Source organism: Pectinophora gossypiella, unplaced genomic scaffold (genome assembly GCF_024362695.1).
Source record: "Pectinophora gossypiella unplaced genomic scaffold, ilPecGoss1.1 Pgos_31, whole genome shotgun sequence".
NCBI classification, from domain to species: Eukaryota; Metazoa; Arthropoda; class Insecta; order Lepidoptera; family Gelechiidae; genus Pectinophora; species Pectinophora gossypiella.
Window position 1 is genome coordinate 821941 of NW_026063241.1, and position 144179 is coordinate 966119.

Sequence of the window (144179 nt, forward strand, 5' to 3'; positions counted from 1 at the left end):
CGGGGATTGGATTTGACCAAGATTTAAATATGTTTCGCGAAAGAACAATTGCTCCAGGTTTTATAGTTTTGCCAGGCCGTAGGGTGTCTCCCTGATGCGGAGCAGATTTTGAAGATAGAGAAGTGTTTTCATACTCCACAAGACGTTCCGATTACATCTCTATACACAGTTTTTACTCTTGATGCATTTTCTGAAAAAACAAAATTTTGTATGGCGGCCATCTTGTTTTTCCGCCATTTTGATTTTTTTTCAACGGCCATAGGATTTGACTAAGAATTAAATAGGTTTCGTGAAAAAAGAATCGATCCAGGTGCGATAGTTTTGCCAGGCCGTAGGGTGTCTCCCTGATGCGGAGCAGTTTTCCAAGATCTGGAAGTTTTCCCATACTCACCGGGAGATCCCGATCACACCCCCCATACACCATTTTCACCCCCCGACACTCCTTCTGGGAGAACAACTCTGTCAGTGAGTGAGTCAGTCAGTCAGTCAGTACATGGGTTTGTAGCTATATATAGTATAACTAGATGTCGCGTGGTTCGCTCGCAGCAAGCTGCTCGCGTGTCTTGTTTTCCCGCCATTTTTTTACCGCGATAAAATTTGACCAAGACTAAAATAGGTCTTGTGAAATAAAAAAAAATCTAGGTGCTATAGTTTTGCCAGGCCGTAGGGTGTCTCCCTGATGCGGAGCAGTTTTCCAAGATGACGTTCCGATCATCAATTTTACCTCTGAGACATTTTCTGGAAAAACAAAAATTTGTATGGCGGCCATCTTGTTTTTCGGCCATTTTGTTTTTTTTTTCACCAGGGAAAAATTTGACCAAGAATTAAATAGGTTTCGTGAAAACAAAAAAGGTCCAGATGCGATAGTTTCGCCAGGCCGTAGGGTGTCTCCCTGATGCGGAGCAGTTTTCCAAGATGACGTTCCGATCACACCCCTATACATCATTTTTACACCCGAGACATTTTCTGGAAAAACAAAAATTTATATGGCGGCCATCTTGTTTTTCGGCCATTTTGTTTTTTTTTTCACCGGCGATAAAATTTGACCAAGATTTAAATAGGTTTCGTGAAATCAAAAATGTTCCAGGTGCGATAGTTTTGCCAGGCCGTAGGGTGTCTCCCTGATGCGGAGCAGTTTTTCAAGATCGAGCTGTATTGAAATACTCAACATGACGATCCGATCACATCCCTATACATCATTTTTACCCCCGAGGCATTTTCAGAAAAAACGAAAAATTTGTATGGCGGCCATCTTGATTTTCCGCCATTTTGGTTTTTTTTCACCGGCGATTGGATTTGACCAAGATTTAAATACGTTGTGCGAAAAAATCATTGTTCCAGGTGCGATAGGTTAGCCAGGCCTTAGGGTGTCTCCCTGATGCGGAGCAGTTTGCGAAGATCGAGCAGTTTTTCCATAGTCAACGGGATGTTCCGATTACAACCCCATACACAGTTTTTACCAACGAGGCAGTTTTTCAAAAAACGAAATTTTGTATGGCGGCCATCTTGTTTTTCCGCCATTTTGACTTTTTTTCACCCACAATAAAATTTGACCAAGATTTAAATACGTTTTGTGAAAAAAGAATCGATCCAGGTGCGATAGTTTCGCCAGACTGTAGGGTGTCTCCCTGATGCGGAGCAGTTTTCCAAGATCTGGAAGTTTTCCCATACTCACCGGAAAATTTTGATCACATCCCCCATACACCATTTTTACCCCCCGACACTCCTTCTGGGAGAACAACCCTGTCAGTGAGTCAGTCAGTCAGTCAATAGGTACATGGGTTTGTAGCTATATATAATATAATAATAACTAGATGGTGCTAAGTGCGCTCGCTGCTAAAGCAGCTTCGCGGGCGTTGTATGTGGATTGACGTTTTCGTATAGTTTGTTTCGCATCACAGATTTGTAATAACTATTAAGACAGACACAAAAAGAAATAAAAAAAATGTGTAGGATATTGTTGGTTTATTTTATGTTATCAAAAAAAAAACATATAACATTATATTCTCTCTCTCTCCCTTGCATTGTTCCCATATGGTGGTGGGGTCTTTATTCCGAGTCTTTTCCTTCCACTTCGCTCTGTTGGATGTATCGTCTGCGGAAACATTGCAGGAACAAAGATCTTCTTTGATGACATCTGCTTCTTTGCCTTCTGTATTTCCTGTTAAAAATAAAATAATATTAATTTATTTATAATAACGTATAGATATAATATCCTTTTCTTAGTCGATAGCGATACGTTTTTGCCAAAGTGGTCGTGGTCGTCATGTAACGTACCTAGATTCTTGTCACTATTGATTGCTGGCTGTCACACTGCTGCATTCATTGAAGAAGCTACCGACATCAGGCTTGGTTGATATAATACTATTGTATTAATAATCTCCTACGCAGTTTTTTGCCTTCTGCATTTCCTATAAATAAAATATATATTAAATATTATATATAATTTCTTTTCCTTGGTCGATAGCGATACGTCTTTGCCAAAATAGTCGTGGTCGTCATATAACGTACCTCGATATCTTGTAACTTTTGATTGCTGGCTGTCACACTGCTGCGTGCATTGAAGGACTTCAGGCTTGGTCGATTTTATTCTATTGCAATCATAATCTCCTACACAGTTTATTGCACTCTGCATTTCCTGTGAATAAAATATATATTACATTTTTTTTTCCTTAGTCTATAGCGATACGTTTATGCCAAAGTGGTCGTGATCGTCATGTAACGTACCTCGACATCTTGTTACTTTTGATTGCTGGCTGTCACACTGCTGCATTCTTTGAATGAGCGGCCAACATCAGGTTTGGTTTATACAGGGTGTTAGTGACATCGTAACGAAAATTTTGAGGGGTGATTGAGGCCATGATTCTGAGTTGATATCAAGTGGAATTTTCCGTCGCAAAAGTATGGAAGTGAAAATAATTTAAAAAAAACACAAAAAAAAATATGAATATTCAGACTGAAAATTCCACTTGATATCAACTCAGAATCATGGTCTGAACCATCCCCCTCAGTATTCGTTACGGTGTCATTAACACCCATACCTACTTGTATGGCTACTGTATGAAGTTGTACGGGGTGTAAGTGACATCGTAACGAATACTGAGAGGGATGATTCAGCTGATTATTCTAAGTTAATATCAAGTGGAATTTTTCATCGCAAAAGTATAGAATTGAAAATAATTCAAAAAAACTAAAAAAATATCATGAATTTTGCGACGAAAAATTCCACTTGATATTAACTCAGAATCATGGTCTGAATCATCCCCCTGAGTATTCGTTACGATGTCACTAACACCCTGTATAATACTTTTGTATTAATGATCTCCTACGCAGTTTTTTGCCTTCTGCATTTCCTGTAAATAAAATATATAATTTATTTTCCTTAGTCGATAGCGATACGTTTTTGCCAAAATAGTCGTGGTCGTCATGAAACGTACCTCGATATTTTGTAACTTTTGATTGTTGGCTGTCACACTGCTGCATTCATTGAAGGGGCTGCTGACTTCAGGCTTGGTCGATTTTATTCTATTGCAATCATGAACTTCTACACAGTTTATTGCCATCTGCATTTCCTGTAAATAAAATACACTTCTCATCAAAAAAATCGAAACACCTTGAAAGTTTACGTTTTGTCAGGATTATCAGAAAAATGTGTACATTTAGGAATAAATGTTAAATGTCGTTTAATAGTGAGTAATATGAGCTTATCAAATCTTAATGTTAATGTTCTAAATTTAAATGAATTTTTCATAGGTTTCGTATTTTGTTAAATGAGTCATTTTTATTCCGTATGGAGTATAAAGGAAATGGATAAAACAACACACGTAAATGAAAAAAAAAACTAAAAAACGTTTATTTAATAACTTGTATTCCCTCCCCGAGCTCTAATTACTGCTTCCATACGGTTCTTCATCGATCGGATGAGAGTCACGATCACATGCTGTGGTATATTGTCCCATTCCTCTTGGATTGCATCTTGCAGCTGGCTAAGTGTTTCTGGGGCAGGATCTCTTGCTCGAATTCGTCTCTTTAATTCATCCCACAGATGTTCAATGGGATTCATGTCCGGGCTTCTTGCTGGCCATTCCATAATAGAGATATCGACTTCGTTAAGATAATCTCGTACGACGCCCGCGGTGTGAGCCCTAGCATTGTCGTGCATGAATATGAAGCCGTTGCCAATAAAATGTGCATAGGGCATCACATGAGGCTCGAGACACTCTTCGACGTACCGATGACAGTTTAGTGCAGGCAGACGTGGCCCAGACACGAAAGCAAGCTCTGTCTTACCGTCGGCGCTGATTCCTCCCCAAACCGTCCACGAACCGCCACCATAGCTGACCTTTTCTTCAATGCAGCATTGTGCATAGCGTTCTCCGTCTCTTCTGTAGACCTTGTTCCTTCCGTCGTTACCATACAGCATAATTTTACACTCATCAGAAAAGAGAACTTTGCTCCACTGTAGGTATGACCAATTTAGGTGCTCACGTGCAAAGTTAAGGCGCGCTCTTCGATGGTCTGCAGTTAATTTCGGCCCATTTGCTGGCTTATGCGGTACCAGTCCACGATCCTTCAACCTTCTTCTAATTGTAGAGTCACTTACAGCCACCCTTCGTACAACACGAAGCCGCTGCTGCAGTTGAAAATCGTTAAGGCGTCGATTTCTTAAAGAAGTTGTTACAATAAATCGATTATCTCGCTCAGAAGTGACCCGATTCCTGCCAGATCCTGAACGGCGCGTGAACAAACCAGTCTCCCGATAACGTTTATAGACTCTATGAACAGATGACAGGCTTAGATGCAGTCTTGCAGCCACAACACGCTGACTAAGGCCAGAATCCAGCAATGCCACAACTTGGGCGGCTTCTGTGGGCGAAGTATCCATACGTTTTAGAAAAAAAACCTTTTTTCAGACGTCCCAAAGTCACAGTATTGAAATAAAAAACAAAAAGTTTAAGGATAGGCGCCAATTTTTAGTTTTTAAACGCTAAATGTACTCCAACCCTAAACACACATTTGTCTCAAAACAGTGATTCATTTCGTTTATAAGATAAACAAATGAAATTCTAATTTTGAATTTAGAATTTTCGCTTATTACTGTAATGGCCAAACTGCCAGCTATACATTTATGTATTTTTTTTCATCGTATGAATTTTTTTTTGTGTTAAATTCGGACAGAAACAATGAAAACGGAAGTGTTTCGATTTTTTTGATGAGAAGTGTATATATTATTATTTTTTTCCTTAGTCTATAGCGATACGTTTTTGCCAAAATAGTCGTGGTCGTCATGAAACGTACCTCGATATCTTGTAACTTTTGATTGCTGGCTGTCACACTGCTGCATTCATTGAAGGGGGGCTGCTGACTTCAGGCTTGGTCGATTTTATTCTATTGCAATCATGAACTCCTACACAGTTTATTGCCATCTCCATTTCCTGTAAATAAAATATATATTATTTTTTTTCCTTAGTCTATAGCGATACGTTTTTGCCAAAGTGGTCGTGATCGTCATGTAACGTACCTCGACATCTTGTTACTTTTGATTGCTAGCTGTCACACTGCTGCATTCATTGAAATAGCGGCCAACATCAGGCTTGGTAGTACTATTGTATTAAAATCTCCTACGCAGTTTTTAGCATTGTGCATTTCCTGTTAAAAAAAAATAATGTTAATTTATATATATTAACTTTTATTTATAAATATATACATATATATATTAGGTGATTTCCAAACTACCCAGGAGGTACACCCAGTAGCTCGCTTTTTTTCATGTGGTTCCCCCGCTAATCGAGGCCGCATCCACCTACTTATATGAGAAGTAGGTTCTATCTAATGAGTTAGCAATAGTCATTCAATAAGCAGAGAAATGTGAAAGAAAAAGCAATTTTTAGCTAAGGAATTTAAAATAAAAAGCAATTTTCAGCAATTAGCATGCAATAAGCAAAGCAATTACTCAGTAATTGTCAAACATAAGCGAGTTGTATAATTTAAAGATATTATTGACAATAACAAACACGTACCGAGTTTGTTAATACTTACATTGAGTTATCATCGCTAAGTTGACCAAATTATTAGTACAGGTTATCACATTCACTAAATGAAAATATGTGTTTTTATCAATTGTAACAATGCTTGCATGACCTAACCAACCGTTGGTGTTGTGGACGCCAATCTTCAAGAGACAAGTGGACGGGTGTGAGGAAAACTGGCAAGATGAACACGTCGGTGTGGGTGCGACTGGTGCACGGGAGAGAAGTGGAGCTAGTTGGCAGATGGAATTAGGCATCACTCTCTTGCTTCAGTTAAGTTCCACTCAGATCAGGTGGGTTGTCGCATGGATGAACATCGCATGGGTTGGAGTAATTCGGAGTAGAACTGTCCATGTTGTTCCCTTCATCGTAGGCACTTCAGTGGACTGTGGGTCGATCAACAATAGTTACGTGAGTTGGCTGTCAAACCGATATGACGTGCCAGCCGAATCTAGCGACCAGGTATGCAGGGGATGGAGGTATCCTGTGGAGTAATCATATCAGCAAAGGTGAAAATGTCGGTTGGGAGTGAAATGGAGGGAGAAGGAGAGCTGCAGTCAGCGGTCACGATCTTGCTGTAAATAGACTACATGCTCAGTTTACGTGTAGTTGTAACTGTTCGAAGTTAATTGAAAACGATCGATATGCAAATTCCTGTTTAATGAAACAAGTAATAAATGAACAGGCAGGTATTTTTTCGGTATTTAAACGCTAAGACCGATGTTTGTTTATTGATTAGCAGTGGTATGATGAATTCTTGGATACTGATGAATGCTAATAAGCTAAGTATTTAAAACAAAATCACATTCAGAAGCACTAAAAACACATTAAATTAAAGAACGAAATAATACCGTATGAAATATTATTTAATATAATATAAAGGATGGAAAGAAGAAATGACAAGAATGCTATTTAGCGTGACATGGCTCTAACCAGATCCACTGGAAAACATAAAACCATGTAAAACCCTAAGTTTTTGTTTAGCTCATACACGATATTATGTTTTTTGAGGAACCGTGTCATGCGAAACAGTGTTCTATTGAAAAGTATTGTAAGAAGAAATGCAAAGAACACAATTTAGCGTGACATAGCTCTAACCAGATCCACTGGAAAACATAAAACCATATAAAACCTAAGTTTTAGTTTAGCTCATACACGATATTATCTTTTTTGAGGAACCGTGTCATGCGAAACAGTGTTCTATTGAAAAGTATTGCAAGAAGAAATACAGAAAACACCATTTAGCATGACATGGCTCTAACCAGATCCACTGGAAAACATAAAACCACATAAAACCTAAGTTTTAGTTTAGCTCATACACGATATTATGTTTTTTGAGGAACCGTCTCATGCGAAACAGTGTTCTATTGAAAAGTATTGTAAGAAGAAATGCAAAGAACACAATTTAGCGTGACATAGCTCTAACCAGATCCACTGGAAAACATAAAACCATATAAAACCTAAGTTTTAGTTTAGCTCATACACGATATTATGTTTTTTGAGGAACCGTGTCATGCGAAACAGTGTTCTATTGAAAAGTATTGCAAGAAGAAATACAGAAAACACCATTTAGCATGACATGGCTCTAACCAGATCCACTGGAAAACATAAAACCATATAAAACCTAAGTTTTAGTTTAGCTCATACATGATATTATGTTTTTTGAGGAACCGTCTCATGCGAAACAGTGTTCTATTGAAAAGTATTGTAAGAAGAAATGCAAAGAACACAATTTAGCGTGACATAGCTCTAACCAGATCCACTGGAAAACATAAAACCATGTAAAACCTAAGTTTTAGTTTAGCTCATACACGATATTATGTTTTTTGAGGAACCGTCTCATGCGAAACAGTGTTCTATTGAAAAGTATTGTAAGAAGACATGCAAAGAACGCCATTTAGCGTGACATAGCTCTAACCAGATCCACTGGAAAACATAAAACCATATAAAACCTAAGTTTTTGTTTAGCTCATACACGATATTATGTTTTTTGAGGAACCGTCTCATGCGAAACAGTGTTCTATTGAAAAGTATTGTAAGAAGAAATGCAAAGAACACCATTTAGCGTGACATAGCTCTAACCAGATCCACTGGAAAACATAAAACCATATAAAACCTAAGTTTTTGTTTAGCTCATACACGATATTATGTTTTTTGAGGAACCGTCTCATGCGAAACAGTGTTCTATTGAAAAGTATTGTAAGAAGACATGCAAAGAACGCCATTTAGCGTGACATAGCTCTAACCAGATCCACTGGAAAACATAAAACCATATAAAACCTAAGTTTTTGTTTAGCTCATACACGATATTATGTTTTTTGAGGAACCGTCTCATGCGAAACAGTGTTCTATTGAAAAGTATTGTAAGAAGAAATGCAAAGAACACCATTTAGCGTGACATAGCTCTAACCAGATCCACTGGAAAACATAAAACCATATAAAACCTAAGTTTTTGTTTAGCTCATACACGATATTATATTTTTTGAGGAACCGTCTCATGCGAAACAGTGTTCTATTGAAAAGTATTGTAAGAAGAAATGCAAAGAACACCATTTAGCGTGACATAGCTCTAACCAGACCCATTGGAAAACATAAAACCATATAAAACCTAAGTTTTAGTTTAGCTCATACACGATATTATGTTTTTTGAGGAACCGTGTCATGCGAAACAGTGTTCTATTGAAAAGTATTGTAAGAAGAAATGCAAAGAACGCCATTTAGCGTGACATAGCTCTAACCAGATCCACTGGAAAACATAAAACCATATAAAACCTAAGTTTTTGTTTAGCTCATACACGATATTGTTTTTTGAGGAACCGTCTCATGCGAAACAGTGTTCTATTGAAAAGTATTGTAAGAAGAAATGCAAAGAACGCCATTTAGCGTGACATAGCTCTAACCAGATCCACTGGAAAACATAAAACCATGTAAAACCCTAAGTTTTAGTTTAGCTCATACACGATATTATGTTTTTTGAGGAACCGTCTCATGCGAAACAGTGTTCTATTGAAAAGTATTGTAAGAAGAAATGCAAAAAACACCATTTAGCGTGACATAGCTCTAACCAGATCCACTGGAAAACATAAAACCATATAAAACCTAAGTTTTAGTTTAGCTCATACACGATATTATGTTTTTTGAGGAACCGTCTCATGCGAAACAGTGTTCTATTGAAAAGTATTGTAAGAAGAAATGCAAAGAACACCATTTAGCGTGACATAGCTCTAACCAGATCCACTGGAAAACATAAAACCATATAAAACCTAAGTTTTTGTTTAGCTCATACACGATATTATGTTTTTTGAGGAACCGTCTCATGCGAAACAGTGTTCTATTGAAAAGTATTGTAAGAAGAAATGCAAAGAACACCATTTAGCGTGACATAGCTCTAACCAGACCCACTGGAAAACATAAAACCATATAAAACCTAAGTTTTTGTTTAGCTCATACACGATATTATGTTTTTTGAGGAACCGTCTCATGCGAAACAGTGTTCTATTGAAAAGTATTGTAAGAAGAAATGCAAAGAACACCATTTAGCGTGACATAGCTCTAACCAGATCTACTGGAAAACATAAAACCATATAAAACCTAAGTTTTTGTTTAGCTCATACACGATATTGTTTTTTGAGGAACCGTCTCATGCGAAACAGTGTTCTATTGAAAAGTATTGTAAGAAGAAATGCAAAGAACGCCATTTAGCGTGACATAGCTCTAACCAGATCCACTGGAAAACATAAAACCATGTAAAACCCTAAGTTTTAGTTTAGCTCATACACGATATTATGTTTTTTGAGGAACCGTCTCATGCGAAACAGTGTTCTATTGAAAAGTATTGTAAGAAGAAATGCAAAAAACACCATTTAGCGTGACATAGCTCTAACCAGATCCACTGGAAAACATAAAACCATATAAAACCTAAGTTTTAGTTTAGCTCATACACGATATTATGTTTTTTGAGGAACCGTCTCATGCGAAACAGTGTTCTATTGAAAAGTATTGTAAGAAGAAATGCAAAGAACACAATTTAGCGTGACATAGCTCTAACCAGATCCACTGGAAAACATAAAACCATGTAAAACCTAAGTTTTAGTTTAGCTCATACACGATATTATGTTTTTTGAGGAACCGTCTCATGCGAAACAGTGTTCTATTGAAAAGTATTGTAAGAAGAAATGCAAAGAACGCCATTTAGCGTGACATAGCTCTAACCAGACCCACTGGAAAACATAAAACCATGTAAAACCTAAGTTTTTGTTTAGCTCATACACGATATTATGTTTTTTGAGGAACCGTGTCATGCGAAACAGTGTTCTATTGAAAAGTATTGCAAGAAGAAATACAGAAAACACCATTTAGCATGACATAGCTCTAACCAGATCCACTGGAAAACATAAAACCATATAAAACCTAAGTTTTAGTTTAGCTCATACATGATATTATGTTTTTTGAGGAACCGTCTCATGCGAAACAGTGTTCTATTGAAAAGTATTGTAAGAAGAAATGCAAAGAACACAATTTAGCGTGACATAGCTCTAACCAGATCCACTGGAAAACATAAAACCATATAAAACCTAAGTTTTTGTTTAGCTCATACACGATATTATGTTTTTTGAGGAACCGTGTCATGCGAAACAGTGTTCTATTGAAAAGTATTGTAAGAAGAAATGCAAAGAACACAATTTAGCGTGACATAGCTCTAACCAGATCCACTGGAAAACATAAAACCATATAAAACCTAAGTTTTTGTTTAGCTCATACACGATATTATGTTTTTTGAGGAACCGTCTCATGCGAAACAGTGTTCTATTGAAAAGTATTGTAAGAAGAAATGCAAAGAACGCCATTTAGCGTGACATAGCTCTAACCAGACCCACTGGAAAACATAAAACCATGTAAAACCTAAGTTTTTGTTTAGCTCATACACGATATTATGTTTTTTGAGGAACCGTGTCATGCGAAACAGTGTTCTATTGAAAAGTATTGCAAGAAGAAATACAGAAAACACCATTTAGCATGACATAGCTCTAACCAGATCCACTGGAAAACATAAAACCATATAAAACCTAAGTTTTAGTTTAGCTCATACATGATATTATGTTTTTTGAGGAACCGTCTCATGCGAAACAGTGTTCTATTGAAAAGTATTGTAAGAAGAAATGCAAAGAACACAATTTAGCGTGACATAGCTCTAACCAGATCCACTGGAAAACATAAAACCATATAAAACCTAAGTTTTTGTTTAGCTCATACACGATATTATGTTTTTTGAGGAACCGTGTCATGCGAAACAGTGTTCTATTGAAAAGTATTGTAAGAAGAAATGCAAAGAACACAATTTAGCGTGACATAGCTCTAACCAGATCCACTGGAAAACATAAAACCATATAAAACCTAAGTTTTTGTTTAGCTCATACACGATATTATGTTTTTTGAGGAACCGTCTCATGCGAAACAGTGTTCTATTGAAAAGTATTGTAAGAAGAAATGCAAAGAACACAATTTAGCGTGACATAGCTCTAACCAGATCCACTGGAAAACATAAAACCATGTAATCCCTAAGTTTTTATTCTGCACTTACTATGTATATTATATTATATATTATTGTATGTATATTCATGGTAAGTTGGATTTACTGTAGGTGTATGCAAATTAATAACAAGCATATTTGTTTGTTATTTACGTCATTATAAGTAAATAAATAACGAATGTAGACTTTAAAAAAACTATTATCTTAAAATATTACGTAGGTAGTTTGTTGGTTATGACTGTACACATATGAATTAAACTATTTGCAGTTACTTTCATTTCTAATAACATTTGGTGTATTTGGTAACATTTAAAACTGTACAATTTTACCAGAATATATAAAATATGACTCGCTTTCTATTTTTTTAAATAAAGGCGTTTTCTTTTACCTGTAGTGTAGTAAGTATAGCTATTAAGTATGTCTAATGATCTATGTAATGATCTTTCAATATAATCAGTATTAATCATGCATTCGCTGGTTTTACTTGCCTCCTCGACGTCCGTCCCTATATGGCGACCGCTTGCCAGTTTAGGGCTTCGCGCGTGCGGAGTTTATTTTTATTAAGTTGGTGTACTAATTATCGGGACTGAGAGCTATTATAAGAACTTTATGCAGTGAAAGTTTTTAGTTTCTTTGAAATAACCTTTTCGAAAATACAAATCCAAAAGTATGAGAACTTTGTGCAGTTAAAGTTTATAGTTTCAAAAAAAAAAAAAAAACTCTTGTGGAAAAATCAACACCAATAATTACGAGAAGATATCAACGGTTTCAAAATGGGTAACCCAGCAAGCAAACCCAAAGACGAAACCCATGATGCTGTGAAAGTATTGACGCAAATCGGATATAATAACCAAGTAACGAACAACAACATGGAAATGCATATAGGAGTGATGTCGTGGGCCATGGCTGGCCTCCTAGCGCTGGTAGTGATAGTTGCTATTGTCTTCGTGATCCGCTACTGTTTCAAGTGCTTCAACAAGCGCGTAGAACGTGGTGTTGACGCCGGCATGCTGCGACTACAGAGAGTATAGGATGCCACCGCGAGAACCTTAACGACGTGCAGATATAGAAGATACCAAGCTACGATAGAATCAACGAACCATATGGAAATTGACGGAAAATGGACTAGGACGTCGGAACGTGGATTTTAGAGAACGGATTAGGAGTGACATCTTCGCATCGTGGTTTCGTAAATATCAATGGAAATCGTTCAAAGACACTGCAAGATGGACATAAAATAGTGCAACACGAACAGTGATACATAACGTGTTAAAATGTGCGCGGTAGTGCGGTTTTCGAAATAATTATTAAAAATAATATATTTAGTGCGCGGTAGTAGTTATCGTATAATCAATATGAATATTTTTCAGGGACAATTCTAGTTAAGAAATTGGTAACGTATATTTATAACTTTTATTAAAACTAAAGCTAATTATTATTATTATAACTTAAACATGATTTAAAAAAAAATAATTATACTGACAGAATAAAACCAATAATTTAGTTTTGTGCGATTTTATGGCTCAGTATATAGAAGAGTTATACAAGAATTTATTTAGTATAAGAGAGTATCTTATTAAAATTGGACAAAAACGTAGAAAAGGGAAAATCCTACACAAAAAGCTAAATGAGGCTAAGGAGGTTTTGATCCAATATAACTCGTATATAGAAAAGTTAAATAACGTATTACCGTTTAAGGATGAGACGGAAAAATCATTAATTCTTGAATGTTGTTCTCGCTTTAAGAGGTTATACCAGGAGGTGACAACATTGAGCACCCCGCCCCCTGCTGCTGCTGCTGAGGAAACGACACAAGGTAGCTCTACAGAAGAAGAAGAAACTAAGGTAAGTGATAGAAGTAGTGATAGTGAACTGGAAATGAGTAACGAGATGGCGAAATTTGACCTAAAGGTGGCTTTGAGTCTTCTACCTCTAATGAACGACAAGGATGATACTACTAAAGAACTAATAGATGGTATTGAATATTATAGCTCCACTATCGACGAAACCGCACATAAGCAATTAATAACATTTATTCTCAAAACACGGTTATCTCAGTCAGCGAAGTTAAAATTATCAACTAAATATGAGACCATCCCTAACCTTTTACTTGAGATGCGTAAACAGCTGTTACCCCGCAAAGCTGCAACGGCCATACAGACCAAACTGCAAACAACGAGGCAAAACGAGAGGTCTGTAGCTGATTACGGTAAGGAAATCACGGAATTATTCGTAGATTTGACAATTTCGCAGGCTGACGGGAATTCAGCCCATTACGAAGTGCTCCGGCCACTAAATGAAAAATTGGCAATTAAGAGATTCGCCGACGGCCTACGAAATAGTCGCCTGAGTACAATAATTGCAGCTCGTAATTTTAGCACTCTGAAGGACGCGATCCAAGCTGCACAAGAAGAGGACATGGCGTCAACTTCAACGGCTCAGGTAACCAGCATGACGCGCAGGAATGGAAACTATCGCAGAGCCGCAACACCGTACAGAGGACAACGCAGTCAGACGTACAGAGGTCAATGGAATCGGTACCAGCAACCCAGACACCAGACGCAACTTTCCAGAAACTACAGGGGTTCATCCGTGGATCGTGGTGCACGTGGTAGATCATCGAGAGGTAGGTACCGCAGGTCAATGCGCTCGCAACGGAACGTGTATGCAATAAACTCGCAATCGCAACATGATCCGTCACAGCAACAACGTGATGAGTCGATACAGCCTGATTTTGAGTCATTGAACCACTTTTTTCGTGACTAATTATGCATTGGTATGTAACAGCTTAAACAATGTATCAATTAAATTGGGAGAAATTGATTACAAATGGTTAATTGATACGGGGGCAACGATCTCCGTTATTAAGCGTGAAGTCATCCAATGTTTAGATTTGCCTATCCATAACGGGCAACTGCGTATCAATGGAGTTGGAGGTAGCGTTTATGCTTATGGATATGTATGTTTGAATCTTAAAATAGATGACAACATATTCAAACATAGGTTTTATGTTTTTGACAATTTACCGTGTAAAACTGAAGGCATTATAGGCCAAGATTTTCTCAAAAAGTACAAATCTTTTATCAATTATGAACTAGACCATCTCATATTAAAATCGCCACAAGGCAACTCAGTAACGCTTGATCTAAATTATTCTAATTCAGAAAGTTCTTCATTTTTGATAGCACCCGCTCGTAGTGAAAAGTTCTACTACATTGATACACAATTGCAGGAAGATTGCGTAATAAGCTCGCAGGAATTATGTAATGGAGTTTTTATTGCTAACATGATATCTAAGCCAATTAACGGGAAAATTGCAATCAAAATCATGAACACGAGAGATGAAAATGTAACTTTAAATTATTTTAAACCGCAAATAACTAAATTGTCAGAATATTATGTTTGTGAGTTCAATAAGTCTACTATGAATTCGGATAGAGTCAAAACTTTATTTTCTTTATTGAAATTAAATAATCTGAATGTGGAAGAACAAAAGGCGATTGAGAAGATCTGCGCTAAATTCCCAGATGTGTTTCATCTACCTGGCGACAAACTGACAACTACTTCTTTGTATGAACAAACCATTGAACTGGAACCCAACAGCACTCCAGTATATGTCAAACCGTACAGGTTGCCTCATTCGCAAAAAGCAGAAATAGACAAACAAATACAAGGTATGCTAGATGATGGGATAATTGAGGAAACTAGAAGTGCTTGGTCTAGCCCACTATTATTAGTACCGAAAAAACTAGATTCAACCGGTATTAAAAAATGGCGAGTAGTAATTGATTATCGCAAATTAAATAACAAAATTAAAGACGACAAGTTTCCTTTGCCAAATATAACGGACATTTTAGATTCGCTATCTGGAGCTATGTACTTTACGACTCTTGATCTCTACCAAGGTTTCTATCAGATAAATTTAGATAAAAATAGTCGACCATATACGGCATTTACAACCGGAAAAAACCAATATCAGATGACGCGATTACCTATGGGTTTGCGAACATCACCTAGTGCTTTTTCCAGAATGATAACCGTGGCCATGTCAGGATTAAATTACGAGCAGTGTTTGGTATATCTCGATGACTTGTGTGTTTTTGGCAGAAATTTAGAAGACCATAATAAAAATCTGATGAATGTTTTCACCCGACTGAGAAAGGTAAACTTAAAACTCAATCCTGCCAAATGTAAATTTTTACAGAAAGAAATCCTTTACCTTGGTCACGTAGTATCAGAAAATGGGATTTCCCCCGACCCAGCTAAAACTAAAGTCATGGAAAATTACCCCCAACCTAAAAATACCGATGAAATCAAACGTTTTGTGGCATTCGCAAACTACTATCGAAAATTCATTCCCGATTTTGCAAAGAAAGCTTGTCCTCTTAATAGATTATGTGGCAAAAATGTACCTTTTATCTGGGATAAGGACTGTGAAACATCATTTCAATGCCTAAAAAATGCTCTCACGCAGGCCCCAGTCCTCCAGTACCCAAATATTTCAGAAAATAATCAATTTTTACTACAGACCGATGCATCTGGTACTGCCATTGGTGCAGTATTATGTAATAGTGACGGCACATCTTTAAGCTACGCTAGCCGAGGTCTAAACAAAGCCGAAAAGAACTACCCCACTATAGAAAAAGAGCTTTTGGCTATAGTGTGGGCGGTGAAATATTTCAGACCTTACTTATACGGCCGTAAGTTTAAAATTCAAACGGATCACAGACCACTAGTATATCTTTTTGGAATGCGTGATCCCTCAAGCAGGTTGTTAAAGTTTCGACTACAACTAGAAGAATATACTTATATCATAGAATATATCAAAGGTTCTAAAAATTCGGCCGCAGATGCACTTTCAAGGATAACAATAACTAGTGACGAATTAAAGCAGTTGAATGAGCAAATTGTGAACGTAATGACTAGAGCACAAGTACGAAGAATGCAAGAGAACTTAGACAAGGGAAAGCAGGATAAATCAAAGTTGTCGGCTGCTAATGACCTCCAAAATCCAAGGCCTGATCAACCAAGGATTGTGGAGATTATTAAAAAACCGAAAAATTTGGTTGAGTTAGCATTAATAAATAGACAAAAATTGAATAAATTACAAGCAGAAGGCTCTATTACAGAAATGTCTAAATATTATATATATGTAAAAAGCAAGTCTATAATTTACCTAAACGGATTCTCTCGATCATCAATCTCGCGAGTCGAATTGGTGAGGGACTTATCTAAGTTTTGTGAACAATTAAATATAGACGAGATATGCGTCATACGAGACTCCAATAACGAAGATTATATAGCTAGTTTATTATATGAAATAAAGTCGCAATCAAAATGGTCCGGACCACGAGTTTGTGTACTAAAAGGAGTCCAAAGAATAAGTAACGTAGACGACAGACGCGTCATAATCAATGACTTTCACCTATTACCCACGAGTGGCCACGCGGGCATTAGGAGAATGACGAATAATATTAAGAAGTTTTACTATTGGCCTAGCATGCATAGGGACATAGTAGAATTCGTTAACAAATGTAAAAAGTGTCAGACACAAAAACATTCTGTTAAAATTAAACAACCAATGCAAATAACGACTACGTGTAATAGCGCGCTCGATAAAATATACCTCGATATAGTAGGTCCTTTGCCTAAAGACGAACGAGGCTATTGCTACGCGCTCACGTTGCAGTGCGAGCTCTCTAAGTTTATAGAAGCGTATCCATTACACGCAAAGGATGCGTCATCTGTCGCTAAAGCATTTGTAGATAATTTCATATTGCGTTATGGTGTTCCCAACGAAATTGCAACCGACCGAGGGTCCGAATTTATATCGAACACCATGAAGCAAGTATGCGAATTATTACAAATCAAACAGCTTACTTCCACAGCCTATCACCACGAGTCGATTGGTGCACTGGAAAATACGCATAAGTCTATGGGTGCGTATATAAGGACATATTGCGAAAATCGTCCAGACACATGGAGCAGTTGGCTGCCCTACTGGTGTTTTGCATTTAATAACACAGTGCACACTGAGACCCAGTATACGCCACACGAGTTGGTCTTCGGGAAAACATGTAAGCTTCCCAACAATTTTGATACAGGTAATGTAGATCCCTTATATAATTTTAGTAGTTACCCTCTAGAATTTAAGTTTAGATTGCAGACAGCACAACGAGATGCCAAAAGAAATTTGGAGTTGAGCAAGGCCAGAAGGAAACAGGTATATGATGGTAAAATTAACGAGGTTCAGTATATTAAAGGTAATTATTTACTACTAAAAAATGAAACAGGAGATAAAATTGATACAATTTATTTGGGTCCATATTTAATAATCGATGACTTAGGCCCTAACGTAAAAATTCTTAAAAATGGTAAGGAAGAAATCGTCCACAAAAATCGCACAAAACCCTTCAGAATTTGATTATGTATTGTAATAATGTAATTCTACATGACATGTGTGTAACTAAATTCCTTATTAACATACTTACATAAAATATAACAATTATTTTAAGATGTAATTTTTTTTTTTTGATCTTTTATTTCAAACGTAATTATTTTAAGATGAAATATAGAGAAAAACAATGTTTATAAATAATGTAAGATATTAACTTTAACGCAATTATCAGTATGATTTGAAAAAATAAATTTAAAACATAATTATTAAGATGCATATTATAAAATAAAATAAACATGTAACTTTATTTTATTTTTTCCCTCCGGGGAAGGTGTAGTGTAGTAAGTATAGCTATTAAGTATGTCTAATGATCTATGTAATGATCTTTCAATATAATCAGTATTAATCATGCATTCGCTGGTTTTACTTGCCTCCTCGACGTCCGTCCCTATATACCTTTCAAATTTTAAGTATTTTTTTTTTTGTTTTAGCCATATTTGAAAATTTGAATATCAAAGTTTCACGTTGTTAGGTAGTGCTTTCTTCTCCAATTGTTGTTTTTCCAAGTAGCAGGTATTTTCTAGCAATTTCACTTTATTTAGCCTGTACACATGCATTAATTACTTTATGTATGTTTTGTATCGATGAGTGATCATTCTTCTGTCAATACTGGTGAGACCCGCTTGTGGGAGGCCAGAAATTAACATGATCAAATTTGTTTTTGAATTTGCTTAAGATGGTATAGAACATTCTTTGTTGATTATAGGCTTAATTATTTTTACATACGCCATTAAAGGTAAAGCATGGTGTACTTAATATCCTCCTGTGGCTTAGATTTTCAAACACAATAGCGAAACAATGGGATTTTGTTTAAGGACTTTTTTTCATGTTTAGCCCATCTGACAGTCGTCATATTTACCCATGTTTATGAATGAAATTGTTCGCACTGCCGGATACAGGTAATTACTGACTTATTTTATTGCACAACACAATAAATAATGTTCTAAATAACACTTTTCATTTATATATTTGTAGCCACAAATCTGTGCAATTGATGATGCGTCTTTGCTGACACAATGACGATGACGATTCATACACCATTGAATGCTAATGTATAATATACTGTATCCATCACAGGACACGCGAGTTTTACTATGTAGCGTTTATGTGTACTCATTAATCGATTTCCAGCTTGGCAATTGTTTAAGTTTCTGAATCTTTCTTCGAGCAGACATTTGAAGTAATGTTATTTCTTAAAGTTTCCTTGATGATGAGTAAACAGATCCGGATCCGGAGTTTTCTTTCTTCCTTATATTTATTATTTTAAGGCCTTCCTTTTTTTTTGTTCCTTATATTTATATTTTTTTTGTTTGTTTACTTAATTCTAACTTAAGTTACTAATATACGCTAGTATAAAATATTCTTTAGTGCAATTTTAATGCAAATTATATTTTTTTACTATATTGATGAGTAAAACTACATATTACACAAATTTAATCGGTTATAAAAACTTATTTTTCATTGTACATTTATTTTCCTGAATTAATGAATGAAAATATCAAGTCGTTTGTATTATAAAATAGCTAATCCAACTTACCATGAATATCGTATTTTTTTTTATTATTTTAGTAAATATATTTTGCTTACTGCTTAGTGAATGATAAAAAAATAAGTCACTGAAATGACAAAGATAAATTTTACTTAATGTAAGTTAGGTATTGGGTAAAATGCTTTTGAATGATGATTTGTTTAAATATACTCGTAGAAGTATAATTACTGCATAACTTATTGCTTTAAGTTGAGAAAGTAACACTTAGGAGAAAAATGTATCAATAAACATCATTGGTGTCTTCATCGAAATATTTTAGTATTCATTTATTATTTATATACGCACTTAAATTTGGTAACAAAATCATTTGTATAGCGTTATAAAGTAAAAAATGAACATCAATAAATCATACGTTTGCTTACAAAAAACAAACAGTTTTAGCGCTTAAACACTGAAACAGAATTATTTTCAAATAACTTCGAACAATTACCACTTTAATACACCTAAACTAAACATTGTCCATGTACAGCGAGATCCTGAATACTGATTACAGTTTCCGTACTCCCTCCTTTCCAGTCCTAAGCGACATTCAAACCTTCACTGACACGATCATTCCACAGGATACGTCCATCCCTTGTATCCCAGATCGCAAGAATCGGCTAGCACGGCATAGCAGCTTGACAGCTAAAACTCACGCAACCATTGTTGATCGACCTACAAAATCCACCGAAAATGCCTACGACGATGGGAACAACACCGACAGTTCTACTCCGGATCATTCCAACCTGCGACATTCATCCATATGACAGCTTACTTGATCTGAGTGGAACTCAGCTAAAGCAATCGAGTGATACCTGCCTCCATCTTCCAGCCAGCTCCACTTCACTCTCATGCACCGGTCGCACCCGCAGCCAAGTGTTCATCCTGCCAGTTCACTTCACGCCCGTTCTCTCGTCCCCTAAAGATGAGCCTCCACAGCGTTAACGGCTGGGAAGGGCATGCACACATTGCCAATTGATTAACACACATTTTAATTCAGTGATTGTGACTAATAAAATGGTAAGCCTAGCTTTGAAATTCAATGTAACCATCATCAAATCGAGTGCAAGCTTGTTAAAGTCAGTTCTATCGTTAAATTATACGAAAAGAAGAAAAAACAAGATAGAATGAATATAAATAATAATAAATAATTCGCAATATACGATAATTTCAACACATGATTTAACCGATCTAAAAAAACCCAATAAGCTTAATAACAGAGATGAACTGTTCAGTCTTTTCAAGAAGTGCCACCCTAAATAAAGTTACGTTAAACTTAAAAGTTCTGATATGATAACGTTATTCGAGAAAGGTTGGTCATTTTCGATTCGGTGCCTGGGTAGTAGTACTTTTATGTCACGTCTTTCGCGAACGCGACCTAAAGCTACATACAGTTGACCGTGACTAAACATATCAGATCTAAGATCGACCCCAACGCGACTAATCGTTTGACCCTGGCTCTTGTGAATAGTCATTGCATAACACACCTGCAATGGGAATTGACGGCGACACATCTCGTAAGGGCTGTTATGTTCTATAGGCGCTTTAAAAAGAATTCGAGGGATCAAATAATCTCCTAGTTCACCTTGTTTCCGAACTTTAATAATATATGGAGATGTTTCAACAACTATTACTTTGGTGCCATTTACTAAGCCGTCCGCGAAACTAAGATTACGCGTGATTACACAAACACATTCTAATTTTAATTGCAAATCGAAATCTGGAACACCTTGTGGTCGAAGTGTATGTAAAAATTCGGGACTAAAATATACTTGATCAGCGTTGTCGCTTAAAATTTTGTCTATGGCATAAAAATGTAATACTTCTCCTGGTAGTTTGTCTAAAATAACGGCATTAATTTCTCTAACTGCATCGTTACGGGTGCATAGAATCGCTCTGAAGGAGCATACGCCTGGCTCAGTAAGAGTAACTTCGGGGAATACAAAATCAATTAAATCTTCTAATTCAGTAACATAATCAATGGATTCAAGTTGGACTAATTGCAAATCATTATTATTTGTTTCTAATCTAAGAGTAGGTAATAAATTTGAACCCAGTTTTAAAAGAAAATCTGCATACTGTGCGTCATCCTTACATCTCTGTGAAGTTACCAAACTAAATTTTTTCAATTGTTTCCAAATAGGAGAAGTTTTTAGTGACGCGTTTAATATATCAAAATTCGTTCGTGCTTCTGGGACTACTGGAGGAATTTGACGAAAATCTCCTGCAAAAATAATTATTTTAGAACCAAAAATTTTGTCTGACCTCATCAAATCCTGCAATGATCTATTTAATAAATTTATAAGGTATTTATGAGCCATCGGCGCTTCATCATACACAATGAGATTAGAATTATAAATCAATTCAGCTCTTTGAGTACCATTTGAGATGTTCCAGTATCCGCTATCATCTAATAGATGTAAAGGAAATCTAAACAAGGAATGAGCCGTCATTCCGTTTGTGTAATTTTGAGCAGCAATTGCAGACGATGCACAGGTTAAAGCTATACCTTTAAGGTTACCGCGGATATATGCAGTTATGACCTTCAATAAAAGCGTTTTTCCGGTGCCGGCGGGACCATCGATAAAAATCGCACAGTTGTTGGATTCTCGGTAAACACTATCAACGCAAAGCTTTTCCACGTAATCGAATACGGCACGTTGATCGGGAGATAACTGTGGCAACCACTCTTCTACGTATGATTTCAAACTATCTAAATCATATTCAGTGCGTTCCCTATCCAACTCCGTTGACCTATAAATTACTTCCGGCAAACCTTGTTCTACTAAAGAAGTTCCGTGTCTGCGTAGCATTCTATCTATTTGAATGAGGCACATGTTAAACGCGTTTTCTTCGTCATCTGGCACCCTATAAAGGAAATCTTCGGCCAATTGACGTTTATACGTGTTCCACAGTGACGCCACTGAGGCACCATTAACAGCCAGCGTTACAAAAAAGCTACGAAGTCGTGGTCCGGTTAAAAAAGTGGAAGCTTCTTCCATAGCCCGTTCATATTCGACTGCGTCGTCCGCAAGTCCTACGAATTTGGCAGCTTCTTGAAAAGTTTTGCAATTTGGACCTCCAATTTGAAGTAAATCCGCGAAACTACGACAAGGGTAAACACTTAAAAGAAGTCTTAAAAAGAACTGTTCACCTCTGTTCGGCGCGACCCAAAATAGACGCGCGACGAGCTCACCCCGCATCCTCCGCGTAAGAAATTTGCCGTTCTGCATTTGCACCGCCTGAACTGTCTTTAAACATGGATCTTTCGCATGAATATTGTAAGTTTCGAAAAAGTCTAAGTAGGATACCCGATCAAACTCCTCAGTTAAAGGCCTACTGAAATAGTCTAAAAGATCTGAACCTGCATTATTAACTGCCTCGTTCGCGTGGCCAGGCTTAAAAAATACTGAATTTTGATCGGGCAAATGTACTGTTAACATTTTTACCGTAGGGTTCCTAGCTACAATATCAAATTCGAGAACTCGCCACGCTGCTTCGCTAGAACTAATATATCGCTTAGTGACATATTGTTCGATTTCATCCTCACGATGTTCTTTATCAACAACGGCAATACGGGCTTCATCAGGTCCCTTTGTCATGTATTTGAATAAATACTTAATTATGGCACGCTGTGTGGACACTTCTAAATTTATGTGAGCATCATATTTTAGGAGAAGAGCAGGATTATAAGGAACGACCCACAAATCATTAACTATTACGTCTCTGCCGCGATATTTAATAATCGCCTGATTTTTACTATTGCGACGTAAATGTATAAAACCTCTATCGTCACTGAAGGTGACTGGTGTTTCTTTTTTTGGGAAATATTTTAAACAGTTTTTCTTTTCACTATTCCAACACGGCAAATTAGTTCGGTACGGAGGGCCGCATGGACCGTGTATCATATGATCCATGACAACTTTGTATAATAAAGTCTGTGCAGGATCGGGTATGGTAGCACGAACAAATTTATCAATATCCGAACTTTCTACGGGTCCACCACCTTCTACTCTGAAAGCAATATGCGCGTGTGGTAATCCTCTTTTTTGGAACTCTATAACATGCATTATATAAACAATTTTTCCGAACCATTTACCCGATTTTAAATCTTTTAATAACTCTCCGAGTTTTAAGTTGAAAACTCGAGCACATGTAAGGGGGTCTTTTGATCGACCTGATAATGTTGAATTTTTTATTTCAGGCCAGTTGGGGTTACAAGTTAATGTTAAAAAATATGATGGTGGACCTAACCTGTTTACCATTGCTATAGCATCCAGGTATTTCTTTTTCATGTACCGTGGACCCCCTGTGAATGAGCTAGGTAAATAAATTTTACCAGGTTCTACTCCACCTTCTCCTAAAATAAACTCGTCATTAATTAATTCTTGAAGTGGAGCTACTCTTAGCCTGTTTTGTTGTTTTGTTTGGCTATTTTTCAAAAACCGCAAGCGTTCTTCTAAAACTCTACAAAACATATCGACTAACCACTCTTCAGATAAACGACCAAATATGCTAAATCGCGATTCTGATAAAAGTAAACAACGGACATATTTAACCTGATTAAGCTTATTGCCGTTATTACCTCTCATATCAGGATGCCAACCCGTATTTCCATGAGGATATAAGAGAGGATACTGGAAAGTCTCGTATAAGGAATCCATTATATCTATTGTTCGAGGCCTACCGTCTGCTAACTTTTTAACTACAATACAGCGTCGAGTAAATTCTTCGCGGTCTGTACTAATAATTGCGGCAATTTCTTGACCAATAGGTTGATCTCCGAGGATGTTACCGTGAGTCGCACGAGTAGTTTTTTCAAACTTCAAGAAAGCTTCTGATGATACCTCTAAACTTAACCTTTTAAAACATTTTATGTATGGATTAACTGTGTGCATGAACCCTGTAATCATTCGAACCACCGTTTTATCTAAACTTAATTCGCCAGCTAAACTCTCTCTTTCGCTACTGTCATTTATGTAAAAATTAATATTATTCGGACTGTCATTGTAAGATAAATCAAAGATACGGTGGTAAATACGTCCTTGAATTTTTAGAAAAGATATACCTTCTGGATGATGGTAACCGTGGGAAACACCTAATGCCGAAAATGCAAAAATATTATTGTAAGCGCGTGGTCTATTTAAAAAAGCTGAATTTGAATAAAATTCTTCATTTAATGGGAGAAAATTTTGAACGTTATAATCTCCTGAATGACAACACCATTGTCGACGAGATTTCTCTTCTTCGAACAATGGAGCATTACAATTTGGACATCTATATGTTCTATCAGAGAGAAGCGATGTATTTTTTAAATTATATAAACGAATAGTGCTGAGTTCATGCTCCTGTTTTTCCCCTATTAAATTTTTTGAATATCTCAGCGGTGTTTCTATGTTACGACTATTTTCTGTATATCTTTGTGCTGCTTTTTTGTTAATTTCGGGGTGAAGCTCGTTATAACGTTGAACGGCCGCGCGATGAACGTCTGGGTTGTTCTCGTTATAACGTTGAACGGCCGCGCGATGAACGTCTGGGTTGTTCTCGTTATAACGTTGAACGGCCGCGCGATGAACGTCTGGGTTGTTCTCGTTATAATGTTGAACGGCCACGCGATGAACGTCTGGGTTGTTCTCGTTATAACGTTGAACGGCCGCGCGGTTAATGTTTGGATTGCGTTCGTTATACCGTTGAACTGCCTTGCGATTACAAGCGGGATTTTTCATTGTATATTTCCTTACAGCTTCGCGATGCGCGTTTTCTTTACTCGGTTTTGGTCCGCGTTTCTGTTTTTTGGGTCGGCCACGTTTATTTTTAACGCATTGGTTTTCGTCTTGATTACTCATTCTTTCTAATAGGACAACTGGTTGTAAAATTGTCAGTTTTATATCAATTGTAGTGTCATATACATCTACCAGATTTGAATCAACTTCCAATTTACTAATATCAAAATTTTGCACAGAGGTTTTAGTCGGGGCCAGTGTCGACTGATAGTTTATCAAAATAGAATCTAAAGTTTGATTCACATTCAGTAATGGTGATGGTATTAAATCTATTAAAATGGACTGGGACGTTTCGGAACTAACCTGCGTTTCATTTTGCCACATAAGGTCGTCATTTAATACTCTTAACCGAGTTAATGAGTATTCGGATCCGTCGTAAATTTCATTCGCGAGTAAAAGTTTAGCTAGCGCTTCGGTTGTATTACATTTAAATAAACGTGCTACATAAGGACCTTCCTCTGACTTGCCCTTTCCTATGTTAATGTTATTGCTGTTAACCGCATGGCTGTTAAAGAAATAATATTCACCATTAAAGCGCCAAAAACTAAAAGTATAACCCTGACCCGTAAACAATATGCTATCCGTACTGTCGTTGTGATTTGAATTGTTCACATTATAAGCGAAATGCGAATCGACAGTATAGTCATTTGTATTAAAAAACACTCTGTTGTCCAATATATTTTTTAACGTTAATAAACCTATGTCTTTATTCGCGGGAGTTGTAGGATACGTATTAGAAATGATCCAGTTGTCCTCCATGCTAACTATATGTACTACGTTACTCCCGACGCGAAGCTCATTGGGTAATTCGTCTGGCATAAAATAACTGACACCCCTCTGAAGTAAATATTTTAACTGCATGTAAAGTGTATCCCCCATTTTTAAAATTTCATCAATTTCGGCAGTAGCAAAAGATGCGCGATTATGGAATACAGAATAAATTGAAGCGCATGCTGAGATAACCGTACATTGCGAATTGTTACCTTCATACATATCGGAGCCTTGGTGTGTTAGACCTAATGAAACAGTAAATGTTAGATATGAATTTATTTAATTGATAATACACCCTATTATTGACACTCCTACTGACTTTATTAGAAAAAAATAAGAAAAATTTCCGTGCAAACAAAAATATTATCCTATCTGGTTCTAGGTAATGGGCATTTTTTTTACAAACCATTTTAAGCGCCTCAACCTCAGTGTGAACATTAAAATTTGAGAAATGATTACCGTACCAATAATTTAAGGTGCAAATAATTAGGCAGTTTACCCTATATACTTAAATATAATTATCAATATTACCATTCTCCAATAATCTTTTTTAATAAAAATAAAATATGCACAGATATAATTACAGGGAATGCAATAATTAGTGTAGGAAAATTAAATTACCCATTATTAAAAAAATAAACTACACACTTAAAATTTCAGTCGGATCAATAAACCTAGGTAACTTTGTTTAAGAACTTTTACACAATGCCGTCAGCTCGTGCCGCACAAACCAGCAAAAGCAAAGTCACGACAGTCATGTAGAGCTGACTTGTTGAACATCAAAAGTCGATCAATAAATTCGTCAACATTGCCATCGTAGCTGTGGCTTTACAATATACAAAATGGCATAACGGTCCTGTTAGTAATGATATGGTATATAAAATAAAAAACTTATGGAATACTGAAACTATGAGCTTAAGACTATCGAATATCATTCTAAGCAACTATCAATTTAGCAACTATCTCGAAAAAATACATACTTAAGACTACGCATATTTCCCGGAAGTGGGCTGGACATACTATTAGAGGTGGAGATAAATGGAGCAAAGTTGTTACACTATGGTACCCTAGAGGCCATAAGAGAAACAGGGGTAGGCAATTTAAAAGGTGGGCCGACGAAATAATGTTAATGGCTGGAAACACTAAGACCTGGACCAGATTCCTAGATAATAAAAAATAATATAGAGAAATGGGGGAGGCCTTTGCCCGAAGGCACAGAGATTGGTTATTGTAGATTAAGGAAAAACTTTAAAATGGAACTTCTATATCTGAAAAAAGGCTATAAATAAATAAAAATATTTCCCATTGGGATAGGCAGACCACGCGATTCCACTTACTACGATCTTGACACATCACTTTCGCTTCGACCACTCTTATCAAAGTCTTTATGCACGCTCGCTGAGCCCCAGTTCTGACCGTGGCTTTTCTTTTAAATATCCTGGAATTAATCGAGGTATGTACTACCTAGGCCTTCCTCTTCCGATTCTACCAATTGTACCCGCATAATAAATCTTGTCCATGTTCAAACTATCTAGGCATTAATTATTTTGTCAATTCTCGTCACTACATCTTCTTTCACAACGGTCCCTTATCACACTATTTTCCTCAACGTTCTCATTAGTAACCTTTTGACAATTTTAATAAAAGATTAAGCAATTTATTACATAATTGTAACAAAAATATTTAATTCCAATTTCATTCATATTCTTTCTCATAATCTGTTCTCTGCCTACCCCAATGAGAAATAGGCGAGATATTATGTAGGTATGCAATGCAGCACTCTATTGACGGAATATTTCGAAGATTTAATATAAAATAACAGTAAAACGTAATACCATAATCTTGATCTTGTTGCATCATAGTGTGAGATTATTTCAAACTAATACAGGTGAAGTATGTATATTTGTCAACTATCACAAAAAGTAATTTAAAAAATTAAACCAATTTCAAAATCTGTCAAATAAAAGTAAGAAATAATATTTAGTTGAATAATTAGAATCAAAATTTCGAAATTACTTTTTATTTAAACTCAGTGTGACTAATAATATTAATACGCCACTAACCAAGTACCTTCGTTAACAAAACACTGGAATTCCTATAACATGTCTTCTAATTTGTTTAATGTATATGGTGCCCGTCACACCCTTGACCGTTTTCCAAATTGCTTTAATTTACGCTCAAACCATTAATAATCATAGTTACTTAAGCTCAAAACCTCTATTAGTATAATCAAAACAAGATTCCTAATTTTTAACTGTTTTTCAACCAAAAGTTGGAAATTTCTAAACCAATTTTGATGAGACTTGCATTCTTTCCTGTTGGACGATACTTAATCCCATAAACAAGCATTATTGCAATATGATTTGTAGTTGCTAAGAAATGCATGGACAATCATACATGCACATATATGGAATTTGCACATTTTACAATATATGGGTCAAATTGATAACTTTTTTTTGAAGTCTGTTAAAAATGGAATTAGATTAGTTTCCTTCAGTCCCCACCACATAATCATCAAGATATATATAACCATAACCCTAACCATATTCAAAATATAGACAAACCTACATACACTCTTTGACAGTAATTTAAAAAAGTTTCCTGTAGAGAAATGTTATTATAGCATTCAAACTTTTTTTTCAGATAAACTAAATACTTCAAAGCTTCGATATCTCTATCTCTATATACTTACTTACTTACTTGTTTGATATAATTTTGTAATTATAAATAGCTGTGTTATATAATTAAGTAGATAACTATAATAATTTTGTTACCTAATTACTAATTTCTATAATTCTTAGTTACATAGTTAAAATATCTTATAATATTATTATAACATTGGTTATAGTTGTATTTAACCATCTGTAGTAACTTGTCACTTTGGATAAAATACACTACTTCTTCTACGCATAAAACAGACATACTTAGTTGGCTTTTTCTCGATTTTAGAGAAAGGTTTAACTTTTCACACAGAATATTAAGATAGTGCTGCTATTTATATCTTTAATAATGTAAAAAATATAATAGGGCAAGCATAATAAGTAGAGAATTCTAATGTTTAATTCGTTTATAATATTAATGTTTAATTAATTTATATTTTTACGCCGACTGGCAGATCACAGCACTCTAACCTATATACATATATGTATAACAACCTACTCTACCTGTGTTTCACAAATAAATCAATTTGTAATTTGTAGCATAGAATAAGTAATAATACTATGGTCATAGGTTAACTTGTGTGTTTATTATAATTTGTTACAGACCTACTTATGACAGGTTATCTAATGAGTGATGTTACCATTGTGCTACAACATGGGTTGCTGTCAAACCAGAATTACACTCGGATTGTTAGAATTCAAAAAGGATTCAATCTTATTATTATTATCTATAGTGTTATGATCTCCATCTAAATTTAGGTATCATAGGTTAACTAACTTACTTCATACACCTACCAACCTACTTATTTAAATATTCAAAAAAATATTAATAGTAATTAACTACCTATCGCCTATTCTAGTCACACAGCATAAGTAGGGGCAATGATCTCCATCTAAATTTATCATAGGTTAACTAACTTACTTCATATACCTACCAACCTACTTACTTAATTCTAAAAAAATATTAATAATAATTAACTACCTATTGCCTATTCTAGTCACACAGCATAAGTAGGGGCAATGCAATTGATTTAAGTAGATAGGTACCTAATGCCTGTTATTAAGTAAAGTTTTTTCCATGGCTGATATCAAGCGGCTATTTTAGACATTATAATCATCATAAAATCAATCGATCGTTTCTTAAAATGGATGTAACATAAAAAAATGTGCATTAGGTATTAAGCTCCTTAAAATTTAAATAGGTACTTACCGGCACCGATGCAGGTTACAGCAGCCGCCTGCTGCTCGTCGTCGACGCGACAGCGGCGAAGCATTGTAGAGCACAATGGAATTTCAACGCTTGAACGCTTCATCTGTAAACAAACCACTTCTGTATTATATGTGTTTATCTAATAGATAGACAATTAGAATAAGAATTACTTATAGCTTTTAAGTAGGTAGGTACTTACCTTTTAATGTTTTCACTTTCATTATGTGAAAAAGAGAAAATCAGTACAGAAAGTTAAATATCTTACAATTATAATTGTTTATATGGCTAACTTTTTTTACGATTTTAAAGATTATTACCTTATTATATACCTAAATATTTAAAAATAATTGTTAAATTATTAATAACAAAATCGACTCACCTTTGGAAATCTTGAAATACAAGTGAAAAAACGCTTGTCACTTTTTCGCGCCAACGGTTTTGGTACGAATTTACTTTTTTTTTCAAGAGACTAACAAAGAAATTCTGCCAAAACAGATTCAAACAGCCAATATCGAAAAATATTGAGGTACTTTTTTACGTCACTTGTACGCATAGATATCGATGGAATTAATAAATAAGCAATATAAAATCTAATTGTTTTTTGTCACATCAGTACCATTTAACTTTTTTAAATAAGCAACAATGATTGAGTATTTTCATTCATTTTTCCGTGGGTTTTTGGCGGGAAAGTTGCTTTCTTCATTGAATAATCTTTTTTTTTTCTTATTTTGTCTCCACTTGCAAGTGGTCCGAGGACCATAAGCAGGTCTGGGGGGCTGCCGTTCCTTCATTTCATCAGTCGGGTGTTTTGAATAATCTAAATATTTAATACGAAGTGAACAATGAACATTAAACATTCTTATCACAATGAGGGACATTCTTGGCTACGTTCCCCAAAAAAATATAGATAACGCTGTGTATCCATGGATGGTGGCGCAAAGCAACTTAAGTTAAAGGCCTCAGGAAATTAAATTCACCCCGGGTGAGACCGCGCTATTATAATAGAATATGAAGCTGTAGGTATGGCATAAATAATACCTTTGCGTAACCTGTGGATAAGACATAACAACTGTAGAATCTGTATGGCTGTGTACCATTGCCTTCCGATTTAAGAAAATTAAAATACGTTTACCTATTTTTAACGAATTTAACGTAGTACATTTGGCTGTATAGGTTATGTTCCCTTTGCCTGTTCTATGGACAAAATAACAAAAAAAAAAGTTAATTTATTTTATATTTATTGGCTTTTTGGCGGGAAACGGGAACGGGACAGTTGCTTTCTTCATTGAATAATCTAAATAATTAATACGAAGTGATGTTTTGTGGTTAATGATCGCATTAAATTAGTCGGAAGACATTCGCGAGTGTTATTATATCGGAGTATTCAATGAACAAAGTGTATCTGCCTATTTTCGCTTCGTGCCAGGGAGCCGCTTCATAACTCGAAAGTTTATGCGGACTTTTGAGTTAATTCGTTTGGGGTTCGGAGTAGAAGTCTACTCCGAGGGTGGGGGCTTAGGTTTCATCATCATCATCTTTCATCATTTCATCAAACATCAAGAAAAAAAATACGTAAGACATGGCTGTATGGGCATAGTTCCCTTTGCCTTACCCTTCGGGGAAAACCAAAACAAAAAAAAAATATATATTTTATTTAGACTTTTTGGCTGGAACGGAACAGTTGTTTTCTTCATTGAATAATCTTTAATCCAAATAATTAATACGAAGTGGTGTTTTGTGGTTAATGACCGCATTAAGTTAGTCGGAAAACATTCGCGACAGTGTTATTATATTGGAATATTCAATAAATAAAGTGTATCTATCTATTTTCGCTTCGTGCCAACAAGCCGCTTCATAACTCCAAAGTTTATGCGGACTTTTTTGAGTTAATTCGAAGTAGGAGTCTGCTCCGAGGGTGGGGGCTTAGGTTTCATCATTCATCGTCATCACCTTTTATAATTTCATTATTCATCAAGAAAAAAATAATATACATTATGTAAGATATGGCTGTATGGGCATAGTTTCCTTTGCCTTACCCTTCGGGGAAAACAAAAAAATATATTTTTTTTTGTCTCGTTGGTGAACAATTTGGCGAAGTTCTATTGTACCTATTGATATCCCTCAAATGGGCAAAAGGAAAAAAAAATGTATTGATATTTTCCTGTGCTACTTTTTTCCTACCTACTTTGTTAGAATTTGTAACTTACAAATACATCGAGATATTCAACTGGTAAAACTTCCAAAACCATTATGTGTTTTGGATAAAGCCGAAATGATAAAAAGTTTGTGAACAATGTTCGTTGATAAATTGCAATGTATGTAAGTAATATACAATCGAATGACACTGTTATTATAAAGTTATTTATTTATAGGTGTTAGATGCTGATCGACTTTGTGTGTAACTCATACTAAGAGATGCAAGCAACAATAACAAGTCTCCTGATGAATGTTCCAGTCCGAGAGTTGGAAGCAATGTGTCTGTATAAGTTGTGGAATATCTTTGGGAAGGCATACAAGAAGACAAAATCACAGGCCATAAGCTTAGGGAAAGAAATGAAGAGTGACATTATATAGAAAAACAAAAATATCTCCGAGACAGGTAATAGGGTGAATATCAAAATATGCCAAGTTTGGTGGCGAACTTTCATATTATTTTTTGTAAAAAATTGGGTTTTTTTCGCGAAAAACAAAATATGAAAGTTTGCCACCAAACATGGCACATTTTGATATTCACGCAATAAAATATTAAGGATTATAATTTACATTGTGTAAGAGCTATTTAAAAGGTTTTATGTGTTTCTATCATAATGGGGGACTTTCCAATCGGTGTTCCCCAAAAACACAATAGGTAAATGACATTGTTAAGTTTTTTCTTCGTTTAAACTTCTAACTTCATGGATAATAGACATATGCATCTTTTATCTTTGTTTTTGGGTATAAATGATGATGGTATATTATGATGATACAACTTCCACCTATTATTATTCTGATCAAAATAAAGAGAAGCAATATAGGTAGCAATGTCATTCTATACATAATGTGATCCTAATATCAAGAAACAATTAGTTTTATATTATATGATGATTCCATCATTACATTACATTTTTGAATAATGATGTACCCCAGCAATGAGAAAATAGGTAATTATCACGTTAAAAGTGAACAATGCCATCTATCATGTGTTTGGGGAATGTCAATTAGAAAGACCCTTATTGTTATAAGGCAACTTAAGTTGGCATATTGTAATTTCATCCCTACAGATTTAATAATATTGTTATAATCAGGCATATTATGTAAAATATATTATTGTACATGGAACATCAAAACTACAATTATTTTTTTAAGACCATTCATATTTCGTTTCAGATGCCTGATGGATGCCCATGTATGCATTGTTTGCAGGATGAGCTCACCTCAAAAACATTAATATCTAGTGAACATAAAACCTGTGTTAAGTGTGCCGTTGCAATGTATGTAGTTCTATTTATGTTCATAGATGTTGGTAAACTATGAGCTTAAATCACTTTATAATTTATTTTATCAAATCATTAAATTGATAAAAAGCTAATTATGTATATTTTAATGTTACATACATACATACATACATAAACTCACACCCGTAATCCCAAATGGGGTGGGCAGAGCCACAAGTAATCAAAGACAACTTGCAGCCACTGTTGATACGAAGTCCTAAGATGGATATGATGAACCTTATGGTGATAAGGGATCAGCCTATCGCCCATAACATTAGTCCATCATGTTAGAGGACGCAATAATTTCAATCGCAATAATTTTAATGTTATTGTTAAGTTTATTCTACGTATACCTACTTACTAATATGTTACCATATTAAGTCTGTTCAAAAATCATAAATAGGTACTTATTCTATCATGTAGGTTGTAAGGTGGATGACCAACCTCGTTAACCAGGGTTATTGCTGAGCCGCCAAAGTCATTTGATCAGCCAGCCATGTCCTAACCAAACCGGGGATCACAAAGTGATTTCTGTCTTATATCCCCACCGGGATTTGAACCCGGGACCTCCGGAATGTCAGGCACTGGGCCACATAGGCCGAGAGTATATACTCTAGTTTAGTTGCTGTTTTATTTCAACTATTTCATTAAATGTAGAAATATTTTGTATGAGTATGAGTTATATAATAAAACAAATTATTTCTAAAAATAAAATTGTTTCTTTTTAAAATTATTTTGAAAAAGAAAAATAGTAATTACGTCGTCGTTTTATTTTTAGTGGTACCTATCTACTGGCATTGAATTTATGACCTCTTGGACCAGATTTTCACATCAAACATCCTTTTGGTAATCTTTATTGGCCTAAATAGGTATAAGACAAATATTATTACAAAATGTATTATTAGGTACCAGTGAGGGACTTTTCAGGCTACGTTCCCAAAAAAACAATAGATGGCGCTGTACAGATGTGCGATCGTTTAACCTTTTGATTTTATGGATAATTATTATTTTATCATTTGAATAATTACTATTTTATCATTTGAATAATTACTATTTTATCATTTGAATAATTACTTATTTACCCCAGCAATGACAAAATAGGTAGGTAAACGTTAAATTTGGACAGCGACATCTGTATTTTTTTGAGAACGTAGCCTGGAAAGTCATCCTAGATTTTTTTTATAATATTTCTATTACCTATCTAGTTACTAAATATACAAGAGCAACATGTTTTATTTGTGCTGTACATTCCAGTACACACCATCTAAATTTATTTGAAGTTATTTTTTTATAATATTTCTATTACCTATCTAGTTACTAAATATACAAGAGCAACATGTTTTATTTGTGCTGTACATTCCAGTACACACCATCTAAATTTATTTGAAGTTATACTGGCCCCGATTCCTGCAGACACCTAATTTTACTTCGCTGGTATGCAAACTGTTTGATGTGTGCTGTCAATATAATTCTGGCGGGTTATTGGCCAATGTAAATTTTTTAGACGGTTGTTTTAGATTAGTGCTTAAAATTGACGTATGTTTCATAAATTTTATGCTTGTCGATTACCCGTCCCTTTCCTTTTCGGCGGATAAGAAAATGACAGATAATATAACTTAAAATAAAATTGGATGGAATTAGACCACTGTCATTTTATTATCAGCTGACAGTTTAACGACAGGCTTATTGCATATGAAGGAGATGCCTATTTTATTCGCCCGGGTTATTAAATTAAGAGTTTTCAATCATCCGTCCCTTTCCTTTTCGGCGGATAAGAAAATAACAGGTATAACTTAAAAATAAAAATTATTAAATTAAGAGTGTTCAATCACCCGTCCCTTTCCTTTTCGGCGAATAAGAAAATAACAAGGTATAACTTACGATAACACTCTTATACATAGTTTTTACCCCCGAGACATTTTCGGGAAAAATAAAATTTTGTATGGCAGTCATCTTGTTTTTCCGCCATTTTGATTTTAGTTCACCGGCGATAAAATTTGACCAAGATATAAATATGTTATGCGAAGAAAAAATTGCTCCAGGTTTTATAGTTTTGCCAGGCCGTAGGTTGTCTCCCTGATGCGGAGCAGTTTTCGAAGATTGAGAACATTTTCCGTACTCGACAAGACATTCCGATTACACTCCCATACATCATTCTTACCTCCGAGGCATTTTCAGGAAAAAAGAGAAATTTGTATGGCGGCCATCTTGTTTTTCCACCATTTTGTTTTTTTTTTCACCATTGATTGGATTTGACCAAGAATTAAATAGGTCTCGTGAAATCAAAGAAGTTCTAGGTGCTATAGTTTTGCCAGGCCGTAGGGTGTCTCCCTGATGCGGAGCAGTTTTTGAAGGTCGGGAAGTATTTCCATACTCAACATGACATTTTGATCACATCCCTCATAGATGTCGCGTGGTTCGCTCGCAGCAAGCTGCTCGTGTGTCCTGTATTAGTCCGAAGCTTTATATGGCGGCCATCTTGTTTTTCCGCCATTTTTTTACCGCGATAGAATTTGACCAAGACTTGAATAGGTCTCGTGAAATCAAAAAAGTTCTAGGTGCTATAATTTTGCCAGGCCGTAGGGTGACCCCTGATGCGGAGCAGTTTTCAAAGATGACGTTCCGATCAAATCCCCCACACATAAATTTTACCCCCGAGGCATTTTCGGGAAAAACGAAAAATTTGTATGGCGGCCATCTTGTTTTTCGGCCATTTTGTTTTTTTTCACCGGCGATAAAATTTGACCAAGATTTAAATAGGTTTCGTGAAAACAGAAAAGTTCCAGGTGTGATAGTTTCGTCAGGTCGTAGGGTGTCTCCCTGATGCGGAGCAGATTTTCAAGATCGAGAAGCATTTTTATACTCGACATGACGTTCCTATTACACCCCTATACATCATTTTTACCCCCGAGGCATTTTCAGGAAAATTGAAAAATTTGTATGGCGGCCATCTTGTTTTTCCGCCATTTAGATTGTTTTTGACCGGCGATAAAATTTGACCAAGATTTAAATAGGTCTAGTGGAAAAAGAATAGTTCTAGATGCGATAGTTTTGCCAGGCCGTAGGGTGTCTCCCTGATGCGGAGCAGTTTCTGAAGATCAAGAAGTATTTACATACACAACATGACCTTCTGATTACGCCAACATACATCGTTTTTACCCCCGAGAAATTTTCTGGAAAAACGAAATTTTGTATGGCGGCCATCTTGTTTTTCGGCCATTTTGTTTTTTTTTCACCGGCGATAAAATTTGACCAAGATTTAAGTAGGTTTCGTGAAAACAAAAAAGTTCCAGGTCCGATAGTTTTGCCAGGCCGTAGGGTGTCTCCCTGATGCGGAGCAGCTATCGAAAACCCAGACATATTTTCATACTCGACATGACGTTCCGATCACATTCCTATACATCATTTTTACCCTCGAGGCATTTATAGTAAAAACTAAAATTTTGTATGGCAGCCATCTTGAATTTCCGCCATTTTGATTTTTTTTCACCGGCAATAAAATTTGACCAAGATTTAAATAGGTCTTGTGGAAAAAGAATAGTTCCAGGTGTGATAGTTTTGCCAGGCCGTAGGGTGTCTTCCTGATGCGGAGCAGTTTTCGAAGATCGAGCAGTATTTTCATACTCAACATAACGTTCCGATCACACGTGCTATACATTATTTTTACCCCCGAGGCATTTTCTGGAAAAACGAAAATTTTGTATGGCGGCCATCTTGTTTTTCCGCCATTTTGTTTTTTTTTTACCGGCGATTGGATTTGACCAAGATTTAAATAGGTTTCGTGAAAAATTTATTGCTCCAGGTTTTATAGTTTTGCCAGGCCGTAGGGTGTCTCCCTGATGCGGAGCAGTTTTTGAAGGTCGGGAAGTATTTCCATACTCAACATGACATTCCGATTGCACCCCAATACATTGTTTTTGCCTCCGAGACATTTTCTGGAAAAATATTTTTTTGTATGGCGGCCATCTTGTTTTTCCGCCATTTTGTTTTTTTTTTACTCACGATAGAATTTGACCAAGATTTAAATAGGTTTTGCGGAAAAAAAATTGATCCAGATATAATAGTTGCGCCAGACTGTAGGGTGTCTCCCTGATGCGGAGCAGTTTTCCAAGATTTGGGATTTTTCCCATACTCACCGGGAGGTCCCGATCACACCCCCCATACATCATTTTGACCCCCCGACCCTCCTTCTGGGAGAACAATTATGTCAGTGAGTGAGTCAGTCAGTCAGTCAGTGGGTTTGTAGCTATATATATTATAATAATAATAATAATAATAACTAGATTTCGCGTGGTTCGCTCGCAGCAAGCTGCTCGCGTGTCCTGTATTAGTTCGAAGCTATGTATGGCGGCCATCTTGTTTTTCCGCCATTTTTTTTACCGCGATAGAATTTGACCAAGACTTAAATAGGTCTCGTGAAATCAAAAAAGTTCTAGGTGCTATAGTTTTGCCAGGTCGTAGGGTGTCTCCCTGATTCGGAGCAGTTTTCCGAGATGACGTTCCGATCACACCCCAATACATCATTTTTACACCCCGAGACATTTTCTGGAAAAATTAAAATGTATATGGCGGCCATCTTGTTTTTCGGCCATTTTGTTTTTTTTTTTTCACCGGCGATAAAATTTGACCAAGATTTAAATAGATTTCGTGAAAACCAAAAAGTTCCAGGTGCGATAGTTTCGCCAGGCCGCAGGGTGTCTCCCTGATGCGGAGCAGTTTTCAAAGATCGAGCAGTATTTTCATACTTGACACGACGTTCCGATCACACCCCTTTACATCATTTTTACCCCCGAGGCATTTTCAGGAAAAACGAAAAATTTGTATGGCGGCCATGTTGTTTTTCCGCCATTTTGATTTTTTTTTTGCTTCTATGCTGTTCTGGGAGCATATAAAAAACATAGAACACGTTCAGCTGCTTCTCTTCCCGGGCATGTCGTAAAAACCGACAGAGGGATTGTGTCCTCTAACATGATGGACTAATGTTATGGGCGATAGGCTGATCCCTTATCACCATAAGGTTCATCATATCCATCTTTGGACTTCGTATCAACAGTGGCTGCAAGTTGTCTTTGATTACTTGTGGCTCTGCCCACCCAATTAGGGATTACGGGCGTGTGATTTGTGATCATTTTGGTTTTTTTTCAGCAGGGATTGGATTTGACCAAGATTTAAATATGTTTCGCGAAAGAAAAATTGCTCCGGGTTTTATAGTTTTGCCAGGCCGTAGGGTGTCTCCCTGATGCGGAGCAGTTTTCCAAGATGACGTTCCGATCACACCCCTATACATCATTTTTACCTCTGAGACATTTTCTGGAAAAACAAAATTTTGTATGGCGGCCATCTTGTTTTTCCGCCATTTTGATTTTTTTTCACCGACAATAGAATTTGACCAAGATTTAAATAGGTTTTGCGAAAAAAAAATTGATCCAGGTATAATAGTTGCGCCAGACTGTAGGGTGTCTCCCTGATGCGGAGCAGTTTTCCAAGATCTGGAAGTTCTCCCATACTCACCGGAAGATTTGAATCACATCCCCCATACATCATTTTCACCCTCCGACGCTCCTTCTGGGAGAACAACCCTGTCAGTGAGTCAGTCAGTCAGTACATGGGTTTGTAGCTTTATATAATATAATATAACTAGATGTCGCGTGGTTCGCTCGCAGCAAGCTGCTCGCGGGTCTTGTTTTCCCTCCATTTTTTTACCGCGATAGAATTTGACCAAGACTTGAATAGGTCTCGTGAAATCAAAAAAGTTCTAGGTGCTATAGTTTTGCCAGGCCGTAGGGTGACCCCTGATGCGGAGCAGTTTTCCAAGATGACGTTCCGATCACACCCCAATACATCATTTTTACCTCTGAGACATTTTCTGGAAAAACAAAACTTTGTATGGCGGCCATCTTGTTTTTCGGCCATTTTGTTTTTTTTTCTCTAGCGATAAGATTTGACCAAGATTTAAATAGGTCTCGTGAAAAAAGAATTGTTCCAGGTGCGATAGTTTCGGCAGGCCGTAGGGTGTCTCCCTGATGCGGAGCAGTTTTTCAAGTTCGAGCAGTATTGAAATACTCAACATGACGGATCCGATCACATCCCTATACATCATTTTTACCCCCGAGGCATTTTCAGGAAAAACGAAATATTTGTATGGCGGCCATCTTGATTTTCCGCCATTTTGATTTTTATTCACCGGCAATTAAATTTGACCAAGATTTAAATAGGTATCGTGAAAACTAAAAAGTTCCACGTGCGATAGATTTACCAGGCCGTAGGGTGTCTCCCTGATGGGGAGCAGTTTTTCAAGATCGAACAGTTTTTCCATACTCAGCTTGACGTTTCGATCACACCTCCCATACATTATTTTTACCTCCGAGACGGCGGCCATCTTGTTTTTCGCCATTTTGTTTTTTTCTCACCGGCGATTAAATTTGACTAAGAATTTAATAGATTTCGTGAAAACAAAAAAGTTCCAGGTGCGATAGTTTCGCCAGGCAGTAGGGTGTTTCCCTGATGCGGAGCAGACATCGGAAACCCAGACGTATTTTCATACTTGACATGACGTTTCGATCACATCCCTATACATCATTTTTACCCCCGAAGCATTTTGAGGAAAAACGAAAAATTTGTATGACGGCCATCTTGTTTTTCGGCCATTTTGTTTTTTTTTTCACCGGCGATAAAATTTGACCAAGATTTAAATAGGTTTCGTGAAAACAAAAATGTTCCAGGTGCGATAGTTTTGCCAGGCCGTAGGGTGTCTCCCTGATGCGGAGCAGTTTTTCAAGATCGAGAAGTACTTCCATACTCAACAGGATGTTCCAATTACAATTCCATACACAGTTTTTACCTCCGAGACATTTTCTGGAAAAACAAAATTTTGTATGGCGGCCATCTTGTTTTTCCGCCATTTTGATTTTTTTTCACCGGCGATTGGATTCGACCAAGATTATAATAGGTCTCATGAAAATCAAAACGTTCCAGGTGTGATATGTTTGCCAGGCCGTAGGGTGCCCCCTGATGCGGAGTAGTTTTCAAAGATGACGTTCCGATCACACCCCTATCTATACATTTATTTCACCTCTGAGACATTTTCTGGAAAAACTAAAATTTGTATGGCGGCCATCTTGTTTTTCGGCCATTTTTTTTTTCACCGGCGATAAAATTTGACCAAGATTTAAATATGTTGTGCGAAAAAAGAATTGCTCCAGGTTTGATAGTTTTGCCAGGCCGTAGGGTGTCGCCCTGATGCGGAGCAGTTTTCGAAGATCTAGCAGTATTTAAATACTCAAAATGACGATCCGATCAAATCTCTCACACATAATTTTTACCCCCGAAGCATCTACGTGAAAAACGAAAATTTTGTATGGCGGCCATCTTGTTTTTCCGCCATTTTGATTTTTTTTCGCCAACGATCGGATTCGACCAAGATTTAAATAGGTCTCGTGGAAAAATAATCGTTCCAGGTGTGATACTTTTGCCAGGCCGTAGGGTGTCTCCCTGATGCGGAGCAGTTTCTGAAGATCAAGAAGTATTTCCATACTCAACAAGACGTTCCGATTACAACTCTATACACAGTTTTTACCAACGAGACATTTTCTGGGAAAACAAATTTTTGTATGGCGGCCATCTTGTTTTTCCGCCATTTTGATTTTTTATCACCCACGATAGAATTTGACCAAGATTTAAATAGGTTTTGCGAAAAAAAACTTGATCCAGGTATAATAGTTACGCCAGACTGTAGGGTGTCTCCCTGATGCGGAGCAGTTTTCCAAGATCTGGAAGTTTTCCCATACTCACCGGAAGATTTGGATCACATCCCCAATACATCATTTTGACCCCCCGACGCTCCTTCTGGGAGAACAACTATGTCAGTCAGTCAGTCAGTCAATACATGGGTTTGTAGCTTTATATAATATAATAACTAGATGTCGCGTGGTTCGCTCGCAGCAAGCTGCTCGCGTGTCTTGTTTTCCCGCCATTTTTTTACCGCGATAGAATTTGACCAAGACTTGAATAGGTCTCGTGAAATCAAAAAAGTTCTAGGTGCTATAGTTTTGCCAGGCCGTAGGGTGTCTCCCTGATGCGGAGCAGTTTTCCAAGATGACGTTCCGATAACACCCCTATACATCGTTTTTACACCCGAGACATTTTCTGGACAAACAAAAATTTGTATGGCGGCCATCTTGTTTTTCGGCCATTTTGTTTTTTTTTCACCGGCGATAAAATTTGACCAAGATTTTATTAGGTTTGGTGAAAAAAGAATCGTTCCAGGAGCGATAGTTTTCCCAAGCCGTAGGGTGCCGCCCTGATGCGGAGCAGTTTTTGAAGGTCGGGAAGTATTTCCATACTCAATATGACATTTTGATCTCATCCCTCTTACATCATATTCACCCCGAGGCATTTTCGAGAAAAACGAAAATTTTGTATGGCGGCCATCTTGTTTTTCGGCCATTTTGTTTTTTTTCACCGGGGATTGAATTTGACCAAGATTTAAATAGGTTTCGTGAAAAAAATATTGCTCTAGGTTTTAAAGTTTTGCCAGGCCGTAGGGTGTCTCCCTGATGCGGAGCAGTTTTTCAAGATCGAGCAGTACTGAAATACTCAACATGACGATCCGATCACATCCCTATACATCATTTTTACCCTCGAGGCATTTTCAGGAAAAACGAAAATTTTGTATGGCGGCCATCTTGTTTTTCCGCCATTTTGGTTTTTTTCACCAGGGATTGGATTTGACCAAGATTTAAATATGTTTCGCGAAAGAAAAATTGCTCCAGGTTTTATAGTTTTGCCAGGCCGTAGGGTGTCTCCCTGATGCGGAGCAGATTTTGAAGATAGAGAAGTGTTTTCATACTCCACAAGACGTTCCGATTACATCTCCATACACAGTTTTTACTCCCGATGCATTTTCTGAAAAAACAAAATTTTGTATGGCGGCCATCTTGTTTTTCCGCCATTTTGATTTTTTTTCACCGGCCATAGGATTTGACTAAGAATTAAATAGGTTTTGTGAAAAAAGAATCGATCCAGGTGCGATAGTTTTGCCAGGCCGTAGGGTGTCTCCCTGATGCGGAGCAGTTTTCCAAGATCTGGAAGTTTTCCCATACTCATCGGAACATCTTGATCACATCTCCCATACATCATTTTTACCCCCCGGCGCTCCTTCTGGGAGAACAACCCTGTCAGTGAGTCAGTCAGTGAGTCAGTCAGTCAGTCAGTCAGTCAGTACATGGGTTTGTAGCTTTATATAATATAATAACTAGATGTCGCGTGGTTCGCTCGCAGCAAGCTGCTCGCGTGTCTTGTTTTCCCGCCATTTTTTTACCGCGATAGAATTTGACCAAGACTAAAATAGGTCTCGTGAAATCAAAAAAGTTCTAGGTGCTATAGTTTTGCCAGGCCGTAGGGTGTCTCCCTGATGCGGAGCAGTTTTCCAAGATGACGTTCCGATCATCAATTTTAACTCTGAGATATTTTTTGGAAAAACAAAAATTTGTATGGCGGCCATCTTGCTTTTCGGCCATTTTGTTTTTTTTTTCACCGGGGATAAAATTTGACCAAGACTTAAATAGGTTTCGTGAAATCAAAAAAGTTCTAGGCGCTATAGTTTTGCCAGGCCGTATGGTGACCCCTGATGCGGAGCAGTTTTTAAAGATGACGTTCCGATCAAATTCCCAACACATAAATTTTACCCCCGAGGCATTTTTGGGAAAAACGAAAATTTTGTATGGCGGCCATCTTGTTTTTCCGCCATTTTGTTTTTTTTTCACCCACGATGATATTTGACCAAGATTTAAATAGGTTTTGTGGAAAAAGAATCATTCCAGGTGCGATAGTTTTCACAGGCCGTAGGGTGCCGCCCTGATGCGGAGCAGTTTTTGAAGATCGGGAAGTATTTCCATACTCAACATGTCATTTTTATCACATCCCTCTTACATCATATTCACCCCGAGGCATTTTCGGGAAAAACGAAAATTTGTATGGCGGCCATCTTGTTTTTCGGCCATTTTGTTTTTTTTTTCACCGGCGATAAAATTTGACCAAGATTTAAATAGGTTTCGTGAAATCAAGAATGTTCCAGGTGCGATAGTTTTGCCAGGCCGTAGGGTGTCTCCCTGATGCGGAGCAGGTTTTGAAGATCAAGAAGTATTTTCATACTTGACATGACGTTCCGATCACATTCCTATACATCATTTTTACCCCCGAGGCATTTTCAGGAAAAACTACAAATTTGTATGGCAGCCATCTTGATTTTCCGCCATTTTGATTTTTTTTTACCAGCGATTGAATTTGACCAAGATTTAAATACGTTGTGCGAAAAAATCATTGCTCCAGGTGCGATAGGTTAGCCAGGCCATAGGGTGTCTCCCTGATGCGGAGCAGTTTTTCAAGATCAAGCAGTATTTCCATACTCAGCTTGACGTTTCGATCACACCTCCCATACATCATTTTTACCTCCGAGCCATTTTCTGGAAAAACAAAAATTTGTATGGCGGCCATCTTGTTTTTCCGCCATTTTGTTTTTTTTTCACCGACAATAGAATTTGACCAGGAATTAAATAGGTTTCGTGAAAAAAGAATCGTTCCAGGTGCGATAGTTGCGCCAGACTGTAGGGTGTCTCCCTGATGCGGAGCAGTTTTCCATGATCTGGAAGTTTTCCCATACTCACCGGGAGGTCCCGATCACACCCCCCATACATCATTTTCACCCCCCGACGCTCCTTCTGGGAGAACAATTATGTCAGTGAGTGAGTGAGTCAGTCAGTCAGTGGGTTTGTAGCTATATATAGTATAATAATAATAATAATAACTAGCTGGTACCCGCGACTTCGTCTGCGTACTTTTAATTTGAATATTAAGGATTATATAAAAGGAACGGTATAGCATGTGATTAAAAGAGAGTAAGTAGGTATATTTAAAAAAAATAAAAAATATCTGTTTACAGTCGTTATAAAGTACCTATGTATTCCATTGAGTGGCAGAAATTACCTAGGAATATTTATCGGTCCCTTATGTCCAAGACACTTACAGGGGTCGGCGTCACGTTGTGTACAAAAATATTTTAAAATGACCTAATTTAAAATTTTTTGTACACAACGTTTGCTATTTTGTTATTATTTGTTAAAATGTAGAAATTGTTTGGACTCGACACTCGCGAGCAGGCCACGTATATGTCGTGGCCAGATCATAGAATTGACCATTTCATGAAATGATCGACCATTTCATGAAATGGTCGTATTTCATGAAATGGCCAACTTCAACTGACCATATCGTTTAAACGTCAGCGTTTAATGATATTTCCATCCACGTTTGGCCATATCATTAATGTAGGGTGTCCATGATAAGTGGTGTAATAAAAACGCGAAATAAGGTAGGAAATAATGTATTACTCTAGTACAAAGTACAAAAATGTTTAAAAGTCAAATAAAAATTAAAAAGTCGTTTTCGATTAACGGAGTGTTGATGTAGTTGACATATACGCCGTAACTGCATTTCGCTTTGAAGTCGTCGTCATATTTTTTGACACTATTTCATGCCATTGGTCATCATTCAGTATACTTTTCGTGTGTAAGATAAACATACTGGCGGCGTAGGGGTGGCCCAAGGGCCACCCCCGCCGCACCCTAACCTACCGTTATGCCTTGTAAAAATTATAAAAAAAAGGATTATGATAATTTAAATTATGACAAAAACATTTATGCGTTTTAATAGAATCCCGTTTCAAGTAGTTAATGCCATCTGCGGCAAATCTACAATAAGTCACGTCAAAAAAAGAAACTTTACGGACAGTAGGATCGTCTATATTTTTCTTTTTTTAAATTAATATCTCTTCATTCGCAGTTTTAATTATATCATATTTTGAAATCCAATAATAGTCCATTGATTTACGTAGCGTGGTCACTCGACCTTCATTATTTGCCATATAACCTAAAAATAAAAATAAAGTTGCTGTCTACTGTTAATACGATTTTTTTTTTTCACCTTAGTGTCAAAACTTTGCTTCACTGCATTTTTATCTTGTATTTGCTCATTATTATTCGTATTATTCGCGTTCACACAAGAATAATTATTGTCCGCCGCCATTACGCAAAACAAAAACAAAGCGACACCAGCGCCACTACCGGTGGATAATGTTACTATTTTACGATATGATCGCTAACGTTTGGCTATATCATGAAGTAATCATGCATTTAGTTGGTCATATCGTTAAACGTTTTGTGTTCATTGATCTGGCCAAACCACATCATGATGTGGCCAACGAATGTTGTTCTATTTCATGAAATACGACCATTTCATGAAATGGTCGATCATTTCATGAAATGATCAATTCTATGATATGGCCACGATATATACACCACGTGCGCTCCCCCACCACAAGACAGCGCCGTTGACTGCCGCCACACTTCGGCGAATGTGCGCGACGACGAACGACGACCGACGGCAGTGGCGGCGATGCAGAGTATTCGTTAAAAGGAACTTTATCTACAAAAGCCAAATTTTTTTAACTTGATACACCCAAAACTACTAAATATCATGTTCCTAGGTTCAGTGGTTAATATTTTGTATACAAAAAGTTTGGCTTCGTAGTTCCCGTTCCGAATCCGTTCCGTTCCGTTCGAATTTCGGAAAATCCGTTTGTTGAAAAACTCTGCACATCCTAAGAGACCTACGTACCAAGTTTCATGGTTTTATCTTCAAAAATGACGAATACCCATACAAACATTCAACCCGTATTTCACCCCCATACTGGTAAAAATTTCAAAATGCTTGAACAAACGATTTTTTGTTTGTTATTTAGTGCCTAAACACAAAATTTAATATTTTTATCTTGAAAAATGACGAACCTCATAAAAAATTTCAACACCTATTTCATCCCCTCAAAGATTGAATTTTCAAAAACGCTTTAACAAATTGTTTTTTTATTTCTTATCAAGTTCCTAAATATAAAGTTTCGTGGTTTTATCCCCAAAAATGACGAACTCCCATACAAACTTTCAACCCTCATTTCACCCCCTCACTGGTCGAAATTTCAGCAACGCTAGAACAAATGTTTAATTATTTTTTATCAAGTGCTTAAATATAAAGTTTCATGGATTTATATTTTAAAATTAAAATATCCCATACAAACTTTCAACCCCTATTTCAATCTCTTCGTCCCTTCTTTTCGCAATAAAAGGTATCCTATTTTCTTTCTCAGGGTCTAAAGATTGTCTGTGCCAAATTTAATCAAAATCGGTTGAGAGGTTTAAGCGGGAAAGCGTAACAGACAGACAGACAGACAGACAGAGTTACTTTCGCATTTATAATATTAGTAAGGATTATTTTCCCTCGTTAAATAGTAAACAAACTAAGTGTAGGTGTTATAATTTCGTTGACGAACTGATTACCTATCCGTTTCTTTGTCTAAAATGAGTATTACCTTATTACTATGATTGATTACTGGGCTTAAAGTTCGTATAAATGTCTATCGAATTACCTCCTCAAGTTTAAAGCGTAGCTAGTCATGTAGTACTATATTAATCATGTGGTGTAAGTAATTAGATTTTATCTGTATGTAATGTAACAGTCAGTTGAATAAAAAAACTTATACAAATCAGATCAATTAATTGGCGTAATGTGATTCTAGAAAGAGTTTTAATGTTAATAGATAGCTAGCTATAGCTATGTGTAGGTTCCTGTAGGAATGAGATATAACTGTTTAATAAAGACAGTTGCATCAAAATTTTATCATAAATTCCCTAAATTATGGCGCCTACCTACCCTCTAAGTTAGAAAAGTGATCAAATACTAACTTGAGGTCACTCAGTTTAAAAAAAAACATCGAAATCATTCCAGTAGCTATGGCGTCATGCGCTTCTTGACACGATCACGAAATCTAGATTTCCGCGGGAATGAGGTATTTTCCCGCCATAAAAAGTAGCCTGTGTCCGTGCCTAAGATCCTATCTTTAAATTAACCAAGTCTTATAAAATTCCGTTCAGCCGTTTAGACGTGAAAGAGCAAAAGTCCCAACAAAAACGACTACAAATCACTAAATCAATTTAGTTATCTGCCAACTGCCTACCCCCTAAGAACGATGGCGTGATTATTTATAGCCTATGACCATTTCTAGGTTATCATCTATCACCATACTAAATTTCATCAAAATCCGTTGAACCGTTTAGGCGTGAAAGAGTAACAGACAGACAGACAGACAGACAGACAGAGTTACTTTCGCATTTATAATATTAGTATGGATAATAATAATAATAATAATAATACAGAATCAGAATCAGAATCAGAATCATTTATTCAACGTAATTATCAAATCAAATCAAATCAAATCAATTTATTTGCGAGAACACATAGATACAATAAAGGTGGTAAAATAATTTAAATAACAATGTTGTGATGTGTTCGGCCTGCATGCAGGCGTACAAATATACATAAGAAAATAAAAAATAAAGAAATGGTACATTGAAAGAAAATTATTGAAAATATACTTATTATTAAAAAATTACAAAATCATGGTGTCTTATAGGGAAGTCAAGGAATTGGCCTTTGATAGACTGGAATGGAAAATGCTACACCGACAAGAGCGTGGCTCTTAAATTGATGATGATGAATTATCATGGATAAACTTGTTGAAGGTCAATGTAACATTTTTGAATTTACGTCATTTCGCAAGGTGTTATGGCTGAGGAGAAGAAATGACAAGAAACTGCAACAGCAACACATCTTTTAAACCAATGAGGATATACATTACAAGTTATTTAATAACTAGAGGAACACATTCAATACCAGACATTTTTATCATTTAGGTAATCATTAATTTTATAATAGGCTTTTTTACATAAAGTAAGCTTCACGTGAGCTTTAAATTTGTTCTCTGACAAATTTAAAATATTATCTGGTATTTTATTGTAAAAACGTATACATAACCCCAAAAAAGATGAATTTAATTTACTTAATCTAGAATTTTGAACAACAATTTTATTTTTATTCCTTGTATTGTAAGTATGCCTTTCACATACATAACGTTTTCATAAATATATTGACTTGCGACCGTCAGTACATTTATTTCTTTAAACAGCTCCCTAAAAGAGTCCCGACAACGCAGATTATAAATAGCGCGAACTGCTCTTTTTTGAATAATGAAAATAGTTTCTACATCAGCGGCTCGACCCCACAATAAAATACCGTAAGACATTATGCTGTGGAAGTAGCTGAAGTAGACAAGTCTAGCAGTGGGTACATCTGTGAGTTGTCGGATTCTTCTGACGGCATATGCTGCTGAACTTAGCTTGCCCGCTAGTGATACAATATGTGGGCCCCATTGAAGTTTTGAATCTACAGTCCTCTTTCGTCTCGGACACCGTACAGTGTGGACGTGTTGTTGCGCCCCCGAGCTGCAGTTTTGAGTTTTGTGCATCTGTGAATTGGTGGAAGTTGTTTGAAACTCGGATCCTCCTGCTTGTTCTTGGTGATTTTGCCATATAGACCCGCGGCCATATATAATTTGTTCGGACCTCTCTCTCCTGCCACTGGGCCGCCTGTGTGACGTGAATTGTCTAATACAGAAAGTGATTTCTACGAAAAGAAAATAATTGTGTGTGGATTCGAACTCGGATCGGCAGCGTCGTAGGCGACCGTCCGTCCGCTGCGCCAACTCACGGTAAGCGACCGCAGGCGAAATACTCTAACGCTATTAACGACTGTCGAGTGTGAGTCATACCTACCTACATAGTGAGCTGCTACGGCACGCTGCGATACTTAAGTACCTGCGTCGCGCGAGTTACGAGTTTGCTGCGAGTTGCTTACTACACGCTGTTTAACCGTTTAACCGAGTAATTAGTAGTGCCTTGGGCTCACGGGGATGATGCATTCCACATTAAATAGAGCAATTTCGGACCCAGATATGTCAATTTGCGTATCGGAGGTAAATGAATCACCCCTGAATGCTGTTTCCGTTCGCCAACGCAGACCCGTCCAGGGAATGTTACAACAAATGGATGCCTTTAAATTAGAAATGAGACAACTTATAACTACATTTATAACATCACAGAGAGAAGAGATGAGACTACTCAACGCAACAATGAAGGAAATACAGGATACAAATAAAAACATCGAGACGGCTCTGTCATTTGTTTCTGCACAAAACGAAGAGTTAAAACAGAAAATAAATACTCTAGAGGAAACAACAAAGGAGAATACAGAATATATAATATTTTTGGAAGATAAATTAGAGGACTTACAGCTTGCTAATCGTAAAACAAAATTTGAAATGAGGAATGTACCTAGAAAGGAGTTGGAGACAAAACAAGACTTAATCGATATGGTGGTGGCTTTGTCTGAGTCGATAGACTGCAGGGTTGGCAGATCTGACATCATAGACATCTATAGAATAAAGGGTAAGAAACCAGAGCAAATAAATACTCCAATAGTTGTAGAAACTGGGTCAGTGTTGCTGAAGACAGATTTCCTAAAAATGGCAAAATCCTACAATATAAGAAATAAAGCCAAATTATGTGCTAAGCAGCTTGGTCTGAAGACTCACGTAGACTCGCCAATATTTCTTTCGGAGAATTTAACGCCTAAGGCTTCCCGCCTTTATTTCCTGGCCCGTGATCTGGCTAAGTCCAAAGGGTATAAATTTGTGTGGACATCCTATGGCAAGATTTATGTTCGTAAAAGTGAGCATTCTCCTATCATCATGATTAAGACGGAGCAACAAGTACAAAAACTGATTCTGCAACATGACTGACTATTTATCGTTTGTTATAGAACATCTAGTGCGCCTTCTCTGTGCTTAAATGTTAACCCACTGAACTATAAACTTAAGTTATTTCCTTTGCGTACAATTAAGAAATTCTACACCATAAGTCGTTATCCTATGGAACTGCAATACACTAACATTATTAAATTTACCAAACATATACATCTCACACACATATATATAGACATATATTCAACACACATATTAGTTTTACACTCATATACACATAAAACAAAAATATACTCAATCGTTCTGCAACACACTATTATACCTCTTTTTACTATAATTAAGCAAAACATTAAATATAACTGCAGTAATACTGAATCTTTTTATGTTTTAAACAAGCGAATCACTCTAACCGCTACCTGCTGCAACTTATACCTACTAACAAATGTGTGATTCATTACATTCACTACGTGCAATAGACCAGATTGATATTGCCAATGCATTTGAGTGCGATGGAGACGAACTTGAAAAACATATTCATATCAATAAGAGAGACTTCACCCTCATAGCACAAAACATAGTTAGCATATACCGAAACTTTGACGACTTTTTAGTCACACTGACCAAGTTTTCATTTATTACTGACATTATCACCTTTACGGAGTGCAGGCTAAACCCAAATAAACCCCTCCCACAAATAGACAATTACACATCTTACAGTACCACCAGTCAACTCAACCAAAGTGACGGTGTAGCTGTTTACATTAAAAAGAATCTCAAACATAAAGTCAAGGAAATTAAACTACAACATGCTTCCTGCCTTCAGGTAGATGTATTAAATAATACAATTTTGTGTATTTATAGGTCACCATCGAAGCCAAATGCAGAAAATTTCATAAATTCTCTTGGCTCTCATCTAGAGTCACTCCCCTCACATAGTAGCATCATAATAGCAGGGGATATTAATATTAACATTAGACCTAAGCCTCTGGAACGATCGCATGAACATAAAAATAGAATGAATTACCTTGATATGCTTGCTAATTACGGTATATTAGCCGGGCATACTCTACCTACTAGACAACAAAACTGTCTGGACCATTTTATGTTAACCACTTTATTGTGCAATGCACACGACACCTACTGATTTTTTATTTATTTATTTATTTATTTATTTTTTATTTATTTATTTACATTTCACGACTTTACAGTGCAGAGGCGCCAATGCGCCGTCAATCAATTGCGCTGATCAATCTCACTCATTGGAATAGTTTTTCGTGTTATCCAATGTTACAATATGTTACCTAGTGTTATACTCGGCACACCCAGTAGTCTATTCCTGTTATGTCCTAGTAATATGTGCTGATCCCAAGATTTATACATCGTAGGGCTGGGTGTGCTGATATATATTCTATCTGCATGCCGTAGTACTTGTCTTTTTTTTTTTTTAAACCTACCACACTGCTTTATTTACATACAATTTATTTGTAATAATGGAAGAGCGGGGCCTCCAAACACAGGCTATGTCGCTTAAATGGAGACCCCAATCCACCAGTAGTTAAGGCTTTATTGTAAAAGAAAATAAACATTTTTCATTTTCATTTTCATTTTCATACAGTAATTCCTAAGAAAACGGTGTGTTCAACAAAATCTAGTTTCTCGTCGTTAATTTTAATGTTATTATTTACTTTCTTTACGTTTGGTAGAACAAATTTAATACACTTCGTTTTCTTAGCATTTAGAACTAGGTTATTTACTGTAAACCAGCTTAGAACCTGCGACACAGCGCTGTTTGCTTCGTCAAGTTCCTCTAACTTTCTATCGATTTTAAATATAAGAGAAGTATCATCCGCGAACAGTACAATGTCAGCTTGGTTCTGTACTACATAAGGTAAATCATTTATGTACACTAAAAAAAGGAACGGCCCCAAAATGGATCCTTGAGGAACTCCCATTTGAACATGAGAGCCCGAAGAAGTCGTACTATTGATTTGTACCTTTTGTATCCTATCACCTAGATATGAATTTAACAAACTGAGAGCTCCATTATTTAATCCATAGTGCCTCAATTTCAAAAGCAAGGTCTCGTGATCCACGCAGTCGAATGCCTTAGACAAGTCACAGAATATTCCTACGGCATTCTGCGACTTCTCCCAAGCATCGAAAATGTGTCGAACAAATGTGACACTCGCGTCTGTTGTAGACCGACCCTTAGTAAAACCAAACTGCTGGCTGTGAAGTAAGTTATTTAAATTAAAATGACATAGCAGTTGGTCGAGAATAATTTTCTCGAAAATTTTACTAAGTACTGGTAGAATAGAAACCGGTCTATAATTCGTGGGGTCTGATTTTGTGCCCGATATAAAAAGAGGTATAACTTTACTGATTTTCATTAAATTTGGAAAAGTGTTATTTTCAACACTCATATTAAAAATGTAAGCTAGATATGGTGCTAAGATATCAATAACAGAGCTCATCAATTTGACAGACAATCCCCATAAATCTTTCGAGGTTTTATGTGATTCATTACGTACACTTAAAAAAGTGTATAGAGCATGGTTTCATATTACGTAAAATCCATCGAGTTATTACCTTTAGACAGAGCGCGTACTTAAAACAATATATTGATTTAAATACCGAGTTACGCAAAAAAGCAACAAGCGTATTTGAGCAGGACCTATTTAAATTATTTAATAACAGTACATTTGGAAAAACGTTAGAAAATACCGAAAATAGAGTGAATTTCCAATTAGTTAACACGTTGACGGACGGAAAGGCCATAGCAGTCGCTTTTTGACAACCCGCAGTGACAGAGCTGCTATGGCCTTCCCAGTTGGCGATTTATTTTTGGACAGAACTGCTATCACAGTCGTTTCATTCATACAAAATAAAGAAGAATATTTTTTTGTGTCACTGGCATTTTTTTCCAATCTGTTCTGTGTCAATTTTAACAGTTTCTGCAACCGTTTCAAAAAGTACATATCACACCCCCCCCCGCCCCACCCCACAGTGACAGAGCGGCTATACCATTCGCGATGCCGTAGAATATTCTTCAGTCGGCCGGCGAGTGTCGCGTTGCGCAGACGCACCCATGTGACCATTTTCGCGCCAAATCTCAACGACTATATCTCGTTTTATAGTCGTGTTATAGTGAAGCTACGATTGAAATAACTTCATAATATCATTCGTAACTCAAGGTATGTACATAGATTTGTGTTTTTATGTATGCAACTACTTCAAAAGACAAAGTTATGTGGTTATTTTCGAAGTAAAACCTACTCGTCCCTTTACGAATCATTATTGCAAGTTTAGTCGTAAAATAACCTCAAAAATGTACTTTATTCTTTATAGATGCCCAAGAAAGCTCCAGCACGAAAAAAGAAGCAGACATGTCGTAAGATTCCTGCCCAGAAACAACCTCAACCATCAATAAACGTGCAGGAAGTTGACAAACTGCAAAATCTTTTCGATATCGCAGCCACAGAGGAGCTTTCTCAAGATGAATCTTATTCTGAGGCTGAAAGATCTTCAGAGAGTGATGACAGAGGTACGAAAAGCAGGGACTCATCTGACGAATCCATTGTGGATCCGTATTATGATTCAAATGGTGAATACGGCTCTGATGCAGACTATGTTCCGGATAGTAATGAAGACTCATCTGAAGAATCAGGTAACAGCTGCTCTGATCCATTGCCTAGCACTCTCAACCAGCCATTGCAGTCTCAACCAGCCAGAATGCCTACACCAATCAGTGAAGACACGCCTGATGAAGAGGTTCAATCAACCATACAACGTTCAATGACCGTCACAGCAGATATCCATACCCATACAAACTTCATCAAAATTGAACTAGAACCAGAGGATTCCGATCGTGCATCGTGCAGTAGTAAAGGTACGCAAGAACAGTCCAAACCTGGAACCTCAATCGAGCGAAATCAGATGGAGATAGAAGCTACTCCGCAGTCTCCTAAAAAGCACCAAGATCCGCCTATTCTAAACCAAATGGAGGTTGAAACGTCTTTACTAGACAAGCCTCAAATTGAAATAGAGCAAGAAAAAGATTCCGTAGATAAAGGTAAACCAGAACAGCTCGGACCCGAACCCTCCATTGAGCGAAATCATATGGAGATAGAAACAATCCCGCAGTCTCCTCAAAAGCACCAAGAACCGCCTATGGAAGTTGAAACGTCTTCACTAGGTAAACCTCAAATTGAAATAGAGCCAGAGAAATATTCCGATCATACGTCGTGCGTTAGTAAAGGTACGCCAGAACAGCTCAGACCTGAACCCTCAACCGAGAATCATCAGATGGACACAGAAACTACCCCTCAGTCTTCTGAAAAACACGAAGAATCGCCTATTCAAAACCAGATGGAAGTTGAAGTATCTTCAGTAGGCGAGCCTGTAAGCAATTTGGACAGGCATCAAACAATTCAAAATCTTCAGGAGAGCAGACAGACTTCGCCCTCACTGTCATCTCCCAATCATCACCAAGAACTGCCTATTCACGACCAGATAGAGAATGATATTTCTTCTTCTGTTAGTCATCCTTGCAGTAGTTTCGAAAGACGTCAATCTATTCAAGAACTCGATCGGATCGATCAGGCTTCAGATATATCGGAGTCTCCTAATCCACAGTCCGTTCCCGTCTCACTTTCCACTCAAACTCAAGACGTTGACGGCATTCAGCCAGCTTCGGATTTGCAAATAACATCTAATTCCCCTCTGATAAACCGAAATGATAATGTTAGAAGAAGACAAGTTAGACCACAGGACCCTCAAGTTGACGATGAACCATGGACCGATACTACAGCACCTTTACTTGAATTACCTTTCGATGACTCTACTACAGGACCTACATTTCATTGTGACAATAATACCACTCCAATAGACGTTATGAACCAGTTCATGACAACAGAGCTGATAGAACTGATTATTTCATGTACAAACGCATATGGTCAAGCACTGTGTAATACCCAGAGGCCACATACAAGAGGGGCTCGAAGACAAAACTTTCATCCTACGAACCCAGATGAAATAAGAAAGTTTCTTGGACTTTGCTTGCTGCAAGGACAGGTAAACTCGTGCCATTTGAGAAAATTGTTTACTTTCACTGACCCGTTATATTTTCACCCGGTATTTCCATATAGCATGTCAGGAAGACGATTTGAGCAACTGCTGCGATGTTTATATGTTTCAACAGTAAATAGTAAAGGGATGGAGAAAGTCAATCTGTTCGTCAGAAAGGTCATTACACGGTTTCAAGACTTATACAATCCGGGATGTGAGTTATCCCTCGACGAGTCGATGTTGTTGTTTAGAGGCAGGCTTTCCTTCCGCCAATATATGAAACAAAAGAAGAGCAAATATGGCATAAAATTTTACATCGTTACTACCGCAGATGGTTACATATTGAACTTTAAAATTTATGAAGGAAAAGGTACAGTACTAGACGATGAAGGAAATGAACCGAAAGTTCAGAAACTGGTCATGACTTTGATGGACAAATACCTTTTCAAAGGTCACGTCTTATACATGGACAATTTTTACAACAGCACTACGCTGTCAGAGAAATTGCTGAATCATGATACACACACAGTTGGTACATTGAGAAAAGATAGAAAAGACAATCCAAAACCACTATTCACCCAAAATCTAAAAAAGGGAGAGCATGTTTGGCAACGGAGAGGAAACGTCTATGTATCACGCTGGAAAGATAAAAGACCCGTCAATATGATTACTACAAAGCATCATCCTCGTCTGGTTGTCTGCAAAAACAAACATGGAAAGACCATGTTCAAGCCGGTAGAAGTGGTGGATTATAACGCTCATATGTCAGGCATCGATAAGTCCGATCAAATGATGGCTTATTATTCAAGTCCCAAAAAAACCATAAGATGGTACAAGAAGATAATTTTCCACATTTTGGACATGATGATGTGGAACGCATACTACATATACAATAAACATTGTAATAACAAAATGCAAATGCTTGAATTCAGAGAGAGCATTATCAGATCTTATATTCAAGTAGAAGAGCGTTTCGACTGCTTGAAGCTGATGAAAATAAGTCACAGGAATGCAAATAGGAAATCACGTAAGGATGAAGAGCCCATTACCGATTCACCTGCAGAACCAGGGATACAAAATCACTGGCCTGAGATGATACCTGTGCCACCAAACCACAAAAGGGCTAAAGTATTTTTGAAGTGCCGGGAATGTAGGGCTAATAAAACTATGAAAGAAACTAGTTACCGATGCAAAGGCTGCCTTGACAAACCGGCGCTTTGTCCAGGTTGCTTTGAGGCATACCATATTCGTAAACTTTAGATGCTCATGGGCAATGTTACTTTTAATGACGTTAGACTGCTTGTTAATCATTTGAGACTGATTATTCATTAATTAATAAGTACATGTTGTAGGTGATTGTTAAGTAAAGACAAACTTTACTGTGATTACAAAGTAGATTCATGCCAAATGTTGATTAGACTGTTTCACTTGTTTCACTGTTTCAGTGTGTCTAGTAGTTGTAAGTTTTGTATCGTACTTAACCTCTCATATGCCGAGATACCGGACACAATAGATTTTACATTGTGTCTGGTCGAGATCCGCGTTCCGGCGTTCGAAAGGTTAATTGATCTCAATAATGATTAAAAACTGATTCTTTATTTTAAGTATCGTACTAATTGATCTCAATAATGATTAAAAACTGATTCTTTACTTTATGTATCGTACTTAATTGATCTCAATAATGATTAAAAACTGGTTATTTATTTATTGTTTTATTTATAATTATTTTAATACTTCTGAAGTATTACTAATTGTAGATAATAATTGTTGAAGATAATAAGCAGCTGTTTTCTTCTATAGTCCCTTATTTACTAGGTATATTAAGTGACAGTACTGCTATAACAATCTGCTGCCACAGCAGTTGAGTGATATATGGAACCATAGGTAATATTTGCAGTGACAGTACTGGTATAACATACTGCTGCCTCAGCAGTTGAGTGATATATAGAATCTTAAGTAATATTTGCAGTGACAGAGCTGCAGAAGCAGTCCGGTTGTCATAGCAGCTCTGCCTCATTACACTGCAACCACAATGTGCAGAATGACAGAAATGCTATAGCAGGCGACGGCTACAGCAGTTCATGTCCCATTTCATAACATATTTTGTAACAGACGCGACAGAAATGCTATGGCAGGCGACGGCTACAGCAGTTCATGTCCGATTTTATAACATAATTTGGAACAGGTGCAACAGAACTGCTACAGCAGTCTCAAAATTTCCATACAAAAATTTAGTGTCAAAGTGGGGTGACTTAGTGTCCGTCAACGTGTTAATAGGTGGAAGGATGAAAACAATATAACAAAAAAGTCTACCCAAGCGAAGCGATTGATAGCTAGTCCTTATTTTCATAGTGTTTCAGTGTTCACGGAGAACTTAGTTGCTATACAAATGAAGCCCGACCAGATTGTTTTAGATAAACCAATATACATAGGGTTTACAGTGTTAGAGTGGGACTACGCCGAATCCAATAGTCTTATTCCACCAGAGCAGTTTGGTTTTAGAACCAAACACTCCTGCGTTCAACAAGTGCACCGTATTGTTGAACATATCTCTAGTAGATTAAACTTAAAAAAACCTGTCGCTACGGGAGCGCTCTTCTTCGATGTGGCGAAAGCGTTCGACAAAGTCTGGCACAACGGCTTGATCTACAAGCTTTATTCACTGGGAGTGCCAGACCGTCTCGTGCACATCATACGAGACTTCCTCTCAAATCGAACCTTTCGCTACCGCGTGGAGGGGACGCTCTCGTCACCGCACCCGATACATGCCGGAGTCCCACAAGGCTCCGTCCTCTCCCCTTTACTATTTTCATTATATACTAGTGACATTCCCAAATCCCCTAATACCGAATTAGCTTTATTTGCGGATGATACAGCCATCTATTCTTCGTGCCGTGGTCGAGTTATGATGACGGGAATCCTCCAACGCGCGGCCAATGCCTTGGGCAAGTGGTTTCGCAAATGGAGAATCGAGGTAAACCCGGAGAAAAGTGCAGCGGTGTACTTTTCAAAGGGCTATTATAACACGCCACGGTCACGCCGTCAACTCAAAGTCATCACGATGTTTGGCAAGCCGGATCGGCTTGGGAGGAGCAAGTCAAATATCTCGGCGTAGTCTTAGATAGACGTCTTACTTTCAAGGCCCATATCAAACGAGTGCGCGATCGCGCCGCGTTTGTAATGGACCGTCTTCATTGTCTCCTTAACAAGCGAAGTAAATTGTCCCTTAGGAATAAGGTGAAAATCTACACGACTTGCATCCGTCCGATCATGACCTATGCAGGGGTAGTTTTCGCTCACGCGAGCCCCTCTCAAATTCACCGTCTACAAGTAATACAAAATCGTTTCATGCGGAAAGCCACGGGAGCTCCGTGGTTCCTTCGCAATGAAAATCTGCACATTGACCTAGGTCTGCCAACCATTGCCCAATGGCTCAAATTAGCTTCCAAACGTTTTTTCGATTCTGCTCCGCACCACCCAAATCCCCTGGTAGTTGCGGCTTCCGAGTACATTCCGCTTAGGGACGGTACTGAAAAGTATCGGCGTCCGAAGGACGTAATATACGATCCCGACGACCCGATTACTCTAGCCATAGAGGCAGCCAATCAGCTCGCGACACCAAACACTTCAGGTCCCCGATACCGACCCCGCCGGCGTGGTCGACGATTTCCCTCATTCAGCGCTTATCGCTATCGACCCACTAGGGTCGATTAATTCTTTTAAATATTTTTCCTCTCAGACGACGCCCTGAGCCGAGGTTCGCGCCCAACTGGGCACCCTCAGGCCTGCGTCTTAAACGTTGTACCGGGTGAGAGCCTTCAGCGCTCCCCATTTGTCCGGCCAAGTAGTTAATGCCATCTGCGGCAAATCTACAATAAGTCACGTCAAAAAAAAAAAAAAAAAAAACAGTGTTAGAGTTATCAAAATCCCATGTTTCACTTTCACTATAATGTCATCAAGCCCTTTTACAAAGATAGAGTACAATTGTGCTATATGGATAGCGACTCGTTTTTGTATTTAATACATACAAAAGATTTTTATCTGGACATAAAAAGTACTTTTCATAGTTATTTCGATACAAGTAATTACGACGAGCAAAACCAATGGTGCCTTCCTATTAAAAACAAAAAAGTTCCTGGTCTTTTTAAAGATGAGATGGGAGGAAAGATTATTACTGACTTTGTCGGTTTACGCTCAAAACTTTATTGCGTGAAAAATTGTGATCAAGTTATCAAAAAGGCTAAAGGCGTAAAGTCCTCAGTAGTACGTGACTTAACCATTACAGACTATGAAAAAGTTCTCTTTGATAATGAAATAATTAAAAGAAAAAATATTTTGTTCAAGTCGATAAAACATAAAACACAAAGCGTAAATAAAGTTGCATTATCTAACAGCGATGACAAACGATCGATATGTACCGATAAAATTAGAACCCGAGCTTGGGGAAACGCTTTAACTTTTAAAAACCTAGATTATGAGTAAAACCTAAAGACCATCTCAAATAATCATAAGTAGTAATATAATAAATTACTTAATATTAACTTAAATTTGTATAAAATTGGTTACGAATAATTGTACATTGTACTTATTTCCTAACATAGTTTAAGTTTACTAACAAAATTTACTATAAGTACTTTTTTAATGTTTTATAAGTACTTTCTAAATTTTTTATACAATAAAATAATTATATTCAATATAAATGTTTTTTTATTTTATCATAAGAAATTTTACCTCCTTACCTATGAAAGTTGTCTCAAGGATACGAGTAATCTCATGACTAAGTTTCACGAGTGACAAGCAACTAGTGTCTCTGCCTACTCTATTAGGGATTACGAGCGTGATCGTGAGTTTATGGTTGTTGATTACTTGACCTACATTGATGTCATCATTCATCAAGTCAGCGAATTTATAAGAATGTAGCAACTGCTAGCATCAGTGATGTGCCGTTCTCGGGAATGTTCCCAAAGTGGGAATTTTTCCGTTGCAAAAACTTTTTAGTAGTAAAATAATGGCTGTTTTTCTTTTTCAAATTGTTCTTTTTTGTGCTCTATAATGTTATCTGCGTAAAGGTTAGGTAATAAAGCTCTTTTTATCATAAATTTTCCGTCTTTTACTGCTGGGTACATTCCCTAAGTGGGAAAATTCTCGGGAACGACACATCACTGGTAAGCACAATACGTCATTCTAGCAAATTTTGCAAAAATCGTGCATTTTGTGTATTTTGCATTTTATTTGCAATCTACACTTTAATACCTTCAAGGTGCGTCATTCATTTTTAAAAGTCGAAGAGGTAAGACACGACACGAGTGCATCTACTTGGTAAGTCAATATTATTATTTTATTTTTTATTATATTACTTATATTTTTTATGTATTGTGACGTTAATTCTAAATTATAATTCTGCAGACCCTGTAAAAACGGAATAACGCTAGGAAGATATACAGATAGTTCTAAATTGTGTTTATTTTAGAAAATCTTTATTTTCTTTTGTATTTATATGTCTTTCTTATCTTATGTGTTTGTTTAACAGATCAACATGACGACGTCATCTGAAGACATCACGTACATGTTCGAACAACATGCGCAAGACCCGCTGGCAAACTTTGATGAAGATTATCCAGAGTTGGCCAGACTCCACCGCGAACCAAAGAAGAGGAAACCTGCCAAGCGAAATGTTAGCGTGCAGTGCGTCTCAAAAAAAATACGTCATAAGGACACATCATCCTTCGTGCTACAAAACCACCACACCCCGGGCACTCGACTAATTAGAGTCCAAGTTGTCGATCTAGAGAACAGTCCTCAAGTTACTCATGACAACGGGGACCCTGAGGAAAACATTTTAATGAGCGCCCAGTACGTGGTACATAAGGATTCCTATGATGAAGTGTTAACGCAGACAGAAGCACTTATCGCGAACATATCAAAGAAGTTGTGTAATTATCATTTCTAGTGCAATAAATATTTTATATTTATTCTGGTGTTTTTATTTATTTTTCTTCTAAAGCAATTTATTAAAGGTAAAAATAAAACTATTTTTTCATTCATTACACAATAAATTTATTATTTTCTATACACCATTTTTTAATACACAATACATTTTTCAAAGCACATGATTTAGAATGGTTTATACAGTTATATTTTTTTTCATTTTTCGTATATTTATCACATAATTTAGAAAGGTTAGGACATTCTTTTTCACTCAAATCGGTCACTTCGCAATTAGAGCCTAATTCTTTTATCCACTTTACTTTTTCTAATCCTTTAGTAAGAATGTTTTTATTTGCTAAATAAGGCTGTATAATACGTTTGAATTCTCGATGATCTATAAATCCTTCACTCCAATATATTTTACGATTTTTTTCGAGCCATGTAACTTATTTTTTTTCTTCCCTTGTTAGAGTATTATACGAGTATGGAGGTTTAATCAAAAAAGTTTGCGTATAATCACTGGTTGTTATAGCGAGCTCCTTTATTATGAAGTTATTTCTAAGATCCTTAAAACCTTGAACATCAACGATTATTGTTTGCGAATTCATGATATTTTTTTAACCACCCCACAGAGCGGTTTATATTCAACTATGCAATCGTTCAAAATTAAGCAATATGCCGAAGTTAGATCTGGTATTTCGGTATTGGTTTCTATTTCCACTCGCACATTTACTACAGGTCCAGACTTCAAATTATCAAACTGTCTCGAACAATCTATCACAAATAACGGAGCTATTTCTTTAAATTCTTTTGCACTTAATAATCGTTCCGTTCGGCGTCCATAATAAGACTGTTGAAACCTCGCGTATTGTTCGTATAATAAAGCTATATTATTGTTTGAAAAATTGACATTTAAATTTTCATAAGGGAAATAAGTAGAATTTAGGTATACTTTAACATCACGTAAATTGCAATGGTCGAATCGAGACATGTCTGCGTCACCATTATTTTTTCTATTAGTTTGCAAACCAATTGTGACGTATCTAGGTTTTTCGATTTGTGATGAATTTTTAATTGACCACGTATGTTTTGTAGTTTTTGGTAAAGTAGGATATTCATAAAGGTCCTAATTTCTAAAAGCTAATTGGACTGGTCTATCCCTTTCTAAATGTTTCAATAAATTTTTTTTTTCTTTATCGGAAACTTTCACGTGTGGCACACGCCATACTATTTTATTTATCTGAATATCGTTAACAATCTCTCCAGTATTTAATTTTAATGCATTAAGATTAGTATTACTACGTAACAAAATAAGTTCGTGTCTGCAATTAATGATATATTTCTTATAGTCCTCTGCAAACCCTAGTATATTACAGAGGGGAATAGAAGCAGAAAAAATACCTGAATTTATATTTTTTGTGCCATTAATATCCCACCCCCACACTTTAGACATTTTTGATTCACACTCATTCATAGATAATAAAAATTTTATAGTAGTGGTTACGCCAGCATTTTTTATTCTATCTATTTCGATACCATTCAGTTCATATCGAATATCTTGAAAAAAGTAAAGTAATGGATTGTTTGTAAACTGAACAGACGAAGCTATTTCTTTCGAATCTCTCTTGCCGACGAGCACTTTTCCTTCTAGATATAGAGTGCTGGCTGATGGTAAAACATATAAATCTTGCTGGTTGATCGGGATGCGTATTTCATCGTTCCTGTTGAAACTTGTCACATACGGTTTATAAGAATGAAATTCAATACCGTCAATGCTGTTGTCGTAAGTAGGTGTAGATGATATATCTAAAATATTCATTTTTTTCAAACCAATTTGTTTGAGGAAATTTATATTTTCAGCAGATAAATTATTACACTTCTTAGATGTTCTTTTGTTGATGCCTCGAGAATAACTGGTATTTTTAATTGAAGGAGTCGTAATTTTATTATAGATTATCATGTTTTCTTTAGATGGAAATAAATGTATATTTAATCTATACTTATAATAAATCTGTAGAGAGGTCAATTCTGTACATTAAATATTTTTTCAAAATAACTATCAGGGGGTGATAAGTGGTCGATACTGATGCCAAAAATGCAATCAGTAAAATTTTTGTCTGTCTGTCTGTCTGTCTGTCTGTCTGTCTGTCTGTCTGTCTGTCTGTCTGTCTGTATGTTCCTTATAGAAACAAAACCTACTGGACGGATTTTAATGAAACTTAGTACAATTATTCTTCACACTCCTGGACAGGTTATAGTATACTTTTCATCACGCTACAATCAATAGGAGCAGAGTAGTGAAGGGAAATTCTTTTGTATGAAAAATCTAAACCACTCAAGTTAGACGTTTGAAATTTGGCATGCAGGTACCTTAGATACCGTAGAGGTACACTAAGAAAGGAATTCCCGAAAATCCTACGGGAACGGGAATTAGCGGGAAAATCCTTTTGTATGAAAAATCTAAACCACTCAAGTTAGACGTTTGAAATTTGGCATGCAGGTACTTTAGTAAACTTAAAGCTTAGTTGCAACAGGATATTACAAAATTCCCACGGGAACGGTAGTTAGCGGGAAAATCCTTTTGTATGAAAAATCTAAACCACTCAAGTTAGACAATTGAAATTTGGCATGCAAGTACCTTAAGTACCGTAGAGGTGCACTAAGAAAGGAATTCCCAAAATTCTCACGGGAACGGGAATTAGCGGGAAAATCCTTTTGTATGAAAAATCTAAACCACTCAAGTTAGACAATTGAAATTTGGCATGCAAGTACCTTAAGTACCGTAGAGGCGCACTAAGAAAGGAATTCCCAAAATTCTCACGGGAACGGGAATTAGCGGGAAAATCCTTTTGTATGAAAAATCTAAACCACTCAAGTTAGACGTTTGAAATTTGGCATGCAGATACCTTAAGTACCGTAGTGGTGCACTAAGAAAGGAATTCCCGAAATTCCCACGAGAACGGGAATTAGCGGGAAAATCCTTTTGTATGAAAAATCTTAACCACTCAAGTTAGACCTTTGAAATTTGTCATGCAGGTACCTTAGGTACCGTGGAGGTGCACTAAGAAAGGAATTCCCAAATTCCCACGGGAACGCGAATTAACGGGAAAATCCTTTTGTATAAAAAATCTAAACCACTCAAGTTAGACGTTTGAAATTTGGCATGCAGGTACTTTAGTAAACTTAAAGCTTAGTTGCAACTGGATATTACAAAATTCCCACGGGAACGGTAGTTAGCGGGAAAAAACATTTGTATGAAAAAATCAAATCTAAATAAAAGGAGAAACTGACTGACACAGTGACTGACATATATCAACGCATAGCCTGAACGGCTAAACGTAGGCATTTGAAATTTGGAAGGGACATAGCTTAGGTACCGTAGAGGTGCACTAAGAAAGGAATTCCCAAAATTCTCACGGGAACGGGAATTAGCGGGAAAATCCTTTTGTATGAAAAATCTAAACCACTCAAGTTAGACGTTAGAAATTTGGCATGCAGATACCTTAAGTACCGTAGTGGTGCACTAAGAAAGGAATTCCCGAAATTCCCACGAGAACGGGAATTAGCGGGAAAATCCTTTTGTATGAAAAATCTAAACCACTCAAGTTAGACCTTTGAAATTTGTCATGCAGGTACCTTAGATACCGTGGAGGTGCACTAAGAAAGGAATTCCCAAATTCCCACGGGAACGCGAATTAACGGGAAAATCCTTTTGTATGAAAAATCTAAACCACTCAAGTTAGACGTTTGAAATTTGGCATGCAGGTACTTTAGTAAACTTAAAGCTTAGTTGCAACAGGATATTACAAAATTCCCACGGGAACGGTAGTTAGCGGGAAAAAACATTTGTATGAAAAAATCAAATCTAAATAAAAAAGAGAAACTGACTGACTCAGTGACTGACATATATCAACGCATAGCCTGAACAGCTAAACGTAGGCATTTGAAATTTGGAAGGGACATAGCTTAGGTACCGTAGAGGTGCACTAAGAAAGGAATTCCCGGAATTCCCACGGCAACGGAAATTAGCGGGAAAATCTTTTTGTATGAAAAATCTAAACCGCTTAAGTTAGACGCTTGAAATTTGGCATGCAGGTACCTTAGTTAACTTAAAGCTTAGTTGCAACAGGATATTGCAAAATTCCCACGGAAACGGGAGTTAGTGGGAAAAAAACATTTGTATGAAAAAATCGAAAGCGCGTAAGATAGATATTTTCAATTCAATTAAATTAAATTATTTATTGCATTCCATGTAGTACAATAGGGTGTTACATAGGCATAGGAACTAAAACATGGACCCTATAGGGCACAGCAACGTTGAAGGGAAGAGAGGAAGTGTGTATTAAAATTAAAACTCAATGAACAATCAATTAAAAAAAAAACAATTCAATCAATTGATTCAATCTAGCACGCATGCATACCTTAGTAAATATAAAGTTTATTTTTGGCTGTATTTTGAAAAATGGGAGTTATTGGGAAAAAAAAATGTACTTATGAAAAAATCTAAACTGCATAAGTATGCACTCCCACACACACAAAGATCTCTCTCTTATATAACACGCCACGCGGACGAAGTCGCGGGCAAAAGCTAGTTTTTATTGTAAATATCAATATAACAATACGTCACAAATACAAACTTAAAAACTAGTCATTAAATAACCCGCCCCTCACTGTTCCCGGAGCAAAGGTGCCCACAACACTAGCCGCATTACCGCGTTGAATGGCAATGGCCAGCCTTTGGACCAGGAACGAGCCGGAGCGGGAGTCACCTGTTTTCTCCCTGAGCCTGAGACCCAATTCTGACACAAAGATTTTGGTGTCCGCCCCCCAGCTACCAAAGGTCTCCACGGCAACGGGCACGAAGTTATATGCAGGCAATAGAGCTGCATACTTCTCCCTCTTCTTCTCAGCGGCATCCTCAGCCGCTGCCGCCGGTGAGTGGATGGTTCGACCAAGGTGGCTGGCGGCAACAGTGCTGACACAAGTAGCGTCCCAAACCAGGCACTTGCCATTTTTCCAAGGCACCAAAGTCAAACCATCCGGTCTCCTCCCATCAGACCTACACAGGCCCGGGGGCTCAAGCACGCAGGGTACGCTCGCTGACACTAAGGCCCTCCGGATAATATCGTTGAGTGCATGGTGACGCGAGAACCTCCCCGCGCAACGTCGACAACTCAGTGCGTGATGGCCATCAGCTTCCACCATGGAACCGCAGGTGCATATGTGGGGTTCACACACCTTGCAACCCAGGCGAAAAGCCACCGCCACACGCAAAGAGTCGTCGTCTAATAAGGTGCCCAAGTGAGGGGAGGGTAACGCGTGCAACCATGCCCCAGATTCAGGTTGGGAAACCGCCCGGAGTCTGGCCAAAGATGCCCCATCGGCACGAGACATAAGTTGACCCTGGATCCGCTTCGCCCCGACATCATCCCACGCACGCTGAAGATCGGACTCAACAGGGATTGACTCTCCCGCGTTGAGGGCCCCCCATGCTGACAAGGCATCGGACACATAGGGCAAACTTTCCCCGCCGCCATTAGATTGGAGGATAGTAGCGACAAGGTCTGCAACCCCATGCGCCGACGCCAAGAAAGCCGGCAAGCCCACATCACGAGATAATCGCACCCCTAAACCCCCATACCGGATCGGGAGAGTCGCCTGCACCCATTGATTTTCATCAAAGGAGACGTTTAAAACAGACTCAACCGTCAATTTTAGGGCCTCGTCAAATGAAGCCACATCACCCGGACACTTCCAGGTTGGGGTAGTCCGTAGCAGGTACGTAATCTTCGGAACAGCAAAGCACATCCGCAACAGAACAATTGCCACGTGCGCGGAAAGGTCTTTAAGACGTTCCTGAGTGACACAGAGAAGGCGAGTGCGAGAAGAAAGGGCCCCAGGAACTCCATCAAGAAAAATTGGAGACCCCAAAAGGGTGAAATCAGAAACCGAAAGTTCCTTAAGGCCTGGCAGAATCGAACAGAAACAAGTGAAGTGTGTACGAGCCTCTGTACTGCAGGGGAAAAATTCGCGAGGGATTCACCACTAGACCTAGTTCTTTGAGACGAGGAATAAGGGTCTCAAGATCCTGAAGAACATCTTCTGGTTTCCCTCCTATTGTGCCATCATCCAAATACCATACATTCAGGGTCGATTTGAGTTCGACTATGATTTTGTGTATGGCCAGACTGAAGACTAACGGCCCGAGCGGATCCCCCTGCTGGGCTCCCACTTGAGAAAGGATGAGGTTGTCACTATAGAAAAGCTTCGACGGAGATTTATAAACCTGATGAAGGAAAGGATAGAGAGAAGGAACTTTTTCTTTAACCTCACTCAATAGAACGTCTCTTTCCAAAGTATTAAACGCGTTGCAAATGTCAAGCTTCAGTACAATGCTGTCCGAGTTCGATGGTTCCATTACGAACGACCGCGTTGCGTGGATGGCCGCCTCACAACCCAGACGCGTCCCAAATCCCAACTGGTGTGGCTGTAAATAACCGGCCATGTCATTGAAATGGAAATATAGTTGTACTTCTTCCCCACGTAAATTAATTAAATTATTGTATGCGTCTAATAATCTTATGTGAATACAACTTATATTACTTTGATTTACTGGAAAGTAAATTATTTTTGTAGGGCTTTCTATAATTCTGTAACCAGGTGGTGCGTTAGGAGCAAATTCATAAATAATATGGCTTGGTTTTCCGTTTATAAATGATCCGCTCACTATATTTATTTATTTATTTATTTATTTATTGCATGTTATGTTACAATATCATCATTAATAATAATAATTCATATTATAACATACCCTGTCAGGGTGTCGCAAAGAGGGCAAATACATTATAACTTACAATATTTACATTTTCCAATTGTAATATTAATGGTGAGTTAATTATCATCTTGGTAGAGTTAAAGTTAGGATTAAATAAAATTATATTACTAGCATGCAGTTAGTACCATATTTTTATGTTAGCAGGGGAGTAAGGGGAGAACGGAAACAATAACATATCCGACCCAAATGTCAACCTCACCTGCACGCGCTGGTGGTTCGTATTGAATAACTGGCGGCGGCGGCTCGTGCAGTCGTCGTGGTGCTCCCTGCTGGACAACAGACGAGGCCCTGACGACCGAGTATCTGGCGGTATAACTAGACAACACTCATCACAGGACCAAATCCCTGTGAAGCGGAACCTAACATCCTTTCCGTGGGTTTTCCTGTCCTAGTAAGTGTTGTGCGTCAGATGGCAATCGGCACTGGACTAATAAACCCAAAAATCGCCACCCCCCACAAGAAAAGATGAATAGAAAAGTTTTGAGAGCGTATGTAGCTGATAGGGCGTCGCCGCAAAACGACGCGCAGACACATCGCCCTATATAGCGAGGGCTACCGAGTCAAGGACGGGCTCGGTTAAAGACGCTAGTCCCAAATCAAAACTTAAAAGTCCGCTTCGCGACACTAAATGTCGGTTCACTAACAGGAAGGACGAAGGAACTTGCGGAGCTGTTCCACAGACGGAGAGTGGACATTGCGTGCCTACAAGAAACGAAATGGCGGGGAGCGAAAGCGCGGAATATTGGCGAGGGGTATAAAATGATGTACACAGGGTCATCTGAGGGTCGAAATGGTGTGGCTATAGTCGTCAGTCAGAATCACTTGGACAATATAGTGGAAGTTCAACGGGTAAATGATCGAATCATGTGTGTTAAGATTCTTATTGAAGGGGAAGTGGTTAACATGTTATCTGTCTATGCTCCACAAGTCGGTTGCAAAGATACCGTAAAGGAAGCTTTCTGGACTGCACTTGAGGATGTTCTACAGCAGATACCGAGTAGTGAAACATGTGTGATCGGTGGAGACTTAAATGGCCATATAGGTGCAAAATGTCACACATTCAGACGAGTACACGGAGGGCACGGATACGGTGCAACAAACGAAGCTGGAAAGACGATACTTGCTACTGCCATTGCCCACGAACTAGCCATCGTGAACAGTTTCTTCAGGAAGAAGCCGGAACACCTTATCACATACAAAAGTGGATCCCATAGTACCCAAATAGACTACCTGCTTACGAATCGGGCACACATCGGCCGAATAAGGAACTGCAAGGTAATACCCGGCGAATGCGTTGTTTCACAGCATCGTATTGTAGTCATGGACATGATTTTTCGTCGACAATCAGTCTCAAAACCTCAAAGGGTGCCTGAAATCACAAAGTGGTGGCTACTGAAAGGTGAAAAGGCTGAACAATTTAACAGGGAACTAAAAAGCATGACTATAAACATGGAAGACGATGTGGACTCGATGTGGAGACAGTGTTACTCTCAAATGATGACGGCGGCTAATACAATCTTGGGTCGTACGAAATCGGGCAAGAGAACATCAAGAGAAACGTGGTGGTGGAGTGCGCCAGTACAGACAGCGTTGCAAGAAAAGAAACAAGCTTTTAAAGTCTGGCAGTCCACCAGGACACAGGAGGATAGAGATTCTTATAGGATAGTTAAGAAGAAGGCAAAGAAAACTGTAGCCATTGAGAGACGACGAGCATTAGGGGCACTGTACAATACACTGGAGAGTGGAGAGGGACAGAAGGAGATCTATAAACTGTCGAAGGCTCGGAACAAGGCAACGCAAGACCCAGCTAGAACTAGGATTGTCAAAGGCCAGGACGGCGCTATGTTGTACACAGATAAAGACATCTTGACAGCGTGGCACACCTATTACGAACAACTCTTGAACACAAGTACAAGAACAGTTGATCTTCCTGAAATGAGTAAAAACCTAGGTTTGATACCATTGATTACACCGCAGGAAGTAAAAATTGCCCTCAAAAAGATGTCCAACAAGAAGTCGCCCGGGCCAGATGGGATCCCCATAGAAGCCTGGAAGTGTTTGGGTGAAAAGGGTATCCATATCCTCACGCATTTGTTCTATAAGGCCATGATAACTGCAAAAATACCGGATGCATGGAGAACAAGCACCGTTGTTCCTCTTTACAAAGGAAAGGGCAGTAAATATGAGTGCAATAACTACCGGGGGATTAAATTAATGTGCCATACAATGAAGCTGTATGAACGAGTTATAGATGCTAGATTACGACAGGAGAGTTCCCTATCTACCAACCAGTATGGCTTCATACCAGGTGTATCCACCGTAGATCCAACGTTTGCAGTCAGCATGATTGTCCAGGAGTTTAGAGCTAAGAATAAGCCGCTATACGTTGCGTTCCTTGATATGGAAAAGGCATTTGACCGCGTTCCTCGACAGACAATCTGGTGGAGTCTTCGCAAAAAGAATATCCCAGAAAGGTACGTTGATATTATAGCCGACATGTACAGGGACGTTACTTCAGTGATCAGGACAACAGTTGGTCAGACTAAACCGATAGCAGTCACAGAAGGAGTACACCAAGGCTCTGTTCTGAGCCCATACCTATTTTGCTTGGTGATGGATGCTCTTACTGAGAATGCACAGTCTCTGGTACCTTGGACATTCATCTATGCTGATGATGTAGCGATATGTGCGACATCCCGAGGCGAAATTGACCATGCTTTAGGAGAATGGAAACGCCAGTTGCAGACAGGTGGCCTATTACTGAGTGTTTCAAAAACCCAGTACATGGTGTATAATGACCCATCTTCCATCAACAACCCTCTCATTATTGACGGACAACAAGTCACCAGGTGTGACGAATATAAATATTTGGGCACCATGTTACACTCGTCTGGCAACCTGGACACAAACATACAGCATCGGATAGCGGCAGCCTGGCTTAAATGGCGGGAAGTAACTGGTGTAACCTGTGACAAACGTATGCCCGTTAAGCTCAAAGGCTTAGTGTACAAGAGCATGATCAGGCCAGTCTTGACGTTTGGTAGTGAAACGTGGGCAGTAACGCAGCGCCAAGTCCAGACCATTCAAGTCGCTGAGATGAAAATGCTTAGGTGGATGTGCGGAGTGACGATGCTCGACAAAATCCGTAACGAATACGTGCGCGGCAGTCTCGGCGTACGCGACATCTCCGAAAAGCTACAAGAGAGCAGGCTCCGTTGGTTTGGGCACGTAAAAAGAAGACCTCCAGATTATGTGGGTAACGTTACAGCCAATCTAAACATACCAGGGCTTAGACCAAGAGGACGGCCAAAAACAAGATGGGCGGATGTGGTCAAAAAGGACCTGTGTATGTGCAATGTCTCCGAGAACGACACGTCCGATAGAGCGAAGTGGAAGAGAAGTACGAAGAAGGCAGACCCCACCATCAGATGGGAATAATAAATGCCAAGGAGAGAGAGATGCAGTTAGTACCATACTTAAATTCTAATTACTTAATTTAATACTAGTTTAATTTGTCATTCATAAATTCATTTATAGTATAATAGCATTTTTTAATCAACATCGATTTGAGGGCGCTTTTAAAGATATCATCATTGTTCACTTTTAAAATACTAGGGATTTTGTTGTAAATGAGTGCGCAGCGATACAAAGGGCTTCCTCTAAACATTTCTATACGTGGAGCCGGAAGGACAATATTTTGTTTCCGACGCTCACTCGTACAAAACGCGAAGAGGTTGGTATGCTTTCTGACAAACATAGCTGACTCCAGGATGTAAATACACGGCAAAGTTAACATATTTTCTTTAATGAAGTGCAGTTTACAGGTATCCCTAGGCTTTACATTGTTTATTATTCGTAGACATTTTTTCTGTTTTATAAATATATCACCGGCATCCGTACTATTCCCCCATAAAATTACCCCATATCTCATCCAAGAGTATGCATAGGCATAGTATGCAGTCTTCGCACATTCCCGATTAGTGTTTCTTTTAAGTGTAGATAGTGCAAATATGAATTGTGAAAGCTTTGTTTTTATTGCTTCCACATGAATCTTCCAATCCAAGTGTGTGTCCAAATACACTCCCAAAAGTCTGAAATTGTTTGTCTGCTCTACATTCAAAGTTTTTGAAATTGTTTTTAGATCTAAAGGTACTTTTTGGTAGGGCTTAAATTGAATGATTTTAGTTTTATCCGCGTTAATTTTTAAGTTATGAATCTGTAGCCAATCCTTAACGGAGTTATAAGTATGGACAATTTTTTTATCGATATCGCGGTCCATTCTGTTGCACTTAAATAGTAACGATATGTCGTCAGCGAACATAACACACAAACTGTCAGCAGCACGAGGCAGCTCATTTATATAAACGATGAACAGGAGACACCCTATCACGCTTCCTTGGGGAATAGACCAATTTGTTGTGATACTATTGGAGACAACGCATTTGAGTTTCCCGCGCTCATCAATATGATCCACTTGTACATATTGCGAGCGGTCAGATAGGTAGGATTTTATCCAGTGGTAGGCTTTCCCACGTATACCTACTTGATATAATTTACTGAGTAAAATGGGATGTGAAACATTATCATATGCTTTTGACATATCCAGTAAGATACCAACCGCATAGTGTTTGTCTCTGATATATGTCAATATTTCTTGTACATATGTGTATATTGCCAATGTAGTTGATTTATTTTTCCTAAATCCGTATTGGTTTTCATTTATTAAATTAAATTTTTCTAAAAAAATATACATTCGATTTGTCATAACTTTTTCAAATAATTTAGATATAACGGGAAGAAGTGCTATCGGTCTATAACTACTTGGGCAGTCTGAAGTGTTACCTTTTTTTAGTACTGGTTTTATTTTTGATATTTTTAGTCTTTCCGGGAAAATGCCTGATTCGAAGGATTGATTAATTAAAAATGTCAATATAGGGGTCAGTTCGTGTAAACAAGTTTTTAGCAGGGTTAAAGGGATTTCATCAACTCCGCAGGTATGTTTATTTGGAAGATGACGTATTAGCTTGTAAATTTCTCGTTCTGTTACGGGTTCAAGAAACATAGAGTTCACGGCCGGTGTTTGGACATCATTGTTTTGTGATAGAGCAACAGCACTGCTGCCAGGCGTGATGATCGTATATCACATTCAACCCTCACCACAGTCGTTGGTAAAATGTTAACGAGAAGGTGAGACGTGTGTAATATATTTCCCTCTAGAACCTGATTAGAAAATCCCAATAAATGCCCTAAAGAATCATGTTTTTCAAAAATAATATCTTTAGAACAAAATAACGATGTTGTCATTGTATTATTGTTGCATGACAGATTGAATGGTACGTCAATTTTGGTTCTTATATAATCATTTATATCTTGAAGTTCATAGGTACCTTCAGGTATTTCGATGACTTTGTTTTCACCGTAGTATAATTTATTGTTTCTTTTATCAATATTTGGAATAGAATTAAATGTTGCTAAATACAATAGTGCACATTCGTACTCGCCTTCTAATTGTAAAGTTGGTGTATAATATGTAGATAGAAGAGCGGAGTTCCCAGTTATTGATAGTGTAAAAGACATGGTGCAAATGATAAAATAAAAAAATGTTTCCTTACTTTATACATAATTTATTTAAACCAAAAGTTAATTAAGAATTCTAAACACAAATGACCACATTTAACAGAATTGAATTCTTGAAACCTTGTATAGTTATAAAATAATTCACAGTTCTGAACATAGTATAAAAATTCCAACGGGGGTTTTAAATCCCCATAACTATCAAAGTATTCGCAATAATTATTTACTTTGTCATAAGCTACCCAATGTGTTCCGTTATTTTCAGAGTTATCCAAATTTATAATACCACATTCAATAAGATTAGATTTTGTAGGTAATTGATCTTTCATATACACACCTCGAAAATAAGGTATATGTATGGCGAGTTTTAGAATATCCACATTACTAAGTGCACGATTAGGTAGCTTACTAATTAGTTTTTTGCATGATTAATGTATAATCCATTGCCTTTTTTGTACGGCTTAACAAATAAACCTTTCCCTATTTTTCTCATTTCCATTGCCCTATTGTGACGTTCCGTTTCTCGTAAACTCTGTTGGCTAGCTTTGTATTCATTAAGAGTTTTAGCAATACCCGCTGCACCCCCGGCTAAAGTGCCTAGTGCCGATAATCCAGCAAAAATTGGAATTAGTGGTAAAATTCCTCCTGTCTTCGGCAAAGGCAAAACGCGAGGCACTCTAATTTTATGATTTTTAGAGACAAGTTTCTTCGCAGCGAGATAAGCACATCTAATCATAGTCTTGTTATCTTTTGGGTTACTGTTTTTTACGTGTTTACGAATCTTGGAAACCAGAGAACCAAATTTTTTTAATCCACTTCCAGTTTTTAATTTAGCCTTCATAATTTTGCTAACCAACCATGAAGCAAGTTTTTCACCTTTTCTTGATTTTTTTGATTTCAGTTGATGTTTAGCCATGTTAAGTAATTGTAAATCTTCCTTATGTCGATTTTTCAAATCAGAATATTTTGAATATGATATGTCGTGAGCCTTACAAGCTTCGTCTAATCCGTTTACTCCTTTATCACCACGCAGTAAACGTTTTTCTAACTTGGTTCCTGGACCGCAGTAATTATATCCAGGTAAATGTAACTCGAACGGTAAATTGTTTTTTAAATTATTGAGAAGTCCACTGCCTTGCATTGCTTGTTTTATAATGTTATGGATTTAAATTGAAAATCATATTTATATAAAGTGATTTATTGCACAATAGCCTTATTGTTAATCCAGCTATTATAACTATCACCAAGTCCTAACCATTTTACATACAATTTATTACCTTGTTTCTTAATTACTTTTTCTATAAGATACACATCAGGGTAACATGTTTTCTGAAGTTCTTGTTGATAAAAAGCCCCAGATATTGGTATTTCTCTTTGGTCTTCAACTAAATATGTTACAGGGACAGTTTTATTCACTTTTCTTATCTTAAATATTTCAGTAGACCAATTAGGAGTGTATCCCTTATGAAAGCTACTTTTATATTTGCTTATACGTACGTAATCACCAATTTTAAATTTATTCTTAGTTAACGAAGACAGTTTATTTAGCTTAGACTGAATATTTTCTTTCACCATAGCTGCATTATTACGATTAACTTCAACTGGTTTATATTTAGTAGTACGATGCTTTGTATTGTTGTATGTTTTCACTACAACGTTTAATGATTTGTCAATCCAATTATAACTTCCATTTAAACTAAATAATTTGTAAAGATTATTTTTTAAAGTTTTAATTAATCTCTCCACAATTGATGCCTTTTTGATTGAAAACGAAGAGTAATGGTTGATATCCAAACTTTGCATTAAATTTGAAAACTTGTCATTGTAAAACTCTGTACCCATATCAGTTTGCAAATTACAAGGGGTTCTCTTACTTTTTTCCAATACTTCTTGAAAAGCGTTTGTTGAAACCTTCAGTAGGGACAGTGCGAAGATTCAAAGATCAGTTTACAACTCGAGCGTTTATTTGTAAATACACTTGGTAACTTTCACAATATAGTATTACAACTAGTGGTGCACTCGACCAGCATAGATTCGACTTAGGTCTATACTCCAGCTAGCGATAACGATAGAATGCCCGTTCTGGGATGGTTGAGCGTCTTTTATGCCCTTCGCGCCATGATTAACCGTCATACTAATGCTCACAGTGTTGCCAGTGTCCAAAATATAATATGGAACTAGTATTAAGGTAGCAGATATCATAAATACTAGCTATTACTGTTACAGTCGGCCATCCTTCCCAAAACGAGTCCTCGCGTTTTACCAGCAATTAATATTAAGTACTTTTATGTTTTTATCCTCTTTATTTATTACTTATGTGCAATAAAGTATTTGTTATGTTATGTTATTTACTAGTCATTTACTTTACACAATTATACATATACGAAATTAATTACATAATTATAATCGTGGTTTACATAAATGTTTGCTTGGGATTCAATTAAAAAAATATACATATTATATTTGAATCAGTTCACACACTGGGTAACGTTTATTGACATGTAAATGGTAAAATTCAGAACGTAGCGTAAGTACCTACCCTATATTAACCCTTTTTTTTAATTTAGTGTCAAATTTGGCTTATTTGATCAATTGCATAAGTATTTTAGAAAAGATAGAAGTACTCTTTATAAAATCAAAACATTTTTTTGTCGTTAACAATGACATATTAATTTAAGTCTTAAATATAATAAAACATTTTAGATATAATAATAATACTTATGATATCTACGATCAATCGGTTTCACAAGTAAATTGAATAATTCATAATTCGTATAAATTATCACCTTTTTAAATTATATATGCCACTTCTAATGGCAATCACATAATTGCTCCATTTGACATAGTCATCTCTAATGACGTAGTCAATCGCCTTTGTACTGTGTTCATCTCTAATGACACACCCTTTATTGGTGTTCATCTCTAATGACTCTCCCTTTATTGGTGTTCATCTCTAATGACACTCCCTTTTTTTTGTGTTCATCTCTTATGACACCATATTTCATTCAGTATTATCACTCAGCATCTTACTATATACATAACGATATATATACTACCCAACGTGATACCCAGTGAACGTAAAGCAAGTCAGATGAATTACACTATTCCTCTTCACTACTTTCCTCACCAGAAGAATAATCAGCGCCATAACTCAACCAGGGGAAAATTTTATCGATCGCTACTGTACCTTCATATCGCCTACCCTTCCTAGTAAGTGGGGTGTCCTCTATAATGAAACGATCATGTGGTAGAACTGCCTTAGTTTTGTATGGACCTTGACACTTAGGTTTGAGCTTTATAGATTGTCCTGACCCAGATGGCACAGCTCTGATGACCCTTACTAAATCACCCTCCTTGTATTTTGTAGGCGTCTTCCTATGCTTATCAAACCTCCTTTTGTTGGCTTCCTGGTTCCTTCGAATGGCGTCGCTTGCCTCGCTTCTAGTTTCATCGAGGGTCTTATCCGTCACCCCACTGCCTATATCATTCCGGACTACTTCATCAACTATCTCATTCAAAACTCCTTGTGATGTATTAGGTACCTTCCTACCGAATAAAAGTTCCGTAGGTGTTTTCATAGAGCCTGGCCTAATCTCTCCTCTACTAATTTCAAAACCCAGGAAGTCAATAGACTGCTTAAAGAAATGACACTTAGGCATCTTCAAGGTAAGTCCACTATCCCGCAAAGCAATAAGAACCTCCTCTAATCGACTCAATCCTTCCTCAACAGTACTAGATGGTATCAAGATGTCGTCCATGTAAACAATGGTATACTTAAGTTTTGCTTTATTCAGGACTTTGTGAACTAATCGTTGAAAGACAGCAGGCGCATTCGCTAGGCCGAATGGCATACGGGTATATTCGTATTGCCCATCCGGCGTAACGAAAGCGGTCTTTTCTATAGACTCTTCGGCGATGGGTATCTGATGACAGCCCGAAGCCAAATCAAGGGTTGTGAAAATGGACTGTCCCGAGAGTTGGTGTAGGAGGTCCTCTATTCTGGGCAAAGGATAGTGGTCCCTTTTGGTTTTGCTATTGAGTGCGCGATAGTCTACACAGAGTCGCATGTCACCGGTTTTCTTGCGTACTAGAACAATTGGACTGGCATATGGCGATACAGACTCGCGGACTATCCCGCACTCAATCATTTCCTCTATCATAGACTGTACCTTTCTGAGCTCACTTAGTGACAACCTGTATGGTCTATAAACTACTTGCTCAGAGTCCTTCAAGTGGATCACCATCTCAGTTTTATTCGTGTAGCCTAAGTCATGCATTCCCCAGGAAAAACAAATTTTATATTTGTCCAATAAATCACGTAAAGCCTGCCTATCCTCCGGGGAAAGGTGATCATCGCCATTAAGCACATAATCGTCTTGTGTAGTCTTATCTTTTGTTACAGTGTGAATATTTAACCCAGAATCTAAAACCAATGCACGAGTGATCAGAGGGTCTTTCGAAAAATTTACTGGTTTAGTCCCCAAACTATGTATTAACAAAGTACATACACCCTGAGAGATCCTATATTCGCCAGGCAAATAAATAATATTCGCTACCCGAGCATCCTCTTACCGTACCAGCGACATAGATATTGCCAACTTCGAAAGAGGTGGTCCTCACTGGAACAGACTTTAATTCCCCTATAGGAATAGTAGTTTCACCGGTAGTTAGTAGTGGAACCTTCGGCTCGCGGTGGACCACCCTTTCAAAAATTAATTCGGTTGCGGTTTTGATGATTCGTAAATTAGGGCGCTCCGAAAAACTGTGGCCTAACAAAACAGGGTAGTTTATTATATGATCCTCCACCACAAAAGCTTCGACTTGCCTTTCCACAACCCCTTGTAATTCTACAGTAACGTAAACTCTACCTTCCGGTAAATATGGTATATTGCCTAACCCCCTCAAGAATGGACCGTCTATCGTCTCCCAATGTAAGTCGAACCTTTCAGCATCTGATCTTCGAATTAAAGTAGCTTCGCTGCCCAGATCTATCAAACACATAGTTAGTTGTCCATTTATTTGTATTGGCAAATTATATTTCTTATTGCTATGATCAGATGCTGAAATTTCACCTACATCCTTGGCTACTGCCCTGGAGTTGCAGAGGTGATCGGGTTCATCTATTAAGACCTTTAATACGGTCTTTTCCTTGGCATCGGAATTAGGAGAATGTTTCCTGCGGCATTCGTTCTCCGTGTGGCCCATGAGATGACAAAATCCACACTTCATGAGCGGTTTAGGACATTTAAAACTTGGATGACCCTTCTGTTTGCAGTTGAAACAAACAATTTGAGACTGTTGGTGCTGTTTAGAGGTACTAGGTTGGTCGTTGATTTTCGAGCGCGGGAGCGAATTAAGACTACGTTTGTCCCTCCTATCATAATTATCACGAACAGTCTTGAAGAACTCTAGGACGTCCTCTGGTCTTTCCAACTTAGCAGCTTGAGCCCCTACTTTGACACCTCTATCATAAACGCCATGAACCAGGCAATCTACGGCATTTCGACCGAAAATTTTGCAGCGATTAAGCAGATTTATTTTTCCGTAGTAGTATAATTCTAATGACTCGCCAAAGCGTGCACGCTTTTTTAGCATCTCAGTCAGAATCTCTGCATAATTTTCTATCGATGGAAAGGAATCATTAAGAAGTTGTTTCCACTCTGCCCATGTATGTTTCAGGGACGGCAAACCTTGATACCAAAGTTTTGCTTGTCCTGTTAGCTTGGGCAGGGCGTAATGGATGGTCTGTTTATCCGACCATCCATAAATCTCAGCACATTCGTCTACCTTATCTAACCAAACGTTAACAGTTTGTTCCTTAAGTAGGGGATCGAATTCGGGTATAACGCTGTTCATATGGGACGAAAAACTTTCACGTTCACTGGGTTTATTCCTTAACAAGTTCATAAATTCTTTAAAGAAAATAGATGCTGGGTCATACCTGGTTTCATCCTTAGATACCTCTCCATGTCTCTCTTGTGGATCAGGACTCGCTGCAGCACGTTGATATCTCTCTGCTCTATCCCTCTGCAATTCATATTCTTCTTCCCTTTCTCGTGACCTCGTGAACTCGAGATCGCTTTTGTGGAGCGGTTCTGCCCTCACAGTCTATACGACTGCGTCTCTGTCTCTGCACTGGATTAGTATATATAGCCGGTTCCTCTTCCTCGCTACAGGACCTAGCATGGCTACGGCTACGGCTCCGGGTGCGAGAGTGAGGTCGCCGATGTGATAGTCCGAGATGGTCGATACGACTGCGCCTCACTGTGTTCCGCTCCCGAGTTCGTGAACGTCGTTGGTGCCTTCCCGAAATGACGACACTTTTACTACGGCTCCGACTCTGCCGTTCTTCAATCGCTTCGTTCCCTATTTTCTGAAACTCGAAACCAAAGATGTTAATTCTCTTGTGTCACACCAATGAATATCTCCAGGGAGTCGCCCTAGCTAAGTGTATGTATGTAATGTACTGTCTGTACACCTCCAGGGAGTAGCCCTGGCAAGGTGTACGTATGTATATATGTATATAGTGTCTGGTACACCTCCAGAGAGTAGCCCTGGCAAGGTGTACGTATGTATATAGTGTCTGGTACACCTCCAGAGAGTAGCCCTGGCAAGGTGTACGTATGTATATATATGTATATATATAATGTCTGGTACACCTGCAAGGAGTAGCCCTGGCAAGATGTACGTATTTAACATTTAAAGAGTTCGACCGTTGCTATCCTTACAATTCAAATTCATGCATTTGGTAATAATGCTAATTATAAGTAGAATATCATCATCCAATTTCCTCAAACTCCGTTATTCATTTGAATAACAAAAGGTATAGTGTATATGTCGTGGCCAGATCATAGAATTGACCATTTCATGAAATGATCGACCCATTTCATGAAATGGTCGTATTTCATGAAATGGCCAACTTCAACTGACCATATCGTTTAAACGTCAGCGTTTAATGATATTTCCATCCACGTTTGGCCATATCATTAATGTAGGGTGTCCATGATAAGTGGTGTAATAAAAACGCGAAATAAGGTAGGAAATAATGTATTACTCTAGTACAAAGTACAAAAATGTTTAAAAGTCAAATAAAAATTAAAAAGTCATTTTCGATTAACGGAGTGTTGATGTAGTTGACATATACGCCGTAACTGCATCTCGCTTTGAAGTCGTCGTCATATTTTTTGACACTATTTCATGCCATTGGTCATCATTCAGTATACTTTTCGTGTGTAAGATAAACATGCTGGCGGCGTAGGGGTGGCCCAAGGGCCACCCCCGCCGCACCCTAACCTACTGTTATGCCTTGTAAAAATTATAACAAAACACTATTATTCTAAAAAAAGAATTATGGATACCTATTTATATGCGAATCAAATTTATACCAACAAATATTAGTCCAAAAATAAGTTATACCTAACAAACCAGTATTCCTACGTGTTATTATGTGAAAGTACTATTATGATAAAAAACGTTATGCAAAAAGGATTATGATAATTTAAATTATGACAAAAACATTTATGCGTTTTAACAGAATCCCGTTTCAAGTAGTTAATGCCATCTGCGGCAAATCTACAATAAGACACGTCAAAAAAAGAAACTTTACGGGCATCGTCTATATTTTTCTTTTTTTAAATTAATATCTCTTCATTCGCAGTTTTAATTATATCATATTTTGAAATCCAATAATAGTCCATTGATTTACGTAGCGTGGTCACTCGACCTTCAATATTTGCCATATAACCTAAAAATAAAAATAAAGTTGTCTACTGTTAATACGAGTTTTTCTTTTCACCTTAGTGTCAAAACATTGCTTCACTGCACTTTTATCTTGTATTTGCTCATTATTATTCGTATTATTCGCGTTCACAAAAGAATAATTATTGTCCGCCGCCATTACGCAAAACAAAAACAAAGCGACACCAGCGCCACAACCGGTGGATAATGTTACTATTTTACGATATGATCGCTAACGTTTGGCCATATTATGAAGTAATCATGCATTTAGTTGGTCATATCGTTAAACGTTTTGTGTTCATTGATCTGGCCAAACCACATCATGATGTGGCCAACGAATGTTGTTCTATTTCATGAAATACGACCATTTCATGAAATGATCAATTCTATGATATGGCCACGATATATATACCCCTTCAATAAGATGAACTATCTATGCGGGTAGTGGACTGATAACCTGTCTCCATGCAGGCGTGGTTCAATAATATTCTTCTCGGGGCTTCACATTTAAACAATGATGGCTGCAGGTTACCTTCTGATAACCCCTGGCTCCGCCACCTCGTATAGATGACCAAGTAACTACTCATGGTTGGATGATTTTTTTTTTAGGTTAATTCGCAATAGTAAAGATGTGAACTAGTTATATAATATATAAAAAATACGTACCTTTTTTCCTGTTCGTAGGCGTGTAAGTTATCCCACTTCTGAAGGCTGAAACCTTCAGTAGGGACAGTGCGAAGATTCAAAGATCAGTTTGCAACTCGAGCGTTTATTTGTAAATACACTTGGTAACTTTCACAATATAGTATTACAACTAGTGGTGCACTCGACCAGCATAGATTCGACTTAGGTCTATACTCCAGCTAGCGATAACGATAGAATGCCCGTTCTGGGATGGATGAGCGTCTTTTATGCCCTTCGCGCCATGATTAACCGTCATACTAATGCTCACAGTGTTGCCAGTGTCCAAAATATAATATGGAACTAGTATTAAGGTAGCAGATATCATAAATACTAGCTATTACTGTTACAGTAACATCTAATTTATTTTTAGTTTTCAGTGGCACTACCCAAGCATATTTAGAAAACAATCACGACCAAAATAAAGCTAAACCCTTTATTATAGGGTTTTATGTTGATGGCGCTAGTGTGCGCTAGTAAACATTGTCTCTGTATCACTTTGTGTAAATAAAATAGTTACAGCTATCGTTTTAGAAGTTTTGTGGTAAAAAACAATTAATTTGGTTGTAAATACAGTGTGGAAGTGTTAGCAGCAATTCGGACGCAAAACCAACTAAAATATTAGTGAATGGAAAAATATCCCAATCAGTGGCAAATATTCAACGTTTTCAACTTATACTGTCAGTGAATTATACCAAAAGGCAAACCCCATGTAAGTGTAAAATATTTCTACGTAGTTCTGATATAAAAGAAACAGTGGACAAGAGTTAATTTTTGAATTTAGTAAAAATCAAAACCGTTACGATATAAACTGATCAAAATTTGCCTATCTATGACATCTAGTGGACGATAGCAGAATTACAACATTGCTTATGAAAACTACTCAACACTAGAGGGCGCTGTTATCATGGATGTGAAAATACAATGTACATATTGTAAAAGATCTGCTGAAATTCGAGACTCAATCCATTGCTCCACCTGTAAAAATAATTATCACTATGACTGTTCTGGATGCTCCGAGAAGTTGTACCGGCTAATGACTGCAGACAAGAGAAAACAGTGGAAATGTAAATCGTGTATACAAAAAGCGCGACAGAATAGTAATAATAAAAACGTTTACCGAAATATTAACAACTCAAAAATTACTCCAAATAGCGTAAAGAAAACTCCAGTAAATAAACCCACTATTTCTTCTGCATCAGCCAGCGCTACAGCAAATGTGGAGGTTGAAAATAAAAAATGCGATGTAGAGTGTAAGACGTCATGTGACAATGTAACGGTAAGAAATAAGTACAAAATTAATATTCCCACATATAACTCGTATCACTCCTTATCTGAAGAAGAGATTCTGAACTCTACAGAAGCGTGTGACAACATCAGCCTGAATATGAGCTGTCCGGAGCCAATACGAAACTCAAGTCATGAAATAAATGCTATAAGGAAAAAGGCGGAAGACATGAAGATGGAGCTAGATAGTGCCGAGTATCAAATTGAAGAGTTATTGTCTGAAAACGGACTTCTCAAGAAAAAGATAGCGGAGTATGAAAAAAGAATAGGTTTGCTGACCGATATATGCAGTTCTGCATCGAAAACTACATCTAAAAGCGTCACCAAGAAAAAGAGGAGAGCCCGTGTCAGGGTATATAGCACTGCTCATTCTCCAATAACTCCACGATCTTCAGGGTCTTTCTTAAATTCGACTAGTATAGATGTTTTCCAAGGCTGCCCCATTATTGACCAAAAGATTCCTGAGTTAGATCTAGTTGACCCGTTAGTAGACCATACCGACACACCTAAATCCGGCGCTCCAAGGGGTGATGGGACACTACAAGCATTACAGAGTAGTAGAACGGCTAGTTCACAGGCGTCAAGCAAGCATAGAGTTCTTCTTCTGTCTGATGAATCGGGGCGTCATCTGTGCAACACACCTGAGAATGGTGAAAGTCAACAGGAACAAACCGCGGCATCCAAACATCCCAGGGGCGGTAAACACAAGGTGCTACTGCTAGCGGACGAAACGGGCCGAGGCCTGCGTCATGTGTTGGAAGATCGTCTTGGCGATGAATACCAAGTAACCTCGATACTGAAACCGTACGCGTGCTTGAGTAAGATTGTTTCCGGACATATTGACCAATGTAAGGATTTTACAGATGAAGATTATGTGATTGTATTAGCAGGCTCACATGATAATAATTTAATGCATTTTCAATCGTATTTACATTATACTTTAAATGTACTACATAACACCAATGTTCTGGTTGGCAAAATTAAGAAAAATCAGTGGTTTAATGAACGAAAACTAAATGAGTTGATTCAATTAATATGCTCTAATATTGAGAATGCACACGCAACAGAGTTATGTTACTTCAGTGATGATAAGGTAGATAAAAAAAGTACAGGCAGGGTAATTATATTAGATATTTTGCTGTTAAATTGTAAAAATAAGAACAAAATAAACTCAGTTAGCAATCATAAAAAAACCACTCGAAATGTACAGATTCAAACCCCAAAGGATTTTTTTCGTGAACCAAAAGGGCTATAAATGTAATAGACGTAGTGACACTGTGCATATGTATTATCAAAACGCGAGAGGACTTCGCACCAAACTACAAGATTTCTATGAAAATGTCTCTAGTTCATCAGCCGACATTTGGGCAATTACTGAAAGTGGCTTGCATGAGTCAATATATGACGGGGAAATTGTACCGCGGGGATATAGTTTGGTGCGATGTGATCGTGCGGACGGGCGTAAGCAGGGTGGTTCGCTACTAGTGGCAGCGCCCGCCTTACGACTACAGCCTCTGCCTTTGCCCCATACTGAAAATTTAGACGATGCAATTTTTGAGTTAGTTTGTGCAGATGTATATAAAGGCAAGAAAAGACTGTTTGCATGTTGTGTAGCTTACATTCCTCCGGCAAGTAAAGACGCTGAATACATGCGTTTATTTGAATTAATTGAAAAATGCTGTGATATGTATTGTGATGTAATTGTTATAGGAGATTTTAATATGTATTCGGCAAGTGACGATATAAAATGTTATTACGGATATTTTATGACAGTCTGCGAATTTCGCCAGTTTAATGAAATAGCTAATTGTAATAATAGAATATTGGATCTAGTACTCTATAAATCAGGCAAATATGATATAGCAGTTAGCGCCGAGCATGATCATTTAATAAACATGGATCCCCAGCATCCACCTCTGCAAATTATCTGTACCCGTAGAGCCACAACATTCCCTAGCAAACGTAGCTATCGCCAACCTGTCAGTAGAGTTTCGAGTCAGGGAGATCAACGAGGGAGCTGGAATTTTCATAGATGTGATTTTCATGCTTTATATTCTTCCTTGACTGCGACAGATTGGAGTTCTCTTTACGAAACGACGTCAGTAAATGAGGCTTTGAATATTTTCTATTCAATAATAAATGATACCATAGACCGTTGCGCACCTAGAAAGCGTGGTAAACTTAATACTGATTCTAGTCTAGATATATATATCCCGAGTGGTTTACTTCGGACATCATATGGGACATTAAGGAAAAGGCTAAGTGGCATAAAGCGTACAAGGCTGGTAAATCGGAAGGGGAATATAAGATGTTTTCTTTTTATAGGGCACAAGTAAAACAGAAGATTCAGATCGCACACGAGCAGTTTAAAGCGCGCGTGCAAGAACAATTAATTAAAGATCCGAGAGCTTTTTGGTCCTTTGTGAAAAGTAAAAGAGAAAACCGTAATAAGACTCAGATCACCGAAGAGGGAGAAGTTCTGCAGGACCACCGCTGTGCGCAAGCATTTGCAGAGTATTTCCGGTCGATATACGAAAGTGAATGTCCAAACCTAGATGCAGCAGTGGCTGCAACGACGGCCGCCGAGAAGGCCGGAACAAATGCAGACCGTGTTTGTGTCCCACCAATCACACTAAAAGATGTGCGTATAACTCTCACGCATCTGAAACCGAAAAAGTCTTGTGGGCCGGATGGCATACCGCCATTTATAGCAAAGGATTGTGCGTCAATCCTGGCTGAGCCACTGTTGTATTTATACAACTTATGTCTGTCTTTCGCCACGTATCCAGATCCATGGAAAACAACAAGAGTGGTGCCGGTACCAAAAAGCGGCTCTAACTCAGAATTGTCTAACTACAGACCAGTAGCGGTGTTGTCTACCTTTGCTAAGGTATTTGAGTCAATCTTGTATACTATAATATATCCGCAAATACAAGCAAAATTGTCAGACTGTCAGCACGGCTTTAGACCGGGTCGTGGAACACATAGTAATCTTATGTGTTTTACCCAGGACACAGCCACAGCCCTGGACACAAAGGTAGGTGGACAAGTAGATGTCGCCTATTTTGATTTTAAGAAGGCATTCGACATGGTTAATAATGACATCTTATTAGAAAAATTAGCAATTTTTGGATTTACACCCTCTTTGCTAGCCTTTTTCGCTAGCTATTTAAGCAATCGTAGACAATATGTAGAGTACGCTGGAGAAACTTCAGATTTGTATAAAACACCGTCGGGAATAAGTCAGGGAAGCAACTTGGGGCCATTACAGTTTGTTTTAATGATAAATGATTTACCGGAAGTGATCCAACACGCAAATTGTTTACTTTTCGCGGATGATCTAAAATTGTATACTACGGTTAATAATGAAGAGGACTACGAGCGTCTGCAGCGCGATATTGACAATGTTGTTCAATGGAGTAAGAAGAACAAACTTTTCTTCAATATAGCAAAATGTAACATAATGACATGTACGCGAACAAAAACTCCCCAACTCTACCAATACAATATTGATGGTGTTCCGATTACTAGAGTCACTTCAGTTAGAGATTTGGGTGTACAGGTAAATTATGATCTCAAGTTTGGTGATCATATTAAAGAAGTATGTAAAAAAGCATTCCAAATGTTGGGTTTTGTTTTGCGGAACTCTAAAGGCTTCAGTAATATAAACACAATTAAGACGTTATACAACACTCTGGTGAGAAGTCGATTAGAGTATAACAGTATGGTGTGGAATCCATTAGAAGCTAAGTACAGCAACATGATCGAAAAGCTTCAAAATAAGTTCTTACGATTCATGTACCTGAAGCAATATGGAGTATATCCACGCTACCCCTTGATGTACCCATCGTTATTTGTTTTAGGAATGATCGGGTATAATAAACTGGACGTTAGGAGACAATTAGCCCTCGTTACGTACACATTAAAAGTATTTCGTGGTAAACTATTTAATCCGAAAATGTTAGAGTCTATACAAATTAGAGTGCCAAACACCAGACTTAGGCTCGTAGCACAGAGAAACGAAGTATTCGCTTTGCCTCAGTGTAGGACGAATATACTGAGGTACGCACCTTTGACTACAGCCCTCCGTACTCTTAATGATATCGCACATGAAATAGACATATTTCATTGTTCGCTGGCGAAATTCGAAGAGGCCGCTTTGCATTATTTAACCAATAAGTAATATAGAATTTAACATAAGTTCCTATTTAATTTATTTATGACATTGTTTTTTTAGACTATAAGTTCTTTCTTGTTTATTTAGTACGTAATGTCTCATGTTATGTTATTGTTTCCAATTTTTTCATTAATTTTTAATAATTTGTTTGAGAATAAGAATAATTATGAATGTTGAACATATTTTTAATTTTATAACGTATTTTTCATGATTGCTATATATTTAAGATGTTGTCGAATTGGGACCCTACCTGTAATGAACACATTGTATGAGCATGTAAGAATTTAATAAATAAATAAATAAATAAATGTTTTTAAAGTATCAAATCTGCTTGCCATAAGTCGTCTATTCCTTTTAGAATAACGGAGCGACGTATGAAGTTTTTTCGAGCTGTCTTATGAATTTCATTCACTATTTGTTGTTTTATCATGTTGAGTAGATTTATTTAACTTAGGTGTATCAAGGTTTTGTCGGTGTAGCATTTCAACAACAAGACAAGACAAGATTTCGACAAGAGCGTGGCTCTTAAATTGATGATGATGATGATCAAGGTTTTGCAACTTCTGATCTATATATGCAATAATAGTTGCTTTTAAACGATTTATTGCTAGTTGCATTTCAAATATATTTTCTTTCTTGTTTTGTTGAATATAACTTTTTATTTCTTCTTTTGTTTATACAAAGAAGAAATAAAAAGTAATTTTTATAAATTACGAATTGTTTGATTGAGAATTGACATATTCTTTATTGACTACATCGTCTGCTTCAATAGGTATCACCACACCTCTTTATCTTTGTGAATGTAAATTAAACTCACCGTTATCTGTTCTTGTAATAGTTTTAGTTAAATCATATAATTCAGGCAGCCGCATTCTTTTATGAACGTGATGTCCGAATTTATCAATATTCATGGTTTTGAAACAGGTGTGGTTCTTTTAATTATTAAGTTACGAATGAAACTATAAATATTTTGTGAAGTATTTTATTAGTTTATAATACCACTTTCTTTGAGTTCTTCTATAATAGAAATTATTTCATTATCTAAACCTGTATTGCCGGCCTCTTGAGAAGCAATCAACAACTTTAATCTTTCAACCAATTCGTTAGGATCATTCCAATACACGTAATCTACGTTTTTATTCCACTTCTTCATTACTGACAAGCCCTTTCCTTTTGGCATTGGACTAAGGTTTGGGGTTGTATTGTTAGGTAACTTGAAAAGAGGTTTTATAATTTGTAGATACTTTCTACCTTTATTGCCGTTTATCGGTTTTTTAGGATCGTAATCGCGCCTGTGAGCATTGGAAATCAAAAGCAGTGACTTATATATTTTTTTATCGTCTTCTGTAACCGAAGACAAATCTGGATTTTTTTTATATAATAGTTCAATTAATCCTGGAGTAGTAGTATATCGGTTTCCATCTATTTTAATGGTCTTGTCTCCTATAGTGATTGGAATTGTACCAAGCATCAATTTTCCTCGTTCATTCCTCACACCATATGGAACATTTGTAAAATCTTCAGGCGTTAATGACCATGAAGACAAATTGTCTTCTGTATCATCGTTCCATTCAACTGTTTTGAACGAGTCACTACTATTTTCTAGATCAATAAATACTATGATTATCACTATCATTACTTCTTTCATTGTAGTCCTTATCACTGGCACTATTATTGTTTTCATAGTCATCTTCATTAACGTTTTCACAACTTGCAGTATACGGTTGCGTGATAGTATCTTCATAATTCGGCTTTTCTGTTTTGCGAATCCCATTTTCTGTCAATTTATGGGAGCGTTTATTGGCAATTTTATTTAATGGATTTATTATAGGTCTGAATACAGATTTCAAAGCTTCTTCATTTTCGGTTTCAATGTTTCGCAACTTCTTAACCTTTTTTTTAACAGCTTCTGCTGCATTGACTATTTGGCGTTTTAAACAAGCTTCCATTATTAAAATAAGTTTGTGCTTCTGCTAAATCTTTAGGCAAAATAACGCGATTTACCAAGTAACATCGCATTATATATCAGAAAAATGATATGATCAATTAAAAAATACGAAACTGTCAAATTTATTTCTATAACATCCTTCATTTTTCTGACAATATTTATTGATCACCAAATTACTATATGGTTCACTCCATATTTTAGAACACATTTCACGGAACTCATTCCAGGACATATCTGTGTTAACGTGTTCATCATAAACGTGTTTCATATTTATTTTATCTTGCTTAAACAAAATAATCAAATTAGCATTGTCTCGTACTAGTTGTTTTGGAACCTTACTGTAAGTTTGATTTAAATAAAACGAATCTATGTTTCGATGCCTACCCATCGCAAAATAATCTCGCATGTTATTCTGATTTTCACACGCTACGTCATCAAATATAATTATTGAATTTGGTTTAGCATCCTGGGGGCTGAGAACTTCTTCACTATCCTTATATTTTGAAAATGAGACACTGGGCACCATGTCTAGGACTTTTTCCAAAAATATGTATTTAGGTTGATCTAATGTTTTTGAATACACGTAAACATTTTTAAAATGCAACCCATCCTTATGCAAAAGAAGACCAATAACAAGATTTGTTTTCCCGCAATTAGAAGGTCCGCATACTATACACCTGATTGTATTAGGTAATAGTTTACCATGACGGATATTTTTGTTTTGCGTGTTTAAACAAAAAGTGTCAATTTGCAACGAATCCGGTTGTTTAATAAACTTCATAGTCGCAATGAATGTCACCTGATATAGCTAAAATTATAATGATTAAAAGAGTCGTATAATTTACCTTATATACACATTACGATGTTGATCTTATATTATTGGGCATTCCATCCACCTAAGTGAGCGCAGCGAACGGTCGTGAGCAGAGCGAACGATAGGTGGGGCAGAATGCCCAATAATATACTACTACCATTTTACGGCATGCTACTAAGTGCACTCGTACTCGTAGCACTTCTACTGCTACGCCGTCACTACAAATTACGTCATCGCACTAATAAGAACATCCCTAATACACGGAAGGAAGAACCAAAGTATGAAGACCCTGAAAAGCCTGCCACCCCCAAAGGACCACCAGCAACATTTTCTCTTAAAATTCTAAAATAGTTGCTGAACTAAGGGTGGAGATGTTACGCAAGGCAACCATATGGAAAATGCTGATGAAGAACCACATTGCACACGGCACCGATGCATTCGAATTGCGTCATGACCCACATATTTGTAAAAATCATCGATTCCGGTGAACTGCTGATCTAGCGCCTTGTGCCGCGTTGCCAGCGGCCCGGACATGGAAACCTCGTGTCGCACTTTTGATTCTCACATCGATCAAGTCGCACTCTTTTAGTAATAAGAAATAATTGTAATCGTTTTAATTAAATTTATTATAAAAAGTTTTGGTTTTTTTTGAGTCCTTCGGCTTGTTAAATATGGCAATACTTTACCATAATGTAAAAAAACTAGGTGACGTTTTACTTCTCTCTATTATCTCTCTGCAACTATGTCTGCCGTTCATACATCGATAATTGATCTATATTCTCTCTCAATGTAATCCTAGACCTCAGTACAATTCCATTTATATTTGTGACGTGTTAATAACAATTGTGTTTACAAGACAATACAGTGTTCGTCTGTGAAGCCCTGCTGTTTTAATGCTTACACCCTCTGCCTACATCAACCAGCTTTTATAGGTTATGGGCCCAGGCAACGTTATCAAACTGCACTCATATTTCTGTGGACATAAGCTGGTCTTTTTGTTGTGAACATTATTCGTGAAGATTGAAGAAAAGGATTTGATACGCCTTAGCGGCGGTGCCGTGAGTACACGTAAGCCGGCACGTGACTCGTCGGCGTGCTCGCCGTGTTGCGTCATCCTAACCTCAACGTAAAACTACATCGCGCATGATGTCTGACGAAGGTGTTCGCGCTTACAGCTTTGAGAAACTCGAAGGGGCTTCTAATTTTCATACTTGGAAGTTTTATATTAAACACGCGCTTGTACTTGAAGGCTTATGGCCGCATATTTTGAACACTGTGGAAGGAGAAGCAGCAAAGGATGCTAAAGCGCTTGCCAGAATTTGTTTATCTGTGCGTCCTGCTTGTTTGTAATACATACGCAATGCGAAGAATGCAAAAGAAGCTTGGGAAGCTTTGAGTAAAGTCTTTGAGGACCGCGGCTTCTATCGCCGGGTGGTTTTGCTTCGTCGTCTTCACAAGATCCAGTACAGTGAGTTCTCAGATATGGGTAAATATATTGAAGCGGTCATGTCATTGGTTGAGCAATTGCACGAGATTGGGAGAGTTATCGAGGATGAAGAGGTGGCAGAATTGTTACTAAGCGGACTACCCCAGGAGTTTGACGTCATTGTTGCCGGTTTGGAAACAGCCACATTATCAAATAAATTGACGAGCGAGCTAGTTAGAACCAGGTTACTTCAAGAAGATATGAGAAGGTCGTCTTCTGACAATGTGACTATGGACACTGCTCTGGCTGTGAAGAAGAAGAAGATTGTGTGCCATTATTGTAAGAAGGATGGACATATCAAGAGTAAATGTTATAAATGGCAAAGGGATAAGAAGGCTAAGAATAATAATAGCAATAGCAATAATTCTTTAATTCTTTATTGGTGCAATCATGTGTACAAAGGTTCTTAAATTAATTATTTAGCACTTACAACATGACACCCCGTCGGGGCACTGCAAATTTTCTTTCTTTGATATATCAAAAAAAATAGAAATAAAAAATAGAAGTAACTCAATCATACAATATAAAATAATATAAAATACAACAACAGCATCAGACATGATAACAAAGAGCATTTTAACTTAATTAAATGAATTTGTGGATCAAAATAATTATTTCGATTCTAAAAACTCCTGCAGATTATAATATTTTTTATTAATTAGGTAAGTTTTCAATTTTTGCACGAAGTCATTATATTTACTAATATCCGATATTTCTTTTGGAAGCTTATTATATATTTTTATCGCCATAATATGTGCATTCTTACTGTATAACTTCATATTTACTCTGGGAAGTATCAGTTTATCTGTACGTCGAGTCGTACGCATGAAGCGATCATTATTGGATTTATGGAATAAGTGTTCGTTTTGCCGGACAAATTTTGAAATTTCTAAAATGTATATACCCGTTAGTGTAAGAATTTTTAGTTTTTGAAAATAGGGTCTGCACGTATCAGTCTGTTTTATACTTATTAAAATTCTAATGCATTTCTTTTGCAATATAAATAAGTCTTCCGTATCCGTGCTATTTCCCCAAAGGATGATAGCATACGACAACCAGGAATGTGCATACGCATAATAGGCCTGCAAGGCGGTTTTTAGGTCAGTGGTCCGCTTGAGTTCATAAAGGGCATACGTAAAGCTCGACAATTTACCCGCAATTTTGTTTACATGTTCCTTCCAATTTATACATTCGTCTATTTCTATTCCCAAAAAAGTACAACTATCAAAATTTTTTAATTTAGTGTTATCTATCTCGCAGTTTATATCTAATTTTTGTCTTTGGTGAGGCCTAAATTGTATTAGTTTTGTTTTTTTACAGTTAATCTCTAAATGATGACTACTCAACCAGCTTTTTATGTAACTAAGTTTTTGTTCGATTACGTTAGTTAAACTGCAGGTATCGGAAGTTATAATTATCGACACATCGTCAGCATATAGGACACTCTGTAGGTTAATATTTCTTATTTCTTTCGGCAAATCATTCACATAAATCAAAAATAGCAAACATCCTAATACACTACCTTGTGGAATTGATTTAAATACTGCGGCTTCTGAGGATCTTATTTTTGAAAGAAAATTGTCTTTTTCGTCTAAATAATCTATCTCAACAAATTGTTTGCGGTTTGAGAAGTATGAAGTAAACCATTTAAATGCTATCCCCCGAATACCTAAATTATATAACTTACGCAACATTATTTCATGCGAATAATAAACAATAATGTATTGTTAGCATTAAGTGCAAATAGTTTTAAAGGCAATGACTGGTTGGTTGACTCGGGGGCTACCGCTCACATGTGTAACAATGTTGGCATAATGGATAATTTTAAGGTTTGTAATAAAAATAATGTAACTGTAGCTAATAATGAAACTTTGCCCTGTATTGGTATAGGTGATGTGAGGTTCCAATTGAGGAATGGCTATGTAACACTATCAGACGTTTTATGTATACCAGACCTCTCAACTAATTTAATTTCAGTTAGTAAATTGTGTGAGAAGGACTTGTCTGTCAAGTTTTTTGGTAATAAGTGCCTTATTCTTCGGGGTGACAATCTCATTATGCGTGCCAATAGGGTTAAAATGATTTTTAAGCTTGACTTCGAGAACATTGTTTCTGTGAATAGGTCGGGTGTTAGGTGTGCTTCTATGTTGCAGTCGGAACGGGCTGACTGTGTGGTGCAGCAAGAGGGTTCTCCAGCAACTGAAGATATGGCTCCAGGTGGTTTTACTGAAGAGGCTGCTTTAACGGTGTCAACAGATGTGTGGCACAAGAGGCTGGGACACTTAAGTTATCGTGGTATGTATGCTCTTAAAAATCTAGTGTCTGGTGTTCAGTTTCTAAGTGATGTGCCATGCAGTGCATGTACATCATGTGTTGAGGGAAAATTGGCTGTGTCAAAGTTTCCTAAGGGGGAGGCTAAACGTTCCGCGCTGATTTTAGAGTTGATTCATTCGGATGTCTGTGGGCCCATGCCTATCAGCACTCTTGGAGGAGCTAGATATTTACTTACCTTCACCGATGATTTTAGTAGAAAGTCTTTTGGTTATTTATTGAAAAATAAATCTGAAGTTATGACGAGGTTTAAATTATTTAAGGCTACAGTGGAGAAACAACCCGGTTTTATGATAAAGAGATTAAGAACGGATAATAGTGGAGAATATTGTAACAAATTTTTTGAAAGTTATTTACAACAGGAGGGTATAGTTCATGAAAAAACTGTGCCTTATAGCCCACAACAGAATGGGGTATCGGAGAGGCTCAACCGAACGCTTATGGAGAAGACAAGGTGCATGCTTCGGGAGGCTAACCTTGGCAAGGAGTACTGGGGCGAGGCAGTATCTACTGCTATTTATTTAAAGAACAGGTCCCCTACTACCGCTGTGCCCGGCAGGACTCCTGAGCAGGTTTGGACAGGTCAGGATGTGGACCTTAGTCATTTGCGAGTCTTCGGCTGCAGGGCATTGACTCTGTTAGATGCCAGTAAGCGTGATAAACTAGATTCAAAAGCATTGTCTTGTATTCTAGTGGGATATAGTGTATAGCTCATTGACCCTTCTCATCCTAATAATATAATAATTTCTAGGAATGTTGTATTTTTTGAAAATGAATTTATTAACAGTATTAAACCAAAGGTTAGTTTTAATTGCAATGACAAGTCTGTTCAATCTGTTCCCCCCATAATTTTAAATAAAGACAATGATATGAATAACTGTGATATTAGTGACAGTAATAATGATAATAATGAATGTAATGTCAATAATTATTTGAATAATATTTCAAATGATAATTTATCAAGTAAAAATCTGAATAATATTTCAAGTGATAATTTAAATAATATTTTGGATAATAATTGTATTGAATCGAATAATATTTCGAATTCAAATTCAAATGACAGTGAGTATGTTGACTCTAATGATGATTTATTTATGTCTCCAGATAATGGGTCTCCATTGGCTATAGAGTCGCCGTCGTGCAAGGAGGCGCAGCTGCCGCTGCCGGATGTTTCGACGTCACCCGATTAGGTAGCTAGAAGTAGCAGACCAGTACGTAGCACACGTTCAAAGAACCCGGCGAGGTATGATGACTACGATCTATCTGATTCTTCTTTGCTCGTGCGTCAGTCTGTCGTCGAACCGTTGACTTATCAAGAGGCTATGTCTAGTGCTCAAAAAGATGAGTGGCAAGCTGCCATGCAAGCTGAATATAACGCTTTAATTAAAAATAATACTTGGACTTTGGTGGATAGGCCCTCTGACCAAAATATAATAAAATGTAAGTGGGTGTATAAACTTAAAAATAATTTTTCAGGTCCATCGAAGTATAAGGCGAGATTAGTAGCGCGCGGGTTTTCTCAAATATATGGCGTTGATTATGACGAGACCTTCTCACCCGTAGTACGTCACTCCACCTTACGATTATTATTTACATTAGCTTGCGAATTGGATTTAAATATTGAACATGTTGACGTCACGACTGCTTTTTTACATGGAGAACTTAAGGAAAGTATTTTTATGGAGCAGCCACTAGGTTTTACGTAGTAATGATAACAGTAAAGTTTGCTTGTTAAATAAGAGTTTATATGGTTTGAAGCAGGCAAGTAGGGTTTGGAATACTAAAGTTAGTAAATTTTTATGTAGTAATGGTTACAAACAAAGCAAATGTGAACCCTGCATATACATATACAAAAAAAGGGATTCTCTTAAAATGCATAAATGGTTTTGTCATAATTTTAATTATCATGATCCTTTTTGCATAACGTTTTTAAGCATAATAGTACTTTCCCATAATAACATCTAAGAATACTGGTTTGTTAGGTATAACTTATTTTTGGACTAATATTTGTTGGTATAAATTTGATTCGCATATAAATAGGTATCCATAATTCTGTTTTAGAATAATAGTGTTTTGTCATATTTTTTACAAGGCATAACAGTAGGTTAGGGTGCGGCGGGGGTGGCCCTTGGGCCACCCCTACGCCGCCAGCATGTTTATCTTACACACAAAAAGTATACTGAATGATGACCAACAGCATGAAATAGAGTCAAAAAATATAAAAAGTCACAATCATGAACCAAATGCAGCCTAGGAAAAAATAAGTTTCGGAAATGTTCAAAGTTGTGCCAAAGATTTTCTCATTCGGAGTATAGTTTTTATGCTTATAATAATTATGCTTATATATCATTATTGCCATTAATTATTATGCTTATAGTAGTTATGAGTTTCAAATTTATGCTTAAAAAGTTATGACAGATTAATACTATGCGTAACTAATAATAGGACAAGTAACATTATGCCATGGTAAATTATTACATAAACTTTTATGCGTTAAAATAGAGAACCACAAAAAAATGTGACAATAGCTTTACTGTAGTGGCTCTTTATATAGATGACTTCTATATATTTTGAAATTGTCAAAAGGAAAAGGATACCTTATGTAACTTACTTAAATCAGAATTTAATTCTAAAGAATTGGGTACTTTAGAGAATTGTTTAGGAATTAAAGTTACTAGAGATGTAAAGCGAGGTATTATAACTTTGAATCAGTCTGATTATATTAGAAAATTACTGTGTCGCTTTGGTATGTCAAATTGTAAAAGTGTAACTAGTCCTATGTTAAATAATTGTAAGTTAGAGAAACCAAAGAATAGAAGTGAGTGTTTATCAGATGATGTGTATCCTTATAGAGAGCTGGTAGGTAGCCTTATGTATCTTTCTGTGTGTACAAGGCCCGATTTATCTTTTCCTTTGTCTCAGTTAAGTCAGTTTAGTACTTGTTTTACGAGGGATCATTGGCTTGCTGCAAAACGAATTCTACGCTATTTGAGCGGTACTATTCATTATAGTCTTGTATTCGTTAAGAGTGGAAATTTGGATATTTCTGTGTACTCGGATGCGGACTGGGCCAATGATGTCTCCGACCGTAGGTCTTACAGTGGCTTTGTTGTGAAAATAGGTAACTCCATTGTTAACTGGGAGTCACGCAAACAAAAGTGTGTAGCACTTTCAAGTTGTGAAGCTGAATACCTTGCTATAGGTGATTCTTGTAGAGAATTATGTTTTGTTAGGAATTTCATGAACGAAATTTTTGATAAACATGTTAATTGTACGTTATATAACGACAATCAAAGTGCTCTTAAGTTATTAGATTTGCGTGAGTATTGTCATAGAAAAACAAAACACATAGACCTTAGGTATCATTTTGTTAAGGATGTTATTAAGAATAGTAATGTTGTAACTAAGTATTTGCCAACGGAGCGGATGGTAGCAGATGTTTTAACTAAGCCTCTGAGTGGTCCTAAGCTTATGGGATTTCTTAAAGATCTTTGTATAAGAATGGTAAAGCAATGAACCTTGTTTATTATGTTTGGTTTGGAAGATCTTTTTAAATAATATAGAGTTGTAAATCTGTGTATTTCAGTATTTAGTTTGGAACTAAATGTCTAATACTCTATTGTATATGTATCAAACATTGTGTAAAGGTTTGAGGAGGGGTGTTAAATATGGCAACCCTTTACCATAATGTCAAACTAGGTGACGTTTTACTTCTCTCTATTATCTCTCTGCAACTATGTCTGCCGTTCATACATCGATAATTAATTTATATTCTCTCTCAATGTAATCCTAGACCTCAGTACAATTCCATTTATATTTGTGACGTGTTAATAACAATTGTGTTTACAAGACAATACAGTGTTCGTCTGTGAAGCCCTGCTGTTTTAATGCTTACACCCTCTGCCTACATCAACCAGCTTTTATACGGCTGTAGCCTTCGTAATTCACTATATTTTTCTTAAATAAAACACACACAGGAATCGGTGCCATTATTTTAGGATGCGTTTAGGAAAAATATTATATTTTAAAATAATATACGTGATTTGAGCCTTTTCTTATCTGCGTAAATTGGAACGCAATCTGCGTGAACGCAGCCGTATATCTTTTTCAAGGCTGGCAGTACTGACAATCTGTCAAATTCGGCTACACCCACAAATGTCAGTGATCCAATCAGCTGATGTGTATTTCACGGTTATCTATGATTTGTTGTATTATCACGATTTTATATTCAAATTATCAATTTTAACTGTTAAATTCCTCGTACCTTGGTTCTGGAGTGATGAAAATAATGTGTTTTCAAGTGATTCCAACCGTGCAAACACTAGTGCTTGTTGTTCGATAAGTAAACTATAAAACTTGTATGTCCAATGTAAGTAATAATTACTTTTTCGCTATAAATCTTGAAAAAATATTATACAGAGTTGTTTACAGTAGGACGTAACGTTCCGTTCCCCAGTGTAGATAGTATGGATATGGGACAATAATTTTCTACATTTTCAGGAGAACCATTTTTTAGAACTGGTGTTATGTTTAGTGTAGTAGGCTCAGCTGTAGGCCATCTACGGGGTCCACAGGTGGCGGATAGTGGAACGGCCATCAGATATGATGGTTAGCTGCGAATATAAAAATAAGCAGTCCCCGACCAAACAGCGACAGGATTAGCAGAACGTAGTGGGTAGCTCACTGGGACGGGCTAATCTATAAAATGCTACTTAGGTTCTATGACGATCCTGTGACGTAGCGAGTAGGCGCCGCTACTTCAAAAGCGCACCCCTGATGCCGGGCAGCAGCGGTATCAGTACTGGTTGGAGGCCGAGGAAATGCATTCTGGTAGGGCTCTAACTAGAACATCATCGATTGAGAAATTGGTCGGTGTACTGCGGAACGGAAGGCAATTGGGGCAACCACCGTTCTACACGCCCTATCTATGGAGTAATGAAAATGGGAAAAATAAGTAATATGGTTCTTGACAACGGGCTGCCGCGATGTAACATGCCGCGGTGGTCTGAGTCCGGCAGGAGTAGAAGCAAGGCTGCACCGGTCGTCATCATGCGAAATCCTTGCCAAATCGGAGTGTGGAACGTGCGTACATTGTCGCCAGAAGGAAAATTGGAAGAATTGATATTGGAAATGGAAAGACTGCATATAGATATACTGGGAGTTAGTAAAATAAGATGGGAGGGAAGCGGGGATTTTTGGAACGGGGACTACAGAGTTATATATACAGGAGATAAGAAAGGTACATACGGGACAGCCATCATACTGAATAAAAAATGGGGAACTCAGGTAGAGAATACTATCCACCACAGTGACAGAATAACAGCCGTCAAGATAAGAGCTACGCCGGCAGACTTGTTCATAATACAAGTATACATGCCAACTGGAGGTCATCGTGATGAAGAGATAGAACAGATATATGATGAGATAGATTCACTAATAGATTTAAGTAAAGAAAAAGACTATTTAATAGTAATGGGAGATTTTAATGCGGTTGTAGGGGAAGGAAATGGAAATGAAGTTATGGGAAACTTCGGACTAGGGAAAAGAAATACTAGAGGAGAGAGGCTGATACAGTTTTGTAAGGAAAATAGTTTAATAATATTAAATACATTATTCAAACAACCAAAAAGAAGGCTGTATACTTGGAAGATGCCAGGAGATATCGGCCGTTACCAGATAGATTACATACTAGTCAGAAATATTAATAAACAGAAAGTCACATTATGCAAAACTTTGCCAGGTGCCGATTTAAATACAGACCACAACTTGCTTATTAGTAAACATTGGTTTGAAGTGAAGCAGCACAAAAGGAAAAGCAAACCAAAGAAGATTGATCTCAATAAACTTAAAAGCAATAACAGAGTGCAATATAGTAATAAAGTAGGAGATAAGTTAAAGTTAGGTAAGGAAAACATAGAACAGTTAACGAGTGACATAGATAGGAGATGGAATAACATAAGAGATATAATTAAATCTAGTGCAGAGGAATGCTTACAGAGAGAGAAAATAGTTCCCAGAAAAAAGTGGTTAAATGAAGAAATAATAGATATAATGCTGGAAAGGAGAAAGTACAGAAATAAAATCGATGATAAAAGTATTAAAGAATATAAAAGGCTAACTAATAGAATAACTTTAAAGTGTAGAGAATACAGAGAGAAAGACTTAGAGAATGATTGTGATAATATAGACAAATATATGAAGAAGGGAAAAATTGATAAAGCATATAGCATCATTAAAAGGCTAGATAGAGGACATAAAACTAAGAGTACCGCCATATTAAATGAAGCCGGACAGATAGAAATAGACAACAAAACCATAGTCGAACGCTGGAAGAGGTATATGGAAAAACTATATGAAGGGGCAGGACTGCAAGAGGAAGATATTGAGAAAGAAAGTGAAGTAGAGCAAGATAACTTAGGACCAACGATATTAAGAAAGGAATTTGACGAAGCTATAAAAAGTATACAGAACGGAAAAGCAGCAGGAGTAGATGGTATCTATATTGAGCTCATAAAATACGTCGTATGCCCACCAATACTTGACGAATTGTTCGAAATTACACAACTTATGTATAAAGAAGGGAAGGTGCCAAAAGACTTTAAAGTGAGCAAAACGGTAACATTACCTAAAAAACAGAACACCCTCAAATGTGAGGAGCACAGAACACTGAGTCTTATTTCTCAGGCCGCCAAGATACTTTTGAAGATAATACAGAATAGACTAAGACCTAAAGCAGAAGAAGTGGTAGGAGACGACCAATATGGGTTCAGACAACAAAAAGGTACAAGAGAGGGTATACTAGCGTTGCGGATGATAATTGATAGAAGAATGGATTTAGGGTTAGACACACATATAGCATTCATAGATTTAGAGAAAGCATTCGACAAGGTGGACTGGAAATTGATGATGAAGGCACTTATGGACATTGGAGTGGATTACAGAGACCGGAAAATAATAATGGAATTATATAGAGAACAAGAAGCAGTGATTGAGATTAGAGAAGAAAAGGGAATAGCAAGAATACGACAAGGAGTTAGACAGGGTTGTCCCCTTTCACCGTTGATATTCAACATATTCATAGAGTGCGCCATTAAAGAAATCAAGGAAAGTTCGGAAGGGGGGGTTAAAATCAATGGGGAAAACATCAAATTTGTAAGATTCGCAGATGACATTGCTGCATTCGCAGAAAATGAAATAGCATTAGAAAATCTGATAACAACCATGGACATTGTAATCAAAAAATTTCAGTTAAAGATAAACGCGAGCAAAACTAAAATAATGACAACATCCAAACATCCAGCAAACTATAGACCTGTTAAACTGAATGACAACATATTAGAAAGAGTTGATAGTTTCAAATATCTTGGAAGTATAATAAATAGTGACTCTAGATGCACACAAGACATAATAGCCAGAATTGCAATAGCCAAACAAGCATTTAACAGGAAAAAATACATTTTGAAAACCAAAAACATATCATTAAAAATAAGGAAACGGTTTATTAAATCATATATTTGGAGCATTGCACTCTATGGAAGTGAAACGTGGACTATGACACAGAGAGACAGAGAGAGATTGGAAGCGTTTGAGATGTGGTGTTGGCGAAGGATGGAGGGTATAAGCTGGACTGAAATGGTGTCAAATGAAAAAGTGCTGGAAAGAGTTGAAGAAAAGAGAACCATATTGAAGACTATAGAGAACCGCAGAGGAAATATGATTGGCCACCTGATACGACACGATTCATTTATAACAAACATTATAGAAGGAAAAATTGAAGGGAAGAGAGGAAGGGGTAGACCTAGGATAACATTTATGAAACAAATAAAAGAGAAGGTGCAGGTCGTGTCGTATCGGGAGGTGAAGGTTTTGGCGGGAAGAAGAGAGGAATGGCGGTTACTCCACCGACAAGAGCGCAGCTCTTAAATAGAGAGAGAGATCTGAGTTAAGGAGTGTGGACTGGCATCAACTATTTCTCAAGTGTAACCATGTTGACGAAATGGTATCTATGTTCTATGACATCTTGGAAAAGTTGCGGGACAAATTCGTGCCAAAGCGTAGAACAATCAAATCTAATCGTCCTTCCTGGTTCAGTAACGCTCTTGTTAATCTCTTAGCAGAAAAAGAAAATAAACGCAGAAATTTTCGTAGGTATCATAATCCTAGGGATGAGATAGAATATCATTTGCTTCGTAATCGTTGTCACAAACTTCTTGATAAGTGCTACTTTAATTATAGGGCCATAACAGAAGCAAATATTCCAAAGAATACTAAAGCGTTTTGGAGCTTTATTGGTAACAAGCGGGGTGGTCATTCTTCGGTACCTGCCAAGATGCATTTGGAAGACATTGTGGCCAATTCCGGTACTGATATTTCCAACTTATTCGCCCATCATTTTTCATCTGTTTATTCTTCTAAGACTTCCTCAGGTTCAAGTTTGTATTTTCCTTTAGATGCTATCAATAATAATCATTTGTCAAAGGTCAGATTTGTAGAATATGAAATTAAAAAGATGATCAAAAAAATATCGTGGCCATATCATAGAATTGATCATTTCATGAAATGATCGACCATTTCATGAAATGATCGACCATTTCATGAAATGGTCGTATTTCATGAAATAGAACAACATTCGTTGGCCACATCATGATGTGGTTTGGCCAGATCAATGAACACAAAACGTTTAACGATATGACCAACTAAATGCATGATTACTTCATGATATGGCCAAACGTTAGCGATCATATCGTAAAATAGTAACATTATCCACCGGTAGTGGCGCTGGTGTCGCTTTGTTTTTGTTTTGCATAATGGCGGCGGACAATAATTATTCTTGTGTGAACGCGAATAATACGAATAATAATGAGCAAATACAAGATAAAAGTGCATTGAAGCAATGTTTTGACACTAAGGTGAAAAGAAAAACTCGTATTAACAGTAGACCGCAACTTTTTTTATTTTTAGGTTATATGGCAAATAATGAAGGTCGAGTGACCACGCTACGTAAATCAATGGACTATTATTGGATTTCAAAATATGATATCATTAAAACTGCGAATGAAGAGATATTAATTTTAAAAAAGAAAAATATAGACGATCCTACTGTCCGTAAAGTTTCTTTTTTTGACGTGACTTATTGTAGATTTGCCGCAGATGGCATTAACTACTTGAAACGGGATTCTATTAAAATGCATAAATGTTTTTGTCATAATTTAAATTATCATAATCCTTTTTTTTATAATTTTTACAAGGCATAACGGTAGGTTAGGGTGCGGCGGGGGTGGCCCTTGGGCACCCCTAAGCCGCCAGTATGTTTATCTTACACACGAAAAGTATACTGAATGATGACCAATGGCATGAAATAGGGTCAAAAAATATGACGACGACTTCAAAGCGAGATGCAGTTACGGCGTATATGTCAACTACATCAACACTCCGTTGATCGAAAATGACTTTTTAATTTTTATTTCACTTTTAAACATTTTTGTACTTTGTACTAGAGTAATACATTATTTCCTACCTTATTTCGCGTTTTTATTACACCACTTATCATGGACACCCTACATTAATGATATGGCCAAACGTGGATGGAAATATCATTAAACGCTGACGTTTAAACGATATGGTCAGTTGAAGTTGGCCATTTCATGAAATACGACCATTTCATGAAATGGTCGATCATTTCATGAAATGGTCAATTCTATGATCTGGCCACGACATAAATATAAATACGTAGTTTTTTCCAAGCAAGGTTTAATATTACTATTACGTTATTTCAATTAACTTCATTTTTCGATGACATATTTTACACTATACTCTTCGTATTATATGAATACAACTCTTTTAAAGGCAATAATTTGAATCATTTGTCGTGTTATTCTAATTACCTACAAATATGTACTACTTATTAATGTCCTAAATAAATATACTTAGTTATCACTAGCGTAAATCCTACGTTTTATTTGGTTACTGTACTTACGCCCCGGCGATATTAGAGAGGTATTACATCTATCCACCAATTTTTTGTCAATCTCGACTTTTTATTCAACCAAAAATCGACCCTATTATTACTGTACTGTGATCGTTATTTGTAGGGTCGTATGCTGATCGTGGTTTTACCACGGTAAAACAAATATCACCCATAGACAAAATTATTGCCGACGAAGTTTATAAAAAAACGACCTTATTAATATTTCACTGTGATCGTTATTTGTAGAGTGAAAGCTGATTGTCTATTTGTGATCGTGGTTTTACCACGGTATTCCGTCAGTCAGCATACGACCCTACAAATAACGATCGCATTGTAGTAATAATAAGGTCGATTTTTGTTAGAATAAAAAGTCATGATTGACGAATGTTGGATAGATGTAATAATTATCTCTCTATTTAATTTGTTCATGGTGGCTACTCGAAGCGTGCATATCTTTGTGTGGAAGTAAAAAACCCAAGGATTATACGTATGCTCAACTTGGACAAAATCAAAGATGGTGAGTAATTTACTTATAAATAGACTAGCTAGATTTTAGGTAAGTACCTATTACCTTACCTACTTAGTATATTACTATTTATTAGACTATTAATATTATAAATATTTTGTTTTGTAAGGTTTACACAGAAGCATCAACTGTAGTATTTCGGCGTGGTTGTGAATAATCTACCTAGTTATATAAGTTAACTTTTGCAAAAACTCCCTTGATTTTGTTGTTATTTGTTCGCTTGAGTTTGATATGCATTTTATTATTAACGCATTGGTACTATCCTTCTATTTAATACCTAAATAACGATAAAATATCTAGGTTTGTGTCTAATTATTAGGGTGATTTGGTAATGGGTCCTTTTTATTTCTTAACGTCCATTATGTACCTACCTACAAACAATGTATTTAAACCATTGTTACAATTAACAGATTCCACTAATACTGCAACCCAATCCAGTACAACCCAGTGGAAGAATGACCAGAAATGCAAAAATATTTCAAGAAACTATGGGATATCTTCTCGTCGTAGTCAACATGAGACACATTCTCTTCAAGGTTCGTATGTACCTATCCGTATCCTACTAAAGTCGAGTAAACTTCTCCTTCTCTCGTGTGGGTTGAGACAATTGACTGACCTCATCTACCCTGGTATCAGGGTTACTACGGAGCCGCCATAGGTCCTTGACATGCCTCATGTAACGACGACACACCTGCATACTTATTTAAGCCGCAACCGACTGCCTAACATGCCCTCCGACGCACAGATCATCTTACTTTTGGGCAATCCGGTAACCAGACTGCAATGTCCTAGTGATTTCGCCGCTCGGCTGCGTTATGGGTGTCACTTTGAGTACTTATGTATGTCGGTAATTAAGAAATAGTACTAATATTAAAATTAATATTAGTACCATTTCTGATGTACGACTTGGCCGGGAAGATAAGCAGCTGAAAACGTTCCATGTTTTGTATGCCGGAATATCCTTTCAGTATTTGTATTCTAGATTGATATAGGTATTTACCTACTAACCTGGAAGCGGCGCGTGGTAAAGTTTCTCTGAAATAGTCAGTGCCTGTGTATTTGTGGTATAATTATTCTGTTATTTTCCTCTTATCATAACAACCACAAATATTTTTGATTTGCTTAATGTAGTTTTTTCTAGAGTTATCTCTTATGCAAACCAACTGGCTTTTATGGGGTTTTAGCCAAGTTGCAAACGATTAAGTACGTAAAACGACAGTGATAGTGATTTGAGAGATTGACATGTAACCTTATGTCAATCACATACATTTTTATCACTGACTCTGTCGCTTTTCGGATACGTTGGAAAATTGGCTCATCTCTAAGCTTACTATAATAGGTATTAATGGTTGATTTTCTTTTTAGTAATTTATTATCATACTGAATAGTTTTTATATTTTGTCATTTGCAGGTTCTACCGAAAAGCAAAGAGGGGGTGATCGAAAGGAGCAAAATGTTCAAGAAAACTCTTAATGATTAACTGTATAACTGAAAATGAAGTTTTTCTAATAAAGGCAAGTGCCATACCGTATTAATATTATTTTGTGATTATGCATGTAATAATTAATAAACGTTTTAAAATTAAAAGTTGGATTTTAATTACAAATAGAAATAACTCCCTGAAAACTGAAAACCCATGCGGGGTCAAACGACTTTTGGCACAGCTAGTAAATAAATATTCATGTTTTTATACAAATTAGAATAAACACTTAATTTAACACTGATTTAATTTATTTCAATAATACATGGTGGCCCAAAAATTCACGTTCAAAATGAAAAATTTGATAGAGGGGCTCATTAGCTACCAGAAACACCCCCATATATGTTCAGCGATTATTTACGGTTTAGGATATATGACCCATTTTACACCTTTTCTTGATTTTCTATCTTACTTCAGAAATCATCATTTTGTCGCTATCCCTTTCTTAATAATTCTAATTTTTTCTTTTTAATTTCTAATTATTTTGCTTCATAACTATGCCTAAGGATAAGTATCGCTAGGTGAAAAAATAAAACAGTCGAATGAAAGATAAAAAGTCATTGGAAGTTGGAAGTCAAAGTGAGAATTCGTCTAAAATTGTCACAGTTGTTAAAACTTCGCCGAAGAATAATAAACACATGAGATTTTCATGAACCCTGAAAGTGTTTTTAAAAACTGCTCCATTTAATAGGCTTTTAGATACATCAAAAAAAGTACCCTTAATAGGGGCATAAAACTAGTAATTAGCCCCTCAAAGATTGCAAGACAGACAGATTTTATTTTAGTATCTCATAGTATGAAGCCCTTGGTCTTGGTTCCATACAAGACCATTAACCCGGCCCCAGGGGGGACAGAGTCATCTTCTCTGCCCTCCACTGGGGTAATTCCTGTTCGGCGCGTCCTTGCCGCGGGGGTGGGCGCCTCTTACTTCAGTAGGCCGGAGTAAGATGGTGGCTGAGTTCGAATAGGGACCCAGACCTACGGGGTATAACGTAGAACCCTTGCCCAGGGATACGGGTGAAGACCTCAACGGCTGCAGAGGCGGAGATGGGAGCCATCGGTACGGCAATGCAGGACGGAAGGGGCATGTCACAGGGACTGTAACCTGGAACCTGACAGAGGGCAGCAGTAACTGTCAGTACTATTCAGAGGCAGAGGACAGGAGTCCTAGTATGGCTTTGTAATAGACTACTCTGGGCGCCATCCCATTCGCGTCAGACAGAGTACTGCGGGGCGGAAGGCAAGAGGGAAACCACTGCCCTATTTTTCCCTAAAAAGTAGCATGGAGAGTATTTTACAGAAATGCTGCACCGACAAGAGCGTGGCTCTTAAATTGATGATGATGATAGTATGAATCACCAACAGTGTTTGGGGATAACTTTTTCCTTCATTACAATATGAATACCAAAAGTGACTGCAAGTTTTGTCTTCAGACTGTTGCTATGTCTACCCTGTTAGCGATTATGAGCGTGATCTTTTTTTATTGAAAATGTCCTCTTTGAGCACCTTTAACAACGTTAGAAAGAAGCAGCTACCTACATTGTATGAGAATGTAAATTTTTCCTTCAAATCTGTCTATCTTGCAATCTTCGAGGTCTAATTACTTAGTTTATTGCTTCTATTAAGGGTACTTTTTTTGGATGTGTCTAAAAGCCTATTAAATGGAGCAGTTTTTTAGAGATACCTACTTTCAGCGTCCATGCCAATCTCATGTGTTAATTATTCTTCGGCGAAGTTTTAACAACTGTGACAATTTTGGTCCACTTCTCACTTGACTTCCAATAACTTTTTTTTGTCTTTGATTTGACTGTTTTTATTTTTTTACCTAACGGTATATATCTTTAAAAATAGTTATGAAGTAAAATAAAATAATTATTAAGTAAGGGATAGTGACAAAATGATGATTACTGCAGTAAGCTAGAAAATCTAGAAAAAGGTACAAAATAGGTCATATCTCCTAAACTATAAATAATAATAAATTAATGCTGAACATACATGGGGGTGTTTCTAGTAGCCAATGAGCCACTCTATCTAATTTTTCATTTTGAACTTGAAGTTCTGGGCCACCCTGTATAATGTATGAGCATACATACTTCTACATTCTAGACTAACCCCTGCAACAAACAAGTATTTAAAGATACATACAATTATTTTGAGATATTTCCTTATTAAAAAGCAATTTCTATAGTTACACTATCTAAGATCATTTACTTTCACGTGGAACAAATAGGTTTCTCAACTTACGCAAAATATTTTGTTAAAATTTTTCGTGTAAGAACGAAGTAACTAATACTTACAACATCCGAGTAAGGCGAAATCGGAAGGTGAACAACGTTGTAGGTAAAGTTACAACTGTCCATGTTGTTTGCACTACGTAATAATAAAGCAGTGTCTGTACTTACAACGGAAACGTTTGATTAGTTTTCGTGGAATATCTACGCAATCGTGTTTTTTTAATTTTTTTTCAAATATACACTATTAATTAAAAATTAATAAATGTGGGTCAATCCGGGCTACATTTTGCTATTATTTTCTCTTTGAAGGTTATTTCCAGGACTTATAACTGTTGTGGGTAGTTATTAGTAAAATAATATGTGGGTACCCGAGTTTGGTAAATAAACCAGTTGCGAACTTAACTTACTGTGTTTCACTTATACTACATGGTGACAGCGGTAAAAAGTGGATTAAAAGTGATCTTTGTAGTGCGTAAACTAGTGTATTGTGTACAATTACGATACAAGTGAGAATGGAGCACGCAAGACCGCCACAGGAGTTGAGTTTGGAGGGCAGCTCCGTCAGCAGGGCTGACGCGTGAAGCGATGGAAAACGCAGTTTAATTTGTTTTTGAAGGCATCAGGGGTGCATAAGGAAGAAGCAGGAGTGCAAGCGAGTTTACTTATCAACTTGATAGGACCGGAGGGTTTCGACGTCTATGAGACATTCACGGTCGAGACGGAAGACGAACGTGATGACGTGGTGACGTTGATAAAGAGGTTTGATGAGTATTTTGGAGTGAAACCAAATATAACGCTCGCACGATATAACTTTTTTACACGAAGTCAAGAGACTGGGGAAACGATTAAACAATACGTAACAGCTTTAAAGTTATTGAGTAAAAGTTGTGCCTTTAAGTCACTGGAAGAGGAATTGATTCGTGACCGCATAGTTTGCGGCATAAGCAGTACCGTCGTCAGGGACCGGTTACTACGCTCAGACGATTTAACGCTCGATAAGGCTATAAAAATATGTCAGGCGGACGAGGTGTCGGCGGACAGCAACCGTTTACTGGAGGCACGCAGCGCGCGTAGCGGCGTGCAGGTAGACGCGGTAGCAGCGCGCGGCTGGCGCGGAGGCCGGCGCGGGCGCGGCCGCCGCGGCGCACCGGCGGCGTCGGGGGCACGCGCGCCGCCCGCGCTCGGTCTGTTGCCACCGGTGCGGTGGTCAATGTCCCGATCCGAGTTCGTGTCCAGCTATTTCAGTGCAGTGCTATGTGTGTGAAAATCATGGTCATTTTGCTAGAATGTGTAAGTTAAAAAAGGGTGTCAAAAAAGTGTATGATATACACATGCCAGAGAACACTTTGGAGGAAAACGACGACTGTGAGTCATTTTATATATCTATGTTATTTAACGTTTCCGAAAAGAACGATTCTACGAAGGAGTGGTTTCAACTATTAAGTGGTGAATTTGGAAATGAAAACTTTAAATTAGATACTGGTGCGGATATAAATGTACTATCCTTCGAACGATTTTTGGCATTAGGCTACAAGCCAAATATTATTTACAATAAAGACAATATTAAATTACAATCATACAGTGGGGATATAATCCCAATAAAGGGTTTGTGTAATTTGAATTGGTGGTATAAAGACAAAATGCATAATTTAAGATTTGCTATTGCTAACATTCGCTGTCAAAGCGTTTTGGGTCGAGAAACTTGTTCGGCGTTAGGGTTGATACAACGAGTTCACGGTATAAATATTACAGAATACAGTGATTTATTTGATGGGCTAGGTTGTGTTCCGGGCGAGTACCATATCGTGGTGGACAATTCTATACAACCGGTTGTTTGTGCTTCGCGCAAGGTCCCGCTTGGTTTGAGGGACAAGTTACAGGATGAGTTAAATAGGATGATAGATTTAGGTGTGATTAGAAAAGTGAGTCATCCTACACCATGGGTTAATTCGCTAGTGATTGCAGCAAAAAAGAATGGCGCGTTACGGATATGTTTGGACCCGCGACCGTTGAATACTGCTATACAGCGTGCTCACTTTCATTTGCCAACAATTAGTGAATTTGCTACAAAACTGCACGGTGCAAAATACTTTTCAGTCTTAGATGCAAATTCAGGCTTTTGGGCTATAAAACTAGATGATGTATGTGGGATGGAAATAAAAGCTCGGGAAATCAGTTTCACTCAGTTTATATTATTTTTTCACCTTACAAATGTAATCGTTTCGCCATTCCCAGAAAAAGTCAAAGTCACGCCACTCATAGATAAGTCTAGCACATTGCCATAGACAAAAAAAATATTATAGACCTCTTTTAGATACATTCGTTTCGTGGAATTCCAAAATCCTACAGCTCGGCTATCCTGCTGAAGTCTGACCTCAGACTTCCCTACTGTAATACAAATGTCTACAACCCTACTTTACAATAAACTGTTTTACAACACTACAATTCGGTTTGAATTTAAATTACACATTTGCAACATATCCCTAACACTATCCCGTTTCTTACAAAGGAAAGAGTCAACTAGATCAATAATAATAACCTTTTAATAACACTACAGGTGTCTATAAGTAAACGAAACAAAAGTAAATTATTTAAATTTTCATACAACATAAGTAAGCAAAACAAAAGTAAGTTGTTATTCTTCTACAATATAAGTAAGCAAAACAAAAGTAAATTGTTATTCTCCTACAACATAAGTAAGCAAAACAAAAGTAAATTGTTATCTTCATAAAACATATGTAAACAAAACAAAAGTCAATTGTTATCCTTGTAAAGAAATGAGTAAACATAACAAAAGTAAAATAAAAAAAAAGAAATTGTGATTGTTACAACATACAACATAAGTGAAACTTAAGGATTTAAAATCTTAAACATGACTAAATTATTTAGGTATAAACAAAACATAAAATGTATAGGTACACAAACATACTCAATTATTGTGCTCTCAAAGATGGAATGTCTCACAGTCGTTTGTCACCACCAACAATAGCAACATAACAGCCAGTTAGTTCAGACAGATCTAGTCGCAATGACTATCAGGGTAGGCAGAGCCTCAGGTAAGTAGAAAACAAGACTCCTGAAACAGGTAAAACAAATAGACAAAGAAATAATACCTATTCTGCAGGAATGGGCCACTTCTTCATGTATTCTGCACAAGTAGATGTGACAATAGGACCTTCTGCAGAGCTGTCAGCTTTCTCAACATTGTACCTGTCATTCCTCTTCACTTTAGTTATCCTATATGGTCCCAAATATTTAGGTTTTAATTTTAGTCCTGGTCCAAATTGTGTCCTCTTAATTGCCACCAAGTCTCCTTCTTCATATTTCTTACTCTCCTTTCTTTTCCTATTATATTGCTTCTTATTCTCTTCCTGTACCTTTTGAATTTGTTCCTTTGCTTTCCTTCTTAATCCTTCTCTATCTTCATTATACATCTCTGCACTTTCTTGTTGTAACATTAATTGTAGTTCTATGTCTTCCTTATTTTTCATTTTCCTTCCAATAAGTAGATTAAAAGGTGTAGTATTTATACTTCTCTGATATGTACTGTTAAGTGCTCGCTGTACTCTACTAACATGCCGGTACCATAAGCCTTGATCTTGTACACATAACTTGGTCAATACCGGTATAATGGTACGATGGATGCGCTCCACTTGTCCATTCCCACGTGGCACTCCAGTGGTAACTTGAATGTGTTCAATCTTTTCATCTTCACAGTACTTCTTAAAATCCTGGCTTGTAAATGCAGTCCCCTTATCTGAAATAATTCTATCTGGGTTTCCAAACATTTGTTGTAAAATGTAGAGTTTCGACAATGTCTCCTTACTAGTGGTTGACTTAGTAGGAAATAACCAAACAAATTTTGTAAAGGCATCTACTACAGTGAGAATATGGTTATACTGTTTCTGGGTTGCGGTCAGTGGTCCAATGTGGTCCACATGTAAAGTTTGTAATGGTAATGCTTCCTTCTCAATAGGGTTTAGGTATCCTTCCTGCCTTCCACTTTTTCTTGATGCTAGAATGCAAGGGATGCATGTCAACAGGTAATCATTAATCTTCTTGTCCACATCTGAAATAAAAAAATCCTTGTTAATCAACTCCTTCATCTTCTTGCTAGAGAAATGTCCATTGCTATGTGTATTCTTAAAAATTTGCTTTTCCATACTTTTGGGCACAACCATAAGTCTTTGATCTCCTTTGAAAAGAATGTTATTTTCTACCCAATAATCCTTGTAGGTACCGCCTTTCAAAATGTCCTTTATAGCTTTTAATCCTTCATCTTGATCTTGAGCTTCTCTTAGTTGATTGTGAATACTGTTTACCATCAGTCCAACATATGGGTTTCTACTTAAAGCGTCCACATGTCGCATCCTCGAGCCTGCTCGGTGTTCCACTTTATAGTTGAATTCTTGCAGAAGCATAATCCATCTTGCAATCCTGGTAACTAAATCTTTTTTCTTTAAGGTCATTTCAAAGCTAAACAGTCTGTTACTATTGTAAATCTAATACCAATCAAGTATTTTCTGAACTTCTTAACACCTTCTACTATTGCTAGAGCCTCCAGTTCATAACTTGAATACTTCTTTTCTGCATCAGATGTCTTCTTGCTCATATAGTGTACAGGATGGAAACAACAATCATTAGGGTCTCTCTGCATAAGAATTGCAGAATATGCCAGTTGGGATGCGTCTGTATGCAGCTGTGTTTCCAACGCTGGATCAAATATTCGCAGTACCGGGTGCTCAGACAACTTGTGCTTCAACATTTGAAAAGCAATTTTCTCCTGTTCTCCAAAATGAAAATACTTGTCCTTTTTTAGTAAATCAGTAAGCGGTCTTGCTATCGTCGAATAGTCCTGGATAAATTTACGGAAATATGAGGTAAGTCCAATAAAACTTTGTAGCTCCTTACGTGTTTGAGGCTGAGGGAACTTCATGACTGCGTCAGTTTTGTCCGTTGATGGCTTTACGGTACTATTCTCCACTACATGCCCCAGATATTCAACTCTAGTGGTAAGTAATTCACTTTTTTTCCAGTTTATTAGCAAGCCGTACTCTGCAGCTCTTCGCAGGACCTTTTCTAGCTTCATCACCCCCTCTTCGTAAGTTACTGACGGTATGATCACATCATCAATAAATATTAGCACTCCGTCCTCCACAATGATGTCTCTGAAAATGGAATTGATAAACCGTGTGAAATAGTTCGGACAAATTGACAAACCGAAGGGTGCTCTAGTGAACTCATACTGTCCATTCTGTGTCACGAATGAGGTGTATTTTGTACACTTCTCATTTATCTTTAGATGGAAAAACGCATCTTTTAGGTCAAGTTTACTAAAAACTTTTGCTCCTTGTAGCTTGTCAATATGGTCTTCTATAATTGGTAGAGGAAATTCGTCCTTCACCATCTTCTCATTAACCTTCCTATAATCTACACATACTCGGGTAGTACCATCCTTCTTTTTCACAAGTACCAATGGACTTGCATACTCTGAAAAACTAGGCTTTATAATGCCTCTTGTTAACCACTCACTGACCTGGGTATCAACTTCTTGTTGCTCCTTGATAGCCAGACGCCTTGGTCGCTGAGCAACTGGGATGTCGTCCTTCATCACAATGTGCATCTCAACGGGTGCCTCCTTCGTTTGCACTGGGCTGTAATTCTTGACAAGATTCCGTACCTGATCCTTCAACTGCTGGTTTGGCATGTAAGCTATCGGTTCTTCTGTGACATCTGCAATCAAACAATTTAAAAGACTACCGTTCTCACGGGACACAACATTCACTAACCCCCTATCAAAAACCAGTGTTATGTTTTGTAAAAATGGCTGACCTAGAATAACTTTGTAAGGCATTACATCTTTGGGCACAATATAGAATGTAGTAGTACAACAGTATCCGTCGATATTCAGTTCACATTCAGTCCTGCCTAAAGAAGAAACTTTCGCCGCACCAAGTCCAGAAAACTCGATGTTTTCTTTGACGTACGAAGTCACATTGAGCTCGAAAAACAAATCCATCGTTATTAAGTTCACATCACTGCCGGAATCTATCAAAGAGTTAATGTTTACGCCACTAATTTGTATCATTTTTTCAGATTTATTTTCACTTTGCGACATAATGTTTACGTTGAACGCCGGTTGTTGACATTGACAGTTCTTGTCATTCCCGCTGTCGTCGCGCGCGTCGCCGCCATGTTGAACGCCCATAAACAAATTTTGGTTTTCAGTGCTACCAACCTCACCGATGTCATAATTTGTGAACGAATCCGCCGCCGACTTCAAACACATTGCGCGGGGTTCCCATTTTACCGCGTTTCCGCCGCCGCCAACGCCACCATAGCTTACTTCACGTTGTTTACTCGTCGTCGCCATCGGTTGCACCGCATCACGTTGCTTCGAATTTATGCATGCCGTCGCTATATGTCCGTACTGATTGCACTTATAACATTTCAAACCATTCTTGCACGTACTTGCTATGTGATTTTTCTCGCCGCACTTATAGCAATGTCGAGCCGCCGCTCTCGCTGCGTCCGCCGAATAACTGCCATGCTCTCTAAATCTCTGCCTCGGCGCTTGTGCCGGCTCTTGCCGTTTTGTCGCCATCTTAGACTTCATATTTTCGTAAATCGCCAATCTTTCTTTCAGGACTGGATACGTAGTCACGCCGTATAATATAGATTTGTTGTTTTCGTAGTCGACGATCCCGTCTATTATATATTGTATTGCTACATAATCAGGAAATTTGCCGCGTTTGCCTAATTCTTTCATCACGAGCATATATTCGTAATAAGTTTCATCCCTCTTTTTCTTTCTTGAAGCCATAATCTCGTGTACTTCCTTCACGTTGATACTGTCTGGAAATTCCCTTTGCAGAGCCACCTTGAAGTCATCGTATTTTTTGAATACTTTTTCAGATTTCGCCCATAATTCCGCCGTGCCGGTTAGACAACGCCGCGCCACAATAAGTTTCTGTTTTGATGTCCAGCCAAATAATTCCGCATTTTCCTCTATATCTTCCAGCCATTTTGAAGAACTTAGGGTTTTGTCGGTTCCATCGAACTTGCCGACAAACCTATCGTAACCGCCTGCAAATGACATAGTCGCCTGTCCATCTTCATCACCTTCTTTCACGCCTTCCGCCATTATCCACCTTCGCCGTCCACCTTATAAAATTCTCCTTCCTCCGTTTTCACCTTAAAAACACCTTTTCTTGCCCTCACACTATATTTCCATCCCGGACGAGCCCCCAAAAGTTGTGGGATGGAAATAAAAGCTCGGGAAATCAGTTTCACTCAGTTTATATTATTTTTTCACCTTACAAATGTAATCGTTTCGCCATTCCCAGAAAAAGTCAAAGTCACGCCACTCATAGATAAGTCTAGCACATTGCCATAGACAAAAAAAATATTATAGACCTCTTTTAGATACATTCGTTTCGTGGAATTCCAAAATCCTACATGTAAGTGCGGACTTATGCACGTTTGGTACGCCATTTGGCCGTTACCAGTACTTAAGGTTGCCGTATGGTCTCAATTGTGCGTCGGAAGTATTCCATGCAAAGATAAGACAACTGTTGGAAGGATTGGAAGGAGTTGACTCATTTATTGACGACATTATTTGTTGGGGTCAGGACAAGGATGAACATGACCAGCGGTTGAGGGCGTTGTTAAATAGGGCGCGAGAAATTAATTTAAAATTTAACAAACAAAAGTGCCGCATTTGTGTTGATGAGGTAACGTATTTAGGTCATGTTTTTAACAAAGACGGCATGAAACCGGATTCAGAGAAGGTCAGAGCTGTTAGAAATATGCCTGCCCCAACAGATAGGAAAAGCTTGGAACGATTTCTGGGTGCTGTAAATTACGTATCCAAATTTATCCCCAATTATTCGGAAATCACTTACCCATTAACACAATTATTGAGAAAAAATGTGGATTTCAGTTGGGAAGTAGGTCATCAGAAGGCATTTGACAAGTTAAAGCAATTACTTAGTGACGCCCCTGTATTAGCGCTGTATGACGTGTCGCGGCCGGCTGTGTTGTCGGTGGACGCGAGCGGCGTGGCGCTCGGCGCCGTGTTGTTGCAGGACGGCCGTCCGGTCGAGTACGCCTCGCGCACGCTCACCGATACACAGGCTCGGTACGCGCAAATCGAAAAAGAAATGTTGGCCATAGTATTTGCGTGTGAAAAATTTCACCAATACATTTATGGTAAAAAAGCTGTATTTATTGAAACTGATCATAAACCGCTTGAAAGCATATTTAAAAAGTCATTAAACTCGATCCCAGCGCGCTTGCAGCGAATGATTTTAAGATTACAAGGTTATGACTTAGAAGTAAAATACAAACCAGGCAAGTACATGTATATACCGGATACCCTGTCGCGGGCGCCTCTAACAGATCTATATAATGATAATATAAGTAAACATATACTGTGTCAAGTAAGCATGTTAATAAATAATATTCCAATATCGCATAATAAATTAACACACATAAAAAAGGAAACGCGAAAAGATGAATGTTTACAAAGGCTAATTACTTATATAAATAATGGTTGGCCACAACATAAATATAACGTAGATACGGATTTGCGATACTATTGGTCAATGAGGGATGAGCTTTATTGTGTAGATGGAGTCATATTTAAAAATAAACAAGTTTTGATCCCATTTTCTTTACGACAAGATATTTTAAAAATCATACATGAAGGTCATTTAGGGATAAACAGCTGTAAGAGGCGAGCGCGGGAGGTGTTATTCTGGCCGGGCATAGGTAATGATATAGAAAGTGTAGTGAAGAGGTGTAAAACCTGCCAAGATCATTCCAATAAACCAGGCAAAGAGCCAATGATACCAATTCCCATACCAAAGGAGAATGGGCGAATCTGGTCCAAGAACCTCCACTGATGAGACTTATATGTAATGAAAGCTTATGCTTTCTCTATGAATCTGGCAAAGTTCTATCAGATTCTGTCCCGGGGTTCTTTTTTTACGGCCATGTTTGTCCTGGCTAAAAATGTGATAAAATACAGTGGGAGCTAAAATCGGCTCAAGATTTGTTGCTGGATAACTAAGTCTACATAAATAATTATGTATCATATTGTATATCATTTTAAAGAGGATCTTTTCCAGAAACCGAAACATAAAAAAAACAAAAAAAATCTTTTTGTAAGCGAATTATAGTCAATTTATATCTGCAGCGCCATTGTTTCTCGGTAGCTAAGTTCAAGTTTCATGCCTTTTACCCCTTCCAAAAGTATCTTACCGATTTTTTTTATATTGCTTCCGGAATTTGATCTGAGTGATAATAACAAGAAAAATAAATAAACACCTCTCCGATAGAGACCGGCTAAGCTATTGCCTATTGCAAGAAATCGTCATCATTAGCAAGTCATTACGGTATTGCATATTATAAGCTTATCAGCAACTTGGAACTTGGTCCAAGAACCTCCACTGGTGAGACTTGCATGTAATGATAGCTTATACTTGTCCTATGATTCTGGCAAAGTTCTATCAAACTCTGTCCTAGGGTTTTTTTACGGCCATGTTTGTCCTGAGTGTACAGTAGTGGACTGCAAAATCACCTCAGGATTTGTTGTCGAAAAACTATTTAACTAAGTCTATATACATAATTATATATCATAATGTACTTATATCAATTTTAAAGGGGAAGGTTATCAGAATCTGAAACACAAATAAAAAAATGCATTAAGTATGTAAACGACTTTTAGCCAACTCACGTCCGTAGCATCATTTTTCTCAGCAGCTACGTACGAGTTTCGCGCCTTCCAACCTTTCCAAAGAAGCCCAATCATTTTTTCCTTCTTCTGATATTGCATTCTTAACCTGACAAGACTAAGTGACAACAACAAGAAATAAAATAGATACCATTCCGATAGAGGCCGCGTAAGCTATGGACCTATTGCAAGATAACGTACTCAAAGGCTAGTCATTATAATCCAACAGACGTAACATGATTAGAATGCGGCGGGACGGAAATGTAGTACATCGCCTTATGCGAAAGAGACGAAATATGTGTCTCTTTAACACTAACAGCAATACAACTATTCAACTATGCAGCTTAGTACGAGAGAAACAAGAAATAAGTCATTCTAATCAAGATGCAATACAATGACTCTATTGTATACAAAAGAAACACATTTATTAAACAAGTTCAGGCAATAACTGGTGCAAAAGGCGGCTTTATTGCCAAGGTAGCAATTACTACCAGGCAACCTTACGTTTACGATACGTTTGTTGTACCATTCGGCATTGTTTATAAGACAAGATATAAGCCTGGATTAATAAAACAAGATTGTAGTGAAAGAAAACATACTACATTTGCGTCCTCCCGCATTCTAATCATGTTACGTCTGTTGGATTATAATGACTAGCCTTTGAGTACGTTATCTTGCAATAGGTCCATAGCTTACGCGGCCTCTATCGGAATGGTATCTATTTTATTTCTTGTTGTTGTCACTTAGTCTTGTCAGGTTAAGAATGCAATATCAGAAGAAGGAAAAAATGATTGGGCTTCTTTGGAAAGGTTGGAAGGCGCGAAACTCGTACGTAGCTGCTGAGAAAAATGATGCTACGGACGTGAGTTGGCTAAAAGTCGTTTACATACTTAATGCATTTTTTTATTTGTGTTTCAGATTCTGATAACCTTCCCCTTTAAAATTGATATAAGTACATTATGATATATAATTATGTATATAGACTTAGTTAAATAGTTTTTCGACAACAAATCCTGAGGTGATTTTGCAGTCCACTACTGTACACTCAGGACAAACATGGCCGTAAAAAAACCCTAGGACAGAGTTTGATAGAACTTTGCCAGAATCATAGGACAAGTATAAGCTATCATTACATGCAAGTCTCACCAGTGGAGGTTCTTGGACCAAGTTCCAAGTTGCTGATAAGCTTATAATATGCAATACCGTAATGACTTGCTAATGATGACGATTTCTTGCAATAGGCAATAGCTTAGCCGGTCTCTATCGGAGAGGTGTTTATTTATTTTTCTTGTTATTATCACTCAGATCAAATTCCGGAAGCAATATAAAAAAAATCGGTAAGATACTTTTGGAAGGGGTAAAAGGCATGAAACTTGAACTTAGCTACCGAGAAACAATGGCGCTGCAGATATAAATTGACTATAATTCGCTTACAAAAAGATTTTTTTTTTTTTTTTTTTTATGTTTCGGATTCTGGAAAAGATCCTCTTTAAAATGATATACAATATGATACATAATTATTTATGTAGACTTAGTTATCCAGCAACAAATCTTGAGTCGATTTTAGCTCCCACTGTATTTTATCACATTTTTAGCCAGGACAAACATGGCCGTAAAAAAAGAACCCCGGGACAGAATCTGATAGGACTTTGCCAGAATCATAGGGAAAGCATAAGCTTTCATTACATATAAGTCTCATCAGTGGAGGTTCTTGGACCAAGTTTCATACAAAAGTGCCCATTGTCATTTGCCATGGAATAAAATAGGAACGGATATATTTGAGTATGCGAAAAAGAGTTATTTAATTATGGTTGATTATTTTTCGGGATTTACAGAAGTTTCACTATTAAAAGACACACATTCTCGTTCAGTTATAAATATAATGAAAGAGAATTTTGCAAGGTACGGTATTCCAGAATGCGTGATAAGCGATAATGGCCCACAGTATTCGTGTAGGGAATTTAAAATATTTGCTGACGTATGGGGATTTCAACACATCACATCTTCACCGAATTATGCGCAATCTAATGGAAAAAGTGAAAGAGCGGTACAGACTATAAAAAATATTTTAAAAAAGTCATTAGATAGCGGCACGGATTTCTATTTAGATTTATTAAGTTACAGGAATACCCCACGAGATAATTTAAATTCACCTGCACAATTATTGATGGGTAGGCGACTGAATTGTAAATTACCAGTGCATCCAGACTTATTAAAGCGTAATTATTGCAATGATGAAAAACAGTATAATACGTTATTGGAAAAGCAAAGAAAAGTTAAAATGTATTATGATAAGCATAGCAAACCCTTACCTGAATTGGACGTGGGCGATGACGTCATAATGATTGAAAAGAACAAAAGAATGCGAGGAAAAGTTATAGCGAAGGCATCGACACCACGCTCATATATTATTAAAAACAAAAAAGGAATTATGTATCGCCGTAATCGCCAACATCTAATCAAAAGTCTCCCTATTTGTGAAGATAAATTAACTAACGCCAATGTATATATACAAAGTGAAGAAGAGGACGAGTATTTTTCCGATGAAAGTGAATATGTGCCTTCGGATGAATCTAAACTTTCAATGTCCAAAGATAACCAAATTACAACCTATTCTCCTCCTCTTACACGTAGCAAAGCTAAAAAATTGGGACTATAAATTTTATTACATTTATTTAAAAAGGTACATAAATATAAGTATAAAAAAAAAAACAAAAAAAAAAACCTTTCTATTCATATTTCTATACTATATATTAGATGATCTGTCGTATCTACTTAAATTATTATACCTAAGTCAGTAAAATTGTTTGTTATTGTTTTGTTGTTTGGTCTATTTCTTCTGCATTACTACATTACATTTAGTAAAAAAAAAGGAATAGTGAGAAGGAGTTTAATTAATATTCTTGTATTATTAATGGTAATATACCGACTCACTTATAACTTAGTAATATAATTATTTTTAGTTCTATTTTAAGGGAAAGGTGTTGTGGGTAGTTATTAGTAAAATAATATGTGGGTACCCGAGTTTGGTAAATAAACCAGTTGCGAACTTAACTTACTGTGTTTCACTTATACTACAATAACTAATTAGTAGGACAGTTTTTTTTAGCTCCTGAAAAGTTGATAAAATCAACTTACTGCGTTTTTCCACGAAGGGTGCGCTGTTTTAATCCATAATTACGTTTGTTTTGATTAATATTAGTATCTTTTATTGATAAATGTTTTTTTAATGCTTTTTAACACATTTTTAATGTACACCTTGTTCAAATAATCTAAAAAAATAGAATAAAATTTACCGGTAAAATTCCGGTAAAGTTACGGTTTTATTTTATTCGTATGGCAATAAATGCGTGCAATCTGATTCAGCAGATGAATCAAAGATGAATTGAACTGTTGCAGATCCTCTAAAGAATGCGACCATTTTACCAAAAATAGCAGAATTGCTTCAATAATGCTAGCAATTCAGGAAATGATTTGGATTTAGATGAATTGCTAAAGTGGCCATTTTAGCCCCCCAGTATCCAACTAAAATATACCAACCATACACAACCAGTCAATAACCATGTACTACATTTAAGACAATATTTTTCAATTTATTTCACATTGAATATTTATCAGCATGGAATCGTTTTCAAATTCACAAAATGCAAAAAGTGTATCGAAAAGAAATAAACGCAAGCAAATCAATTAAGTTAAGCTAAAAAAAAACGAAAATTACACGAAGTAATTTCACTGGCATAAATGATTCAGTTTATTAAATCATATATTTGGAGCATTGCACTCTATGGAAGTGAAACGTGGACTATGACACAGAGATACAGAGAGAGGTTGGAAGCGTTTGAGATGTGGTGTTGGCGAAGGATGGAGGGTATAAGCTGGACTGAAATGGTGTCAAATGAAAAAGTGCTGGAAAGAGTTGAAGAAAAGAGAACCATATTGAAGACTATAGAGAACCGGAGAGGAAGTATGATTGGCCACCTGATACGACACGATTTATTTATAACAAACATTATAGAAGGAAAAAATGAAGGGAAGAGAGGAAGGGGTAGACCTAGGATAACATTAATGAAACAAATAAAATAGAAGGTGCAGGTCGTGCCGTAACGGGAGGTGAAGGTTTGGCGGGAAGAAGAGAGGAATGACGGTTACTCCACCGACAAGAGCGTAGCTCTTAAATAGAGAGAGAGAAATGATTCAATAAGCTTCTTGTTCGAGACAGAAACCATTTAGAAACTTAGCATTTGACATTATAATTTGAATGCCAATATTTAAAGTCTTCTCATGCTTTGCCAAAAAATATTGAACAACATTCGACTTTTTTTTAATAAGAGAACTGAATAAAGGAAAAGATATAATCAGTATGCAACTAAAATATACCAACCACACACAACCAGTCAATAACCATGTACTACATTTAAGTCAGTATTTTTCAATTTATTTCACATTGAATATTTATCAGCATGGAATCGTTTTCACATTCACAAAATGCAGAAAGTGTATCGAAAAGAAATAAACGCAAGCAAACAATTTAAGTTAACCAAAAAAAAAACGGAAATTAACACGAAGTAATTTCACTGGCAAAAATGATTCGGTAAGCTTTTTGTTCGGGACAGAAACCATTAAGAAACGTAACATTTGGTATCATAAACTGAATGCCATTATTTAAATACTCTTTCAAGATTTAGCATCAGAAAAAAAAAACGATACAAGACCTGATTAAAGAAAAAACAAGATCAGTACCAAATAAACACCAGGAATATACATGGATCATTTTTAACTGAATGCCATTATTCGAAATTTCTAACGTGCTTTAGCGGAAAGTATTGATCAAAGTTTGACTTTTCTTGAAGGTACATAATAATAACGACAAAAAAATAAAATAAAGTAAAAGTCATGATCAGTATCTAGTGAATACATGGTACATGTATCGTATTCATAATTTCATTTTATATTTTTTCCGCGAAATTGAATGTCGAGATTCGTTTCTAAACGTGTAGCGCCATCTAGCGCACTATGAGTCCTACTAATGACAACCGGGAGCCACCCCCCCGCGCCCCTGGAGTGAAGAAAAAAAACTATGGACACGCGTGTGCGCGCTCTCTTATAAATAAATCATTTTGTCCTAATTTAATCCGTAAATCCGCTTGTAAGCTAATAAACTAGCATATTCTACGTTTTATATGAACAATTGGTGATAAAAGTTGATCCTGCATTGGAGTTCACCATCAATTCGAAGCCTCAGCTCGATACGTGCGCCGGACGGCTGAAGAGGAATTCCATCACCCCGGAGCGGTTTGCTGAAGCAGCCCAGGTAGGACTCATATTCTATATACGCCAGGAACCGAATCTCGACCTCTCGAACCTTTAGATTCCGAAACCAGGCGTATTCATTAAGAAACGCTTGGTCCCCAGACGTTGGCGAGACCATCACGCGTTTTAAATTTCTCGTCCCGCCATATCTTTTTGGTGCCGAAACCCGGGAACTTAGGCGGTTCCCATTTAAATTAATCTTTTTAGAGTCATATCTAATCTAATTCATTTTCTAAAATATAGTTTTCAAACCGACGCTATTTTGTCTAATTACATTCAAATCCGTCCACCATCTTTCGCCATTTGCATAACTTTCATCTAATTTCCAACAATTACATAGCAAAATATTTTTTGTAATTTTTTGCTAAAATACGAACAGTTTGCTATTTAATAAGTGTTACTTCATTAAAATAATCGTTTCTAGATCTTTTAGCAATAGAATTATATCAATTTATTTGAAAAATAACAATTGAACTTGTTTAAATCGGTTTGCCGTTGGTCGTATAATCCGACTCGTTACGAAAGTCAAGCGTACGCACAGACCTCACTCGTCTTGAACGACCTCCGTAAATCTGTCGCGTTATTGTTTGTTTACATTCTGTCCGAGATCGTATTTTATTTGTCTTTCAAGCGGATTATTCACTTTATTTTAGTTAATAAATCAAGTGGTGTTACTGAGTGTTATCTATACTAGTAAAATAAACAATATTCTAGTGTAAATAGTGCGTAATTGGTAAAAGAAAAAGATTGTTGTTTCGACAAGTAAGTTTTTGTGCAAATTCTCTTAACTAGCCGGTGCATATAGATTATACTTGTCATTATTCGCACCAACAATTTATTCTTAACCTATTTATTTAAGTAGCTATAATCGTAACTCGTTATATACCTATATCATCCGTACACCGGTCGAAACAAATAAGGTTTAGGTTAGGTTTCATAGGTATGTTCTCATTTCGTATCAATTGTTTATTTTAGAGACACCACTTGTGTTACTCAGACTTCAACTCGTTAATACCGACTTCTCTTGTAAACTTACCTTTGTTTAGATAGGTTTTCGTTCCCGTGTAGGTATTATTCATAATCGTAAACTCGTTATCAGTTTATCAGTGCATTTGAGTTTCTTCAGTATTCGCGCGCGTTTGTACTTACGTAAACGTTTGTCTGTGCTCGATTTATAGGTGTTTCAGTATGGCTACTTATTGAGTTAAGCGTACTAGCATACCTAAACCTAAAGTAATGACTAAATCAGTTCAGGAGGAGTCTCCTACCATACACGACTTACCATCACTCCGTCGGAAACGTACTTTAGCCTATAATCGTATGAAAAAGATACTCGATGTTGCTCTGCAAGCGAAATCCACCTCTCTGCCTGATGATACAGAGTTGTTTCTCGCGCACTACTCGTCGGTTTCTAAGCTAATAGAAAGTTTTGAAGACGCCCATGGCGATATACTTACCTTGCTGGACGAGAAGTGCGAAGAAGAAGAAGATAGTTATCGTGAACAGTTCGACTCGATGTATTTTGACATTGTAGCTGTTTATTCGCAGTTAACTCGTAAATCCGAGAGCCAATCCACAGCTCCTTACCGACCTGCTTCTGCGCCTACTGTGAAATTACCTAAGATCGAAATACCGAAATTTTCGGGTAACATTAAATCATGGCCCGAATATTACGACATATTCAATGCATTGATACACGAAAATGGATCTCTTTCCAATACAGAGAAGATGCAATATCTCGTCTCAACATTATCCGGCGATGCCTTGGGACTCATCCGTACTTTTCCCGCTCAAGGTATTTACTATGAAGAGGCCTACCGTACATTGGTCGCGCGTTATCGTGATAAGCGCGAGCTAGCATTCACGTGTTGGAAAGAGATGCAAGCCGTCAATATTAAAGCGAACACACCACTCGAGTTCCGCCGTGTTCTCGATACTTTTAATGAGAATCTTACAATATTAAAAGGACTTGGTTTGCCGACGGCTCAATGGGACTTTGTTCTGTGTTACTTGTTGCTTTCTAAGCTCGATTCCAAAACCCGCTGTGAGTTCGAACAGGCTCACCCGACAACGGAATTACCGTGTTATGCTACGTTGAAGGATTTTCTGTATTCAAAATGCGAAGCCCTTGTTCGTGACACTCATTTCTCTTCTCAAGCTCGTAGTAGCAGCAACAATCCCCGCACTTTAGACTCGAAGAAATCCAATCAAGGACACAAGGCTACCACTTCGGTGTTCTTGTCCAAAACTGACAAAGAATCTGAAAAGCCGGTTATCAAGCAACCCAAGCCGCAGATCAAGAGCTCCTCGCCCGTTTCTTCGCCTTCAAGCGTACCGGCTTCTCAATCCGCTTTTAGTGTGAAGTGTTCAAATTGTAATTCGGATCATTCCATTGCACGTTGTGTTACTTTCACTAACCTCCCGTTACAAGCTCGCACCGACTACGCCAAGGATCATCATTGGTGCTTCAACTGCCTAAAGAGTTCGCATGGCGTCAGGGATTGCAATTTTCTTTTCAGGTGTCAGAAATGCCGCCAAAAACACCACACGCTTCTTCATAATGATGACAGTCATCCTGCTGAAGATGTATCTACCTCTCAAAACTCCGCCACGGTGGTCAGTTTTAACTCGGTAAAACGAGTTAAGGCTGGCTAAAGTGCCGGTCCCAAGCCCGGGTAAAGGAGGAGGGCACGGGAGCGCATTGCCATTATCCTTGAGACAATGACAATGTGACCCCACCCATATCCCACTACCCCTCCCATCTCCCATCCTCTTACATCCTTTCCGCTATTCCTGGAGGAGTAAACCTCGACCCCAAAAATCCCCAACCCAAGGTGTCATCCGTACCGTGCCGAGGGGTGCGTGGCTGAGGGGGTGCTCAGTCTCAAACGGAGGGGCTCCGATACCAGGCGACCTCGGAGTCGTCGTCAGTCGCCTTACCTCTGCAAGCGGGGCTCTGCAGGGGTGGACCTTCCCTTCCCTAGCTTCTCGTGGGAACTATATGGAGTTCGAAAATTTGCTGAGTAGTTTTACCCAGATTTTAACCGGAAAAGTGTCCATGGACCCTTCTTCGGATGTGATCCCCGGGCCATCTGAGGCCAAGGATCACACAGCTACCCGGGAACCCTCTGGGAACCCGGAGAGCGACATGGTGGACCTGCCCATGGAATCGGTGGAGGATTCGTCCAAAACCGACACACGGACAGACCAGGGCTCAATGGGGCCCAAACCCCCCCCTAAAAAACACAGATCAGGGGCAGAAAAGCGGAGGTATGCCTTGTGGCTCAAGCTTGGGCTACCGAAGGCAGAGGCCGCTAAAAGGTGTGTCCGTCCGCTCGCTGAATTTCCGGAGTTCAGGCAGAAAGCCTCAACTGGGGGGGAGACCCCAGGGTCTCAGCAGCGGACGGACAAGAGGCCCCGATCAACCGAGACCTCCCCGCTGGACCAACCGCAACGGAAGGCAGCGAGAGGTCAAGACGAGGGCACCAAGCCTGCTCCGGCGTATGCTGAGGTCGCTGGGTCCTACAAAGTTGGTGTAATCAACAATGCAGGGCCCATGACTGAGGCTCAGTTGGGGCAGGTTCAGGTGGCCATCGCTGATAGAATACCACACGTGGAGAGCGAGGATGTGGTCAGGCCGGTGTTTGCTGGCTGCTCTGCCAGGCAGGGATGGCTATGCCTGACCTGTCAGGATAGGGCGACCAAGGATTGGCTGGAGAATGTCGTTGGCTCAATCGTGTCTTGGGAGGGAGCATCACTGAGTGTGGTGGGAGAGGATGCCCTTCCCAAGCCAATCATCATAACCGGTTGGGTCAACGACGCCAGGACTGAGTCGAAGGTCTTGTGCGGAGGGTTGGCCGTCCAAAATAAGGGGATGGGCTGTGACCGCTGGAGGCTCCTCAATTGCAAGGCGGAAAATGGCGGGCGCACTCTGTGCTTTGCCATCGATGCCAGCGCATTGAGGAAGCTTCAGCTACGCGGTTATAAGCTAAACCTGAATTTGACAACGGTCACCTTCCGCGCCAAGATCCCGAAGACTGGGATGGTTCAGGATGACGGGTTGGCAATGCCGGAAAGCGCGGGCGACAAAGAGGGCGGAATACTGTCCTCCACGTCCACTGCGCGGGTAGCCACTCCTCCTGAGCCATCCGAGTCGGACGGAGCCGTGGGGAGTACGGTACAAGTCGCCCCCACCGTAGTTAAGGAGCCAAGTCCACCGGCTCCATCAACCTCAACGGGTTCCGTATCCTGGCTGCGCCCCGCACAGACGGTGCAGGCCATAACCCGTGGAGGCAGTAGAGGTGGGGTCGCACAGCGACACCCACAACGCGGTGCCTCGAGTGCCAGATCCAGGGGTGGACGAGGTAGTGCCCCTAGGGCTCGTGGCATTCGAGGTCGAGGAGCTGGTGCCGCAACCAGAGGAAGGCCTGCACAACTGCCCTCCCTGGCAAGCGAGCACAATAGCAGGAAGGCTGCTCGCAACCCTTTTAATTCCTTCCCCAACCTCCCACCCCCCCGACCCTAAGAACACTTTTAATCTTCCCGACCCATCCTTTCCTTTCGGACCCTTCACCCCTCCTATTCCTTCTCACCCTATATATACTTATATAATAAGATATATATTATACACTATATATATATATATATATATATATATATATATATATTTTTAAAAACCATTCCCAAATATAATATGTTAAAAGTCATTCAAGTAAACCTTCACCACTCAAAGGCGGCTACCGCCGCCCTAAACCAGCACCTGCAACAGGTGGGTATGGACATGGCTTTGATCCAAGAACCGTGGATCAACAAGAACACGGTCATGGGGCTCAATACCTCAGGTAAGTTACTATATAATGTTGGAGGCGTAAGGCCTAGAGCTTGCATAGTCTTCAAGAAAAATTTTAATTTCTTACCTATACCTTATCTGTGCACAGATGATTTAGTAGCTGCCTACGTCGCTCTCCCAAGACTAAATGGAGCCAGGCTGGTTGTCTGCTCGGCTTACCTACCAGGAGAGACGCCAAACCCATCGATGCAGCTGGCTGCCCTCGTAGAGTATTGCGAAGATCAGAAGGTACCACTCCTCATTGGGTGTGACAGTAACGCGCACCATACTGGGTGGGGGAGTACCAATACCAATCCACGAGGTGAGGAACTATTCTCATTTATTATGTCCAATAACCTTGAAATAATAAATTCGGGCTGTGTTCCTACTTTTGTAACAAGGGCCCGACAAGAGGTACTGGACATTACACTTTGTTCAGAAAGGTTCGCCAACCATATAAAGGGATGGCACATATCGGATGAGGCATCGCTTTCTGACCACAGGTATGTAAGGTTTGATATCACTTTAACCTTGGAGAAAACAGCAGAAGCGTACCGCGACCCGAAGATAACAGACTGGGAAGGCTTCAGAGCCTCCCTACGGCAGGAGCTGAGCAGGCCTTATGGACAGATCAGATCCCCGGAGCAGATCGAGTCAGCGGTGGGGACAGTAAGGGAAGGACTCCTAAGGGCCTACCAGGACAACTGCCCTCTAAAAACAACGTCCACGAACAGGAAAGTACCATGGTGGAACAATAAACTAAGTGGCCTACGATCAGAAGCCAGGGTTCTTTTTAATAGGGCCAAGAGTAACAAAGACTGGGACTCTTACGCAAAGGCCCTAACTGGCTTCAACAAAGAACTGAGGAGGGTAAAGAGGAGATCTTGGAGAAAATTCTGCGAGGAAATAAAAGGTACCCCTCACATAGCAAGACTCTACAAAATAGTATCCAAAGCCCCTCCATCCCATCTAGGTTTCTTGAGAAAACCCGATGGGATCTTTACCGGGTCCGCGGAAGAAACACTCAAACTACTAGCGCAGGTACACTTCCCCGGGTCCTCCCCGACAAACCATCTAGGATGCACTCCAGGGACTAGGCCCCCCAAAACCAGGAGACCACGCACTGAGGACTGGAGGAGAGCATCGTTGGTAATTAGACCTCAGCAGGTAGAGTGGGCGATCGACAGCTTCAAGCCCTACAAATCCAGCGGGGTCGATGATATTTTCCCTGCTCTACTGCAGCAAGGTAAGAACATCATCTTGGGAGCTGTGGTCAAAATCTTCAGAGCGAGTCTTGCCTGGGGATATCTGCCCAGCCTATGGCGACAGGTAAAGGTGATCTACATTCCCAAAGGAGGGGATAAGGACCCATCACAACCAAAGTCATATAGACCAATAAGTCTTACCTCCTTCTTACTGAAGACAATGGAAAAGGTAATTAATATACATATTAGGGACACATTCATAAAACTAAATCCCCTACATGTAAGGCAACATGCATACCAAAAAGGTAAATCAACCGAGTCGGCACTTATGGAACTGACTGATCGTCTGGAAAAGGCAATCGAGGACAAGGAAATTGCCCTATGTGCCTTTCTGGATATTGAGGGCGCTTTTGATAACACCTCTACAGAGGTCATGATCCGGAGCATGGAAGCCCGCAACATTGACAGTACAACGGTAAACTGGGTAGAGTCAATGTTGACAACAAGGATAGTAAGAACGAAGCTCATGGACACAACCCTCGACCTGAAGGTTGCTCAGGGCTGCCCCCAGAGCGGAGTCCTGTCACCCTTACTTTGGTCCTTGGTAGTTGATAGTCTACTTAGCGAGCTAAGTTCCGCGAAATATCATACTCAAGGGTACGCGGATGACTTGGTGGTTACTGTAGTAGGTAAGTGCCCCTACACAATCTCAAGTCTCATGCAATCAGCATTCAAAAGAATTGAACGGTGGTGCTTAGAGTTCAAACTATCAGTTAACGCGAGCAAAACCGTAGTTGTTCCTTTCACAAACATGAGAAAGCTCGACAAACTCAGACCTCCTTACCTTTTCGGAAAACAAGTAGGCTTCTCTAGCGAGGTTAAATATTTGGGATTGACCTTCGATCAAAGGCTTACATGGTCACAACACATAGGTAGTATCACAAGAAAAGCCAAATCTGCAATAGGCACCTGCAGGCGCCTAGCTGGTTCAAGATGGGGCCTTAAACCTAAGGCCATGCTTTGGCTCTACACTGCTGTGGTGAGGCCTATGTCGGCCTCAGATTTTAAGACGCTGTCTGACCTAGTTCCGCGATACGACGGTAACCCTAAACGTCTTAATGCATTTATTAGACAAATTGATGGGATATTAAACCTTATTACAGTAGAAGGTGTGATGGTAAACTTGTTTGCACATTTAATTATGAGCCGTTTAGATGGTGCCGCCTTAGATGCTATTGCGTTTGAAAAAAATCTTACTACGTGGAATGACATCAAGTTAGCGTTACTTAGACGTTTAGGTGACTCACGTAACGAGGTCCAAGTTATACAGGAGCTGATGCGCCTACGCAGACAGAAAACCGAGGATTCCGAGGCGTTTTGTAGACGTCTTAGAGAATTGTTAGACACATTGTATTCGGTGGGACAACATGCTGACAAGTCATATTATGAAAACATGGCTATTGAGCAATATGTCAATCAACTTGAGTTTCACGTGTCCATCGGCGTGAGGATTGCGACACCAAATACATTGGAGTCAGCAATAGTAGTAGCACGTCAAGAGGAGGCTAGGCTTACGTGTCATCCCCCCCCTGGTACGTCTCAGCAAAAACCTAAAGAGCTGCCTAAACCGCAGTTCCCGTTTAAATCTGTATTCGGACAGACGCCTGTGCAACCTTTTCAGCCAGTGATTAACCAAAATTATGTGCCACAACCTAACAACTGGACACCAGAGCAACGACAACAACTCGTCAATTCGATGCTGCCATGGAAAAACCGTCAACAAGGTAACGTACGAACGTCTGGCCAATTTAGGAACTCTAATATATTCAGGGGTCCACCACACCAGCCGAATGTCCCACGACAACAGGTAAATCCACCACAACAGATGTCGGACGTCACCATGAGACCTGTGGGTAAGCCACCACAACCCCAGTTCGCTGTGCAGGAGTTATTCTACACACCAAATGAGAGCTCATACCAAGGTAATGAACCCCAGTCACAGTATTACGACCAAAACGGCGGTTATTATTACACAGAGATGCCGACTAACGAGTCTCACTTCGACGCGCAGAACAATGAATGAAGGAAGCCCGCTAGGTATCCCTCAGGATTTTACCGAGGACAAGGACGAAGGAGACCAGAGTTAGTTAAGTTAAATCATCAAGACAAGGACCATCTACCTTACATCGAGCTACCTGAATTTAAAGGTAAGTTTCTTATCGATACAGGAGCGTCACGCTCTATGGTTTCACTCGATGTTATTCGTAATACTATCTTTGAAAACTGTATAGAACGCGAGCCTTTTGAAGTGAAAACAGCGCATGCGACCACTAGGCACGAATACGTTGCGTATTTACCCTTACCACCCGCGTTTAATAGTGAGATAGTGCATAAGTTCTTGATATTCGATTTTGATACTAAATACAAGGGTCTAATAGGTCTAGATTTGCTTAAAACACTGTCTAGTAACATAGATCTGAAAAACAAAGTCTTATACACTAGCACAGCTCAAATTCCTATATGTTTTGACTATCCAGTGCGGAAAATCAGGGTAGAACCTCGATGTGAAATGGTAATTACGGTAAAAACACACTATTTAGATGGACAATACATACATGACGAACACGAATGGTCGAAAGGACTAAGATCTCCTAATGCTGTAGTAATAGTTAAAAACGGAACATTTAAAACCACCATTATAAATTACAATGACGAAAAAATAATTATCTCAAATAAAGAGTTAATCGAATTACAACCCTATGTGGAAGACATAGAGACTAATACCCGATGTGAGTTAAACTCTATGGAGTGTGCATCGGATATTGATAAAATCTTGCTTAAAAATTTAGAGAATATTAGAACCGAACATTTAAATGAAGAAGAAAGGCGAGAAATTACAAAACTTTGTTATCAGTATAGAGAGTTGTTTTACGCGGAAGGAATTCCTTTAACTTTTACTCATGCAGTGAAACATGAACTACGACTGACAGATGACACCCCTATCTTTGTTAGGAGTTATAGACAAGCCCCTTTACAACGACAGGAAATTAAGAACCAAGTAGACAATTTACTCAAACAGGGAATAATCCGGGAAAGTGTATCCCCGTGGTCATGCCCAGTTCATATCGTCCCTAAGAAGCCTGACGCGTCTGGAAAGGTGAAATGGCGCCTTGTTATAGATTATAGACGGCTTAACGATAGAATCGTGGAGGACAAGTATCCCCTCCCTAACATCAATGACATACTGGACAGATTAGGACGCGCTCAATATTTTACGACTTTAGATCTCGCGAGCGGATATCATCAGGTAGAAATGCACCCCCGTGACATAGAGAAGACAGCTTTTTCCACCGAGAGAGGTCACTACGAGTTCCTGAGAATGCCCTTCGGCCTCAAGAATGCTCCTAGCACCTTTCAAAGACTTATGGACCACATTTTACGAGGACTTGACGGTGTATTTACGTACTTAGATGACGTCATAATAGTGTCAACATCCCTTCAGGACCATATTTTATACAGAAAATTAAACAAGTTTTTGACTGGTTGAAAGTACATAACTTAAAAATTCAGCTAGACAAATCGGACTTTCTTCAAAAGAACGTGCAATTCCTAGGGCATGAGTTGACTTCTGACGGACTGAAACCAAACAAGGACAAAATCAAAGCGGTTTTGAACTTTCCGCTACCCAAAACCCAGAAGGATATAAAAGCCTTCCTTGGTTTAGTAGGCTACTATAGAAAGTTCATAAAGGACTTTGCCAAACTAACTAAACCTATGACAGTCTGTTTGAAGAAGAACCATAAAGTGACACATACTCCGGAATTTATAGATGCTTTTAATAAATGCAAACATATATTAACTAATGACACTATATTACAGTTCCCCGACTTTGACCAGGAATTCATATTGACCACTGACGCATCTGACTTTGCCCTTGGTGCAGTTTTGTGTCAAGGCAAAATAGGATCCGACAAACCGGTAGCTCAAGAACATTGTCCGAAACCGAAACACGGTATTCGACAATAGAAAAAGAACTGTTAGCTTCCGACCCTACTTGTATGGTCGTAGGTTTACGATTTACACTGACCATCGTCCATTAACATGGCTCATGTCGATTAAAGACCCAAGTTCAAAATTGACTAGATGGCGCTTGAAACTAGCAGAGTATGACTATCAAGTAATCTATAAAAAGGGCAAACAAAATACTAACGCTGACGCCCTATTGCGCGTTAAAATACTTCATAACAGTATAGACTCTCTAGCTGTCAATTTTGACGACAATGAGGACGATGACATAATTAACAGAATCTTTGAAAACGTAGCTAGACAGAACGAAACAGAGGAACCCCGACAACAAACGTCTAATGACCAAAATGAGACCTTAATAGACAAACCGACTAGTGAACGCTTAGAGACGGAAAGTTTACCTAATTCGCAAATTGAGGCTGAGTCAGATAGTATGAGTATAACTTCGTTGAACCCTGACAGATTAATCTCAACTAATCATTTACAGCCAGATAACGAGAACAACGGTATTCCAATTATTCCCGACGCAATAGAAAGGCAATTAAAACAGTTTTATATCAGGTCTACCCCCGGGTCATCATACAGGGTAGAAAATAGATCTACGAATGCTCGAGTAACAAAAAAGGACGTATTCATACCTATTAACAACACGGAACAGGAAATTATACAGTTTCTTAAAGAACATACGATAGCTGGTCGTACTTTCCATTGTTATTTCTTTAACGAGGAATTATACCTAGCGCTTTCTCGTGTATACACAACAGTTTTCAATGATAGGGGTCCGAAATTGTACAGGTGCTCATCACGTGTAACACTAGTAGAAAACAAGTCAGAACAACAAGAAATCATCAAGAAGTATCACGAAGGTAAGACACAGAGGCATTCAGGAGACATACAAACACGTACAACGAAATTACCACTGGCCTAACATGCTACTTACGATACAAAGTTACATCAATAAGTGTGAAACGTGTCTAAAGGCTAAGTATGAGAGAAATCCTTTAAAGCCGGCCTTAGCGCTAACCGAGACACCTACTAAACCAATGCAACATCTCTTTATGGATTTGTATTCGACTGGTGGAGTTACGTTCTTAACTATCATAGATAACTTTTCGAAGTATGCGCAAGCAATACCTTTATCAGCAACAAGTAGTATCCACATATCTGAAGCCTTATTAGAGTCCTTTGCAGTACTTGGTCTGCCACTTAAAATAACAACAGATTCAGACAGTAAGTTTGATAATGAAGTAATCAAAGAATTTTTTGCATTACATAATATACAAATCCATTTTACAACACCGTACAACCCTAACTCCCAACTCTCCTGTGGAACGTTTTCATTCAACCATAGCAGAGCTTATAAGGATACAGAGGATGACTAATTCAGAGGACACGATCCAAACTCTCATGAGATATGCTCTTATAGCATACAACAACTCCATACACTCAGCTACTCAGTACACACCACATGAACTTTTATTTGGACATACAGCTGCCAGAAATCCCCTAGAGATTTATTACACTAAGGAATATTACCAGAATTACGTCATAAAGCACAGAGCGAACGCCGAAGCAGTACAGGAGTCTGTAACAGCGTACATGTCGAAGAACAAGGAAAAGGTAATTACCAAGAGGAACCAGGAAGCAGAAGAAATCAAGTTTAAGGTAGGAGAAACAGTCTTTAAACAGGTGGCGAAGACAGCACGGAATGACAAAACGAAACTAGTTTTTAAAGGACCTTATAAAATTATCCATCTTCATCCTAACAATGTAGCAGAAATAATTGGTAACCACCCTAATTCTAAGTCTATCCGAGTACATTTTAAACTCCTATGTAGACAGCACCTTGTTCCAGGATCTTCATCGCAGGAGCCATCGTGCTCTACGCGTCAGCCAATGTGAACATTAACCCTGTAGACAATTCCAACGGAATCCTTCTCCTTAAACAAGGAAAACTTCTCAAACAAATTGACTCATTTAATCTCGTCTGTGCCTATAACATATCGGAAGTTCGTAGTACATCTCTAAAGCTTATGGCATTATACGCGAGTACTAAAGCAACGGAATCACGGTTAACTCCGGAAGTAACTCATAAAACATATACGGACCAAATAGATCATACATTTAGTGTTATTCATAATAAAATGATATTTTTATCCCCTCGTAGTAGAGTAAAGCGTGGCTTGATTAATGGATTAGGATCAGTAGTAAAGGCACTAACAGGCAATTTAGATAATGATGACGCGACTAGATTCGAAACCGAGATCTCTAATCTTAATAACCAAATCTACAGCGTGCACAATAACCAATGGAAAACTATTAGTATAGCACAAAAAACCATGGAAGAATTTAGTAGTCAGTTAAAGAAAATTGACGAAAACCAAAAGAAAATAGGCGCCTTGTTAGGGAATGCCACGAGCAACTCTAATGTAGTTTACAATCAATTACATTTTCTAGATATTTACATTCAAATTGATTTTAGCTTGCAAATTATATTAGATAAATTAATGCTATTAGAGGATGCTATGACATTCTCACAATAAGGTATTATGCACCCTAGTATAATAAGCCCCCAAAATTTAATTTACGAAATTCTTGAATTAAAAAATAAGTTTAAATTTAACACAGTCGCAAATATTTCAGTTAGTAATATATACATGATAGAAAGGTCAATTGAAGTGAAAGCATATAGTACAGAACATACACTAACATTTATCCTAGATATCCCAGTTGTAGATACCAAAACATATGATCTTATACACATATATTCCATTCCCAATAAAAATAACCTTACAATGATCCCTAAATCCAAATACCTTGCACTTGGGAGTGAAGAGTATACTTACCTCGACGGAAGCTGCCGGGAGATCACCGAATACACCCGTCTCTGTAAACAACTGGAGACTAGAAGCATGAAGAATACTGGAGATTGCATCATTTCACTTATCCAAGAAGAAGAAGCAAACTGTACATACGCGAAAATGAACCTGAAAAGGGGAAGAATACAGAATATAAACACCAACAGCTGGCTCGTAGTAACGACACAAGAAGAGACGGTCAAGTCAACTGTGGCGCTAAGTCTAACTACGCGACATTATCTGGAGTTCATCTCATATCGCTCACCGACCAATGCAAAGTCAATATAATGAATACCACTTTACAAACACATATCAACACCGTGTTCATTCAAGACGTCATACCGCTCCCTAAAGCAGAAAATATACCACCTGAGAAGATTAACTATGAGCTACAACTAGAAGATATATCATTCGACAGCATCCATCAACTCATTAACAAAGCAGATGACCTGAGAAGCGACATCGACTACAAAATAAATTGGCCTTTAATGATGTCAACACCAAGCTGGACTACGATAATCCTGTACGTCATTAGAGCAGCAATATTAATCAGAAAACTATCAAGCTGGAATAGAGAAAGGAAAGTAACCCCTGAACCAACTTCAATGGAGACCCCATCTGCAAGCAACGGGACGTGCTTCTATCTTAAGGAGGGAAGAGTTACCATGCCCAAAGCCCTGGTAATCGCTGGCGCTGCACCGACATCAAACATGCAGACTGTTGATTGAGCATTTACCTCATTATTCATTTGATTATTAATTGTATTTATTCTATAAGTGGATATCTGACAGTAAACATCTTTTTGATTAAAATAATTGCTTTTAAAAACCCAATCTCCGACCGTCGATACTTAACTCCCAAACGAACTTTTATTTTTAAATGAACGCATAGAAAAATCACTGACAAAAATAAATCGGCATTTAGTTCGGGACAAAAGCCATTAAGAAACTTAGCATTTGACATTATAATTTGAATGCCAAAATTTAAAATTCCTCTCATGCTTCGCCAAAAAATATTGAACAACATTCGACTTCTCTGTAATAAGAGAACTGAATAAAGGAAAAGATATGATCAGTATCCAACTAAAATATACCAACCATAAACAACCAGTCAATAACCATGTACTACATTTAAGACAATATTTTTCAATTTATTTCACATTGAATATTTATCAGCATGGAATCGTTTTCACATTCACAAAATGCAAAAAGTGTATCGAAAAGAAATAAACGCAAGCAAATCAATTAAGTTAACCTAAAAAAAAAAACGAAAATTACACGAAGTAATTTCACTGGCATAAATGATTCAGTTTATTAAATCATATATTTGGAGCATTGCACTCTATGGAAGTGAAACGTGGACTATGACACAGAGAGACAGAGAGAGGTTGGAAGCGTTTGAGATGTGGTGTTTTGGCGAAGGATGGAGGGTATAAGCTGGACTGAAATGGTATCAAATGAAAAAGTGCTGGAAAGAGTTGAAGAAAAGAGAACCATATTGAAGACTATAGAGAACCGGAGAGGAAGTATGATTGGCCACCTGATACGACACGATTCATTTATAACAAACATTATAGAAGGAAAAATTGAAGGGAAGAGTGGAAGGGGTAGACCTAGGATAACATTTATGAAACAAATAAAAGAGAAGGTGTAGGTCGTGCCGTAACGGGAGGTGAAGGTTTGGCGGGAAGAAGAGAGGAATGACGGTTACTCCACCGACAAGAGCGCAGCTCTTAAATAGAGAGAGAGAGAGAGAGAGAGAAATGATTCAATAAGCTTCTTGTTCGTGACAGAAACCATTAAGAAACTTAGCATTTGACATTATAATTTGAATGCCAATATTTAAAAGTCTTCTCATGCTTTGCCAAAAAATATTGAACAACATTCGACTTTTTTTTAATAAGAGAACTGAATAAAGGAAAACATATGATCAGTATCCAACTAAAATATACCAACCACACACAACCAGTCAATAACCATGTACTACATTTGAGTCAGTATTTTTCAATTTATTTCACATTGAATATTTATTAGCATGGAATCGTTTTCACATTCACAAAATGCAGAAAGTGTATCGAAAAGAAATAAACGCAAGCAAACAATTTAAGTTAACCAAAAAAAAACGGAAATTAACACGAAGTAATTTCACTGGCAAAAATGATTCGGTAAGCTTTTTGTTCGGGACAGAAACCATTTAGAAACGTAACATTAGGTATCGTAAATTGAATGCCATTATTTAAACACTCTTTCAAGATTTTGCATCAGAAAAAAAAACGATACAAGACCTGATTAAAGAAAAAACAAGATCAGTACCAAATAAACACCAGGAATATACATGGATCATTTTTAACTGAATGCCATTATTCGAAATTTCTAACGTGCTTTAGCGGAAAGTATTGATCAAAGTTTGACTTTTCTTGAAGGTACATATAATAACGACAAAAAAATAAAATAAAGTAAAAGTCATGATCAGTATCTAGTGAATACATGGTACATTAAACATCAAGGAGTCTTATTCACTTTAACCAATTTTAAAATTATAATTTCGAAAAGAAATATACGCAGTGATACCGAGTATATAATCATGGTATATTAAACATCAAGGATTCTTTTTTACTTTTGAAGTCGTAATGCCGACAGTCCTTTTAAAATCCAAACTCCTCCATTGTTTTACTTTTGTGTCTGGAAACCTCGGCTTTACGAGGTCATGTTCCAAAAAAAATAATCAAAAGATAAAAATGCAAACATCAAAAGATATAAACACGGCCTCCGTAGTCCAGTGGTTTGAGCGTTGGGCTCACGATCCAAAGGTCCCGGGTTCAAATCCCGGTGAGGACATATCACAAAAATCACTTTGTGATCCCTAGTTCGGTTAGAACATTTCAGGCTGATCACCTGATTGTCCCAAAGTAAGATGATCCGAGCTTCGAAAGGCACGTTAAGCCGTTGGTCCAGGTTACTACTTACTGATGTAAGTATGTAGTCGTTACGTCAGTCATGTCAGGGGCCTTTGGCGGCTCCATAGTAACCCTGACACCAGGGTTGATGAGGTTGGTAATCCATTTTTTTTTTTAAATGAACCCATAGAAAAATCACTGACAAAAATAAATCGGCATTTAGTTCGGGACAAAAGCCATTAAGAAACTTAGCATTTGACATTATAATTTGAATGCCAAAATTTAAAATTCCTCTCATGCTTCGCCAAAAAATATTGAACAACATTCGACTTCTCTGTAATAAGAGAACTGAATAAAGGAAAAATTAAGCAAAATTAAAAATTTTGAAAAAAACCCACGACGGTAAAGTTTCATCGAAAAAGAGTAAAATAACTCAAAACCCCCGACTTAACCCAATTATTATGTAACGAAATATTATATTAGACTTAAAAATACTTTCTAAAAAAGAGTTGATATCTCGAGACATCGGTAATAGATATACTTAAGTACCTAAACAATGAATATGGATGTTTACAGTTTTTTCCTAACGTGTCTGTTTCTCGAAGATATCCTTAAATGTAGCGATAATAATTTTACCATAATACATAACCGAGGAATATCCGTCGGGGGCTGCCATTAACCCAGCTAAAGTTTTTCTAGTGACGTGAATACAATTATTGAAGAATTGTAGATGTTTAACGACGATTTAAAATACACTTATGAGTATGATTAAATTTTTGTTGAAATTTTATATAGAAAAGGCAGCCTCCGACGGATATTCCTCGGTTATGTATTATGGTAAAATTATTATCGCTACATTTAAGGATATCTTCGAGAAACAGACACGTTAGGAAAAAACTGTAAACATCCATATTCATTGTTTAGGTACTTAAGTATATCTATTACCGATGTCTCGAGATATCAACTCTTTTTTAGAAAGTATTTTTAAGTCTAATATAATATTTCGTTACATAATAATTGGGTTAAGTCGGGGGTTTTGAGTTATTTTACTCTTTTTCGATGAAACTTTACCGTCGTGGGTTTTTTTCAAAATTTTTAATTTTGCTTAATTTTATTTCAGACTTTTTAGAGAGCATATACGAATTATAATCTATATATTGTGTAGGTAAGATCCAATCTAAAACATAAATGTGAAACGACAGCCAAGTTCAATATTATGTTAAATGCCTTGGTTGTCGACTTCAACGACAAAAGAAGTGAGATCTAAATGGGTGCCAAGTTCAATGGTCAGTCCTGAAATTTATTTATAAGTAACAGTATAACATATCATAACTTCTTATAACATAAGTTAATGTATTGTAGCCTAAGGTCTGTCTTGGCTAGTTTTCATAAAATTATGAATTATAGCCTTCGCAAGTTCTAAATTGTAGCCTAAGGTCTGTCTTGGCTAGTTTTTATAAACCTACCAACGAATTATTATGTTCGATCGCTAGTTTCTACCAACAATCCAAATTTTCGGAAATATAAAATAATAACCGACAAATACTTGTAGGTTTAGAACTTAGAACATATCCTCGTAACGCCGTAGGTCCTTTTAAAAAGACAATTTCAAAACTAAAAGTACTTAGTGCTCTGCCTACCCCGATAGGGCATATAGGCGTGATTATATGTTATGTTATATGTTTAGTTAATCAACATACCTACCACATAAAGACCCGCAGTCATGAGTTTTGATTACTTACTGATTCTGAGATGTAAGAATTTACATCTATAGTTAGGTACAGGCACTAATTAGGTATTTATGTTAAACGTTCATAATAGAATCTAATTATTTAAAAATTGCCAGTTTCTTATTTTTTCCTTTGTATTCATCTAATTACCTATCAGCATACCAAATTTTAACTCTCTAGGTCATCTGGAACTGGGTTAGAATTTTGATCTATAGGTCAGTCAGTCAGTCAGTCAATGATAAAATTGAGGATTTTTGGACATTAATATCTAAATAACCGTTTGAGATAAGCTTATGAAATTTAGAACACATATGTATCTCGCAAGTCTCAATGTATGAGCCAAATTTGATACGTTTATGTGAAATAGTTTTTGATTTATGAGGGGGTCAAAAGGGGCTCCAAATGGTTCGTGTAATATTACACACGGTGCGGCACGCCAGTTCTGTTTCTTTAACTTGGCTTGACACGCTACCGCGTGTCTAGATCTCGCAAAACAATAAGTGTGATTCATCCTAGCACATAATATTAAGTTACTTATTAAATATTATACAGTTGCTTTCTGTTTAAAGTTACCTGTATAACACTCATCTGAGAACATGCACCAATCACCCACGAACTCATTTCTGAAATCCGCATTGAAATCAGACAATAAGTTTTAATTTTAATAATATTGCAATATAAACGATTCACACTAATATAGCAGCGCCCCCTAGTGAGTTAATATCATAATACTTATCTTAGACTATGCACCATTCAACTACGAACCCATTGCTGAAAACCGCATTGAAATTGGACAATTCGTTTTAATATTATTGCAATACTATTTTTCACTAATATTGTAGCGCCCTCTAGTGAGTTAAAGACGTAATTTTTATTATTTGGGAACATGCATTAAGCTACCACGTACACATTGCTGAAAACAGAATTGTAATCGGACATTTCGTTTTGATTATATTGCAACATTGTTTTGCACTAATATTGTGGCGCCCCCTAGTGAGTTACAGCCATGACACCTGTCTAAGAACATGAACTCAACAAACACAATCCCGTTATTGAAAACCGCCTCAAAATCGGATCATTAGTTTAAAAGATAGGTGGTAACATTACTTTGCACAAACGCACACACAAACATCTCTCACCCTAAACGCATATACCTGCTCCGTCCCGTCGTGGGTAATAAATCTAATTAAAATTATACTAACCGTAATTAACAACACTTTGCTTTACTTAATACTACCTGATTATTGAGTGATGGGTTCAACTTTATGAATTAAATGAGGATTAATTGGATGAATTTGATTCACTTGACCACACAATCCACGTGCCACTTATAGTCGATCTTGATTTTTCTTTAATACTTATTCGCCAATCACTTCGTATTAATTTATCTACAATTTATTGTTTATAATCTTCTCTGAAATCCGGCTCGATGGACCATGAATATGCCTGATATGGCTTTTTACTGATTTTTAAGGGATTTAGGTAGCAATGAAACAGCACCGTGTTCGTCGTAATTACGTGTAATCAATGGAACCGAAAAAAAAAACGCGTGTCAAAAACAATTAACTAATAAAAACTATTGCAAATAAATTGCTATTATAAATTGAAGAGTCGTTTCGAATAATATTGACTCTAAACACTAATATTGTGGCGCCCCCTAGTGAGTTACACACATGACACCTATCTAATAACATGAACTCATCAAACACAAACCCGTTATTGAAAACCGCATCAAAATCGGATCATTAGTTTAGAAGATAAGTCATAACATTACTTTGCACAAACGCACACACAAACATCTCTCACCCTAAACGCATATACCTGCTCCGTTCCGTCGTGGGTAAAAAGATATGATCAGTATCCAACTAAAATATACCAACCATACACAACCAGTCAATAACCATGTACTACATTTAAGACAATATTTTTCAATTTATTTCACATTGAATATTTATCAGCATGGAATCGTTTTCACATTCACAAAATGCAAAAAGTGTATCGAAAAGAAATAAACGCAAGCAAATCAATTAAGTTAACCTAAAAAAAAAACGAAAATTACACGAAGTAATTTCACTGGCATAAATGATTCAGTTTATTAAATCATATATTTGGAGCATTGCACTCTATGGAAGTGAAACGTGGACTATGACACAGAGAGACAGAGAGAGGTTGGAAGCGTTTGAGATGTGGTGTTTTGGCGAAGGATGGAGGGTATAAGCTGGACTGAAATGGTATCAAATGAAAAAGTGCTGGAAAGAGTTGAAGAAAAGAGAACCATATTGAAGACTATAGAGAACCGGAGAGGAAGTATGATTGGCCACCTGATACGACACGATTCATTTATAACAAACATTATAGAAGGAAAAATTGAAGGGAAGAGTGGAAGGGGTAGACCTAGGATAACATTTATGAAACAAATAAAAGAGAAGGTGTAGGTCATGCCGTAACGGGAGGTGAAGGTTTGGCGGGAAGAAGAGAGGAATGACGGTTACTCCACCGACAAGAGCGCAGCTCTTAAATAGAGAGAGAGAGAGAGAGAGAGAAATGATTCAATAAGCTTCTTGTTCGTGACAGAAACCATTAAGAAACTTAGCATTTGACATTATAATTTGAATGCCAATATTTAAAAGTCTTCTCATGCTTTGCCAAAAAATATTGAACAACATTCGACTTTTTTTTAATAAGAGAACTGAATAAAGGAAAATATATGATCAGTATCCAACTAAAATATACCAACCACACACAACCAGTCAATAACCATGTACTACATTTGAGTCAGTATTTTTCAATTTATTTCACATTTAATTTAATTTAATTTTATTAATAAAGGTACACAAACAGATTGCAAACAATACACATATGACATAACTCGAAACAGTTCTAGAACTAGTCTACAATCCAAAAAAAATAGTGTACACAGCATGACAAAATAGTAGAAAGAACAGAAACTAAGGATAAACAATACAGTTCAATACTTATTAATACACTAAAAACATTACCATAAGGCCAAAGCAAAACTAAGTAAGATAGCTAAAGAAGCAAGTGAGACCACAATAATCGTTTAAACTTCGCAATATTATTGTCGAAAAGATCAAGATCAGCATTACAATGCTTAAGAACATCATAGTCACGGCACATCTTTATAATGGGATTGTAGAAAGAGGTGTTATTTTTATAAACATCCATGCGGAATAGTCTAGGTACGCGCTGACGAATATTGCCGTTGAAGTTAATGAGTCTCAGCAGGTCAGGACAGTCAACTACCGAGTGAATGATTTTATGTAAGTAGACAAGATTACAGTGCTGTCTTCTCGTGTGTAGCTGACAAAATTTGAAATACTTTAGTCTGCTGTCATAGGATGGTAGACGCCGAGCAAG

The 144179-nt window shown here is 37.6% G+C and overlaps 3 protein-coding genes and 4 long non-coding RNA genes across 7 annotated transcripts; 4 read left to right on the forward strand and 3 right to left on the reverse strand.

Moving 5' to 3' along the window:
- Positions 1–2012: 2012 nt before the first annotated feature.
- LOC126380914 (uncharacterized) lies at positions 2013–3261 on the reverse strand. Its single transcript, XR_007568583.1, has 4 exons — positions 2728–3261; positions 2512–2638; positions 2278–2411; positions 2013–2161 (listed from the first exon to the last, which is right to left on the reverse strand). It is a non-coding gene; the product is annotated as an uncharacterized LOC126380914 (long non-coding RNA).
- A 41-nt stretch (positions 3262–3302) lies between these two features.
- On the reverse strand, positions 3303–5422 carry LOC126380916 (uncharacterized). The gene is made up of 3 exons (XR_007568585.1): positions 5299–5422; positions 3438–3572; positions 3303–3353 (listed from the first exon to the last, which is right to left on the reverse strand). It is a non-coding gene; the product is annotated as an uncharacterized LOC126380916 (long non-coding RNA).
- Positions 5423–7775: 2353 nt separating this feature from the next.
- On the reverse strand, positions 7776–10829 carry LOC126380917 (uncharacterized). Its single transcript, XR_007568586.1, has 3 exons — positions 10768–10829; positions 9129–9620; positions 7776–7817 (listed from the first exon to the last, which is right to left on the reverse strand). It is a non-coding gene; the product is annotated as an uncharacterized LOC126380917 (long non-coding RNA).
- Positions 10830–32055: 21226 nt separating this feature from the next.
- On the forward strand, positions 32056–34141 carry LOC126380913 (uncharacterized). Its single transcript, XR_007568582.1, has 3 exons — positions 32056–32263; positions 32341–32567; positions 33335–34141. It is a non-coding gene; the product is annotated as an uncharacterized LOC126380913 (long non-coding RNA).
- An 18754-nt stretch (positions 34142–52895) lies between these two features.
- On the forward strand, positions 52896–57073 carry LOC126380902 (uncharacterized). Its single transcript, XM_050030478.1, has 2 exons — positions 52896–53334; positions 53489–57073. The coding sequence occupies exon 2, from the start codon at positions 53489–53491 to the stop codon at positions 56465–56467; it is 2979 nt and encodes a 992-aa protein (XP_049886435.1). The 5' UTR covers positions 52896–53334; the 3' UTR covers positions 56468–57073.
- A 3433-nt stretch (positions 57074–60506) lies between these two features.
- LOC126380929 (uncharacterized) lies at positions 60507–61157 on the forward strand. Its single transcript, XM_050030499.1, has 2 exons — positions 60507–60526; positions 60738–61157. The coding sequence occupies exon 2, from the start codon at positions 60744–60746 to the stop codon at positions 61155–61157; it is 414 nt and encodes a 137-aa protein (XP_049886456.1). The 5' UTR covers positions 60507–60526; positions 60738–60743.
- A 48266-nt stretch (positions 61158–109423) lies between these two features.
- On the forward strand, positions 109424–120989 carry LOC126380910 (uncharacterized). The gene is made up of 2 exons (XM_050030487.1): positions 109424–109954; positions 119960–120989. The coding sequence occupies exons 1-2, from the start codon at positions 109499–109501 to the stop codon at positions 120605–120607; spliced, it is 1104 nt and encodes a 367-aa protein (XP_049886444.1). The 5' UTR covers positions 109424–109498; the 3' UTR covers positions 120608–120989.
- The last annotated feature ends 23190 nt before the right edge of the window (positions 120990–144179 follow it).

Excerpts from the sequence above, each read along its gene's own strand:
- LOC126380929 (XM_050030499.1), top strand. The coding sequence starts at position 60,744 with ATGACGACGTCATCTGAAGACATCACGTACATGTTCGAACAACATGCG.
- LOC126380910 (XM_050030487.1), top strand. The coding sequence starts at position 109,499 with ATGTGTAAGTTAAAAAAGGGTGTCAAAAAAGTGTATGATATACACATG. Across the intron at positions 109,955-119,959 it reads TACAACGAGTTCACGGTATA|AATTATGCGCAATCTAATGG; the intron begins AATATTACAGAA and ends ACATCTTCACCG.
- LOC126380902 (XM_050030478.1), top strand. The coding sequence starts at position 53,489 with ATGCCCAAGAAAGCTCCAGCACGAAAAAAGAAGCAGACATGTCGTAAG.